At 40.7% G+C, this 116,199-nt stretch overlaps 7 protein-coding genes, 2 long non-coding RNA genes and 1 pseudogene across 14 annotated transcripts; 9 read left to right on the forward strand and 1 right to left on the reverse strand.

Moving 5' to 3' along the window:
* The first annotated feature begins 11,628 nt into the window (after positions 1–11,628).
* On the forward strand, positions 11,629–12,579 carry OR9S22 (olfactory receptor family 9 subfamily S member 22). Its single transcript, NM_001389169.1, has one exon. The coding sequence runs from the start codon at positions 11,629–11,631 to the stop codon at positions 12,577–12,579; it is 951 nt and encodes a 316-aa protein (NP_001376098.1).
* An 8,402-nt stretch (positions 12,580–20,981) lies between these two features.
* Positions 20,982–21,932, forward strand: OR9S6 (olfactory receptor family 9 subfamily S member 6). Its single transcript, NM_001388751.1, has one exon. It carries the CDS (start codon positions 20,982–20,984, stop codon positions 21,930–21,932), a length of 951 nt encoding a protein of 316 aa, NP_001375680.1.
* A 752-nt stretch (positions 21,933–22,684) lies between these two features.
* Positions 22,685–23,918, reverse strand: LOC111092359. Of its 2 annotated transcripts, XR_005378931.1 has the most exons (4): positions 23,795–23,899; positions 23,399–23,492; positions 23,093–23,185; positions 22,685–22,822 (listed from the first exon to the last, which is right to left on the reverse strand). It is a non-coding gene; the product is annotated as an uncharacterized LOC111092359 (long non-coding RNA). The 2 variants fall into 2 exon arrangements; XR_005378930.1 differs by lacking the exon at positions 23,399–23,492 and having other exon boundaries at positions 23,795–23,918.
* On the forward strand, positions 23,074–62,550 carry LOC119865984 (olfactory receptor 12-like). 5 transcript variants are annotated; one of them, XM_038574391.1, is made up of 2 exons: positions 23,074–23,214; positions 61,357–62,550. In XM_038574391.1, the coding sequence occupies exon 2, from the start codon at positions 61,426–61,428 to the stop codon at positions 62,374–62,376; it is 951 nt and encodes a 316-aa protein (XP_038430319.1). In that variant the 5' UTR covers positions 23,074–23,214; positions 61,357–61,425; the 3' UTR covers positions 62,377–62,550. The 5 variants fall into 5 exon arrangements, with proteins under 5 accessions (XP_038430319.1, XP_038430318.1, XP_038430317.1 ...); XM_038574390.1 differs by lacking the exon at positions 23,074–23,214 and adding an exon at positions 49,505–49,677 and having other exon boundaries at positions 61,354–62,550; XM_038574389.1 differs by lacking the exon at positions 23,074–23,214 and adding an exon at positions 49,505–49,677.
* Positions 38,715–39,665, forward strand: OR9S3 (olfactory receptor family 9 subfamily S member 3). Its single transcript, NM_001389171.1, has one exon. It carries the CDS (start codon positions 38,715–38,717, stop codon positions 39,663–39,665), a length of 951 nt encoding a protein of 316 aa, NP_001376100.1.
* A 5,995-nt stretch (positions 62,551–68,545) lies between the features above and the next one.
* Positions 68,546–69,315, forward strand: LOC111092468. The gene is made up of 2 exons (XR_005378929.1): positions 68,546–68,762; positions 69,085–69,315. It is a non-coding gene; the product is annotated as an uncharacterized LOC111092468 (long non-coding RNA).
* An 8,432-nt stretch (positions 69,316–77,747) lies between these two features.
* On the forward strand, positions 77,748–78,698 carry OR9S19 (olfactory receptor family 9 subfamily S member 19). The gene has a single exon (NM_001388865.1). It carries the CDS (start codon positions 77,748–77,750, stop codon positions 78,696–78,698), a length of 951 nt encoding a protein of 316 aa, NP_001375794.1.
* A 10,463-nt stretch (positions 78,699–89,161) lies between these two features.
* Positions 89,162–90,265, forward strand: LOC119865870 (olfactory receptor 12-like). Its single transcript, XM_038573098.1, has one exon. It carries the CDS (start codon positions 89,263–89,265, stop codon positions 90,211–90,213), a length of 951 nt encoding a protein of 316 aa, XP_038429026.1. The 5' UTR covers positions 89,162–89,262; the 3' UTR covers positions 90,214–90,265.
* An 8,460-nt stretch (positions 90,266–98,725) lies between these two features.
* Positions 98,726–99,671, forward strand: LOC119865875 (annotated as a pseudogene).
* Positions 99,672–110,857: 11,186 nt separating this feature from the next.
* LOC119865874 (olfactory receptor 12-like) lies at positions 110,858–112,093 on the forward strand. The gene has a single exon (XM_038573099.1). It carries the CDS (start codon positions 110,959–110,961, stop codon positions 111,907–111,909), a length of 951 nt encoding a protein of 316 aa, XP_038429027.1. The 5' UTR covers positions 110,858–110,958; the 3' UTR covers positions 111,910–112,093.
* The last annotated feature ends 4,106 nt before the right edge of the window (positions 112,094–116,199 follow it).

Here is a 116,199-nt window from a genome sequence, read left to right on the forward strand (position 1 = left end):
GCTTGTGTGCTCACTCTCTCTTGCTCTGGCTCTCTCCCCCTATCCCAAACAAATAAATAAAATATTTTTTTTTAAATACAACACACTCAGGCGAAGATGTGTAGAAATTGGAACATGTACATGGTTGGTTGGAATGCAGAATAGTGCAGCTGCCATGAAAAAAGTATAGAAGCTTCTCAACATATTAAAAATAGAACTACATAGGGACTAGGAATCCCATTTCTGGGAATGTATGGAAAGAACTGAAATCAGAATCTGGAAGAAGTGTCTGCTCTTCCAGACTCAGTGCAGCACGACTCAGGATGGCAAAGAGGTGGAAGCAACACAACTGGCTGTGGATGCATGAATGGTTTATAACCACAGTGGAATACTTACTACACGGCCTTTAAGAAAAAGGAAATTTAGCAACTTTTGAAAACATGGATGAGCCTTGAGGACATTATGCTAAGTGAAATAAGCAGCCACAGAAGGACAAAATTGTATGATTCCATGTGGATGAGTTATCTGAAAGAGTCAAATCGATATAATCAAATAGTGAATGTCAGTAGCCAAAAGTAAGGTGGTGGAATTATTAATTAACAAAGCATAAATTCCATTCAAACAAGAGGAATAAGCCATAGAGATGTGCTGTACGCTGTACCTACAATCAATAATATATTGTGCCCTTAAAATTTGTTAAGCGGTAGATAGTAGCTTAAGTGCTCTTTTCAGAATAAAATTTTCAAGAAACACTGTTCACTATAGAAAAAAAACTGAGGGTTGCTGGACAGGAGGGGTGTAGGGGATGGGATAACTGGCACTGGGCTTTAAGGAGGCACATGATGTGATGAGAACGGATGGTTATACGCAACTGATGAATTACTGAACGCTACATCTGAAAGAAGATATAATAAATGTTGGCTAATTTAAATTTTAAAAATGCACATCCTAAATATCCGTTCACATAGTTAAATGAGGAAGTCATTGTCCCCCACACATCAGAACACTGAAGACTCAGAAAGAGAATGTCACTGCCATAAGAGGTGACGATTGCACAGTATTTGGTAAAAAAGATTAAAAATGCAGACCTGGTGTGGGGTGTGATCCTATTTCTGTAGAAGAAAAAATAAACAAATTAAGTAAAAGACACAAGCGCCCCCAGGCCACCTTCTCTCCCAACAGGTGTGAAGGTGGATGCCCCAGACCTCCCACAGAGCTGGGGCGTGATCAAGATATACAGAGGGGCATCCTCACTACATGCAAACACTTTCTGGTCACTTGAATTTTTTAAACACATTTTGGTTTTATGATTTTGAAAAGAAACATCCACCTGATACTCCTCCAGGAAAGGTAATGTATTCAGTGTGGTCTTCTCCCACTTGTGGATCAGGCTCTGCTGCTCCGAACCAATGGCAAGTAGAAATGGACCCAAAGAGGAGTGCTTCCTGACAGACCATTTGGGCTCACAGAAGAATGGGTATAACTAAGGCAATGAGAGGAAGGACTGATGAAATGACTTGGGCTCAGGAGTTCACACCTGCTACCCCTGCGAGGACAATCCACTCTGGACCACAGGGTCTACCCTTCACTATTTTCCTCTTCTGCTCACACTCTGGGGCCCAGAGAGGTTTCTGGGCTTTGGTGTCTGGCTGTGTCGGGAGGGTGGGTAGGACAAAGCTTAGTGACAGTGGTACCCAGGAGAACCAGGAGACCCACTGCACTCCAGAGGCCAGGACACAAACAAGCTCACCTAATTGGCCATCAAGTCTCCAAGTCCCAGTCCTGCAGGAAGAGAGACCTTACCAGCACAGTGACCCCAAGGCACAGGTCCTTGCTCTGCTGCCTGGATGAAGCAACAATACCTGGAAGCTGAGGTGAGTCAAGACCCCTCTGTCCCCTGCTTCCACCAAGATCTAGGAGCTTCCTGAAGCCCGAACATAGAGCACCAAGCCAGACTCTCCCTGGGACCCTGAGGCCCTACCATACCCCCTCCCCACTCTCTCTTCATTATTTGGGAAGCCAGAGCTGAAGGAGGAGGGGCGAGAGTGCTCCATGCTCACCTAACATCATCATCTGCACAGATGTGGACCAGGAGCTTCGGGACCCTGGGAGAGCAGGTGTTGGTTGTGTGATATTGAGCAGTCATGACTCACCTGAAAAAGGTAAGGGTCAAGACAGCCATCCCTCAGGGGTCCAGGGTATGAAGGACACCGTGTGTGTAAGGGAGGCATCAGAGCTATGGTAGACAGTAGGCACTCAGGGCTTGCCTCAGCAGCTGAAGTGGTGACCCCACTCCTGCCCTGGACAGCACTGGCTTGGGCTTCAGGGTCATTTCAACTAAAAGGAAAGGTTTTCATTGTAATCAGAGGACAGCACCAGGCTCCCTTGTGACCTGAAGTGCATTTCTCAGGTTCAAATCTGTAGCTCACCAGAGTACTGAGCACACACTTCTAAGGGACATGGCCACAGGGTGGGGGATGCAGAAATAGTGTAGACCAAGTCCAGCCCTGGGAGCTCATGGCTCTGCAGGAAGGCAGACATGACAACAAACATGTGCAATATGATGGGACACAGGCAGTGAGAGGGGGTGTGACCAGGCTGTGGTCCATGGTCAGCATCATGCTGCTTCCTGTTTACTGTTGTCTAGTTCTCTGCCAGGCAACACACCACAACTCACTAGTCCAGCTATGGTACTAACGCTGCCAAGAACAGCCTCCCCGAGGTCTCCCTGTGCACCTGTGCACACTTCCAGTGGGAAAGTGAAGACACAGGTGAAACGGGGATCCTCCACATCAGTAGAAAATGACAAACATGTCCTGATTTACACTCCCTTCCAGTGGCTCCCATCCTTGACATCGTTGGTTACTGCCCCTCTGCTTAGTTTGAGACGTTTGGGCGGGTGTGCAGGAGGACATCTCTAACGTGGGAACTTGCTTTATCCTGATGATTAGCAGGATTGTGCACATTTTCAAATGTGTCAGCACATTTGGCTCCTCCCCTCTGCTTGTCACTTCTAGGAGTCTCTCGCCTGTATTTCTATGGGGTTGTCTTATTCTTGCGGGTCAAGGATTATTTATATATTGTGCAGACAAGTCGGTTTCCCATCATGTATTCCAGTGTGCCTTCCCAAGCTGTGCTCTGCCTTTACGCACTCTGCAGACTGTCTCAATTTTCATGTAGTTCCATCTACAAGGTGTTTCCTTTATGCTTTATTCCTTTTTGCTCCCTGCACAGGACATTTGGGAGGTGCTTTCCCGCTTTCCCATGCTGGGGTCATGAGGGTCTTCTCTATTGTCTTCACTATTTTGCTTTTAAATCTAGATCTGTATTCAGCCTGGACAGTTTTGTGTGTAGTATGAGGAAAGAGCCAAATCTCAGTGTTTAGACTATGACTATCAACTGTCCCAGGTATTCTGACTTTTCCATAGACTACCCACCTGTTGGGTAAACAGGGTGTCTAGACAACCACGGTGTTGACGTCCAGGCTCTCTGTTGTGTTCCATCCTCAGATGGTCGAACCTCTGCCAACATCGTTGTTTCATTATACCTTCCATGAGTCCATGTCTGATATGCAAATCCCTACACAGTTTCCCTTCTCAAAAGCATGAGAGACTCCTATAGCTGGGAAACAAACAAGTGGTAGTGGAAGAGGAGGCGGGAGGGATGGGGTGACTGGGTGATGAGCACTGAGAGGAGCACTTGATGGGATGAGCACTGGCTGTTACACTATATGTTGGCAAGTCAAACATATATATATATATGTGTGTGTCTTGGACATACTTGTTTTTTTGCACATTTCACTCCACATTTAGGATCAGATTTTCACATTCTGCAAATAAAAATCACTGTGATCACACTGACTCAGTTCAGTGTGGGGAGAACTGGCATCTGTGCAATATTGAGCGTGCGGGTTTGGGAACCTAGAATCCCACTACGTTACTTAATCTACTTTGGTTTCTCTCAACAGTTTTATGCATTCCTGGATTACAGACAACTTGGTGTTGGACATAGTATAATTTTTATATGTTACTTAATTAGATTTTTTTTTTGGTAAATTTGCCTATATGCCTGTGATTGAGTTAGAGTAATTTAAAAAAATTTCTTACAATATCCTTGTTCGATTTAGGCATTAAGATTACATGGGCCTCATAAGAAAACATGGAAAGTTGTCCCTCTTCTAATGTTTTGAAGATCTTTTATAAGATTAGTATTTCAGTAGATTTGGTCATCTTTTGTGGAAGTATTTACTTTCACAATAAAGCCATCTGGTCTTGGAATCTTTTGCATGGAAAGATTTTAAAGTACATATTACAGTTCTCAGTAACTCTGGAACTCGCATATATTCTACTTCATTGGGGGTAGTCAGTTGTGGTCAGTTGTGGGGGGTGATATCTTTCTAGTACTTTGCCAATGTCATCAACTTTTCAAGTTTGTGAAAACACTCTGTCACGATCCACTCCAATTCTAGGATCTCAGTGATATCCTCCTTTTGCTCCAGACATCGGTAATTGCTGCCTTTTCTCCTTCATCCCTTTGAAGTCTTATCATTTGATCAGTCTTTCCAAATAATCACCTTTTGGTATAACATCTCTATAATGTGTGCCTATTTACTATTTAATAAATTTTGTTCTTTACTTTTTCCACTCTATTTCCTTGGAATTTCATTCACTAAACTTTTAATAATATTTTCAGATGAATGCTCATTTCCGGTTTTTTCTTCTTTTCTACCATATGGATTTAAGCCTATAAATTTCCCTTTAAACGCAGACTGAAATGCACCCCAGGCACTATTTTTGTGACTCCTCTTATGCAACTTTTAAATTTGAAAATTATTGTTTACACCCGTGGCTTCCTTAGAACTACATTGTTAGTTAAAAAATACGTGAAGATTTTAAAATGTTCTGTGATTTAACTTTGGATTAATTTAAATTGCACACATATATACTTTATACACCTTCAATCCTTTGAAATGTGTTGAAAGCTGCTCAGTGGTTAGAATATAGTCTATGTGTGAATATGTTCATTGTAAACTTGAAAATAACATAATCCTCTGATGAATGGATTTGGAAGAGGGGGTATATACATATAATGGAATATTACTCAGCCAAAAAAGCATGAAATCCTATGATTTAAATAGAATGGATGGATATAGAGTGTATTATACTAAGTGAAGGAAGTCAGAGAAAGACAGTTATTACATGATCTCACTCATGTGTGGGATTTAAGAAACAAAACAAATGAACAAAGGGGAAGCAAACCAGAAAACAGACTCTGAACTACAGAGAACACACTGAGGGTAAGAGAAGGGAGGTGGGGGGGGGGGGCAGAGGAATGAGGTGATGAGGCTGAAGGAGCGCCCCTGTTGTGATGAGCACCACGTGTTGAATGAAGTGCTGAATCACTATATTGTATGCATAAAACTAATATTATACTCTGTTAACTACACTTGACTTTAAACAAAAACTTTTAAAAAAAAGGAGAGAAGAGAATGTACATCCAGCTGTTGGATGCTGTGTTCCATGAGGTTAGTTGGAAATGTTCTGTATATTCCATGAATACTGATCCATTTTGATATATAATTTGTTGAAGTTTTCTCCCATAATATAGGTTTTTTTCTTCATCTTCTTGATAGTGTCCTTTGATGCACAAGATTTTAATTCTGATGAAGTTAAACTTGTCTATTATATCTTATTTTAGTTTTAATATTCCTATTTTTATATTTCTACTTTGATGTTATATGTAAGAAACTGCTGACTAATCCCAAGTCACAATAATTGATACTGATGTCTGTTTCGCCTCTAGTAGTTTTATAGTTTTGGCACTTGCATTTGGATCTTTGTCCATTCTGAGTTAATTTTTGTATGTGGTGGTGGTAAAGTTTTTAATTCCTTCTTTTGCATGTGAATATTCAGTTTTCCCATCACCATCTGTGGAAAAGACTCTTTTTTCACTGTTGGATGGTGCCCTTGGGGCCCTTGTGAAAATCACAGATGTGTGAGTTTATTTCTGTATTCTTGATTCCATTCCTTTGACCCATGTCTGTCCTCATGCAAGAACAAGTTTTGTTTCAAAGTCAGATTTGAAAGCAGGAAGTGTTAGTCCTCCTACTTTCTTTAAATTTTTATTTATTTTATTGTATTGTATATTTTTTATTGGAGTTCGATTTGCCAACATATATTGAACTCCAATTAAAAAACAACGTATAACACACAGTGCTCATCCTGTCAAGTGCCCCCCTCAGTGCCTTTTTAAAGATTATTTATTTATTTATTTATTTATTTATTTATTTATTTATTCATGAGAGACACACAAAGGGATTCAGAGACATAGGTAGAGGGATAAATAGGTTCTCTGTCATGAGTCTGATGTAGGACTTGATCCTGGGATCCCGGCATGACAACCTGAGCTGAAGGCAGAGGCTCAATCACTGAGCCACCCAGGGGTCCCACTTTGTCCTTTCTTTTTTTTTTTTTAATACAGCTCGATTTGCCAACATATAGTATAACACCCAGTGCTCATCCCGTCAAGTGCCCCCCTCAGTGCCACTTTCTTCTTTTTAAATATTGTTTTGGATATTCAGGGTTGATTTCTGCAAAAAAAAAAAAGCAATAGAATTTTGATAGTATTAAATTAAATATGTACATAAATATGGGAAGTACTACATCTTGTCAGTAGCAAATCTTCCAGTCCATGAACATGGGATATCTTTACATTTCTTTAGTAGGTCTTCTTTCATTTCGTTGAGTGATGTTTTATAGTTTTTCTATATCTACTGAGATGATTATGTGGTTATTTTCCCTGAATTCTATGAGAATGGTGTATTATATTGTATTATATTGAGTGATTTTTGCATATTGATCCACTCTTGTATTACTGGGATAGCTCTCACTTGGTTATGCTACATAATCCCGTTAAAGTTCTTCTAGGGCAGCCTGGGTGGCTCAGTGGTTTAGCGCCTGCCTTTGGCCTGGAGCATGATCCTGGAGACCCGGGATCGAGTCCCACCTCAGGCTCCCAGGATGGAGCCTGCTTCTCCCTCTGCCTGTGTCTCTGACTCTCTCTCTCCTAGATTTAGTTTGCTAGTATTTTGTTAAGTAAATTGTATCCATATTCATGAGAGATATTGATCTGTAGCTTAGTTTACTTGCAATATCTCTCTCTTAGTTTAATGTTGAAACAATACAGACCTTATGGAATGAATTAGGAAATGTTTTCTCCTCTCTACATTTTTAGACTTTGTGTGTACTAGTGTTAATTCTTGTATTCACTGGTAAAAGTCACCGCTGAAACCATCTGATCCTGAATCTTTATTTGTTAGAAATGGTTTTTGACTACTAACTTAATCGTTTGTTATAGGTCTTCTCAGATTTTCTATTTCTCCTTGCGTCTTTATGTTAGTTTATGTGTTTCCAGGAATTGGTTCAGTTCATCTAGGTTAGATAATGTGTTAGCATATGAGTGTTCCAATATATTCTTCTGATACTTTTTATTTCTGTAAGGTCTGAAGTCATGTGTCTCTTTCATTTCTGATTTTATTTTATTTTATTTTTAAGATTTATTTATTTATTCATGAGAGACACAGACTAAGAAAGTGAGAGGCAGAGCCATAGGCAGAGGGAGAAGCAGGCTCCTCACAGGGAGCCTGATGCAGGACTTGGTCCCGGATCCCGGGATCACGACCTGAGCCAAAGGCAGGCACCCAACTGCTGAGCCACCCAGGCGTCCTGATTTCTGATTTTAGATATTTAAGTCTTCTGGCATTTTTTGTCAATCTAGTTGAAAGTTTCTCAAGTTGATTAAACTTTTCAGAGAACTTTTAGTGTCATTGATTTTCTGCCTTATTTTACTCTCCTCCAATTCATTTATCTCTTCTCTAAACTTTATTGTTTCATTAGTTCTCTTTCCTTTGAGCTTAGTTTTGTATTCTTTTTCTGCTTTCTTTCCTAAGCTGGAAAGTTAAATTATTGATTTGAAATCTTTTTTTAATGTTGGTGTTCAAGATGCAAATTTCTGAGTCCTTCTTTCATTGTATCTCCTAAGTCTTGGTGTGTTTGTGTTCTGATTTTCATTAATCTCATAATACTTAGTAATTTCCACTGTGATTTCTTGTTTGAACCCATGGTGATTTTAAAATGTGTTGTTTAGTGGCAGCCCCGGTGGTCCAGTAGTTTAGTGCTGCCTTTGGCCAGGGCCTGATCCTGGAGACTTGGGATCGAGTCCTGCGTCGGGCTGCCTGCATGGAGCCTGCTTCTCTCTCTCTCTCTCTCTCTCTGCCTCTCATGAATAAATAAAATAAAATCTTTAAAAAATGTGTTGTTTAGCTTCCATATGTCTGTAAATTTTCCAAATGGCCTTATGTTGTTGCTTTGTGATTTCATTTCATTTTGTTTGGGGAACATACTTCATGTACTTTAAATATTCTAACATTTATTGAGACTTGATTTGTGAACTAGCATATGTCTATCCTGGATAATGTTCCACTTGTACTGGAGATGAGAGTATTCTGCTATTGATGGATACAATGTGTTCTGCATATGCCCTCTATGATCATTGGGTTTATAATGCTGTTCAAATCTATTATTTTCTTGCTGATACTTAGATTTGCTGTAGTATCATTATTGAAAGAGAAGTATTGAAGTTTTAAATTATTATTGTTAATTACACTTTGAGTCCTGAAGGATATTTTTGGGTAGATGTAGAATTCTAGTTGGTAATTAAGTTCTTTGAACAAAGGAAAATACAATTCATTTTAATTTGACTTCCATTATTTTTATTTTTATTCTTATTTTTTATTTTTTGGCTTTTTTAAATAATAAATCTATTTTTTATTGGTGTTCAATTTCCCACATACAGAATAACACCCAGTGCTCATCCCGTCAAGTGCCCCCTTCAGTGCCCGTCACCCATTCACCCCCAACCCCCACCCTCCTCCCCTTCCATCAACCCTAGTTCATTTCCCAGAGTTAGGAGTCTTTATGTTCTGGCTCCCTTTCTGATATTTCCTACCCATTTCTTCTCCCTTCCCTTCTATTCCCTTTCACTATTATTTATATTCCCCAAATGAGTGAGAACATATAATGTTTGTCCTTCTCCGATTGACTTATTTCACTCAGCATAATACCCTCCAGTTCCATCCACGTCGAAGCAAATGGTGGGTATTTGTCATTTCTAATGACTGAGTAATATTCCATTGTATACATAAACCACATCTTCTTTATCCATTCATCTTACACATGTTGGTGGGAATGTGAACTGGTGCAGCCACTCTGGAAAACTGTGTGGAGGTTCCTCAAAGAGTTAAAAATAGACCTGCCCTACGACCCAGCAATTGCACTGTTGAGGATTTACCCCAAAGATACAGAAGCAATGAAATGCCGGGACACCTGCACCCCGATGTTTATAGCAGCAAAGTCCACAATAGCCAAACTGTGGAAGGAGCCTCGGTGACTTCCATTATTTTTAATCTGGTAAAATAATTGTCTGTCTTACTTCTAAAGTTGAACTTTGAAGCGACTATGTCACTTCAAAAATTTACTTATTTATGTAATTAGAGGAGAAGTAGTGGCAGAGAGAGAGAGTGTCTCAAGCAGACTCTGTGCTGAGTGTGCACCTCCCATGGGGCCCAATCTCACAACTCTGAGATTACAACCTGAACAAAAACCAGGAGTCAGAGTTGGAACCAGCTGTGCAACCCAGGCATCCCTGAAGTGACTGTGTCTTCTATCACAGGCTGCTTTTAATTTTTTTCTCTTTATTTGGTTCTAAATATTATTACTATGATATGTCCATGTGTGGTGTTCTTTTATAAATCCTGCTTTGATTTTGTAGGGTTAATGAATCTGCAGAATAACTTTCATTGGTTTGAGATAATACATGGCCATTATCTCTTCAAGCACTGATTCAGCCTGTTTATCTCTTTCCCCTTATTTAGGAACTCATGTATGTGTGTTTCTATATACTTGGTCTCTAATTCTCATTTCTGATTTTTCTATGGTTTTGACTCTACTTCGCTCTGAATATTTTCTACTGACCTGTATTCTAGTTCACAAGTTTTCTCTTTAGCTATTTCTAATCTCTAAAATTATTCATTGAGTCCCTAATTTTAGTCAATGTACTTCTACAAATTATATATTATTCTTTTGATTGCTTCTGCACTTCTGGTAAGGATCTTAGTCTCATCTTTTATCCTTTAAAAATAATAACTTTATATAAAGCTTATGTGTGTCACCCCAAAATCTGAAACCTCTTTGTGTTCTTCTATGGCTTCATAATTTTTATTCATATTGTAGGATTCCTCAAATTTTAAATTCTGTCTAGTAGTAGTTACACAAAACTTTTACAGATAACACTTGCAGTCTCGGATAACTCATCTTCCTCTTGAGATATGTTTATTTTGCAGGATTTCAGAGGCAGTAGTACTCAGAACACATTTTTTTTGCATAATACTTTATTTTGCTTCATTCTTAGAACAATTCTGTAGGGGTGTATTTTTTTAATTAACATCTTTTTAAAAAGAGATTTTATTTATTTATGTATTCATGATGCACACACACACACACACACAGAGGCAGAGACACAGGCAGAAGGAGAAGCAATCTCCATGTACAGAGCCCAACGTGGGACTCAATCCCAGGTCCCCAGGGTCAGACCCTGGGCCGAAGGCAGGCGCAAAACCGCTGAGCCATCTGGGCTGCCCTAAATAACATCTTCTAAATGAAGTTAGAAATGTTTACATTTTTAAAGAATTATTTATTATTTATTTATTTATTTTGCCTTTATTTTATTTTTTAATAATAAATTTATTTTTTATTGGTGTTCAATTTGCCAACATACAGAATAACATCCAGTGCTCATCCCATCAAGTGCCCTCCTCAGTTCCCGTCACTCATTCACCCCCACTCCCCACCCTCCTCCCCTTCCATCACCTCTAGTTTGTTTCCCAGAGTTAGGAGTCTTTATGGTCTGTCTCCCTTTCTGATATTTCCTACCCATTTCTTCTCCCTTCCCTTCTATTCCCTTTCACTATTATTTATATTCCCCAAATGAGTGAGAACATATAATGTTTGTCCTTCTCCGATTGACTTATTTCACTCAGCATAATACCCTCCAGCTCCATCCACGTCGAAGCAAATGGTGGGTATTTGTCATTTCTAATGGCTGAGGAATATTCCATTGTATACATAAACCACATCTTCTTTATCCATTCATCTTTCGATGGACACCGAGGCTCCTTCACATTTTAATACACTTACAGTGATTGAAAAGGTCAGAAGCTGAGCTGCATACCAACTCCTGATGTAACTCTTCCCATGGTTCATCCTGTTTGGTCCCTGGTAAACAACCACTGTCAGCATTAGCTCTGAAAGACAGGCAAAACCTCCATGAACAGCCACCTGGTCTCTCAGTTTCCTCTTCAAAATGGGCTTATGTCTAAGGAGAAAAAGAGGCTCTCACTAATGAAATCCCTGGGCCTCTGTTTTTCTTGAATTTTATTTGTAACTTTTACTAAACCTTAAGTCTCTTATACATTCAATCAGATTTTGTTTTTGCTGTTATTTATCTTGTAAGTAGTCTTCAGCAAGAAGTTTAGCTTGACCGACTTAACCTGCCCACGCTGAAGGTGTAATTCCCTGGTGAGGACTGAAGCTCATGCCACCCAAAAGAAATGGAAACCTCTCCATGGTCCACTTTCAAGATTTTGTTCTGGAGGGATTTGAGGGTGGCCTGGAGACCCAGGCCCTGCTCTTTGCTGTGTTCCTGGCTCTATACATGGTGACTGTACTGGGTAACCTCCTCATGATCATCGTTATCACCCTGGATGCCCGCCTGCACTCCCCAATGTACTTCTTCCTCAAGAACCTCTCCTTCGTTGACTTGTGCTACTCATCTGTCATTGCCCCCAAAGCACTGGCCAACTTCTTCTCCTCATCCAAGGTCATCACCTTTGCAGGATGTGCCATGCAGTTTTTCTTTTTCTCCTTGCTGGGCACAACTGGAGCTTTCCTCCTGGGTGTCATGGCCTATGACCGCTTCATGGCCATCTGTAACCCCTTGCGTTACCCCATCACCATGTGCCAGTCTGCCTGCACTTGCCTGGTGCTGGGCGCCTACTGTGGAGGGTGCTTCAACTCTGTTGTGCAGACCAGCTTCACATTCCACCTCCCATTCTGCAGCTCCAACCGCATCAACCACTTCTTCTGTGATGTGGTCCCCTTGCTCAAACTCTCCTGTGGCAACACAGCCATCAATGAACTTCTCTTGTTTGGCATCTGTGGGCTCATCATTGTGGGTTTGGCATTTATGGTCCTCATCTCCTATGGCTACATCATAGTGACCATCCTGAGGATGGGATCAGGAGCTAGGAGACGTAAGGTCTTCTCTACCTGTGGCTCCCACATGACTGCAGTGACTCTCTTTTTTGGGACCGTCTTTGTCATGTATGCCCAGCCAGGAGCAATTGAGTCTATGGAGCAGGGCAAGGTGGTCTCTGTCTTCTACACGCTGGTCATCCCAATGCTCAATCCCCTCATCTACAGTCTGCGAAACAAGGATGTGAAGGAGGCCCTGCGGAGGCTGGGCCAGAAACCCATGGCCTTGTGAAGGATGTGCTGAAGGGAGTCAGAGTGTCCTGCAGGTTAGATGGAGGCATCGTGGTTGCCAGACTTTGAGCAGTGGACTAATTAATTAACAGTCATAAATTTCACTCAAAGAAGAGGAATAGGCTTTAGAGATATACTATGTACTGTATGTAAAATAAATAATATATTGTGCTCTTAAAAATGTGTTAAATGACAAATTTAGGGTAACTGCTGTTTCCCGAATAAAATTTTAAAAAATCACTCTTCACTATAGGAACAAAATGATGGTTGTTGTATGGGAGGGGGGTTGGAAATGAGACAATTGGGAGATGGCCATTAAGTTGGGCACATGATATGTTGAGCAGTGATTGTTATTGCAACTGATGAATCATTGAAAACTACTTTGGAAAAAAGATATAATATATATTGGTTAATTAAATTTAAATTAAAGAAATGTTCAACACTAAATAGCCATTCACATAGTTAAATGAGGAAACCCTGGTCCCCCACACAATGGAACACTGGAGACTCAGAAGGTGACTGTTGCTATCATAGAAAACTAACCACTGCACTGTATTGGATAAAGAGATTAAAAATACAGATCTATTGTGGGATGTGATCATATTCTTGTAAGAGAAAAAAAACAAATTAATTAAAACACATGTACCCAAGGCCACCTTTACTCCAACAGTTGAAGTGGTGGAAACTCCAGACTCTCACAGAAGAGGGGCAGTGTTTGGAATAAGCAGAGAAGCATGAGCATCCTTGTTGCAGGCTAAACACTTTCGACTTGCTTGAGTTTTTCAAACACATTTCAGTTTGGTATTTTTTTTGAAAGCAACCTCCAACAGATCTTTATTCAGAGACAGAAATATATTCACAGTGATCATTTTCCACTTGTGGATCAGTCTCTGTTGCTCGGAGATGAACGACAAGCACGGATGGACCCAGAGAGGAGTGTTTCCCGACCATTTGGGCTCACAGGAGAATGGTACACCTAAGGGGACGGGGGAAAGGGCTGATGAAATGACTTTGGGCTCAGGAGTTCACACCTGCCACTCCTGGGAAGACAGTACACTCCAGTCACAGGGTCTGCTCTCTGGATCTATGCTTCCCTTCTGTTCACCCTCTGAGTCCCAGAGAGAATTCTGGGCTTTGTTGTCTGGGCTTGTAGGAGAGGGCGGGTCACACAAGGCTTGGTGACAGGGGTACCCAAGAGAACCAAGATTCCCAGTGCACTGCAAAGGCCAGAACACAAACAAGCTCACCTAATTGGCTATTCAAGACTCCAAGTCCCAGCCGTGCAGGAGGAGAGACCTTCCCAGCACAGTGACCCCAAGATGCAGGTCCTTGTTCTGCTGCCTGGATGAAGCAACACACATGAAGCTGAGGTGAGTCGAGAACATTTCACCCCATCTTCCACTATGATCAAGGAACTTCCTGTAGCTCAAACATGGAGCACTCAGGCAAACTCTCCCTGCGACCGTGAGGGTGCTCCCTTTCCCCCTCTCAACTCTCTTCATTATTTGGGAAGCCAGAGCTGGAGGAGGAGGGGCGAGAGTGCTCCATGCTCACCTGTTTTTCATCAGCACAGACGTGAGCCAGAAGCTGAGGAGACCCTGGGAGAGCAGGTACTGGCTGTGTGATATTGAGCAGTCATGATTCTCACCTGAAAGAGATGAGGGTCGAGGTAGCCATACTAGGGGTCCCAGGGTATGAAGGACACCGTGTGTGTAAGGGAGGCATCAGAGCTATCGTAGACAGTAAGCACTCTGGGCTTGCCTCAGCAGCTGAAGGGGTGACCCCACTCCTGCCCTGGCCAGCACTGGCTTTGGCTTCAGGGTCATGCCATTCAAAAGGACATGTTTTCATTGTAATCAGAGGATCACAACACCAGGCTCCCTCATGATCCAAAGTGCATTTCTCAGGTTCAAATCAGTAGCTCAAAAAGAAAATCAGTAGCTCACCAGAGTACTGAGCACACACTTCTAAGGGCCATGGTCCAGAGGAGGGTGATGCAGAAATAGGGGAGACCAAGGCCAGCCATGGGGAGCTCATGGCTCTGCAGGAAAGCAGACATGACAACAAACACCTGCAATATGATGGGACACAGGCAGTGAGGGGGTGTGACCAGGCTGCCGATGGCACAAAGGAGGAAACAGTCACATCAGAGAGGTGATGGAGAGCCATGGAGAGATAGGAGAGCTCGTCACACTGACACAGTGGATGGAAGTAGACAGACTTGGAGGCAGAACAGGAGAACCAGAGAATCACCGAGTATATGTGCCCAAATGGAGCCGAGGTGCCCACCAAGACTCTTCTGGGCTCCTCTCTAGGATCCCTCAGCTGGTGGTGAAGCTGTCACTCATTTGCATTAGGGAGCAACATGACCTGAGGGAGGATTTGGTGACTCTGTTCAGGGAGTTCTGTGTGGGACACAAAGCAAGGAATGGACAGGCTGGAGCTCATTATGAAAGCATGGTGGCCTTTCAGATGGAGATTGGAAAGGTCTGGAGTTGACAAGTGAGAAGGCAAGAGGCAAGGACAGTGAATGCACTTAGAATGTCAGGTGACAGCCCAGGATGGGCAAGAGAGAGGGTGGACAGTGTCCTGGCTGGCTCCTGGTGGTGACCTCCTCCACCTGGACCTGAGCAAGCAGTTTTGAACAGGATGACTTGGGACCTTGGGGACCAACTGCCCTAGAAATCCAGGCTCTGAGAGTGAGTGACCTGAGCCTGACCTGTGATGAGCAGCTGTTCTCAGGCTGTGGTCTATGATCAGCATCATGCTGCTTCCTGTTTACCGTTTTCTAGTTCTCTGCCAGACAACACACCACAACTCACTAGTGCAGCTATGGTGCTATTGCTGCTGAGAACAGTCTCCCCCCGGTCTCCCTGTGCACCTGTGCACACTTCCAGAGGGAAAGTGAAGTGTTTGTAAGGGAGGCACAAGTGAGGACAGGGATCTTCCACATCAGTAGAAAATGAGAAACTGGGTGTTATTCTATATGCTGGCAAATTGAACACCAATAAAAAATAAATTTATAAAATAAATAAATAAATAAATAAATAAATAAATAAATAAATAAATAAAAAATAGAAAATGAGAAACGCATCCTGATTTACACTCCCTTCCAGTGGCTCCTGTCCTCAACACATGGTTGCTGCCCCTCTGCTTAGTTTGAGACGTTTGGGCGGGTGTGCAGGAGGACATCTCTAACGTGGGAACTTGCTTTATCCTGATGATTAGCAGGATTGTGCACATTTTCAAATGTGTCAGCACATTTGGCTCCTCCCCTCTGCTGGTCACTTCTAAGAGTCTCTTGCCTGTATTTCTATGGGGTTGTCTTATTCTTGCGGATCAAGGATTATTTATATATTGTGCAGACAAGTCGGTTTCCCATCATGTATTCCAGTGTGCCTTCCCAAGCTGTGCTCAGCCTTGACACACTCTGCAGACTGTCTTAATTTTCATGTAGTTCCATCTACAAGGTGTTTCCTTTATGCTTTATTCCTTTTTGCTCCCTGCACAGGACATTTGGGAGGTGCTTTCCTGTGCTGGGGTATGAGTGTCTTCTCTATTGTCTTCACTATTTTGCTTTTAAATCTAGATGTGTGTTCTGCCTGGACGGTTTTGTGTATCTACAATGAGGAAAGAGCCAAATCTCACTGTTTATACTATGACCCATCAACTGTCCCAGGAGTTCTGACTTTTCCATAGGCTACCTACCTGTTGGGTAAACAGGGTGTCTAGACAAGCATGGGGTTGATGTCCAGGCTCTCTGTTGTGTTCCATCCTCAGATGGTCTAACCTCTGCCAACATCATTGTTTCATTACACCTTCCATGAGTCCATGTCTGATGTGCAAATCCCCACACAGTTTCCCTTCTCAAGAGCATGAGAGACTCCTATAGCTGGGAAACAAACAAGTGGTAGTGGAAGGGGAGGCGGGAGGGATAGGGTGACTGGGTGATGGGCACTGAGCAGGGCACTTGATGGGATGAGCACTGATTGTTACACAATATTTGGCAAGTGAAACATATATATATATATATATATATATATATATATATATATAATGTAATGTCTTGGACATACTTGTTTTTTTGCACATTTCACTCTGCATTTAGGATTAGATTTTCACATTCTGCAAATAAAAATCACTGTGATCACACTGACTCAGTTTAGTGTGGGGAGAACTGGCATCCATACAATATTGAGCATGCGGGTTTGGGAACCTAGAATCCCACTACATTACTTAATCTACTTTGGTTTCTCTCAACAGTTTTATGCATTCCTGGATTACAGACAACTTGGTGTTGGACATAGTATAATTTTTATATGTTACTTAATTAGATTTCGTTTGGTAAATTTGCCTATATGCTTGTGATTTGAGTTAGTGTAATTAAAAAAATTTCTTACAATATCCTTGTTCGATTTAGGCATTAAGATTACATGGGCCTCATAAGAAAACATGGAAAGTTGTCCCTCTTCTAATTTTTTGAAGATCTTGTATAAGATTAGTATTTCAGTAGATTTGGTCATCTTTTGTAGAAGTATTTACTTTCACAATAAAGCCATCTGGTCCTGGAATCTTTTGCATAGAAAGAAGGGGAAAGGAGAAAAAATGAGTGGGAAATATCAGAAAGGAAGACAGAATATGAAAGACTCCTAACTCTGGGAAACGAACTAGGTGTGGTGGAAGGGGAGGTGGGTGGGGGGTGGGGTGACTGGTTGACGGGCACTGAGGTGGGCACTTACAGGATGAGCACTGGGTATTATTCTATATGTTGGCAAATTGAACACCAATAAAAAATAAATTAATATAAAAAAATAAAAATTGTGATACTCAACAAGAAAAAAAAAAAGAAGGAGAAATAGGTTCTCTGTCATGAGTCTGATGTGGGACTTGATCCTGGGATCCTGGGATGACAACCTGAGCTGAAGGCAGAGGCTCAACCACTGAGCCACCCAGGGGTCCCATTTTTTTTTTTTTTTTACTGCAGCTCGATTTGCCAACACATAGTATAATACCCAGTGTTCATCCTGTCCAGTACCCCCCTCAGTGCCACTTTCTTCTTTTTAATTATTGTTTTGGATATTCAGAGTTGATTTCTGCAAAAAAAAAGGAATGGAATTTTGATAGTATTAAATTGAATATGTACATAAATATGGGAAGTACTACATCTTGTCAGTAGCAAATCTTCCAGTCCATGAACATGGGATATCTTTATATTTCTGTAGTACGTCTTCTTTCATTTTGTTGAGTGATGTTTTGCAGTTTTTCTATATCTACTGAGATGATCATGTGGTTATTTTCCCTGAATTCTATGAGAATGGTGTATTATATTGAGTGATTTTTGCATATTGATCCACTCTTGTATTACTGGGATAGCTCTCACTTGGTTATGCTACATAATTCTGTTAAAGTTCTTCTAGGGCAGCCTGGGCAGCTCAGTGGTTTAGCGCCTGCCTTCGGCCTGGAGCGTGATCCTGGAGACCCGGGATCGAGTTGCACCTCAGGCTCCCAGGATGGAGCCTGCTTCTCCCTCTGCCTGTGTCTCTGACTCTCTCTCAAGAATAAATAAATAAAATCTTAAAAAAAAGTTCTCCTAGATTTAGTTTGCTAGTCTTTTGTTAAGTAAATTGTATCCATATTCATGAGAGATATTGATCTGTAGCTTAGTTTTCTTGCAATATCTTTCTCACAGTTTAATGTTGAAACAATACAGGCTTTATGGAATGAATTAGGAAATGTTTTCTCCTCTCTACATTGTTAGACTTTGAGTGTACTAGTGTTAATTCCTGTTCACTGGTAAAAGTCACCACTGAAACCTTCTTGTCCTGAACCTTTATTTGTTAGAAATGGTTTTTGACTACTAACTTAATCTGTTTGTTATAGGTCTTCTCAGATTTTCTATTTCTCCTTGAGTCCTTTATGTTAGTTTATGTGTTTCCAGGAGTTGGTTCATTTCATATAGGTTTAGCTAATGTGTTAGCATATGATTGTTGCAATATATTCTTCTGATACTTTTGATTTCTGTAAGGTCTGAAGTCATGTGTTTGCTTTCATTTCTGATTTTATATATTAAGTCTTCTGACATTTTCTGTCAATCTAGCTGAAGGTTTCACAAGTTGATTAAGCTTTTCAGAAAACTTTTAGTGTCATTGATTTTCTGCCTTATTTTACTCTCCTCCAATTCATTTATCTCTTCTCTAACCTTTATTGTTTCATTAGTTCTCTTTGCTTTGAGCTTAGTTTTGTATTCTTTTTCTGCTTTCTTTCCTAAGCTGGAAAGTTAAATTATTGATTTGAAATCTTTTTTTTAATGTTGGTGTTCAAGATACAAATTTCTGAGTCCTTCTTTCATTGCGTCTCCTAAGTCTTGGGGTGTTTGTGTTCTGATTTTCATTAATCTCATAATACTTTGTAATTTCCACTGTGATTTCTTGTTTGAACCCACGGTTATTTAAAAATGTATTGTTTAGCTTCCACATGTCTGTAAGTTTTCCAAATGGCCTTATATTGTTGCTTTGTGATTTCATTTCATTTTGTTTGGGGAACATACTTCATGTACTTTATATCTTCTAACATTTATTGAGACCTGCTTTGTGAACTAACATATGTCTATCCTGGATAATGTTCCACGTGCACTGGAGATGAATGTATTCTGCTATTGATGGATACAGTGTGTTCTGCATATTCCTTCTATGACTTTTGATTTATAATGCTGCTCAAATCTATTATTTCCTTGCTGATACTTAGATTTGCTGTACTGTTATTTATCAAAAGAGGAGTATTGGAGTCTTAAATTATTATTGTTAATTTCACTTTGAGTCCTGAAGGATATTTTTGGGTAGATGTAGAATTCTAGTTGGTGTTTAAGTTCTTTGAACAAGGGAAAATACAATTCATTTTAATTTGACTTCCGTTATTTTTAATCTGGTATGATAATTGTCCGTCTTACTTCTAAAGTTGATCTTTGAAGCGACTATGTCACTTGAAAAAAATTACTTATTTATGTAATTAGGGGGGAGGTAGAGGCAGAGGGAGAGAATGTCTCAAGCTGACTCTGTGCTGAGTGTGCACCTTCCAGGGGGCCCATTCTCACAAATGTAAGATTACAATCTGAACAAAAGCAGGGGTCAGAGTTGGAACCGCTGTGCCACCCAGGCATCCCTGAAGTGACTGCTTTTATTTTTTTCTCTTTATTTGGTTCTAAATATTATTACTATGATATGTCCATGTGTGGTGTTCTTTTTTTATGAATTTATTTTTTATTGGTGTTCAATTTGCCAACATATAGAATAACATTGCTCATCTCATCAAGTGCCCTCTTCAGTGCCCATCACCAAGTCACACCCATGTGTGGTGTTCTTTTATAAATCCTGCTTTGATTTTGTAGGGTTAATGAATCTGCAGAATAACTTTCATTGGTTTGAGATAATACATGGCCATTATCTCTTCAAGCACTGATTCAGCCTGTTTATCTCTTTCCCCTTATTTAGGAACTCACAGTATGTATGTTTCTATATACTTGGTCTCTAATCCTCATTTATGATTTTTCTATGGTTTTGACTCTAACTGCTTCACTCTGAATATTTTCTACTGACCTGTATTCTAGTTCATAAGTTTTCTCTTTAGCTATTTCTAATTTCTAAAATTATTCATTGAGTTCCTAATTTTAGCCAATGTACTTCTACAAATTATATATTATTCTTTTGATTGCTTCTGCACTTCTGATAAGGATCTTAGTCTCATCTTTTATCCTTTAAAAATAATAACTTTATACAAAGCTTATGTGTGTCACCCCAAAATCTGAAAACTTTTTGTGTTCTTCTATGGTTTCATAATTTTTATTCATATTGTAGGACCTCTCAAATTTTAAATTCTGTCTAGTAGTAGTTACTCAAAACTTTTACAGATAACACGTGCAGTCTAGGATAACTCATCTTCCTCTTGAGATATGTTTATTCTTGCAGGATTTCAGAGGCAGTAGCACTCAGAACACATTTTAATACACTACAGTGATTGAAAAGGTCAGAAGCTGAGCTGCATACCAACTCCTGATGTAACTCTTCCCATGGTTCATCCTGTTTGGTCCCTGGTAAATTACCACTGTCAGCATTAGCTCTGGAAGACAGGCAAAACTTCCATGAACAGCCACCTGGCCTCTCCGTTTCCTCTTCTAAATGGGCTTATGTCTCAGGAGAAAAAGAGGCTCTCACTAATGAAATCCCTGGGCCTCTGTTTTTCTTGAATTTTATTTGTAACTTTTACTAAACCTTAAGTCTCTTATACATTCAATCAGATTTTGTTTTTGCTGTTATTTATCTTGTAAGTAGTCTTCAGCAAGAAGTTTAGCTTGAATGACTTAATCTGCCCACGCTGGAGGTGTAATTCCCCTGGTGAGGACTGAAGCTCATGCCACCCAAAAGAAATGGAAACCTCTCCATGGTCCACTTTCAAGATTTTGTGCTGGAGGGATTTGAAGGTGGCCTGGAAACCCAGGCCCTGCTCTTTGCTGTGTTCCTGGCTCTATACATGGTGACTGTACTGGGTAACCTCCTCATGATCATCGTTATCACCCTGGATGCCCGCCTGCACTCCCCAATGTACTTCTTCCTCAAGAACCTCTCCTTCGTTGACTTGTGCTACTCATCTGTCATTGCCCCCAAAGCACTGGCCAACTTCTTCTCCTCATCCAAGGTCATCACCTTTGCAGGATGTGCCATGCAGTTTTCCTTTTTGTCCTTGCTGGGCACAACTGAAGCTTTCCTCCTGGGTGTCATGGCCTATGACCGCTTCATGGCCATCTGTAACCCCTTGCGTTACCCCATCACCATGTGCCAGTCTGCCTGCACTCGCCTGGTGCTGGGCGCCTACTGTGGAGGCTGCTTCAACTCTGTTGTGCAGACCAGCTTCACATTCCACCTCCCATTCTGCAGCTCCAACCGCATCAACCACTTCTTCTGTGATGTGGTCCCCTTGCTCAAACTCTCCTGTGGCAACACGGCCATCAATGAACTTCTCTTGTTTGGCATCTGTGGGCTCATCATCGTGAGCGTGACATTTGTGATTCTCATCTCCTATGGCTACATCATAGCGACCATCCTGAGGATGGGATCAGGAGCTGGGAGAAGCAAGATCTTCTCCACCTGTGGCTCCCACATGACTGCAGTGACTCTCTTTTTTGGGACTGCCTTTTTCATGTATGCCCAGCCACGAGCAATTGAGTCTATGGAGCAGGGCAAGGTGGTCTCTGTCTTCTACACGCTGGTCATCCCAATGCTCAATCCCCTCATCTACAGTGTGCGAAACAAGGATGTGAAGGAGGCCCTGCGGAGGCTGGGCCAGAAACACACGGCCACGTGAAGATGTGCTGAAGGGAGTCAGTGTCCTGCAGGTTAAATGGAGTGGATCATGGTTGCCAGGCTTTGCATGGTGGACTAGTTAATTAACATTCATAATTTTGACTCACACAAGAGGAATAATCTTTAGAGATATAGTCAACATTGTGCCTACAATCAATAGTATATTGTGCCTTAAAAATGTATTAAGTGGTAGATCTTACTGTAAGCGCTCTTTCTAGAATAATATTTTTAAAAATGACTCTTCACTATAGGAACAAACTGATGTTTGTTTGATTGTAGGGTTGTATAGGTTGAAAACTATATCAGAAATGAGATATTATATTGGCTAATTAAATTTAAATTAAAGAAATGTTTAACACTAAATATCCATTCACATAGGTAAATGAGGATACTCTGGTCCCCCACACAATGGAACTCTGGAGACTTAGAAGGAGAATATTGTTGTCATTGAAAGCTAACCATTGCACTGTATTCAATAAAAAGATTAAAAATACAGAACTGTTGCAGAATGTGATCATATTCTTGTAAGAGAAAAAAACAAATTAATGAAAAGACACATGTACTCCCAGGCCACATTTCCTCAACAGTTGAAGTAGTGGAAACCCCAGACTTCCCACAGAGTAGGGGCAGTGTTTGGGATAAGCAGAGAAGCATGAGCATCCTCGTTGCAGGCCAAACACTTTCGACTTGTTTGAGTATTTCAAACACATTTTAGTTTTTTTATTTGAAAAGCAACCTCCAACAGATCCTCATCCAGGAAGAGAAATGTATTCACAGTGATCTTCTCTGACTTGTGTATCAGTCTCTGATGCTCAGAGATGAACGACAAGCAGGGATGGACCCAGAGAGGAGTGTTTCCCGACCATTTGGGCTCACAGGAGAATGGTACACCTAAGGTGATGGGGGAAGGGCTGATGAAATGACTTGGGGCTCAGGAGTTCACACCTGCCACTCCTGGGAGGACAGTACACTCCGGTCACAGGGCCTGCTCTCTGAGTCTATGCTCCTCTTCTGCTCACCCTCTGGGTCCCAGAGAGAATTCTGGGCTTTGTTGTCTGGGCTTGTAGGAGAGGGCGGGTCACACAAGGCTTGGTGACAGGGATACCCAGGAGATCCAGGATTCCCAGTGCACTGCAAAGGCCAGAACACAAACAAGCTCACCTAATTGGCTATTCAAGGCCCAAGTCCCAGCAGTTCAGGAGGAGAGACCTTCCCAGCACAGTGACCCCAAGATGCAGGTCCTTGTTCTGCTGCCTGGATGAAGCAACACACATGAAGCTGAGGTGAGTCGAGAACATTTCACCCCATCTTCCACTACAATCAAGGAGCTTCCTGTAGCTCAAACATGGAGCACTTAGGCAAATTCTCCCTGAGACCCTGAGGGTGCTCCCTTTCCCCCTCTCAACTCTCTTCATTATTTGGGAAGCCAGAGCTGGAGGAGGAGGGGCGAGAGTGCTCCATGCTCACCTGTTTTTCATCAGCACAAACGTGAGCCAGAAGCTGAGGAGACCCTGGGAGAGCAGGTACTGGCTGTGTGATATTGAGCAGTCATGACTCTCACCTGAAAGAGGTGAGGGTCAAGACAGCCATCCCTCAGGGGTACCAGGGTATGAAGGACACAGAGTCTGCAAGGGAGGCATCAGAGCTATAGTAGAGAGTAAGCACTCAGGGCTTGCTTCAGCAGCTGAAGGGGTGACCTCACTCCTTCCCTGGCCAGTACTGACTTGGGCTTCAGCGTGATACCATCTAAAGGACAGGTTTCCACTGTAATCAGAGAATCACAACACCAGGCTCCCTCATGACCTGAAGTGCATTTCTCAGGCTCAAATCAGTAGCTCCAAAAAAAAAAAATCAGTATCTCACCAGACTACTGAGCACACACTTCTAAGGGACATGGCTCGGTATAGGGGATGCAGAAATAGAGTAGACCGGTAGACCAAGGCCAGCCCTGGGGAGCTCATGGCTCTGCAGGAAGGCAGACATGACAACAAACACCTGCAATATGATGGGACACAGGCAGTGAGGGGGTGTGACCAGGCTGCTGATGGCACAAAGGAGAAAACAGTCACATCAGAGAGGTGATGGAGAGCCATGGGGAGACAGGAGAGCTGCTCACACTGACAGTGGATGGAAGTAGACAGCCTTGGAAGAAGAACAAGAGAACCAGAGAATCACCGAGTATATGTGCCCAAATGGAGCCAAGGTGCCCACCAAGACCCCTCAGGGGCTCGTCTCCAGGATCCCTCAGCTGGTGGGGAAGCTGTCACTCATTTGCATTAGGGAGCAACATGACCTGAGGGAGGATTTGGTGACTCTGCCAGGGAGCTCTGTGTGGAACACAAAGCAGGGAATGGACAGGCTGGAGCTCATTATGAAAGCATGGTGGCCATTCAGATAGAGATTAGAAAGGTCTGGAGTTGACAAGTGAGAAGGCAGGAGGCAAGGACAGTGAATGCACTTAGAATGTCAGGTGACAGCCCAGGATGGGCAAGTGAGAGGGTGGACAGTGCCCCGGCTGGCTCCTGGTGGTGACCTCCTTCACCTGGACCTGAGCAAGCAGTTTTGAACAGAATGACTTTGTTCCTTAGGGACCAACTTCCCTTGAATCTCTGGGCTCTGAGAGTGAATGACCTGAGCCTGACCTGTGATGAGCAGCTGTTCTCAGGCTGCGGTCCATGGTCAGCATCATGCTGCTTCCTGTTTACGGTTTTCTAGTTTCCAGCAAACAATACACCACAATTCACTAGTGCAGCTATGGTACTAACACTACTGAGCACAGCCTCCCCACGGTCTCCCTGCACACCTGTGCGCACTTCCAGAGGGAAAGTGAAGTGTGTGTAAGGGAGGCATTGGTGAGGACGGGGATCTTCTACATCAGTAGAAAATGACAAACGTGTCCTGATTTACACTCCCTTCTAGTGGCTCCCGTCCTCGACACTGCTGGTTACTGCCCCTCTGCTTAGTTTGAGACATTTGGGTGGGTGTGCAGGAGGACGTCTCTAACATGGGAACTTGCTTTCTCCTGATGATTAGCAGGATCGTGCACATTTTCAAACATGTTTGGCACATCTGGCTCCTCTCCTATGCAGGTCACTTCTACGAGCCTCTCACCTGTATTTCTTTGCGGTTGTCTTATTGCGTGTCAATGATTATTTATATATGGTGCAGACAAGTCGGTTTCCCGTCATGTATTGCAGTGTGCCTTCCCAAGCTGTGCTCTGCCCTTACACACCGCAGACTGTCTTGATTTTCATGTAGTTCCATCCACAAGGTATTTCCTTTATGCTTTAGTCCTTTTTGCTCCCTGCACAGGATGTCTGGGAGGTGCTTTCCTGTGCTGGGGTCATGAGGGTCTTTTGTATGATCTTCACAATTATCCTTTTAAATTAGATCTGTGTTCAGCCTAAGACTCTTTTGTGTCTGTAGTATGAGGTAAGAGCGAAATCTCACGTTTAGCATATGACTTTTTAAAATAAATTTATTTTTTAATAATAAGTTTATTTTTATTGGTGTTCAATTTGCCAACATACAGAATAACACCCAGTGCTCATCCCGTCAAGTGCCCCCCTCAGTGCCCGTCACCCATTCACCCCCACCCCGCGCCCTCCTCCCCTTCCACCACCTCTAGATTGTTTCCCAGAGTTAGGAGTATTTATGGTCTGTCTCCCTTTCTGATATTTCCTACCCATTTCTTCTCCCTTCCCTTCTATTCCCTTTCACTATTATTTATATTCCCCAAATGAATGAGAACGAATGGATAAAGAAGATGTGGTTTATGTATACAATGGAATATTCCTCAGCCATTAGAAATGACAAATACCCACCATTTGCTTCAACGTGGATGGAACTGGAGGGTATTATGCTGAGTGAAATGAGTCAATCGGAGGACAAATAAATTTATTTTATACTGGTGTTCATTTTGCCAACATATAGAATAACACCCAGTGCTCATCCCATCAAGTGCCCCCCTCAATGGGCATCACCCAGTCACCCCCACACCCTGCCAACCTCTCCTTCCACCTGTTTAGCATATGACTATCAACTGTCCCAGGTGTTAATACCTTTGCATAGACTCCACCTATTTAATAAATGGGGTGTATAGACAAGCATGGGGTTGACTTCCAGGCTCTCTATTCTGTTTCATCCTCAATTGGTCAAACCTCTATTTCCCTCATTGTTTCATTACACCTACTATGAGTCTCTGATAGTGTAAACCCCACCTCACTGTTTCTCTTTTCAACAATGTCTTGGATACACTTGGTATTGCAGATTTCAATATGTGCTTTAGAATCAGCTTTTCCAATTCCACAAATGAAAAACACTGGGATCACACTGACTCAATTCAGTGTTGGGGGAACTGCATGTATGCAATACTGAGTGTGCCAGTTTGAGAACATGGAATCCTGCCATGTTACTTAATCTGCATTGGTATCTCTCAACAGTTTTATGCCTTCCTGGATTACAGACACCTTGGAGTTGGGGATAATATAATTTTTATATATTGCTTAATTAGACTTGTTTGAGAAATTACCTTGTTTGCTTATGATTGAGATAGAATATTTTAAAAATTTTCTTCAAACGTCCTTGTCAGATTTTGGTATTAAGATTACACAGGCCTCATAAAACAAAATGGAAAGTTGTCCTTCTATTGTTTTGAATATTTTGTGTAAGATCGAGTATTTTTGTAGGTTTGGTCATAGTTCCTAGAGGTATTTACTTTCACAAGTAAAGCCATCTGATCCTGAAATCTTTTGCATGGAAAGATTTTAAAATGCATATTACAGTTCTCAATAACTATGGAATTCAGAGATGTTCTACTTCATTGGGGGGTCAGTTGTTGCGGGTGTTATCTTTCTAGTAGTTTGCCAATTTCATCAACATTTCAAGTTTATGAACACATTCTGTCATGATCCACTCCAATTCTAGGGTCTAAGTGGTATCCTCCTTTCACTCCTGACATCAGTAATTTCTGCCTTTTCACCTTCATCCCTCAAAACTCTTGTCATTTGATACGTCTTCTCAAAAAATCACCTTTTGGAATAACATCTTTCTGTTTTCTACTTAATACATTTTATTCTTTATTTGTTCCCTTGTATTTTCTTGGGATTTCATTCACTAATCTTTTTATAATATTTTCAGATGAATACTGATTTCCTGTGTTTCTTATTTTCTAAGTTACAGATGAAGCCTATAAATTTCCCTTTATTTTATTTTTTTACTTTATTTTTTAATTTATTTATTTATTTTTTATTAGTGTTCAATTTAACAAAATATAGAATAACACCCAGTGCTCATCCCATCATCCCATCAGAGATATTCCCTTTGTTTTTTGTTTTTTCATTAAATTTCCCTTTAAACACAGACTTAAATTAATCCCATGTACTATTTTGGTTACTCCTCTTATGCAGTTTTTAAATTTCAAAAAATTTTTTAGACCCATTGCTTACTTAGAATTACTTAGTAGATTAAAAGTTACACGGGAATTTTTTTAATAAATTTATTTTTTATTAGTGTTTAATTTGTCAACATACAGATAACACCCACTGCTCATCCCGTCAAGTGCCCACCTCAGTGCCCGCCACCCAGTCATTCCCACCCCCAGCCTACCTCCCCCTCCACCACCCCTAGTTCGTTTCCCAGAGTTAGGAGTCTCTCATGTTTTGTCTCCCTTTCTGATATTTCCCACACATTTTTTCTCCTTTCCACTTTATTCCCTTTCACTATTTTTTATATTCCCCGAATGAATGAGACCATATAATGTTTATCCTTCTCCGATTGACTTAATTCACTCAGCATAATACCCTCCAGGTCCAACCACGTCGAAGCAAATGGTGGGTATTTGTCGTTTCTAATGGCTGAGGAATATTCCATTGTACCTAGACCACAGCTTCTTTATACATTTATCTTTCGATGGACACCGAGGCTCCTTCCACAGTTTGGCTATTGTGGACATTGCTGCTATAAACATTGGGGTGCAGGTGTCCCGGCGTTTCACTGCATCTGTATCTTTGGGGTAAATCCCCAGCAGTGCAATTACTGGGTCGTAGGGCAGGTCTATTTTTAACTCTTTGAGGAACCTCCACACAGTTTTCCAGAGTGGCTGCACCAGTTCGCATTCCCACCAACAGTGTAAGATAGTTCCCTTATCTCCGCATCCTCTCCAACATTTGTTGTTCCCTGCCTTGTTAATTTTCCCCATTCTCACTGGTGTGAGGTGGTATCTCATTGTGGTTTTGATTTGTATTTCCCTGATGGCAAGTGATGCAAAGCATTTTCTCATGTGCATGTTGACCATGTCTATGTCTTCCTCTGTGAGATTTCTCTTCATGTCTTTTGCCCATTTCATGATTGGATTGTTTGTTTCTTTGGTGTTGAGTTGAATAAGTTCTTTATAGATCTTGGAAACTAGCCCCTTATCTGAAATATCATTTGCCAATATCTTCTCCCATTCTGTAGGTTGTCTTTGAGTTTTGTTGACTGTATCCTTTGCTGTGCAAAAGCTTCTTATCTTGATGAAGTCACAACAGTTCATTTTTGCTTTTGTTTCTTTTGCCTTCGTGGATGAATCTTGCAAGAAGTTACTGTGGCCGAGTTCAAAAAGGGTGTTGCCTGTGTTCTTCTCTAGGAGTTTGATGGAATCTTGTCTCATATTTAGATCTTTCATCCATTTTGAGTTTGTCTTTGTGTATGGTGAAAGAGAGTGGTCTAGTTTCATTCTTCTGCATGTGGATGTCCAATTTTCCCAGCACCATTTATTGAAGAGACTGTCTTTCTTCCAATGGATAGTCGTTCCTCCTTTATCGAATATTAGTTGACCACTAAGATCAGGAACAAGACAGGGATGTCCACTCTCAGCACTTCTATTCAACATAGTAGTAAAAGTCCTAGCCTCAGCAATCGGACAACAAAAAGACATTAAAGGCATTCAAATTGGCAAAGAAGAAGTCAAACTCTCCCTCTTCGCCGATGACATGATTGATACTCTACATAGAAAACCCAAAAGCCTCCATCCCAAGATTGCTAGAACTCATACAGCAATTTGGTAGCATGGCAGGATACAAAATCAATGACCAGAATTCAGTGGCATTTCTATACACTAACAATGAGACTGAAGAAAGAGAAATTAAGGAGTCAATCCCATTTACAATTGCACCCAAAAACATAAGATACCTAGGAATAAACCTAACCAAAGAAGTAAAGGATCTATACCCTAAAAACTATAGAACACTATTGAAAGAAATTGAGGAAGACACAAAGAGATGGAAAAATATTCCATGCTCATGGATTGGCAGAATTAATATTGTGAAAATGTCAATGTTACCCAGGGCTATTTACACGTGCAATCCCTATCAAAATACCATAGACTTTCTTCAGAGAGTTAGAACAAATTATTTTAAGATTTGTGTGGAATCAGAAGACCCCGAATAGCCAGGGGAATTTTAAAAAAGAAAACCATATCTGGGGGCATCACAATGCCAGATTTCAGGTTGTACTACAAAGCTGTGGCCATCAAGACAGTGTGGTACTGGCAGAAAAACAGACACATAGATCAATGGAACAGAATAGAGAACCCAGAAGTGGACCCTGAACTTTATGGTCAACTATTTTATACACTTTAAATCCTTTGAAGTTTGTTGCTCGGTGTCCAGAATATAGCCAATGTGTGAATACGTTCTTTGTAAACTTGAAAATAATGTACATCCTCTGATGAATGGATAAGAAGAGTTGGTATATACATGCAATGGAATATTACTCAGCCATAAAAACCCATGAAATCTTGCCATTTACAACAACATGGATGGATATAGAGGGTATTATGCTAAGTGAAAGAAGTCAGAGAAAGACAATTATCATATGATCTCACTCACGTGTGGAATTTCAGAAACAAAACAATGAACATAGGGGAAGAAAGGAAAGAAGCAAACCAGAAAACACTCTGAACTACAGAGAACACACTGAGGGTAAGAGAGGGGAGGTAGGCGGGGGACGGGGGGCTCCAGGCGATGGGAATGAAGGAGCGCACCTGTCGTGATGAGCACCAGGTGCTGTATGGAAGGGCTGAATCACTATACTGCACACCTGAAACCAATAATATACTCTGCTACCTATACTGGACTTTAAATAAAACGTTTTTTAAAATATTTATTTCTTTATGAGAGACAAACACAGAGAGAGAGAGAGAGAGAGAGAGAGAGAGAGAGAGTCATAGACATAGGCATTGGGAGAAGCAGGCTCCCTGCAAGGATCCCAATTCGAGACTCAATCCTGGACCCCAGGTTCTCGCCCTGAGACAAAGGCAGATGCTCAACCACTGATCCACCCAGGTGACCCTAAATAAAAATGTCTTTAAAAAAGTAAAAGAAAATATACATCCTGCTGTTTGATGCCGTGCTCCATTGGGTTATGGTCACTGATGTTACTGCCTAAACGTTCCGTATCCAAGTTGGCACCTTGTGAGATTGTTCTATCAGTTCCAAGGGAGGGGGTTAAAATCTCTCACATAGTTGTGGATTTGTACTTTTCTCCCGTAAGTGCCCAGTTTTGCTTTGTACATCCTGAGGCTCTTCTGGCAGGTGCTCACACGTTTAACACAGTTGCCCGTCTCGGGGGAACCAAATGTTTGTGGTCACTGTGAAGTGTCCTCTTCTCAGCTGTGCTTCCATCCTGAAGTGGGCTTTGGGGTTAGTATAGCAACTGTGGTGTCGTGTGGTTGTTTGGTGGAATGTTAGTTTGCTGTGTTTGTTTCCATCACTTTGTTTTCAACACTTTATGTTTGCTTTTTTATCTCTTATATAGCGTATGGTTAAGTTTTGTTTCTTCAACCTGCCTACTGGCACATCTTTTCATTGGAAACTTATATTGTACAAGACATTTAGTCCTTACATAATTCTGACATAAATAGGCTTTATGTCAGTTTCCTGCTACCTGTAAGTCATGCTCTACTTTTCCTCCTGTACAGACAAATTCTCTCCAGTTAGTTTTATTTTATTTATTTAATATTTTTAAAGGATTCTATTTCTTTATTTGTGAGAGACACACACAGAGAGAAAGGCAGAGACATAGGCACAAGGAGAAGCAGGCTCCACGCCGGGACCCCGATGTGGGACTCAACCCCAGGACCCTAGGATCATGCCCTGGGCTGATGGCAGGCGCTAAACCATTGAGCCACCTAGGCGTCCCTTATTTTATTTATTTTTAGATGCAGTCCTCTCTTTATTATGGATGTTCTCAAACACATGGGCATGAAACTGGAGCAGTAATTGATTACCTATTCACACTGACCAACTTCAATAATTACCAACCTGGAGCCAATCATATCTAATCTCTCTACAGTGAGGACTTTAAGGAAAGACAACTCCTACGTTACTATTTATTATAAAACAATTAACATTTACTTCTGAATGTCATAAAATTTCCATTTTTGTTTTCATTTTTTGATTAGCTCATTTTTCCTTTATAGTTTATAGTTTGTTTTGGAACAGGATTTAACAACATCCTTACACCATGTTCTCTTGATGCCTCTTGAATCTCTAATTCATTGGCTGCCTGTCCCTCTATTTTCATTTCAAAATTATTACCTCACGTTATTTATTGAATAGGTTTTTATATCCTGCAAAGCTTCTCATATCACAGATTTTGCTGATCATGTCCCTGTAGGGTTGATTAGCATATTCTTTTGCTCCTTATATTTCCAGTAACTGGTAGGTCCTAGAGGCTGTCTCACAATTGATATTTGGCAGGAATATTTCATAAGTGTTGTGTGTACTTTCACTGAGAGGTCTGCCTGGCTGCACCTCTTGCTTTTGTTAATATTAGTGGCCATCAGTAATCTTACCTAGACTCATTATTTCATTAGGGGTTTATAAGATGATAATATTCAAATTCTGTAATTCAATCTTCATTTACTAGTTGCAATATTCTATAAATGGAAAATTCCTCTAAACAATTATTTCCTCACTGTGAAGGTCACTGTGTGGATTCCCTCTTCATCAACCTCCAAAGAAGCCAAGAAGTGGGATTTTTCACTTATATACTCAAAGTTATATTTTTAGTGTAATTGATGTGCTTCAATTAAATTATCTCAGTTTAAAATGCTAGTGAATGTTTTATTTCACCTTCATTATATTTTATTTTTAAAATTTTAAATTGAGGAACAATTCTCACATGATAAAAAAATCACAATTCAACCAGTTCAAAGTGTTAATCAAGTCTGGTGTTTTCTTTCTTTCTTTCTTTCTTTCTTTCTTTCTTTCTTTCTTTCTTTCTTTCTTTCTTTCTTTCTTTCTCTTTCTTTCTTCTTTCTCTTTCTTTCTTATTTCTTTCTTTCTTCTTTCTCTTTCTTTCTTTCTTTCTTTCTTTCTTTCTTTCTTTCTTTCAAAAAATATTTTACTTATTTATTCATGAGACACCCAGAGAGAGAGAGGCAGACACACAGGCAGAGGGAGAAGCAGGCTCTATGCAGGGAGCCCAACGTGGGACTTGATCCCGGGTGTTTGGACCTCGCCTTGGGCCGAAGGCAAATGCTCAACCGCTGAGCCATCCAGGGATACCCCTGGTGTTTCATTTCTAATTATATCCACAGTGTTCAACTCTCTGGTTCCAGAATAGTTTCATTATACAAAGCAAGCACACCCCTTCCCTCTCTCCCAACCATATTTTGGCAAATACAAATGTACTTCTGTCCCTATTCTGCACATTTTATATAAATTGACCTATAGAATATTTAGCCTTTGGTGTCAAGCTTCATTAACTCAGCATAATGTTTTCAAGGCTCATCTATGTTCTGTCTTGTAGTAGATCATTATTCCTTTTGGGGCTCCAGGTGGATCACCTAGCTCAGCATCGGACTCTTGATTTGGGCTCAGGTCATTATCTCAGGGTTGGGAGTCAAGACCCATATTGGACTCCATGCTGGGAATGCATCCTACTTAAGATTCCCCCTCTCCCCTTCTCTCCCTATGACCCTCCCCCTGCTCACCCATATACTTCTTTCCCCCGCCCCCCACTACCAATGAAGAGGCTGAATATTTTTTTAATGGCTAAATATTGTTTCACGGTATGAATATTTAACATTTTATCTCTTCACCATTTGATGGACATTTGGCTTGCATTTACTTTTAGCTATTATGATTATTGCTATTATGCACGTTTGTGAACAGGCTTTTTAAATAAATTTATTTTTTATTGGTGTTCAATTTGCCAACATACAGAATAACACCCAGTGCTCATCCCATCAAGTAACCTCCTCAGTGCCCATCATCCAGTGACCCCCACCCCCCACCCACCTCCCTTTCTACCATGCCTAATGAACAGGCTTTTATGTGAACATATATTGTCATTTCTCTTGGGCGCATCCTTACATGTGGATTAGGGTGAGTCATAGGAAAACTCTGTATCTAACTTTCTGAGGTATGGCAAGACTCTTTTCTACAGAGGCTGTACCACTCTTAGATTTGTACCTGCTGTATCTGAGAGTTATGGTTTTTCCAAATTCCCACCAACATTTGTTCTTCTCTATTGTTAAAAAAATAGGCATTTTATTTTATTTTATTTTATTTTATTTTCGCGTTTCAATTCATTTTTTAAACAAATTTATTTTTTATTGGTGTTCAATTTGCCAACATATAGAATAACACCCAGTGCTCATCCCCTCAAGTGCTCCCCTCAGTGCCTGTCACCCAGTCACCCCACCCCCGCCCACCTCCCCTTCCACCACCCCTAGTTCATTTCCCAGAGTTAGGAGTCTGTCATGTTCTGTCTCCCTTTCTGATATTATAAAAAATAGTGAAAGGGAATAAAGGGGAAAGGAGAAAAAATAAGTGGGAAATATCAGAAAAATAGGCATTTTAATCAGAAAAGTGGAATGTCACAGTAGTTTTGTTCCACATTTCTCACTTGACTAATGATATTGAACATATTCTCTTATACTTATTGGCCAGTTGTACCTTTTATTTGGAGAAATGTCGATGCAAGTCCTTTGCCCAATTTAAAATTTGATTGCATTTTTGTTGCTGAGTTGGAAAAGTTCAGTCTATTTCATGGATACTAGATCCTTATTAAATATGTGTAATTTGTCGAAAGTGTCTACCTTCATATAGGTTTTGTCTTCATCTTCTTGAGACTGTCCTTTGATGCACATGATTTTAATTTTGATGAAGTTCAGTTTGTCTATTTTATTTTATTTTAGCTTTAAATTAGTATTTTGTTGTTTGTACTTTGATGTCATATTTTAGAAACTGCTAATTCCAAGTCACAATAATTGACACTGATGTCTCTTTCACCTCTGATGGTTTTATCGCTTTAGCACTTGCATTTAGGGCTCTGTCCATTTTGAGTTTTTCTTTATATGGTGTGAAGTAAAGCTCTTAATTCATTCTTTTCCATGTGGATATCAGGTTTCCCATCACCATTTTTGGAAAGGACTATTTTCACTGTTGGATGGTGACCTTGGGCCCCCTTGTGAAAATCGCAGGTGTGTGAGTTTATTTCTGTATTCTTGATTCCATTCCTTTGGTCTATGTCTATTCTTGTGCAAGCACAACATTGTTCTGCTTCAAAGTCAGTTTTGCCTCTTGCACTCACCCCAATGTTCACAGCAGCAATGTCCACAGTAACCAAACTGTGGAAGGAGCCATGATGTCCATCCATACATAAATGGATAAAGAAGATGTGGTCTATATATAAAATGGAATATTACTCAGCTTTCAGAAAGCATGAATACCCACCATTTGCTTCGATGTGGTTGGAACTGGAAGGCATTATGCTGAGTGAAATAAGTCAATTGGAGAAGGACAATCATCATATGGTCTCACTTATATGGGGAATATAGGAAATAGTGAAAGGGATTATAAGGGAAAGAAGGGGAACTGAGTGGGAAAAATTAGAGACAGAGACAAACCACGAGAGATTCCTAACCCTGGGAAATGCACAAAGGGTTGTGGAAGGGGAGGTGAGCAGGGGAATAGAGTGATTGGGTGACAGGCACTGAGGGGGCACTTGATGGGGTGAGCACTGGGTGTTATACTATATGTTGGCCAATTGAATTTTAAAAAACCCACATAGTCAGTTTTGAAATGAAGAAATGTTAGTTTTCTACTTTGTTCTTTTAAAGGCGGGCACTGAGGTGGGCACTTGACGGAATGAGCACTGGGTGTTATTCTGTATGTTGACAAATTGAACACCAATAAAAATAAATGTATTTAAAAAAACATTGCTAAGTAACAAAATAAAAATAAATAAATATTGTTTTTGGCTATCTAGGGTCGATATCTACCAAAAAATAAAAACACCCAGTCATTGGAATTTTGATAGGATTACATTGATTCTTTATGTAAACCTGGGGATTACTACATCTTGACATTAGTAAGTCTTCCAGTCCATGATCATGGGATATCTTTACATTTATGTAGACCTTCTTTCATTTTGTTCAGCAATGTTTTGTAGTTTTTCTGTATCTACTGAGATGAAAATGTGGGGTTTTTCCCCTAAATTCCATATGTATGGTGTATTATATTGAGTGATCTTCATATATTAACCACTCTTGCTTTCCTGGGATAACTCTCACTTGGTTATGCTCTATAATCTCTGTGAAGTTCTCCTTCTTTAGCTTGCTCATATTTGGATAAGGATTTTTGTATCTGTATTCCTAAGACATATTGACTTTAGCTTCATTTCTTGCAATATCTTTGTCTCAATTTAGTGTGAAAACAATACAGACCTTATGGAATGAATTAGGAAATGTTTTGTCCTATTTAAAAAAATAATTTTTAGATTTTGAGACCTACTAATTTTAATTTAATTAATTTTAATTTAATTAATTAAATTAATTTTGTTAATTTTGTACTCACTGGTAAAAGTCACCACTAAAACCATCTGGTTCTGAACCTTTCTTCATTAGAAAAGCTTTTTGACTATTGACTCAATTTGTTTGTTATACGTATGCTCAGATTTTCTATTTCTTCTTGACTCAGTTATGCTGGTTTGTTTCCAGGAATTTGTTCATTTCACCTAGTTTAGCTCATGTGTTAGCATACGATTGTTCCAATATATTCTTATACTTTTTATTTCTCTAAGGTCAGAAGTCATGTGTCTGCTTTCATTTCTGATTTTAGAAATTTAAGTCTTCTTTCATTGGTCAATCTAGCTGAAGGTTTGTCAAGTTGGTTAAATTTACAAAGAACTAACTTTTAGTATCATCGATTATCTGTGTTATTTTACTCTCTTCTAATTTGTATTTGTCTTCTCTGGCCTTTATTATTTCATTCTTTCTATTTGCTTTGAGCTTAGCTTTGTATTGTTATTCTACTTTCTTTCCTACCATAGAATGTTAAATTATTGATTAGAAATCATTTTTAAAATGTTGTTGTTTATAGCTATAAATTTCCTCTTTTAAAGATTTTATTTATTTATTCATGAGAGACACACACAGAGAGAGACACAGAGATACAGGCAGAGGTAGAAGCCCACTCCATGCAGGATGCCTGATGTGGGACTCAATCCTGGGACTCCAGGATCACACCCTGGACCAAAGGCATGTGCTAAACTGCTGAGATACCCATGGATCCCTAATATAGCTATTAATTTCTGACTCCTTTCATTGAATCTCCTAAGTTTTTGGGTGTTGTGTCCCAATTTTCATTAATCTCAAAATACTTTATATTTTCTATTGTGATTTCTTTCTTGACCCATTGGAGATATAGAAATGTGTTGTTTAGCTTCCATATGTTTGTAAGTTTTCCAAATTGTCTTATGTTGTTGCTCTGTGATTTCATTCCATTTTGTTTGGAAAACATACTTCCTGTACTATAAATCTTCTAACATTTGTTGAGACTTGCTTTGTGAACTAACATATGGTCTATCCTGGATAATGTTCCACATGCACTGGAGATGAATGTATTCTGCTATTGTTGGATACAGTGTTATCCATATATGCTTGTTAGGTCTATTTGGTTTATATGCTGTTCAAATCTATTATTTCCTTGCTTATACTAGGATTTGTTGTCTATTTATTATTGAAATTGGGGTACTGAAATCTTTTTTTTTTGAGTACTGAAATCTTAAACTATTATTGCTAAATTAACTTTGAGTTTCAAAGGATATATTTGGGTAGATGTAGAATTCTAGTGTAATTATTTTCTTTGAACAAAGAAAAATATACTTCCTTTTAATTTGACTTCTTTTTTTTTTTTAATCTGGTAAGACAATTGTCAGTCTTCCTTCTAAAACTGATACTTTGAAGTGACTATGTCTTCCTTTTTAAGATTTATTTTTTTATTTTGGGGGGCTGGAGTTGTGGCAGAGGGAGAGAGTGTCTCAAGCAGACTCTGTGCTGAATGTGCACGGATGGGGCCTAATCTCACATCTCTGAGATCACAACCTGAGCAAAAGTCAGGAGTCGGAGGCCAAACTGACTGTGCCACCCAGTCCCTCCTAAAGTGATTATGTCTTCTTTCTCAGGCTGCTTTTAATATTTTTCTTTTTATTTTGGTTCTAAATATTTTTAGTATGATATGTCCAAGTGTGGTGTTCTTTATAAAAATGCTGCTTTGATTTTGTAGGGTTAATGTATATTTAGAATAATATCTTTCATTAGTTTAAGATAATACGTGGCCATTATCTTTTCAAGCTGTGATTCAGCCTATTTATCTCTTTCCCCTTCTTTAGGAACTGAAGTATATATGTCTCTATATACTTGGTCTCTAATCCTCATTTCTAATTTTTCTATGGTTTTGAGTCTCACTTGCACTCTGCTTCACTCTGAATATTTTGTACTGATCTGTATTCTAGTTCACAAATTTTCTCTTTAGCTATTTCTAATCTGTAAAATTCATTCATTGAGTCCTAATTTTAGCCATTGTACTTCTAAAAAGTTACATATTTTTCTCTTGGTTGCTTCCATATTTTGACTAAGTTTCTTAGTCTCATCTTTCAGCCTTGGAGAATAATAGCTTTATATAAAGTTTATGCGTGTTACTCCAAATTCTGAAACCACTTTGGGTTTTTTTATGGTTTCATAATTTTAATTTTTATTGCAGGAACTCCTCTATTTTTAAATTCTATCTGGTAGTAGTTACACAAACTTTTTAAAAAATATTTATTTATTCATGAGAGACACAGACACAGAGAAAGAGAGAGAGAGGCAGAGACACAGGCAGAGGGAGAAGTAGGCTCCACGTAGGGACCCCATTGTGGGACTTGATCCTGGGTCTCCAGGATCACGCTCTAGGCTGAAGGCAGTGCTAAACCCCTGAACCCCCCAGGCTGCCCCACAAACTTTTATAGATAACACCTGCAGTCTAGGATAACATGTCTTCCTCTTGAAATATGTTTGTTTTTGCAAGGTGTCAGAGGCACTAGCACTCAGATCACGTCTTAATACACTTTCAGTGATTGAAATGGTCAGAAGCTGAGCTGAATACCTACTCCTGATGTAACTCACTCCCATGGTGCATCCCGGCTGGTCCCTAGTAACTAACCACTGTCAGCATTAGCTCTGCAAGACAAGCAAACCCTCACTGCCCATCCACCTGGCCTCTGAGATGCCCCTTCAAAATTGGCTTATGTCTCAAGGGAAAAAAGAAGCTCTGAGTAATGAAATCCCTGGGCCTCTGTGTTTATCTTGAATTTAGGTTTGTAACTCTTAACCATTACTTTCTTGTATGTTCAATGAGATTTTCTCTTTGTTGTTATTTATCTTCTAAATAGTCTTCAGCCGAAAGTTTAGCTTGACCCACTTAATCTGCCAATATTGGGGGTGAAATTCCCCTTGGAAGGACTGAGGCTCATGCTATCCCACAGAAATGGAAACCTCTCCATGGTCTACTTTCAAGATTTTGTTCTGGAGGGATTTGAAAGTGGCCTGGAAACCCAGGCCCTGCTCTTTGCTGTGTTCCTGGCCCTGTATATGGTGACTGTACTGGGCAACTTCCTCATGATCATCGTTATCACCCTGGATTCCCACCTGCACTCCCCAATGTACTTCTTCCTCAAGAACCTCTCCTTCGTGGATTTGTGCTACTCATCTGTCATTGCCCCCAATGCACTGGCCAACTACTTCTCCTCATCAAAGGTCATCACCTTTGCAGGATGTGCCACCCAGTTATTCTTTTTCTCTTTGCTGGGAACAACTGAATGCTTCCTCCTGGGTGTCATGGCCTACGACCGCTTCATGGCCATCTGTAGCCCCTTGCGTTACCCCATCACCATGTGCCAGTCTGTCTGCACTTGCCTGGTGCTGGGCGCCTACTGTGGAGGGTGCTTCAACTCTGTTGTGCAGACCAGCTTCACATTCCACCTCCCATTCTGCAGCTCCAACCGCATCAACCACTTCTTCTGTGATGTGCCCCCTCTGCTCCAGATCGCCTGTGGCAACACGGCCATCAATGAACTTCTTTTGTTTGGCATCTGTGGGCTCATCATTGTGGGGGTGACGTTTGTGATCCTCATCTCCTATGGCTACATCACAGTGACCATCCTGAGGATGCGAACAGGAGCTGGGAGACGCAAGGTCTTCTCCACCTGTGGCTCCCACATGACTGCAGTGACCCTCTTTTTTGGGACTGCCTTTGTCATGTATGCCCAGCCAGGAGCAATTGAGTCCATGGAGCAGGGCAAGGTGGTCTCTGTCTTCTACACGCTGGTCATCCCAATGCTCAATCCCCTCATCTACAGTCTGCGAAACAAGGATGTGAAGGAGGCCCTGGGGAGGCTGGGCCAGAAACACATGGCCATATGAAGGATGTGCAGCCGGGAGGCTGTGGTCCTACAAGTAGATGGAGGTGATTGGGGTTGCCAGGCTTTGTGTGATGGATTAATTAATTAACAGTCATAAATTTTATTCACAGACATAGAATAAGGTTTAGGGATATGTTATATATTGTACCTGCAAACAGTAATATATTGTGTCCTTAAAAATGTAGCTTAATGTAGAGTATCATGTCATCGGCGAAGAGAGAGAGTTTGACTTCTTCTTTGCCAATTTGAATGCCTTTAATGTCTTTTTGTTGTCTGATTGCTGAGGCTAGGACTTCCAGTACTATGTTGAATAGCAGTGGTGAGAGTGGACATCCCTGTCTTGTTCCTGATCTTAGGGGAAAGGCTCCCAGTGCTTCCCCATTGAGAATGATATTTGCTGTGGGCTTTTCATAGATTGCTTTTAAGATGTCGAGGAATGTTCCCTCTATCCCTACACTCTGAAGAGTTTTAATCAGGAATGGATGCTGTATTTTGTCAAATGCTTTCTCTGCATCCAATGAGAGGATCATATGGTTCTTGGTTTTTCTCTTGCTGATATGATGAATCACATTGATTGTTTTACGGGTGTTGAACCAGCCTTGTGTCCCAGGGATAAATCCTACTTGGTCATGGTGAATAATTTTCTTAATGTACTGTTGGATCCTATTGGCCAGTATCTTGTTGAGAATTTTTGCATCCATGTTCATCAGGGATATTGGTCTGTAATTCTCCTTTTTGGCGGGGTCTTTGTCTGGCTTTGGAATTAAGGTGATGCTGGCTTCATAGAACGAATTTGGAAGTACTCCATCTCTTTCTATCTTTCCAAACAGCTTTAGGAGAATAGGTATGATTTCTTCTTTAAACGTTTGATAAAATTCTCCTGGGAAGCCATCTGGCCCTGGACTCTTGTGTCTTGGGAGGTTTTTGATGACTGCTTCAATTTCCTCCCTGGTTATTGGCCTGTTCAGGTTTTCTATTTCTTCCTGTTCCAGTTTTGGTAGTTTGTGGCTTTCCAGGAATGCGTCCATTTCTTCTAGATTGCCTAATTTATTGGCGTATAGCTGTTCATAATATGTTTTTAAAATCGTTTGTATTTCCTTGGTGTTGGTAGTGATCTCTCCTTTCTCATTCATGATTTTATTAATTTGAGTCTTCTCTCTCTTCTTTTTAATAAGGCTGGCTAATGGTTTATCTATCTTATTAATTCTTTCAAAGAACCAACTCCTGGTTCTGTTGATCTGTTCCACAGTTCTTCTGGTCTCGATTTCGTTGAGTTCTGCTCGAATCTTTATTAACTCCCTTCTTCTCTTGGGTGTAGGATCTATTTGCTGTTTTTTCTCTAGCTCCTTTATGTGTAAGGTTAGCTTTTGTATTTGAGTTCTTTCCAGTTTTTGAATGGATGCTTGTATTGCGATGTATTTCCCCCTTAGGACTGCTTTTGCTGCATCCCAAAGATTTTGAACGGTTGTATCTTCATTCTCATTAGTTTCCATGAATCTTTTTAATTCTTCCTTAATTTCCTGGTTGACCCTTTTATCTTTTAGCAGGATGGTCCTTAACCTCCATGTGTTTGAGGTCCTTCCAAACTTCTTGTTGTGATTTAGTTCTAATTTCAAGGCTTTATGGTCCGAGAATATGCAGGGGACAATCCCAATCTTTTGGTATCGGTTCAGACCCGATTTGTGACCCAATATGTGGTCTATTCTGGAGAAAGTTCCATGTGCGCTTGAGAAGAATGTGTATTCAGTTGAGTTTGGATGTAAAGTTCTGTAGATATCTGTGAAATCCATCTGGTCCAGTGTATCATTTAAAGCTCTCGTTTCTTTGGAGATGTTTTGCTTAGAAGACCTATCGAGTATAGAAAGAGCTAGATTGAAGTCACCAAGTATAAGTGTATTATTATCTAAGTATTTCTTCACTTTGGTTAATAATTGATTTATATATTTGGCAGCTCCCACATTCGGAGCATATATATTGAGGATTGTTAAGTCCTCTTGTTGAATAGATCCTTTAAGTATGATATAGTGTCCCTCTTCATCTCTCACTACAGTCTTTGGGGTAAATTTTAGTTTATCTGATATAAGGATGGCTACCCCTGCTTTCTTTTGAGGACCATTCGAATGATAAATGGTTCTCCAACCTTTTATTTTCAGGCTGTAGGTGTCCTTCTGTCTAAAATGAGTCTCTTGTAGACAGCAAATAGATGGGTCCTGCTTTTTTATCCAGTCTGAAACCCTGCGCCTTTTGATGGGGTCATTAAGCCCGTTCACATTCAGAGTTACTATTGAGAGATAGAACAAATTATTTTAAGATTTGTGTGGAATCAGAAAAGACCCCGAATAGCCAGGGGAATTTTAAAAAAGAAAACCATATCTGGGGGCATCACAATGCCAGATTTCAGGTTGTACTACAAAGCTGTGGTCATCAAGACAGTGTGGTACTGGCACAAAAACAGACACATAGATCAGTGGAACAGAATAGAGAATCCAGAAGTGGACCCTGAACTTTATGGGCAACTAATATTCGATAAAGGAGGAAAGACTATCCATTGGAAGAAAGACAGTCTCTTCAATAAATGGTGCTGGGAAAATTGGACATCCACATGCAGAAGAATGAAACTAGACCACTCTCTTTCACCATACACAAAGATAAACTCAAAATGGATGAAAGATCTAAATGTGAGACAAGATTCCATCAAAATCCTAGAGAAGAACACAGGCAACACCCTTTTTGAACTCGGCCATAGTAACTTCTTGCAAGATACATCCACAAAGGCAAAAGAAACAAAAGCAAAAATGAACTATTGGGACTTCATCAAGATAAGAAGCTTTTGCACAGCAAAGGATACAGTCAACAAAACTCAAAGACAACCTACAGAATGGGAGAAGATATTTGCAAATGACATATCAGATAAAGGGCTAGTTTCCAAGATCTATAAAGAACTTATTAAACTCAACACCAAAGAAACAAACAATCCAATCATGAAATGGGCAAAAGACATGAACAGAAATCTCACAGAGGAAGACATAGACATGGCCAACATGCATATGAGAAAATGCTCTGCATCACTTGCCATCAGGGAAATACAAATCAAAACTACAATGAGATACCACCTCACACCAGTGAGAATGGGGAAAATTAACAAGGCAGGAAACAACAAATGTTGGAGAGGATGCGGAGAAAAGGGAACCCTCCTACACTGTTGGTGGGAATGTGAACTGGTGCAGCCACTCTGGAAAACTGTGTGGAGGTTCCTCAAACAGTTAAAAATATACCTGCCCTACGACCCAGCAATTGCACTGTTGGGGATTTACCCCAAAGATACAAATGCAATGAAACGCCGGGACACCTGCACCCCGATGTTTCTAGCAGCAATGGCCACTATAGCCAAACTGTGGAAGGAGCCTCGGTGTCCAACGAAAGATGAATGGATAAAGAAGATGTGGTTTATGTATACAATGGAATATTACTCAGCTATTAGAAATGACAAATACCCACCATTTGCTTCAACGTGGATGGAACTGGAGGGTATTATGCTGAGTGAAGTAAGTCAGTCGGAGAAGGACAAACATTATATGCTCTCATTCATTTGGGGAATATAAATAATAGTGAAAGGGAAAATAAGGGAAGGGAGAAGAAATGTGTGGGAAATATCAGAAAGGGAGACAGAACGTAAAGACTGCTAACTCTGGGAAACGAACTAGGGGTGGTAGAAGGGGAGGAGGGCGGGGGGTGGGAGTGAATGGGTGACGGGCACTAGGTGTTATTCTGTATGTTAGTAAATTGAACACCAATAAAAAAAAAATAATAAAAAAAAATGTAGCTTAAGTGCTCTCATCAGAATACAATTTTTAAAAATGACCCTTCACTATAGGAACAAACTGTTGTTTGTTGGATGGGAGGGGGTGGGGAGTGAGATAACTGAGGGATGGGCATTATGTTGGGTACATGATATGATGAGCAGTGGCTGTTATACGCAACTGGTGAATCATTGAAAACTACATCTGAAAGAAGATATATATTGACTAATTGAATTTAAATTTTTAAAATGTTCAACACTAAATAGCCATTCACACAGTTAAATGAGGAAACCCTGGTCCCACACGCAATGGGACACTGGAGACTCAGAAGGAGAATGTTGCTGTCATAGAAAGCTAACCATTGTACTGCATTCGATAAAAAGATTAAAAATGCAGATCAGTTGTGGGATATAATCATATTCTTGTAGGAGAAAAAAAATAATTAAAACACATGTGCCCCTGAGTCCACATTTACCCCAACAGTTAAAGTGGTGGAAACTCCAGACCTCCCACAGAGTAGGGGCAGTGTTTGGGGTAAGCAGAGAAGCATGAGCATCCTCATTACAGGCCAAACACTTTTGATTTCTTTGAATTTTTCAAACACATTTCAGTTTTTTTATTTGAAAAGCAACCTCCAAATATCCTTGTCCAGGAATAGGAATGTATTCAAGGTAGTTGTCTTCCACTTGTGGATCAGGCTTTGCTGCAAGGAGACCAACAGCAAGCAGAGATGGACCCAGAGAGGAATGTTTCCCGACAGACAACTTAGGTTCACAGAAGAATGGTACACCTAAGGTGACGGGGAGAAGGGCAGATGAAATGACTTTGGGCTCAAAGTTGCTAACCTGCCACTCCTGGGAGGACAGTACACTCTGGTCACAGGGTCTGTTCTCTGAGTCTATGCTCCTCTTCTGCACACCCTCTGGGGCCAAGAGAGAATTCTGGGCCTTGTTGTCTGGCCTTGTAGGAGAGGGCAGGTCACACAAGGCTTGCTGACAGTAATACCCAGGAGAACCAGGATTCCCGGTGCACTGCAAAGGCCAGAACACAAACAAGCTCACCTAATTGGCTATTCAAGGCCCAAGTCCCAGCCGTGCAGGAGGAGATACCTTCTCAGCACAGTGACCCCAAGGTGCAAGACCTTGTTCTGCTGCCTGGATGAAGAAACAGCACGTGGAAGCTGAGGTGAGTTGAGAACATTTCACCCCATCTTCCACCAGGATCAGGGACTTTCCTGTAGCTCAAACATGGAACACTCAGGCAAACTCTCCCTGAGACCCTGAGGTGCTCCCTTTCACCCTCACAACTCTTCATTATTTGGGAAGCCAGAGCTGAAGAAGGGGGGCTGAGAGTGCTCCATGCTCACCTGTTTTTCATCAGCATAGATGTGGGCCAGGAGTGGGGGAGTCCCTGGGAGAGAGAGTACTGGCTGTGTGATATTGAGCAGTCATGACTCTCACCTGGAAATGGTGAGGGTCAAGGCAGCCATCCCTCAGGGGTCCCAGGGTATGAAGGACACCATGTGTGTAAGGGAGGCATCAGAGCTTTGGTAGACAGTAAGCATTCAGGGCTTGCCTCAGCAGCTGAAGGGGTGACCCCACTCCTGTCCTGGCCAACACTGTCTTGGGATTCAGGGTCATTCCATCTAGAGGGACATGTTTTCATTATAATCAGAGAATCAGGGATCCCTGGGTGGCGCAGAGGTTTAGCGCCTGCCTTTGGCCCAGGGCGCGATCCTGGAGACCCGGGATCGAATCCCATGTCGGGCTCCCGGTGCATGGAGCCTGCTTCTCCCTCTGCCTGTGTCTCTGCCTCTCTCTCTCTCTCTCTCTCACTGTGTGCCTATCATAAATAAATAAAAATAAAAAAAATAATCAGAGAATCACAGCACCAGGCTCCCTCATGACCTGAAGTGCATTTCTCAGGTTCAAATCAGTAGCTCAAAAAGAAAATCAGTAGCTCACCAGAGTATTGAGCACACACTTCTAAGGGACATGGCCCAGGGTGAGGGATGCCAAAATAGGGGAGACCAAGGCTAGCCCTGGGGAGCTCATGGCTCTGCAGGAAGGCAGACATGACAACAAACACCTGCAATATGATGGGACACAGGCAGTGAGGGGGTGTGACCAGGCTGCTGATGGCACAAAGGAGGAAACAGTCACATCAGAGAGGTGATGGAGAGCCATGGGGAGACAGGAGAGCTCGTCACACTGACACAGTGGATGGAAGTAGACAGACTTGGAGGCAGAACAGGAGAATTAGAGAATCACCGAGTATATGTGCCCAAATGGAGCCAAGGTGCCTACCAAGACTCTTCTGGGCTCCTCTCCAGGATCCCTCAGCTGGTGGGGAAGCTGTCACTCATTTGCATTAGGGAGCAACATGACCTGAGGGAGGATTTGGTGACTCTGTTCAGGGAGCTCTGTGTGGGACACAAAGCACAGAATGGACAGGCTGGAGCCCATTATGAAAGCATGGTGGCCTTTCAGATGGAGATTAGAAAGGTCTGGAGTTGACAAGTGAGAAGGCAAGAGGCAAGGACAGTGAATGCACTTAGAATGTCATGTGACAGCCCTGGATGGGCATGGGAGAGGGTGGACAGTGTCCCAGCAGGCCCCTGATGGTGACCTCCTCCACCTGGACCTGAGCAAGCAGTTTTGAACAGGATGACTTGGGACCTTGGGGACCAACTGCCCTAGAAATCCAGGCTCTGAGAGTGAGTGACCTGAGCCTGACCTGTGATGAGCAGCTGTTCTCAGGCTGTGGTCCCTGGTCAGCATCATGCTGCTTCCTGTTTACGGTTGTCTAGTTCTCCGCCAGACAACACACCACTAGTGCATCTATGGTACTAACGCTGCCGAGAACAGCCTCCCCGTGGTCTCCCTGTGCACCTGTGTGCACTTCCAGAGGGAAAGTGAAGACACAGGTGAGGACGGGGATCCTCCACACCATTAGAAAATGAGAAAAAAAAAAAAAAAGAAAATGAGAAACGTGTCCTGATTAAATCACTCCCTTCCAGTGGCTCCCATCCTCGACACTGCTGGTTACTGTCCCTCTGCTCTGTTTGAGACATTTGGGCAGGTGTGCAGGACGATGTCTCTAATGCAGAAACTTGCTTTCTCCTAATGATTATCAGGATTGTGCACAGTTTCAAACATGTGCGGCACATTTGGCTCTTCTCCTCTGCGCGTCACTTCTATGAGTCTCTCGCCTGTATTTCTACAGGGTTGTCTTATTCTTGTGTGTCAAGGATTATTTATATATTGTGCAGACAAGTTAGTTTCCCGTCATGTATTGCAGTGTGACTTCCCAAGGTGTGTTCTGCCTTTACACACTGCAGACTGTCTTGATTTTCATGTAGTTACATCCACAAGGTATTTCCTTTATGTTTTAGTCCTTTTTTCTCCCTGCACAGGACATTTGGGAGGTGCTTTCCTGTGCTGGGGTCATGAGGGTCTTTTGTATGATCTTCACAATTATCCTTTTAAATTAGATCTGTGTTCAGCCTAAGACTGACTGTGTGTGTAGTATGAGGTAAGAGCCAAATCTCACTGTTTAGCATATGACTATCAACTGTCCCAGGTGTAAAGACCTTTGCATAGACTCCACCTATTTAATAAATGGGGTGTGTAGACAAGAATGGGGTTGACTTCCTGACTCTCTATTCTGTTATATCCTCAGATGGTCAAACCTCTGCTTCCATCATTGTTTCATTACACCTACTATGAGTCACTGTCTGATAGTGCAAAACCCCCTTCGCTGTTTCTCTTCTCAACAATGTCTTGGAAATACTTGGTTTTGCACATTTCAATACACGGTTTAGGATCAACTTTTCAGATTCTACCAATGAAATCACTGGGATCCAACTGACTCTGTTCAGTGTGGGGATAATTGACATCTATGCAATATTGAGTGTGCTGGTTTGGCCACTTGGTATCCCGTCATGGTACTTAAATCTATTTTGGTTTCTCTCAACATTTTTATGTATTATTGGATTCCAGACAACTTGATGTTGGACATACTACAATTTTTATTTATTACTTCATATGGTTTGTTTGGTAAATTAGCTTATTTGCTTATGATTGAATAGCATAATTTTAAATTTTCTTAAACATCCTTGTCAGATTTTGACATTAAAATTCATGAGCCTCATAAAATAACATGGAAAGTTGTCCCTCTTCTATTGTTTTGGTGATTTTGTGTAAGATCAAGTATTTTATAAATTTGTTCACATTTGTTCATCATAAAGTATTTACTTTCACAAGTAAAGCCATCTAACCATGGAATCTTTTGCATGGAATGATTTTAAGTACATATTACGTTTCTCACTAACTATGGAACTACCATATATTCTCTTTGGTTGGGGGTCAGTTGAGTTGGGTGATAACTTTTTAGTACTTCACCATTTTTATCAACACTTCAAGTTTATGAAAACATTCTGTCATGATCCACTCTAACTCTAGGATCCCAATGATATCTTCCTTTCACTCCCGACATCAGAAATTTTTGCCTTTTCTCCTTCAGCCCCCCAAATTTCTGTTATTTGATCAGTCTTCTCATATAATCACTTTTTGGTGTAATGTCTTCTGGTGCCTGTGTTTTCTATTTAATAAATTTTCTTCTTTTTCACGTTCTATATCCTTGGGATATCATTCACTAATGTTTTATAGTATTTCCAGACAAATACTGATTTTCTGTTTTTCTTCTTTTCTAATGTATGGGTATAAGCCTGCTAATTTCCCTATAAAAACAGACTTGAATGCATCCCAGGCACTATATTTTTACTCATTATGAAATTTTTAAATATCAAAATTTTAATTTAGACCTGTGGCTTATTTATCTCTTTTTTAAAAAAGATTTCATTTACTTATTCATGAGAAACACAGAAAGAGAGGCAGAGACATAGACAGAGAGAGAATCAGGCTCTATGCAGGGACCTTGATGTGGGACTCGATCTGGGACTCCAGGATCAGGCCCTGGGCCAAAGGCAGTCGCTCAATGGCTGAGCCACACAGGCATCTCTTACTTAAGTACTTTGGATGTAAAAAAATACACAAGACTTTTAAAATGCTCTATTTGTGATTTACTCTTGGCTTAATTTAAATTGTGCACAAATATATTTTTTACTCCTTCAATCATTTGAAATTTGTTGAAAGATGCTTTGTGTCCAGAATACAGTCACTGTGTAAATATCTTATTTATAAGATTGAAAATAATGTACATCCTCTGATGAATGGATAAGAAGAATTGGTATATTCATGCAATGGAATATTACTCAGCCATAAAAGACCATGAAGTCTTGCCATTTACAACAACATGGATGGATATAGAGGTCCTATGCCAAGTGAAAGAAGTCAGAGAAAGACAATTATCGTATGATCTCACTCACGTGTGGAATTTCAGAAACAAAACAAAAGAACATAGGGGAAGAATGGGGAGAGGCAAACAGGAAAACAGACATGAGAGACTCCTAACTCTGGGAAACGAACTAGGGGTGGTGGAAGGGGAGGTGGGCGGGGGGTGGGGGTGACTGGGTGATGGGCACTGAGGGGGGCACTTGGGATGAGCACTGGGTATTATTCTATATGTTGGCAAATTGAACACCAATAAAAAATAAATTCATAAAAAAATGTAAAAACAAAACCAGTGTTCCTTAAAAAAAAAGAGAAAAAGAAAACAGACTCTGAACTACAGAGAACACACTGAGGGTAAGAGAGGGGAGGTGGGGGAGGGACGGGGAACGAGGTGATGGGGATGAAGGAGCACACCTGTCGTGATGAGCACCAGGTGTTGAATGGAAGTGCTGAGTCACTATATTTACACCTGAAACTGATATTATACTCTGTTAACTATACTGGACTTTAAACAAAAACTTAAAAAAATAAAGAAAACAAAGAATATACATCCTGCCATTGGGTGCCGTGCTCCATTAGGTTATGATCACTATGTTACTGCCTAAACGTTCCGTATCCAGGTTGGTATTTTGTTGATTGTTCTATCAGTTCCAAGGGAGGGGTTTAAAATCTCTCACATAGTTGTGGATTTGTACTTTTCTCCTGAAAGTGCCCAGTTTTGCTTTGTGTATCCTGATGCTCTTCTGGCAGGTGCTCACACCTTTAACACGGTTGCCCGTCTCGGGGGAACCAGATGTTTCTGGTCACTGTGAAACATCCTCTTCTCAGATGGTGTTTCCATCCTGAAGTGGGCTTTGGGGTTAGTATAGCAACTGTGGTGTTGTGTGGTTATTTGGTGGAATGTTAGTTTGCTGTGTATGTTTCCATCACTTTGTTTTCAACACTTTGTTTGCTTTTTTATCTCTTATATAGGATATGGTAAAGTTTTGTTTCTTCAACCTGCCTACTGGCACATCTTTTCATTGGAAACTTATGTTGTACAAGATACTTTAGTCCTTCACATAATACTCATACAAATAGGTTTTATGTCCGTTTCCTGCTACCTAAAGGTCATGTCTGCTTTTCCTCCTGTGTGAGGACAAATTCTCTCCACTTGGTTTTATTTTACTTATTTTTAGATGCTTGCCTCTCTTTATTATGGATGTTCTCAAACACACTGACATAAAACTAGAGCAGTAATGGATTACCTATTCACACAAACCAACTTCAATATTATCATCCTAGAGCTGATCATATCTAATCCTTCTAAAATGTGAGGACTTTAAAGAAAGACAACTCTGATGTTACTATTATTCAGAAAACAATATTTACTTATTAATATCATAAAATTTCCATTTAGTGTTTTCATTTTTCTGATTGAGGCATTTTTCCTTTATTGTTTGTTTATTTTATTTTTTAATTTGTTATTGGAGTTCAATTTGCCAACATATAGAATAACACTCAGTGCTCATCCCGCAAAGGGCCACCCTCAGTGCCCATCATCCAGTCACCCCAACCCCCCACCCACTTCCCCTTCCACTACCCCTTGTTCATTTCCCAGAGTTAGGTGTCTCTCATGTTTTGTCTTCTCTGATTTTTTCGCTCATTTTCTCTCCTTTTCCTTTATTGCCTTTCATTAATTTTTATATTCCCCAAATGAATGAGACCATATAATGTTTGTTTTAGAAGAGGATTCAATAACTCCCAGAATACACCGTGTTCTCTTGGTGCCTCTTGAATCTCTAATTCATTGGCTGCCTGTCCCTCTATTTTCATTTCAAAATTATTATTTCACCTTATTTATTGACAAACAGACTTTTTACCCTGCAAAGCTTCTCATATCACAGATTTTGCTGGTCATGTCCCTGTAGGGTTGATTAACATATTCTGTTGCTCCTTATAGTTTCAGGAACTGGTAGGTCCTAGAGGCTCAGTCTGATTCATGATTGATTTTCTGGCAGGAATATTTCATAAGTGTTATATGTACTTCCACTGAGAGGTCCCCCTGGCAGCATCTCTTGTTTTGTGATATTAGTGGCCATCAGTAATCTTACCTAGACTCATATTTCGTTAGGGGTTTATAAGATGATAATATTCAAATTCCATAATTCAATATTCATTTATTAGTTGTAATATTCTATAAAGGGAAAATTCCTCTAAACAATTCTTTCCTCACTGTGAGGGTCACTGTGTGGATTCCCTCTGCATCAACCTCCAAAGGTAACCAATGAAGCGGTGTTTATTTTTGATATTATATACTCAAGAGGATATTTTTAGCATAATTAATGTGCTTCAATTAAATTCTCTTGGTTTAAAATGCTGGTGAGTGTTCTTGTTTCACCATTATTTTTTAGTTTTAACATTTTAAATTGAGGAATAATTCTCATTGACATAAAAGTCATAATTTTACCAGCTCAAAGTGTTATTCAAGTGTGATACTTCAATTCTTATTATATCCAGTGTCCTACTCTCTGGTTCCAGAGTAGTTTCATCACAAAAAAACACCCCTATACCCACCAGCATGCTCCTTTCCCTCTACCCGACCATATTTTAGCAAATATAAGTGTACTTCTGTCCCTATTCTGCACATTTTATATAACTAGACTTACAGAATGATATTTTTAAAAAGATTTTATTTATTTATTTATGAGAAACAGAGAGAGAGGCAGAGACACAGGCAGAGGGAGAAGCAGGCTCCATGCAGGGAGCCTGACGTGGGACTCAATCCCAGATCTCCAGGATCATGCCCTGGGCTGAAGGCAGTGCTAAACCACTGAGCAACCTGGGCTGCCCAACTTATAGAATTTTAGCCTTTGGTGTCAAGCTTCATTTACCCAGCATAATGTTTTTGAGGCTCATCCATGTTCTGTCTTGTAGTAGATCATTATTCCTTATGGGGCTCCAGGTGGATCACCTAGCTCAGCGTCCCACTCTTGATTTGGGCTCAGGTCATGATCTCAGGGTTGTGAGTCAAGCCCCATATTGGACTCCATGCTGGGCATGGATCCTACTTAAGATTCTCCTTCTCCCTTTCTCTCCCTCTGCCGCTCCCCTTGCTCTCCTGTATGCTCCCTTCCAGACCTGGTACCACAAGAAATTTATTTCTTTATTGTCTGAGGACTGTTTCAGTATATGAATATTTAACATTTTGTTTATCACGTCACCATTTGATGGATATTTGACTTCCATTAGCCTTAGCTATTATGAATATTGCTATTATGCGCATTTGTGAACAGGCTTTGATGTGAACATATATTGTCATTTCTCTTGGGCACATCCCTACATGTGGATTAGGGTGGTCATAGGGAAACTCTGCATCTAACTTTCTGAGGGATGGCAAGACTCTTTTCTACAGAGGCTGTACCACTCTTATATTTGTATCTGCAGTATATGAGAGTTATTTTTTTTCCAAATTATCGCCAACATTTGTTCTTCTCTATTGTTAAAAACAATTGTTTCTATTCTAATGAGGAAAGTGGAATCTCATAGTAGTTTTGTTTCATATTGCCCTCTTGACTAAAGATATTGAACATCTTCTACTTATTGGCCAGTTGTGCATTTTTTTTGAAGAAATGTCCATGCAAGTGCTTTGCCCATTTTAAAATTTGAGCATTTTGTTTGTTTGTTTTGCTGAGTTGGAAGAGTTCTGTATATTCCACGGATACTAGATCTTTATTAGATATGTGTAATTTGTCAAAAATATCTACCTTCATATAGGTTTTGTCTTCATCTTCTTGAGAGTGTCCTTTGATGCACAAGAATTTAATTTTGATAAAGTTCAATGTATCTATTTTCTTATTTTAGTTTAATTCTTCTATTTTGTAGTCTGTACTTTGATGTCATACTTAAGAAATTGCTGACTAATCCCAAGTCACAATAATTGACACGGATCTCTCTTTCACCTTTAATAGTTTCATAGTTTTAGCACTTGCATTTAGGTCTCTGTCCATTTTGAGTTAATTTTGTATGTAGTTTGAGGTAAAGCTCTTAATTCATTCTTTTGCATATGGATATTAATTTTTCTCATCAATATTTGTGGCAAAGACTCTTTTTTCACTGTTGGATGGTGCCCTTATCCCCCTTGTGAAAACTGCAGGTGTGTGAGTTTATTTCTGTATTAATGATTCTATTTCTTTGACCTATATCTATCCTTGTGCAAGCACAATACTGTTTTCCTTCACAGTCAGTTTTGAAATCAGGAAGTGTTACTCCTCCTGCTTTGTTGTTTTGATTATTGTTTTGGCTTTTTAGGGTCAATATCTGCTAAAAAAAAAAAACAGTAGTTGGAATTTTGATGGGATTACATTGAATCTGTATGTAAATGTGGGAAATACTACATCTTGACATTAGTAAGTTTTCCAGTCCACGAATATGGGATATCTTTACATCTATGTCAGTTGTCTTTCATTCTTTCAGCAATGTTTGAGGTTTTTCTATATCTACTGAGATGAAAATGTGGGTTTTTTTCTCTTAATTCCATTTTTATGGTGTGTTATTGAGTGATTTTCATACATTATCCACTCTTGCATTCCTTGGATAACTCTCATTTGGTTACACTGTATATTCCCTGTGAAGTTCTGCTGGATTTAGCTTGCTAGTATTTTGATAAGAATTTTTGTATCTATAATCATAAGACATGTTGATCTTTAGCTTCATTTTCTTGCAATATCTTTGCACCAATTTAAAACAATACAGTCCTTTGGAATAAATTAGGAAGTGTTTTGTCCTTTGCACCAATTTAAAACAATACAGTCCTTTGGAATAAATTAGGAAGTGTTTTGTCCTATTTAATTTTTAGAATTTGAGACCTACTAGTGTTAAATTTTGTACTCACTGGTAAAAGTCACCACTGACAACATCAGGTCCTGAACCTTTCTCTTTTAGAAAATCTTTTTGACTATTGACTCAATTTATTTGTTCTGTGTCTGCTCAGATTCTCCATTTCTTCTTGAGTCAGTTATGTTCGTTTGAGTGTTCCCAGGAATTTATTCATCTATTTTATCTAATGTGTTAGCATGCAATTGTTCCAATATGTCCTTATAATATTATTATTTATTTCTATAAAGAAGAAGTCATGTGTCTGCTCTCATTTCTGATTTTAGAAATTTAAGTCTTCTGACTTTTTTGGGTCAATTTAGCTGAAGGTTTGTCAAGTTGGTTACAAATTTACAGATAACTACATTTTAGTGTCATTGATTTTCTGCCTTATTTTACTCTCTTCTACTTCACTTTTGTTGTCTCTAACATTTATTATTTCATTTTTTTCCAAATGCTTTGAGCTTAGTTTTGTATTGTTATTCTACTTTCTTTCCTACCATGGAATGTTAAATTATTGGGTAGAAATCTTCTTTTTATTTATTCATGAGAGACACACAGAGAGAGAGGGAGAGAGGCAGAGACACAGGCAGAGGGAGAAGCAGGCTCCATGCAGGGAGCCTGACGTGGGACTCAATCCCGGGTCTTCAGGATCACGCCCTGGTGCAGTCACTCTGGAAAACTGTGTGGAGGTTCCTCAAAGAGTTAAAAATAGATCTGCCCTGACCCAGCAATTGCACTGCTGGGGATTTACCGCAAAGATACAGATGCAGTGAAGTGGCAGGACACCTGCACCCCAATGTTTACAGCAGCAATGTCCACAATAGGCAAACTGTGGAAGGAGCCTCGGTGTCCATCGAAAGATGAATGGATTAAGAAGATGTGGTATATGTATACAATGGGATATTCCTCAGCCATTAGAAACGACAAATACCCACCATTTGCTTCGACATGGATGGAACCGGAGGGTATTATGCTGAGTGAAGTAAGTCAATCGGAGAAGGACAAACATTATATGGTCTCATTCATTTGGGGAATATAAAAATTAGTGAAAGGGAATAAAGGGGAAAGGAGAAAAAATGAGTGGGAAATATCAGAAAGGGAGACAAAACATGAGAGACTCCTAACTCTGGGAAACGAACTAGGAGTGGTGGGCAGGGGGGGTGGGCAGGGGGTGGGGGTGACTGGGTGGTGGGCTCTGAGGTGGGCACTTGGTGGGATGAGCACTGGGTATTATTCTGTAAGTTGGCAAATTGAACACCAATAAAAAATAAACTTATAAAAAAATAGAAGATCATGAAGAAAGGTTAAGGGAAATAAATGACAGCCTCTGAAGGAAAAATCTATGTTTAATTGGGATTCCAGAGGGCGCTGACAGAGACAGAGGACCAGAAAGTGTATTTGAACAAATCATAATTGAGAACCTCCCTAACTTGGGAGGGGAAACAGGCATTATGATCCAGGAGATACAGAAATCCCCCCCTTAAAATCAATAAAAACCACTCAACACCTCGACATTTAATAGTGAAACTTGCAAATTCCAAAGATAAGGAGAAGATCCTTAAAGCAGCAAGAGACAAGAGATCCTTAACCTTTATGGGGAGAAGTATTAGGTTAGCAGCAGTTCTCTCCACAGAGACCTGGCAGGCCATAAACGGCTGGCAGGATATATAAAGGGTCCTAAATGAGAAGAACATGCAGCCAAGAATACTTTATCCAGCAAGGCTGTCATTCAGAATAGAAGGAGAGATAAAGAGCTTCCAAGATAGGCAGAAACTGAAAGAATATGTGACTACCAAACCAGCTCTGCAAGAAATATTAAGGGGGATGCTGTAAAAGAAAGAGGAAGTCCAAGGAAATGATCCACAAAAACAGGGACTGAATAGGTATCATGATGACACTAAATTCATATCTTTCAATAGTAACTCTGAACGTGAATGGGCTTAATGACCCCATCAAAAGGCACAGGGTTTCAGACTGGATAAAAAAGCAAGACCCATCTATTTGCTCTCTACAAGAGATTCATTTTAGACGTAAGGACACCTACAGCCTGAAAATAAAAGGTTGGGGAACCATTTACCATTCAAATGGTTCTCAAAAGAAAGCAGGGGTAGCCATCCTTATATGAGACAAATTAAAGTTTAGCCCAAAGACTGTAGTAAGAGAAGAAGAGGGACACTATATCATACTTAAAGGATCTATCCAACAAGAGGACCTAACAATCATGAATATTTATGCCCCGAAGGTGGGAGCTGCCAAATATATCAATTAATAACCAGATTTAAGACATACTTAGATAATAATATACTTATACTTGGCAACTGGACACAGTGCTTTCTATAATCGACAGATCTTCTAAGCACAACATCTCCAAAGAAACAAGAGCTTTAAATGATACACTGGACCAGATGCATTTCACAGATATTTACAGAACTTTACATCCAAACGCAACTGAATACACATTCTTCTCAAGTGCACATGTAACTTTCACCAGAATAGACCACATACAGGGTCATAAATCAGGTCTTAACCGATAACAAAAGATTGGGATTGTACCCTGCATATTTTCAGACCATAATTATTTGAAACTAGAACTCGATCACAAGAAGTTTGGAATAATTTCAAACACGTGGAGGTTAAGGACCATCCTGCTAAAAGATGAAAGGATCAACCAGTAAATTAGGAAAGAATTAAAAAGATTCATGGAAACTAATGAGAATGAAGATACAACTCTTCAGAGTGTAGAGATAGAGGGAACATTCCTCAGCATCTTAAAAGCCATCTACGAAAAGCCCACAGCAAATGTCATTCTCAATGGGGAAGCACTGGGAGCCTTTCCCCTAAGATTGGGAACAAGACAGGGATGTCCACTCTCACCACTGCTATTCAACTTAGTACTAGAAGTCCTCGCCTCAGCAATCAGAAAACAAAAAGAAATAAAAGGCATTCAAATTTGCAAAGAAGAAGTCAAACTCTCCCTCTTCCCAGATGACATGATACTGTACATAGAAAACCCAAAGACTCCACCTCAAGATTGCTAGAACTCATACAGCAATTTGGCAGTGTGGCAGGATACAAAATCAATACCCAAAAGTCAGTGACATTTCTATACACTAACAATGAGACTGAAAAAAGAGAAATTAAGGAGTCAATCCCATTTACAACTGCACCCAAAAGCATAAGATACCTAGGAATAAACCTAACAAAAGAGGTAAAGGATCTCTACCCTAAAAACTACAGAACACTTCTGAAAGAAATTGAGGAAGACACAAAGAGATGGAAAAATGTTCCATGCTTATGGATTGGCAGAATTAATATTGTGAAAATGTCAATGCTACCCAGGGCAATTTACACATTTAATGCAATCCCTATCAAAATACCATGGACTTTCTTCAGAGAGTTGGAACAAATTATTTTAAGATTTGTGTGGAATCAGAAAAGACTCCAAATAGCCAGGGGAATTTTAAAAAAGAAAACCATAGCTGGGGGCATCACAATGCCAGATTTCAGGTTATACTACAAAGCTGTGGTCATCAACACAGTGTGGTAGTGGCATAAAAACAGACACATAGATCAATGGAACAGATTAGAGAATCCAGAAGTGGACCCTCAACTTTATGGTCAACTAATATTCGACAAAAGCAGGAAAGACTATTCACTGGAAAAAGACAGTCTCTTCAATAAATGGTGCAGGGGAAATTGGACATCCACATGCAGAAGAATGAAACTAGACCACTCTCTTGCACCAGACACAAAGATAAACTCAAAATGGATGAAAGATCTAAATGTGAGACAAGATTCCATCAAAATCCTAGAGGAGAACACAGGCAACACCCTTTTTGAACTTGGCCACAGTAACTTCTTGCAAGATACATCCATGAAGGCAAGAGAAACAAAAGCAAAAATGAATTATTGGGACTTCATCAAGGTAAGAAGCTTCTGCACAGCAAAATAAACAGTCAACAAAACTGAAAGACAACCTGCAGATGGAGAAGATATTTGCAAATAACCTATCAAATCAAGGGCTAATATCCAAGATCTATAAGAACTTATTAACCTTAACAGCAAAGAAACAAACAATCCAATCATGAAATGGGCAAAAGACATGAACAGAAATCTCACAGAGGAAGACATAGACATGGCCAACATGCACATGATAAAATGCTCCGCATCATGGGCCATCAGGGAAATACAGATCAAAACCACAAGGAGATCCCACCTCACACCACTGAAAATAGGGAAAATTAACAAGGCAGGAAACAACAGATGTTGGAGAGGATGCGGAGAAAAGGGAACCCTCTTGCACTGTTGGTGGGAATGTGACCTAGTGCAGCCACTCTGGAAAACTGTGTGGAGGTTCCTCAAAGAGTTAAAAATAGACCTGCCCTACGACCCAGCAATTGCACTGCTGGGGATTTACCCCAAAGATACAGATGCAGTGAAACGCCGGGACACCTGCACCCCGATGTTTCTAGCAGCAATGTCCACAATAGCCATACTGTGGAAGGAGCCTCGGTGTCCATCGAAAGATGAATGGATAAAGAATATGTGGTTTATGTACACAATGGAATATTCCTCAGTGATTAAAAACGACGAATACCCACCATTTGCTTCAACGTGGATGGAACTGGAGGGTATTGTGCTGAGTGAAGTAAGTCAATCGGAGAAGGACAAACCTTATATGGTCTCATTCATTTGGGGAATATAAAAAACAGTGAAAGGGAATAAAGGGGAAAGGAGAGAAAATGAGTGGAAAATATCAGTGAGGGAGACAGAACGTGAGAGACTCCTACCTCTGGGAAATGAACAAGGGGTGATGGAAGGGGAGGTGGGCGGCGGATTGGGGTGACGGGGTGACAGGCACTGAGAGGGGCACTTGACGAGATAACCACTGGGTCATATGCTATATGTTGGCAAATTGAACTCCAATGAAAAAATACTTAAAAATGAATGAATGAATAAATAAATAAATTTTCAAATCAAAAAGAAAAAAATAAAAATAAATAAAAATAAAAAAATAAAATACCATATGAAGACACTAAACATTTTTTAAGTGTTTAGGTGTACTCGACCCAAACTGTAGAACTTCCATGCTGGAAAGTGTGCGGTGCTGGCGGCAGGACTCGGAGAGGGTGCAGATAAATGGGGGGGGGAAGGAGGGTGGGGGGGGCAAATCTGCTGGGCATGGGGGGTAGGAGTCAGCACAGCAAAGAGGCTAATCCTCCCCAAACTGCTATGCATGTTTATCGCAATTACTATCAGAATCGCAGCAAGAGTTTCCATACGTACAGGGAAGACGACCCTAAAATTTATATGAAAAGGCAAAAGTAGAACGGCTAACAGTTTCGAAGGAGAATAAAGCTGGAGGAATTAGTCTACTGACCTTGAGACTCCCTCTACAACTACAGTCATCGAGGGTATTGTTGCGACACAGATGTTGGTGGGACAGACCAGAGAAGCCCCATAGAACTACTGGCGGCTTCTGTAATTAAAAACTTTACTCAAGTAACGGTAGATTCACACGCAGGTATAGGAAGTAACACGGAGATCCTTTGCAAACTTCGCCCAATTTCTCCCAAAGATAACATTCGCGTGACTCTAGTAGCGTCACCACCGGGACGTGGGTGCTGATCGTCCGCTCACCTCCTTCAGACTTCCCGCGTTTCCTGTGCTTATTTGCATCTGCAAACATGATATGATCTCTTTCATTTGAAATATAAAATATATAAATATAAAAATTAGTGAAAGGGACTAAAGGGGAAAGGAGAGAAAATTAGTGAAAATATCAGTGAGGTTAGGTGTCTCAAACATGAGAGACACCTAAATTTAGGAAACAAATAAGGCGTGGTAGAAGGGGAGGTGGGCGAGGGGGTGGGGTGACTGGGTGATGGGCACCGAGGGGGGACTTGGTGGGGTGAGCACTGGGTGTTATGCTATATGTTGGCAAATTGAACTCCAATACAAAAAATGGGAAAAATGCTATATGTTGGCAAATTGAACTCCAATACAAAAAATGGGAAAAAATAATAAAATAAAAATAAAATTGTGTTATCTTCCACATGTTTGTAAGTTTTCCAAATTGCCTTATGTTTTGAATTGTAATTTAGTTCCATTTTGCTTGGAGAACATACTTTGTGTACTTTAAATCTAACATTTATTTGTTATATGTCTAACATACTTTGTGTACTTTAAATCTAACATTTATTGAGACTTGCTTTGTGAACTAAAATATGGTCTATCGTGGATAGTGATCCACATGAACTGGAGATGAATGTATTCTGCTGTTGATGGATACAGTGTTCTCCATATATATGCCTGTTAGGCCTATTTGGTGTATAATGATGTTCAAATATATTATTTGCTTGTGATACCTAGTTTTGTTATTCTTTTTTTTTTGTTATTCTATTCATTATTGAAAGTGGAGTATGAAGTCTTAAACTATTATTGTCATATTCACTTTGAGTCTTGAAGGATATATTTGGGTAGATGTAGAACTCTAGTTGTTAATTATTTTCTTTGAGCAAAGGAAAATACAATTCCTTTTATTTTGGCTTCCATTATTTTTAATCTGGTAAGACAACTGTCAGTCTTATAAGTTAAGTTGATACTTTGATGCGAATATGTCTTCTTTTAAAAAATGTATTTATTTTAGGGGAAGAGCAGTGGGAGAGAGGGGGGGGCCTCAAGCAGACTCTGTGCTGAATGTACGCCTAAAATGGGGCCCAATCTCACAACTCTGAGATCACAACCTGAGCAGAAGCCAGGAGTCAGAGGCCTAACTGACTGCCCCACTCAGGCACCCCTGAAGTGATGATGTCTTTTCTCTCAGACTGCTTTTAATATTTTTCTTTTTCCTTTGGTTCTAAATACATTTACTATGATATGTCCAAGTGTGGGTCTTTATATAAATCCTGCTTTGATTTGGTAGAGTTAATGTATCTTTAGAATAATATCTTTCATTTGAGATAATACATGGCCATTATCTCTTCAAGCTGTGATTCAGTCTATTTATCTCTTTCCCCTTATTTAGTAACTCACAGTATGCATATCTTTATATACTTGGTCTCCAATCCTCATTTCTAATTTTCCTATGGCTTTGAGTCTCACTGCTTTACTCTGAATATTTTCTACTGATCTGTATTCTAGTTCACAAACTTTCTCTTTAGCTATTTCTAATATCTAAATTTCATTCACTGAGTTCCTGATTTTAGCTACCAAGTCTCTAAAAAGCTATATGTTCTCCCTTTATTGCTTCCACACTTTGACTAAGATTCTTAGTCTCACATTTATCCTTTAAAAATAATAATTTTAAATAAAATTTATAAGTGTGTTGCTCCAATATCTGAACCTTCTTGGGGTTTTCTTATGGTTCCAAATTTCAATTTTAATTGCAGTAACTCCTCAATTTTTATTTTTTTCATTAATTTGTATATTTTTTATTGGAGTTCTATTTGCCAATATAGAGTATAACACCCTTTGCTCATCCTGTCAAGTGCCCCCCTCGGTGACCATACCCAGTCAGGTCATATCTTAATACACTTTTGGTGATTGAAATGGTCAGAAACTAACCATTTGTGTTTATCCTGAATTTTGCTTTGTAACTCTTTACTAAACCATTAACACTCTTATACATTCAATGAGATTTTGTTTTTGTTGTTATCTATCTTCTAAATATTCTCAGCAGGAAGTTTAGCTTGACCGACTTAATCTGCCCAAGCTGGAGGTATAATTCCCCTGGGGAGGACTGAGACTCATGCCATCCCACAGTAGTGAAAACCTCTCTATGGTCTACTTTCAAGATTTTGTGCTGGAGGGATTTGAGGGTGGCCTGGAAACCCAGGCCCTGCTCTTTGCTGTGTTCCTGGCCCTGTACATGGTGACTCTGCTGGGCAACTTCCTCATGATCATCGTTATCACCCTGGATGCCCGCCTGCACTCCCCAATGTACTTCTTCCTCAAGAACCTCTCCTTTGTGGACTTGTGCTACTCATCTTTCATTGCTCCCAAAGCACTGGCCAACTTCTTCTCCTCATCCAAGGTCATCACCTTTGCAGGATGTGCCACCCAGTTATTATTTTTCTCCTTGCTGGGAACAACTGAATGCTTCCTCCTGGGTGTCATGGCCTACGACCGCTTCATGGCCATTTGTAACCCCTTGCGTTACCCCATCACCATGTGCCAGTCTGCCTGCACTCGCCTGGTGCTGGGCGCCTACTGTGGAGGCTGCTTCAACTCTGTTGTGCAGACCAGCTTCACATTCCACCTCCCATTCTGCAGCTCCAACCACATCAACCACTTCTTCTGTGATGTGCCTCCCTTGCTCAAACTCTCCTGTGGCGACACGGCCATCAATGAACTATTCTTGTTTGGCATCTGTGGGCTCATCATTGTGGGTGTAACAATTGTGATCCTCATCTCCTATGGCTACATCACAGTGACCATCCTGAGGATGCGCTCAGGAGCTGGGAGACGCAAGATCTTCTCCACCTGTGGCTCCCACATGACTGCAGTGACTCTCTTTTTTGGGACTCTCTTTGTCATGTATGCCCAGCCAGGAGCAATTGAGTCCATGGAGCAGGGCAAGGTGGTCTCTGTCTTCTACACGCTGGTCATCCCAATGCTCAATCCCCTCATCTACAGTCTGCGAAACAAGGATGTGAAGGAGGCCTTGTGGAGGCTGGGCCAGAAACACATGGCCTTGTGAAGGATGTGCTGAAGGGATTCAGAGTGTCCTGCAGGTTAGATGGAGGCATCGTGATTGCCAGGCTTTGAGTGGTGGACTAATTAATTAACAGTCATAAATTTCACTCACACAAGAGAAACAGACTTTAGAGATATACTGTATACTGCATGTACAATAAATAATATATTGTGCCCTTAAAAATGTGTTGAGAGGTAAACTTAGGGTAACTGTTCTTTTCCCAATAAAATTTTAAAAAATCACTCTTCACTTTAGGAACAAAATGACTGCAGTTCGATGGGAAAGGGTGGGGAATGAGATAACTGGTGGTTGAGCATTAAATAGGTACATGATGTGATGAGCAGTGGGTGTTATATGCCACTGATGAATCACTGAAAACTACATCTGAAACAAGATATATGTTGACTAATTGAATTTAAACTTAAAAATGTTCAACACTAAATAGCCATCACATAATTAAATGAGGAAATCCAGGTTCCCCCACAAAATGGAACACTGGAGACTCGGAAAGAGAATGTCACTGTCATAAAAAGGTGATAATTGCACAGTATTGGGTAAAAAAATGCAGACATCGTGTGGGGTGTGATCACATTCTTGTAATAGAAAAAAATTAATTAAAATACACCACATGTGCCTGAGGCCACCTTTCCCCCAACAGTTGAAGTGGTGGAAACCCAGACCACCCACAGAGTAGGGGCAGTGTTTGGGGTAAATGGAGGAGCATGAGCATCCTCACTGCATGGCAAACACTTTTGATTTGCTTGAATTTTTCTAACACATTTTGGTTTTTTGATTTGAAAAGCAACTTCCAACTGATCCTCGTCCAGGAAAAGAAATGTATTCAGGGTGGTCTTCTCCTACTTGTGAATCAGGCTCAGCTGCTCGCAGACCAACAGCAAGCAGACATGGACTAAGTGAAGATTGTTTCATGTCAGATCATTTGGGCTCACAGGAGAAATGTACACCTAAGGTGATGGAGGGAAGGGTTGATGAAATGACTTGGGTTCAGAAGTTCACATCTACCACTCCTGGGAGGACAGTACACTCTAGACCACAGCGTCTGCTCTTAAATTCTATGCTTCTCTCTGATCACCCTCTGGGGCCCAAAGAAACTTCTGGGCTTTGTTGTCTGGCCTTGTAGGGAGGGCAGGTCACACAGCTGGGTGACAGGGAAACCCAGGAGAACTGGGAGTCCCAGTGCACTGCAGAGGCCAGAACACAAACAAGCTCACCTAATGGGTTATTCAGAGTTCCAAGCCCCAGATGTGCAGGTGGATACACCTTCCCAGCACAGTGACCCCAAAGTGCAAGTCTTTGCTCTGCTGCCTGGATGAAGCAACATGTGGAATCTGAGGTGAGCCAAGACCCTTCCATCCACTGCTTCTACCCAGATCTAGGAGCTTCCTTAAACCTGAACTTGGGGTACCCAGCCAGAGTCTCCCCATGACGTGAGAGTATTTTCCTGCCCCCCTCACTCTCTCTTCATTGAGTGGGAAGCCAAGGCTGAAGGAGAAGGGGTGATAGTATTGGTGCCCACCTGTTTATCATCAGAACAGACCTAAGCCAGTAGTCAGGAGATACTGGGAGAGCAGGTGCTGGCTGTGTGTGTTGAATGAGTCATGACTCTCACCTAGGAATGGTTAGAGTCAAGACAGCCATCCCTCAGGTTTGCCAGTTCTTGAAAGACACCATGGGTTTAGGTGAGGCACGGGCAGTAGGTAGACAGTAAGTACTCAGGGTTTGCCTCAGCAGCTAAAGGGGTGACCACACTCCTGACCTGGCCAGTGCTGTCTTCAGCTACAGAGTCATTACAAATTAGGGTCGTATTTTCATTATAATCAGAGGATCACAGCACCAGGCTCCCTCATGACCTGAGGTACACTTCTCAGGCTCAATTCCATAGCTCACCAGAGTACTGAGCACACACTTCTAAGGGAAATGGCCATGGAGTGGGGATGCAGAAATAGTGTAGACCAAGTCTGCCCCTGGGGAGCTCATGGCTCTGTAGGAAGGCAGACATGACAAACACCTGCAATATGATGGGACAATAGCTACGAGGGGTGTGTGACCAGGTTGTTGATGGCAAACTGATGACCAGTTCAGTCACGTCAGAAAGGAGATGGAGAGCCCAAGGGGAGATGGGAGAGCTGGTCACACCCACACGTGGATAGGGAGAGATAGACATTCACGGCAGAACAAGAGAATCAGAGAATCACTGAGCATGATGTCCCCAGATGGAGCTGAGGTCACTGAATAAGACCCTTCTGGGTTCCTCTCCAGATCCCTCATCTGGTGGGGAAGCTGTCACTCATTTGAATTAGGTAGCAATATGCCCTGAGGGAGGATTTGGTGACTCTGCCCAGGGATCTCTGTGTGGGACACAAAGCAGGGAATGGACAGGCTGGAGCTCATTATGAAACCATGGTGGCCATTCATATGAGATGTGAGAAGGGTCTTGAGTTGACAGGTGTGGTGGAGGCTGGGAGGGTCAATGCAGATTGTCAGGACACAGCCCAGGATGATCAGGGGAGGGGGTGGTTGGATCTGGGGTGGCTCCTGGTGGTGACCTCATCCACCTGGACCTGAGCAAGCAGTTTTGAACAGGATGACTTGGGTCCTTGAGACCAACTGTCCTTGGAATTCCAGGCTCTGAGAGTGAGTGACCTGATCCTGACCTGTGATGAGCAGCTGTTCTCAGGCTGCAGTCCACGGTCAGCATCATGCTGCTTCCTGTTTACTGTTGTCTAGTTCTCCGCCAGACAACACACCACAACTCACTAGTCCAGCTAAGGTACTAACGCTGCCGAGAACAGCCTCCCCGCGGTCTCCCTGTGCACCTGTGCGCACTTCCAGAGGGAAAGTGAAGACACAGGTGAGGACGGGGATCCTCCACATCAGTAGAAAATGACAAACATGTCCTGATTTACACTCCCTTCCAGTGGCTCCCGTCCTCAACACTGCTGGTTACTGCCCCTCTGCTTAGTTTGAGACATTTGGGCGGGTGTGCAGGAGGACATCTTTAATGCAGGAACTTTCTCCTGATGATTAGCAGGATTGTGCACATTTTCAAACATTTATGGCACATCTGGCTCCTCTCCTCTGTGTGTCACTTCTACAAGTCTCTCACCTGTATTTCTACGCTGTTGTCTTATTCTTGCATGTCAAGGATTATTTATATATCGTGCAGACAAGTGGTTTCCCTTCATGTATTGCAGTGTGCCTTCCCAAGCTGTGCTCTGCCTTTACACACTCTGCAGACTGTCTCTATTTTCATGTAGTTACATCCACAAGGTATTTCCTTTATGCTTTAGTCCTTTTTGCTCCCTGCACAGGACATTTGGGAGGTGCTTTCCTTCACTGGGTTCATGAGTGTCTTCTCTATTGTCTTCACTGTTTTGCTTTCAAATCTATATCTGTGTTCAGCCTGGACTGTTTTGTGTGTCTAGTATGAGGAAAGAGCCAAATCTCAGTGTTTAGACTATGACTATCAGTTGTCCTAGGTGTTCTGACTTTTCCATAGACTACCCACCTGCTTGGTAAATGGGCTTTCTAGAAAATCATGGGGTTGACTTCCAGACTCTCTGTTGTGTTCCGTCCTCAGATGGTCTATCCTCTGCCACAACCTTGTTTCATTACTGTGAGCTATGAGTCGTTGTCCAATAGGGCAAATTCCCCTATGCTGTTTCTCTTCTCAAGAATGTCTTGGAAACACTTGGTTTTGCATATTTTGATACACATTTTAGGATCAGATTCCCACATTCTGCAAATAAAAATCACTGGGGTATCACTGACTCAGTTCGCTGTGGGGAGAACTGGCATTTATGCAATACTGAGTGTGCCAGTTTGGGAACCTGGTATCCTGCCATATTACTTAAATCTACTTCAGTTTCTTTCAACAGTTCATGCATTCCCGGATTCCAGACAACTTGGTGTTGGACATACTATAATTTTTATATATTACTTCATTAGATTTGGTTTGGTAAATTAGCTTCTTTGCTAATGATTTAGATAGTGTGTTTTTAAAAAACTTTCTTAAAATATCCTTATCAGATTTTGGCATTAAGATTTCACAGGACTCATAAAATAGCATGGAAAGTTGTTGTTCTTCTATTGCTTTGATGATCTTGTGTAAGATTAAGTATTTTGGTACACTTGTTCACATTTATTCATTATGAAGTATTTACTTTCACAATAAAGCCATCTAGCCCTAGAATCTTTTGCATGGAAAGATATTAAAGTGCATATGCATTTCTCAATAATTATGGAACTCACATATCTTCTGTTTTGTTGGGGACTCAGTTCAGGTGGGTGATATCTCTATAGTAGTTTGCCAATTTTATCAACATTTCAAGTTTTTGAAAACTGTCACGATCCACTCCAATTCTAGAATCTCTGTGTATCCTCCTTTCATGTCTGACATCAGTAATTTCTGTCTTTTCAACTTCATCCCTCAAAACATTTGTCATTTGATAGATCTTCTCAAATAATCACCTTTTATTATAACACCTTCTGTTTTCTATTTAATAAATTTTAGTCTTTATTTTGTTCCCTTCCATTTTCTTGGGATTTTGTTTACTAATCTTTTATGATTTTTTTCAGATGAATACTCATTTCCTGTTTTCCTTTTCTAACATATGGATTAAAGCCTGTAAATTTCCCTTTAAAAACAGACTAAAAAAAAAACAGACTTAAGTGTATCCGAGACACTACTTTTGTTACTCCTCTTATGCAATTTTTAAATTTCAAAATTATTGTTTAGACCTGTGGCTTACTTAGAAATACTTTTTAAATTAACAATTACATTTGGATTATTAAAATGTTTTTTTAAAGATTTTATTTATTTAATCAAGAGTGACACAGAATGAGAGAGAGAGAAGCAGAGACACAGGCAGAGGGAGGAGCAGGCTCCATGCAGGGACCCCGACGTGGGACTCGATCCCAGGCCTCTAGGATCAGGCCCTGGGCCAAAGGCAGTGCTAAACTGCTGGGCCACCTGGGCTGCCCTGGATTATTAAAATGCTTCAACGTGGATGGAACTGGTGGGTATTATGCTGAGTGAAGTAAGTCAGTCGGAGAAGGACAAACATTATATGTTCTCATTCATTTGGGGAATATAAATAATAGTGAAAGGGAATATAAGGGAAGGGAGAAGAAATGTGTGGGAAATAGCAGAAAGGGAGACAACGTAAAGACTGCTAACTCTGGGAAACGAACTAGGGGTGGTAGAAGGGGAGGAGGGCGGGGGGTGGGAGTGAATGGGTGACGGGCACTGGGGGTTATTCTGTATGTTGGTAAATTGAACACCAATAAAAAATTTAAAAAAATAAAATAAAATAAAATAAAATGTTTTTATTTGTGATTTACTTTTAGTTTAATTTAAATTGTGTACAAATATATTTTATACACTATTTTTTTAGAGTTTTTACTGAAAAGTATTTTTATTTTTTTTTACTGGAGTTCAATTTGCCAACATATAGCATAACGCCCAGTGCTCATCCCTCCAAGTGCCCTTTGAAATGTGTTGAAAGTTGCTCTGTGTCCAGAATATAGTCTATGTGTGAATATATTCTTTATAAACTAAAATTAATGTACATCCTCTGATGAATGGATAAAGAGTTGGTATATACAAGCAATGAAATATTACTCAGCCATAAAAACCCATGAAGTCTTGCCATTTACAACAACATGGATGGATATAGAGGGTATTATACTAAGTGAAAGAAGTCAGAGAAAGACAATTATCATATGATCTCACTCGTGTGGAATTTCAGAAACAAAACAAAGGAACATAGGGGAGGAAAAGAGAGAGGCAAACCAGAAAACAGACTCTGAACTACAGAGAACACACTGAGGGTAAGAGAAGGGAGGTGGGCGGGGGTTGGGGGCAGGGGAAGGGGAAACGAGGTGATGGGGATGAAGGAGCGCACCTGTTGTGATGAGCACCAGGTGCTGTATGGAAGGGCTGAATCACCGTACTGTACACTTGAAACCAGTAGTATACTGTGTTAACTATACTGGACTTTAAACAAAACCTTAAAAAAAGAAAAAGAAAACAAAGAATATACATCCTGCTGTTGGATGCCGTGCTCCATTAGGTTATGGTCACTAATGTTACTGCCTAAACGTTTTGTATCCAGGTTGGAATCTCGTGTGATTGTTCTATCAGTTCCAAGGGAGGGGGTTAAAATCTCTTACATAGTTGTGGATTTGTACTTTTGTCCCGTAAGTGCCCAGTTTTGCTTTGTATATCCTGAGACTCTTCTTCAGACTCTTCTGGCAGGTGCTCACACGTTTAACACGGTTGCCCGTCTCGGGGAAACCAAATGTTTCTCGTCACTGTGAAGTGTCCTCTTCTCAGCTGGTTTTTCCACTTTGAAGTCGGCTTTGGGGTTAGTATAGCAACTGTGGTGTCGTGTTGTTTGGTGGAATGTTAGTTTGCTGTGCACATTTCCATCACTTTGTTTTCAACACTTTGTTTGCTTTTTTATCTCTATATAGCGTATGGTTAAGTTTTGTTTCTTCAACCTGCCTACTGGCACAACTTTTCATTGGAAATTTATTCCATTTATATTGTTCAAAACAATTTAGTCCTTCACATAATACAGACGTATTTAGGCTTTATGTCAGTTTCCTGCTACTGAAGGTCATGCTCTGCTTTTCCTCCCGTGTGTGGACAAATTCTCCACATAATTTCATTTCATTTATTTTTAGATGCATGCCTCTCTCTATTATGGATGTTCTCAAACACACCAACATGAAATTAAAGCAGTAATGGATTACCTATCGCTCCCACCAACTTCAGTTTTATCAAACTAGAGCCGATCATATCTAATCCCTCTAAATGGTGAGGACTTTAAAGAAAGACAACTCTGATGTTACTATTTTCATAAAACAATGAATAATTACTTCTTAATATTATTAAATTTCCATCTGCTTTTTTCATTTTTCTGATTGAGTCATTTTTCCTGTATCATTTGTTTTGGTACATGATTCAATAACATCCTTACACTGTGTTCTCTTGATGACTCTTGAATCTCTAATTCACTGACTGCCATTCCCACCGTTTTCATTTCTAAATTATTACTTCAACTTATTTTTTGTACAAATAGGTGTTTACCCTGCAAAGCTTCTAATATGACAGATTTTGCTGATCATGTCCCTATAGGGTGATTAGCTTATTCTTTTGCTCCTTATATTTCCAGTAATTGGTACATCCTAGAGGCTCAGTCTGACTCACGATTGATATTTGGCAGGAATATTTCATAAGCATTGTTTCTATTTCCACTGAGAGGACCACTTGGCTGCACCTCTTCTTTTTTAATATTAGCAGTTTTTGGTAATACTATCTAAACTCATTATTTCATTAGGGGTTTTTAAGATGGTAATATTAAAATTCTGTATTTCAGTCTTCATTTATTAGTAGCCTTATTCTCTATAGGGAAATTCACTCAAGACAAATATTTCCTCACTGTAGAGTCACTGTGTGGATTCCCTCAGCATCATCCCCCAAAGGAAGAAAATAAAGAGGTTTTTATTTTTGATATTATGAACTCAAGGGGATTTTTAAGCATAATTGATGTGCTTCAATTAAATTCTATCAGTTGAAAATGCTAGTGAATGTTCTTTTTTATTTATATATATATATTTTTAATTATAAATTTATTTCTTATTGGTGTTCAACTTGCCAACATATAGAATAACACCCAGTGCTCATCCCGTCAAGTGCTCACCTATATTTTTTATTGAACTTCATTGGCCAACATATAGCATAACATCCAGTGCTCATCCCATCAAGTGCCCCCTACCAGTCACCCAGTCACCCCATGTCCCCACCTACCTCCCCTTCCACTGCCCCTTGTTCATTTCCCAGAGTTAGGAGTCTCTCATGTTTTGTCACCCTTTCTAATATTTCCCACTCAGTTCCCCTCTTTTCCCCTATAATCCCTTTCACTATTTCTTATATTCCCCATGAGTGAAACCATATAATGATTGTCCTTCTCCGATTGACTTACTTCACTCAGCATAATACCCTCCAGTTCCATCCACATAGAAGCAAATGGTGGGTATTCAACCTTTCCAGGGGTTAATATTCCATTGTATCCATAGACCACGTCTTCTCTATCCATCACCTCTCGGTGGACACCGAGGCTCCTTCCACAGTTTGACTATTGTGGACATTGCTGCTATGAACATCGGGGTGCAGGTGTCCTGGTGTTTTACTGCATCTGTATATTTCACCTTCGTTATTTTTTAGTTTTAACATTTTAAACTGAGGAACAATTCTCATTGACATAAAGTGATAATTTTACCACTTCAAAGTGTTAATAAAGTGTGATGTTTCATTTCTAATTATATCCACAATGTTCAACTCTCTGGTTCCAGAATAGTTTCATCACACACAAAAAAAACCCTATTCCGATCAGCATGCTCCCTTCCCTCTCACCCAGCCATGTTTTGGATTTTGTAAATACAAAGGCACTTCTGTCCCTATTCTGCACATTTTATATAACTGGACTTACAGGATATTTAGCCTTTGGTGTCAAGCTTCATTTACTTAGCATGTTTTCAAGGCTCATCCATGTTCTATCTTGTGGAAGATCATTATTCCTTTTGGGGCTCTAGGTGGATGACCGAGCTCAGCATCTGACTTTTGATTTAGGCTCAGGTCATGATCTCAGGGTTGGGAGTCAAGCCCCATATTGGGTTCCATGCTGGGCATGGATCTTAGTTAAGATTCCCCCTCGCCCCTTCTCTCCCTCTGCCCCTCTTCTTGCTCACTGGTGTACTCCCTCCCTAACCTCCCACAAAAGAATTTGACTTCTTTAATGGCTGCATACTGATTGTTCCACTGTATGAATATTTCACATTTTGTTTATCTTTTCACCATTTGATGGACATTTGGCTTGCATTTATTCCATCCATTATGAATATTGCTTTTATGAACATTTGTGAACAAGCTTTTATGTATATAAAATATATATATATATATATATTGTCATTTCTCTTGGGCACATCTCTACATGTGGATTAGGGTGGGTCATAGGGAAACTCTACATCTAACTTTCTGAGGGATGGCAAGAGTATTTTCTACAGAGGCTGTATCACTCTTATATTAGTACCTGCAGTATATGAGGGTTATAGTTTTTTCAAATTCTCACTAAAATTTGTTCTACTCTATCATGAAAAGAAATGTAGCCATTCTAACAAATGAAGTGAAATCTCATAGGAGTTTTGTTCCACATTTCCCTAATGACTAATGATGATGAGCATCTTCTCTTTTTGGCCAGTTATACATTTTTTTTTTGAAAATGCCCATGCACTACCAACACCAAGGAAATACAAACTATTTTAAAAACATATTATGAACAGCTATACACCAATAAATTAGGCAATCTAGAAGAAATGGACGCATTTCTGGAAAACTACAAACTACCAAAACTGGAACAGGAAGAAATAGAAAACCATAACAGGCCAATAACCAGGGAGGAAATTGAAGCAGTCATCAAAAACCTCCCAAGACACAAAAGTCCAGGGCCAGATGGCTTCCCTGCGGAATTCTATCCAACGTTTAAAGAAGAAACCATTCCTATTCTACTAAAGCTGTTCGGAAAGATAGAAAGAGATGGAGTACTTCCAAACTCGTTCTATGAGGCCAACATCACCTTAATTCCAAAACCAGACAAAGACCCCACCAAAAAGAATTATAGACCAATATCCCTGATGAACATGGATGCAAAAATACTCAACAAGATCTAGCCAATAGGATACAACAGTACATTAAGAAAATTATTCACCATGACCAAGAAGGATTTATCCCCGGGACGCAAGGCTAGTTCAACACTCGTAAAACAATCAATATGATTCATCATATCAGCAAGAGAAAAAACAAGAACTATATGATCCTTTCAATAGATGCAGAGAAAGCATTTGACAAAATACAGCATCCATTCCTGACCAAAACTCTTCAGAGCATAGAGATAGAGGGAACATTCTTCAGTATCTTAAAAGCCATCTACAAAAAGCCCACAGCAAATATCATTCTCAATGGGGAAGCACTGGGAGCCTTTCCCCTAAGATCAGGAATAAGACAGGGATGTCCACTCTCACCACTGCTATTCAACATAGTACTAGGAGTCCTAGCCTCAGCAATCAGGCAACAAAAAGAAATAAAAGGCATTCACATTGGCAAAGAAGTAGTCAAACTCTCCCTCTTCGCCGATGACATAATACTCTACATAGAAAACCCAAAACCTTCCACCCCAAGATTGCTAGAACTCATACAGCAATTTGGTAGCGTGGCAGGATACAAAATCAATGCCCAGAAGTCAGTGGCATTTCTACACTAACAGTGAGACTGAAGAAAGAGAAATTAAGGAGTCAATCCCATTTACAATTGCACCCAAAACATAAGATACCTAGGAATAAAACTAACCAAAAAGGTAAAGGATCTATACCCTAAAAAATATAGAACACTTCTGAAAGAAATTGAGGAAGACAAAGAGATGGAAAATATTCCATGCTCATGAATTGGAAGAATAACTATAATGAAAATGTCAATGTTACCCAGGGCAATTTACACGTTTAATGGAATCCCTATCAAAATACCATGGACTTTCTTCCGACAGTTGGAACAAATTATTTTAAGATTTGTGTGGAATCAGAAAAGACTCTGAATACCCAGGGGAATTTTAAAAAAGAAAACCATATCTGGGGGCATCACAATGCCAGATTTCAGGTTGTACTACAAAGCTGTGGTCATCAAGACAGTGTGGTACTGGCACAAAAACAGACACATAGATAAATAGAACAGATTAGAGAACCCAGAAGTGGACCCTGAACTTTATGGTCAACTAATGTTCGATAAAGGAGGAAAGACTATCCACTGGAAGAAAGACAGTCTCTTCAATAAATGGGGCTGGGAAAATTGGACATCCACATGCAGAAGAATGAAACTAGACCACTCTCTTGCACCATACACAAAGATAAACTCAAAATGGGTGAGAGATCTAAATGTGAGACAAGATTCCATCAAAATCCTAGAGAAGAACACAGGCAACACCCTTTTTGAACTTGGCCACAGTAACTTCTTGCAAGATTCATCCATGAAGGCAAAAGAAACAAAAGCAAAAATGAACTATTGGGACTTCATCAAGATAAGAAGCTTTTGCACAGCAAAGGATACAGTCAACAAAACTAAAAGACACCCTACAGAATGGGAGAAGAGATTTGCAAATGACCTTTCAGAGAAAGGGCTAGTTTCCAAGATCTATAAAGAACTTATTAAACTCAACACCAAAGAAACAAACAATCCAATCATGAAATGGGCAAACGACATGAACAGAAATCTCACAGAGGAGACACAGACATGGCCAACACGCACATGAGAAAATGCTCTGCATCACTTGCCATCAGGGAAATACAAATCCAAACCACAATGAGATACCACCTCACCCCAGTGAGAATGGGGAAAATTAACAAGGCAGGAAACCACAAATGTTGGAGAGGATGCAGAGAAAGGGGAACCCTCTGCACTGTTGGTGGGAATGTGAAATGGTGCAGCCACATGGAAAATTGTGTGGAGGATCCTCAGAGAGTTAAAAATAGACCTGCCCTACGACCCAGCAATTGCACTGTTGGGGATTTACCCCAAAGATACAGTTGCAATGAAACGCCGGGACACCTGCACCCTTATATTTATAGCAGCAATGTCCTCAATAGCCAACCCGTGGAAGGAGCCTCAGTGACCATCGAAAGATGAATGGATAAAGAAGATGTGGTCTATGTATACAATGGAATATTCCTCAGCCATTAGGAATGACAAATACCCACCATTTGCTTTGACGTGGTTGGAACTGGAGGGTATTATGCTGAGTGAAATAAATCAATTGGAGAAGGACAAACATTATATGGTCTCATTCATTTGGGGAATATAAAAAATAGTGAAAAGGAATAAAGGGGAAAGGAGAAAAAATGTGTGGGAAATATCAGAAAGGGAGACAGAACATAAAGACTCCTAACTCTGGGAAACGAACTGGGGTGGTAGAAGGGGAGGTGGAGGGGGCTGGGGGTGACTGGGTGGCAGGAAGTGAGGTAGGCACTTCATAGGATGAGCACTATATGTTGACAAATTGAATACCAATAAAACATAAATTTATTAAGAAAAAAAAAAGAAAATGCCCTTGCAATCTTTGCCCATTTTATATTTGACTGTGTTTCTGTGGCTGAGTTGGAAGTGTTCTGTATATTCCATGGATACTAGATCTTTATGAGATATATGTAATTTGTTGAAAGTACTACCTTAAATTAGGTTTTGTCTTTATCTTCTTGAAAGTGTTCTTTGATACACAAGATTTTAATTTTAATGAAGTTCAGTTTATTTTTATTTTTTTATTTTTTTCATTTTTTAAATAAATTTATTTTTAATTGGTGTTCAATTTACCAACATACAGAATAATACCCAGTGCTCAATCCGTCAAGTGCCCCCCTCAGTGCCCATCACCCATTCACCCCCACCCCCTGCCCCCCTCCCCTTCCACCACCCCTAGTTCGTTTCCCAGAGTTAGGAGTCTTGATGTTCTGTCTCCCTTTCTGATATTTCCCACACATTTCTTCTCCCTTCCCTTATATTCCCTTTCACTATTATTTATATTCCCCAAATGAATGAGAACATACACTGTTTGTCCTTCTCTGATTTACTTACTTCACTCAGCATAATACCCTCCAGTTCCATCCACGTTGAAGCAAATGGTATTTGTCGTTTCTAATGGCTGAGGAATATTCCATTGTATACATAAACCACATCTTCTTTATCCATTCATCTTTCGATGGACACCGAGGCTCCTTCCACAGTTTGGCTATTGTGGACATTGCTGCTAGAAACATTGGGGTGCAGGTGTTCTGGCGTTTCATTGCATCTGTATCTTTGGGGTAAATCCCCAACAATGCAATTGCTGAGTCGTAGGGCAGGTCTATTTTTAACTCTTTGAGGATCCTCCACACAGTTCTCCAGAGTGGCTGCACCATTTCACATTCCCACCAACATTGTAATTTGTTGTTTGTACTTTGATGTTATATCTAACAAATTGCTGACTAATCCCATGTCACAATAATTGACACTGATGTCTCTTTCACCTCTAATAGTTTTATAATTTTACCAAGTGCATTTATGTCTCTGTCCATTTTGGTTACTTTGTATGTGGTGTGATGTAAAGCTCTTGATGCATTCTTTTCATGTGGATATTCAGTTTTCCCATCAATATTTGAAAAAAGAGTCTTCACTGTTGGATAGTACCCTTGAGCCCCCTCGTGAAAATCGCAGGTATGTGAGTGTATTTCTGTTTTCTTGATTCCATTCCTTTGGTCTATGTCTATCCTTGTGCAAGCACAACAGTGGTCTGGTTAAAAGACAGTTTTGAAATCAGTAAGTGTTAGCCCTCCTACTTTGTTCTTTTTAATATTGTTTTGGCTATTTAAGGTCGATATCTTAAAAAAAAGAATGTAATTGGAATTTCCATAGGATTACATTGAATCTGTATGTAAATGTGGAGATTACTACATCTTGACATTAGTAAATCTTCTAGTCCATGATCATGGGATATCTTTACATTTATGTAGGTCTTCTTTCATTTCTTTCAGCATTTTTTTCTGTATCTACTGAAATAATTGTGTGGGTTTTTTCCCCTAAATTCCATTTGTATGGTGTACTAAATTCAATGATTTTTCTATATTAATCCAGTATTGCTACCCTGAGATAACTCTCACTTGTTAATGCTGTATAATCTCTGTGAAGTTCTGCTGGGTTTGGCTTCCTTCAATTTTGATAAGGATTTTTGTATCTATATTCATAATACATATTGATCTTTAGCTTCATTTTCCTGCAATATCTTTGACCCCATTTAGTGTGAAAACAATACAGGCCTTATGAAATGTATTAGGAAGTGGTTTCTCCTATCTACATTTGAGACTTTGAGTTGTGTGTGTGTTAATTCTTGTATTCACTGTTAAAAGTCACCACTGAAACCCTCCGGTCCTGAACTTCTCTTTGTTAGAAAAGCGTTTTGGCTATTGATTCCATGTTTGTTGTATGTCTGCTCAGATTTTCTATTTCTCCTTGAGTCAGTTATGTTACACTGTTTCCAGGAATTGGTTCATTTCCTCTAGGTTAGCTCACTTGTTGGAATACGATTGCTCCAATATATTTATGATAATTTTTATTTCTGAAGATCAAAAGTCATGTGTCTGCTTTCATTTCTGATTTTAGAAATTTAAGTTTTCTGACTTTCTTGGTCAATCTACCCAAAGTTTGTCTAGCTGGTCAAAATTTTCAGAGAACTAGCTTCTTTTTTTTTTTTTTAAAAAAAAAGATTTTATTTATTTATTCATGAGAGACTCTGAGAGAGGGAGAGGCAGAGGTATAGGCAGAGGGAGAAGCAGGCTCCATTCACACAGGGAGCCTGATTTGGGACTTGATCCTGGGACACCAGGATCACACCCTGGGCCGAAGGCAGGCACCAAACCACAGAGCCACCCAGGCATCCTGAGAACTAGCTTTTAGTGTCTTTGATTGTAGTGTTTTATTTTACTCTCCTCTAATTCACTTATCTCTTCTCTAATCTTTATTATTCCATTCCATTCTATTTTCTTTTTTTTATGTGTTTGTTTCCCATTCTTCTTTTATTTTATTTATTTATTTTTTAAAAGACTTTTTTATAATAAATTTATTTTTTGTTGGTGTTCAATTTGCCAACATACAGAATAACACCCAGTGCTCATCCTGTCAAGTGCCCCCTCAGTGCCCGTCACCCAGTCACCCCCACCCCCCGCTCACTTCCTCTTCCACCACGCATTTGGGGAATATAAAAAATAGTGAAAGGGAATAAAGGGGAAAGGAGAAAAAAATGAGTGGGAAATGTCAGAGAGGGAGACAGAACATGAGAGACTCCTATTTTCTTTTTTTTTTATAAATTTATTTTTTATTGGTGTTCAATTTGCCGACATATAGAATAACACCCAGTGCTCATCCCATCAAGTGCCCCCCTCAGTGCCCGTCACCCTCGTTCTATTTTCTTTGAGCTTAGTTTTTTATTCCTTTCTACTCTCTTACCTAATATAGAAAGTTAATTATGCAACATAAATCTTTTTTTTAATATTGGTGTTTATAGCTATAAATTTCTGAGTCCTTCTTTCATTGCATCGCCTGAGTCTTGGGGTGTATTGTTTCCATTTTCATTATCTCATAATACTTTGTAATTTCCATTGTATTTTTTCTTGGACCCCCTGGTGATTTAAAGTGTTGTTGAGCTTCCACTTCAGCAGAAGTTCTGCTTAATCTGCTAATACTGGAGGAGTAATTCCCCTGTTGAGGACTGAGGCTCATGCTATCCCACAGTAATGAAAACCTCTCCAAGGTCTACTTTCAAGATTTTGTGCTGGAGGGATTTGGAGGTGGTCTGGAGACCCAGGCCATGCTCTTCACTGTGTTCCTAGCCCTGTACATGGTGACTGTGCTGGGGAACATCCTCATGATCATCGTTATCACCCTGGATGCCCGCCTGCACTCCCCAATGTACTTCTTCCTCAAGAACCTCTCCTTCCTAGACTTGTGCTACTCATCTGTGATCACCCCCAATGCACTGGCCAACTTCTTCTCATCATCAAAGATCATCACCTTTGCAGGATGTGCCACCCAGTTATTCTTTTTCTCCCTGCTAGCCACAACTGAAGCCTTCCTCCTAGGTGTCATGGCCTACGACCGCTTCATGGCCATCTGTAGCCCCTTGCGCTACCCCATCACCATGTGCCAGTCTGCCTGCACTCGCCTGGTGCTGGGCGCCTACTGCGGAGGCTGCCTCAACTCTGTTGTGCAGACCAGCTTCACATTCCACCTCCCATTCTGCAGCTCCAACCGCATCAACCACTTCTTCTGTGATGTGCCCCCTCTGCTCCAGATCGCCTGTGGCAACACGACCATCAATGAACTTCTCTTGTTTGGCATCTGTGGGCTCATCATTGTGGGGGTGACGTTTGTGATCCTCATCTCCTATGGCTACATCATAGTGACCATCCTGAGGATGAGCTCAGGAGCTGGGAGACGCAAGGTCTTCTCCACCTGTGGCTCCCACATGACTGCAGTGACCCTCTTTTTTGGGACCGTCTTTGTCATGTATGCCCAGCCAGGAGCAATTGAGTCCATGGAGCAGGGCAAGGTGGTCTCTGTCTTCTACACACTGGTCATCCCAATGCTCAATCCCCTCATCTACAGTCTGCGAAACAAGGATGTGAAGGAGGCCTTGTGGAGGCTGGGCCAGAAACACATGGCCATGTGAAGGATGTGGTGAAGGGAGTCTGAGAGTTTTGCAGGTTAGACAGAGGGGATAGTGTTTACCAGGACTCAGGTGTTTGAATTCTTAATTAACAGGAAGCAATTTCATTCATGTAAGAGGAATAAACTTTAGAGAGAGCTATATGCTGTACCTACAATCAACAATAATATATTGTGCCTTAGAAATTTATTAAATTGTGTATCTTAGGATAAGTGACCCTTTCAGAGCACAATTTAAAAAGTGAGTTTTCAGTTAGGAAACGACCCTAGGGTTACAGGACAGAAGGTCATTGGGGCATGGGATAACTGGGAGATGGTCATTAAAATATGGGTGTGATGTGATGAGCAGGGTTGGTTATACGGAACTGATGAATTACTGAACACCACATCTGAAACAAGATATAGTAATTGTTGGCTAATGAAACATGTTTTAAAAATGTGCATTCCTAAATAGGCATTCATATAGTTAAATGAGGAAGTCCTACTCCCCTTCAACAGAACACTGAAGACAAGGGAATGAGAATCACTACTTACTCCTAAGGCTGGGACACAAACTAGGGGTGGTGGAAGGGGAGGTAGGCGGGTGGTGGGTGTGACTGGGTGACGGGCACTGAGGGGGGCGCTTGATGGGATGAGCACTGGGTGTTATTCTATATGTTGGCAAATTGAACACCAATAACAAATAAATTTATTAAAAAAAAAGAATCACTACTTACAAATGTGACAATTACAGTATACAGTAAAAAGATAAAAAATGCAGACCTGATGTTGGGTGTGATCATATTTATGTAAAAGACAAGAACAATTTGGGAACCTGGGTGGCTCAGTGGTTGAGCATCATGCTCTATCTCTGGTGTCCAGGGATAGTAGCCCACGTGGGAGCTCCTGGAGGAGCCTGCTTCTCCCTCTGCCTCTATCTCTGCCTCTATCTCTGTGTCTCTCGTGAATAATAAATACAACTTTAAAAAAAAGAAAAAACAATTAAGTAAAAGACACAAGGGCACCCATGCCAACATCTCCCCAACAAGTGACATGATGGAAACCCCAGAACTCCCACAGGGCTGGGACAGTGATTGAGGTAAACAGAGGGGCATCCTCACTGCATGCCAACACATTCTAAGTGCTTGAATTTCTCAAAGATATTTTGGTTCTATGATTTAGAAAAGCAACCTCTTCCTGACCCCTCTGTAGGAACAGAAATGTATTCAGGGTGGTCTTCTTCCACTTCTGAGTCAGACTCTGCTGAGGAGCTGAAGGGAGGACGAGCTGCAGGGAGACCAACGGAGATGATCCCAGAGAGGATAGTTTTTCCTGACAGATCATTTCAGCTTGCAGATAATGGTATGAGTAAGGTGATGGGGAAAGGGGTGATGAAATGGCTTTGGGCTCAGGAGTTCACACCTGCCACCCCTGGGAGGACAGTCAACTCAGGGCCACAGCGAGGCTATTAGAGTTTATGATCTTCTTCTGCTCACCCCCTGGGGACCACAGAAACTTCCGGATTTGAATACATGGACGTGTAGGGGAGGGCAGGTCAGACAAACCTTGGTGACAGGAGAACCCAGGAGAACCAGGAGTCCCAGAGCACTCCAGAGGCCAGAACACAAAGAAGCTCACCTAATTGGCCATTCAAGGCTCCAAATCCCAGCTTTGCAGGAGGAGAGACCTTCCCAGCACAGTGACCCCAATGTGCAGGTCCTTGCCCTGCTGCCTGGATGATGCAATACGACGTGGAAACTGAGGTGAGCTGAGACCCTTCCCTCCCATGAGCCTACCAAGATCAAGGAGCCTCCTGAAGCCTGAACCTCTGGTACCCGCCAGACTACCTGGGTCCCTGAGGGTCCTCCCCTGTCACTTCCCCACTCTCTCTTCATTGCATGGGAGACCTTAATGAAGGATGAAGGGTGAGAGTCCTCCTGCTAACCTCGTCATCATCAGCACGGATGTGGGCCAGGAGCTTGGGAGACCCTGGGAGAGCAGGTGCTGGCTGTGTGATGTTGAACAGTCATGACCCTCACCTGGAAGAAGTAAGAGTCAAGGCAGCCATCCCTCAGAGCTGCCAGGTATGAAGGACACCATGTGTGTAAGGGAGGCTTTAGAGCTAAGGTAGACAGTAAGCACTCAGGGCTTGCCTCAGCATCTGAAGGGGTGACCCCACTCCTGCCCTGGCCAGCACTGTCTTGGACTTCAGGGTCATACCAGCTAAAGAGCCCGGTTTTCATTGTAAACAGAGATCACAGCACCAGGCTCCCTCATGACCTGAAGTGCATTTCTCAGGCTCAAATCAGTAGGTCACCAGAGTACTGAGCACACCCTTCGAAGGGACATGGCCACAGGGTGAGGGATGCAGAAATACTATAGACCAGGGCCAGCCCTGGGAGCTCATGGCTCTGTAAAAAGGCCGACTTTACAACAAACAGTTGAAATTGATGGGACACAGGCAGTGAGGGGGGCATGACCAGGCTGCTGATGGCACAAACAGGAAACTGTCACATCAGAGAGGGGACAGAGAGCCCATTGGGAGATGACAGCTGGTCACACACTAAAGTTGGATGGAGGTAGACAGACATCATGACAGATGGAGAGAATCAGAGAATCTCCAAGTATGATGTCCCTGTCTGGAACTGAGGGTTCCAGTCCCTTCTGGGTTCCTTTCCAGGTCCCTCAGCTGGTGGGGAAGCTGTCACTCATTTGCATTAGGGAGCAATAAACATGAGGGAGGATTTGGTGACTCTGCACAAGGACCTCTGTGTGGGACACAAAGTAGGGAATGGGCAGGATAGAGCTCATTATGAAACCATTGCGTACATTCACATGAGACATGAGAAGGGTCTTGAGTTGACAGGTGTGGTGGAGGCAGGGGGTCAATGCAGATTGTCAGGACACAGCCCAGGATGATCAGGGGAGAGGGAGACGGGTGTGGTGTGGCTCCTGGTGGTGACCTCCTCCACCTGGACCTGAGCAAGCAGTTTTGAACAGGATGACTTGGGTCCTTGAGGACCAACTGCCTTTGGATATCTAGGCTTTGAGAGTGAGTGACCTGAGCCTGACCTGTGATGAGCAGCTGTTCTCAGGCTGCGGTCCATGGTCAGCATCATGCTGCTTCCTGTTTACTGTTGTCTAGTTCTCCGCCAGGCAACATACCACAACTCACTAGTGCAGCTATGGTCCTAACGCTGCCGAGAACAGCCTCCCTGTGGTCTCCCTGTGCACCTGTGCGCACTTCCAGAGGGAAAGTGAAGACACAGGTAAGGAACAGGGATCCTCCACATCAGTAGAAAATGACAAATGTGCCCTTATTTACACTCCCTTCCAGTGGCTCCCGTCCGCAACACGGCTGGTTACTGCCCCTCTGCTTAGTTTGAGACATTTGGGCGGGTGTGCAGGAGGACGTTTTTAACATGGGAACTTGCTTTCTCCTGATGATTAGCAGGATTGTGCACATTTTCAAATGTGTACAGCACATCTGGCTCCTCTCCTCTGTGTGTCACTTCCTTGACTCTATTATGGATGTTCTCAAACACTCAGACATGGACCTAGAGCAATAATGGATTACATATTTGCACCAACCATCTTCAATAATTATCAATCTACAATCAATCATATCTAATCCCTCTCAACAGTGACTTTAAAGACAACACCAATTTAACTATTCTCCACAAAGAAATTAATATTACCCTTAATATTATAAAAGTTCCATTTAGTGCTTTAATTGTCCAGATTGGCTCATGTTTCCTTTATACTTTGTTTTGGAACAGGATTCAATAACATCCATCCACTGTTCTCTGATGCCTCTAAAGTCTCTCATTCACTGGCTGCCTGTCCCTCTATTTTCATTTCAATATTATTACTTCAACTTTTTTATTGAAGAAAACCAGTTTTTTATCCTGCAAAGCTTCTCACACACATCACAGGTTTGGCTGATCATGTCCCTGTAGGGTTCATTAGCATATTGTGTTATATTGTATTGCTTCTTATATTCTGGGAAACTGGTAGGTCCTAGAGGCTCAATCGGACTTACAATTGATTTTTGGTAAGAATATTTCATAACTGTTGTGTGTACTTCCACTCTGAGGTCCACCTGGCTGCATCTCTTGATTTGTATTAACAGTGGTCATTAATCTTACCTACACTGGATGTTTCATTAGGGGTTTATAAGATGAGAATACTCATATTCTGTATTTCAATCTTCATTTATTAGTTGCAATATTCTAAGGGAAAAATCCTTAAACAACTCTCCCAGGCAGCCTGGGTGGCTCAGCAGTTTAGCACCACCTTCAGCCCAGGGTGTGATCCTAGAGACCCGTGATCAAGAACCACGTCGGGGTCCTTGCATGGAGCCTGCTTCTCCTTCTCCCTGTGTCTCTGCCTCTCTCTGTCTCTCATGAATAAATAAATAAAATCTTTAAAAATAAGAATTAAGAAATTGGTGGGAAATATCAGAAAGGGAGATAGAACATGACAGACTCCAAACTCTGGGAAACGAACTAGGGGTGGTGGAAGGGGAGGAGGGCAGGAGGTGGGGGTGACTGGGTGGCGGGCACTGAGGGGGGCACTTGACGGGATGAGCACTGGGTGTTATTCTGTATGTTGGTAAATTGAACGCCAATAAAAAATAAATTTATTATTAAAAAAATAAGAATTAAAAAAATAAACAATTATTTCCCCACTGTGAGGGTCATTGTGTGATTCCCTCAGCATCATCATCCAAAGGAAGACAGTGAAGGGGTTTTCTTCTTCAATATTATGAATTAATGTATTTTTAGAATGGTTGATGTGCTTCAATTAAATTCTCTCAGCTTAAAATGCTGGTGAATGTTCTAGAGTCTTGATCATTATTTATTATTTTTGATATTTTTAATAATAAATTTATTTTTTATTGGTGTTCAATTTGCCAAATACAGAATAACACCCATGCTCATCCCGTCAAGTGCCCCCTCAGTGTCCGTCACCCATTCACCCCCATCCCCCGCCCTCCTCCCCTTCCACCACCCCTAGTTCATTTCCCAGAGTCAGGAGTCTTTATGTTCTGTCTCCCTTTCTGATATTTCCTACCCATTTCTTCTCCCTTCCCTTCTATTCCCTTTCACTATTATTTATATTCCCCAAATGAATGAGAACATATAATGTTTGTCCTTCTCCGATTGACTTACTTCACTCAGCATAATACCCTCCAGTTCCATCCACGTCGAAGCAAATGGTGGGTATTTGTCATTTCTAATGGCTGAGTAATATTCCATTGTATACATAAACCACATCTTCTTTATCCATTCATCTTTTGATGGACACCGAGGCTCCTTCCACAGTTTGGCTATTGTGGACATTGCTGCTAGAAACATTGGGGTGCAGGTGTCCTGGCGTTTCATTGCATCTGTATCTTTGGGGTAAATCCCCAGCAGTGCAATTGCTGGGTCGTAGGGCAGGTCTATTTTTCACTCTTTGAGGAACCTCCATGCAGTTTTCCAGAGTGGCTGCACCAGTTCACATTCCCACCAACAGTGTAAGAGGGTTCCCTTTTCTCCACATCCTCTCCAACATTTGTGGTTTCCTGCCTTGTTAATTTTCCCCATTCTCACTGCTGTGAGGTGGTATCTCATTGTGGTTTTGATTTGTATTTCCCTGATGGCCAGTGATGCAGAGCATTTCCTCATGTGGGTGTTGGCCATGTCTACATCTACCTCTGTGAGATTTCTGTTCATGTCTTTTGCCCATTTCATGATTGGATTGTTTCTTTGCTGTTGAGTTTAATAAGTTCTTTATAGATCTTGGAAACTAGCCCTTTATCTGATACGTCATTTACCAATATCTTCTCCCATTCTGTAGGTTGTCTTTTAGTTTTGTTGACTGTATCCTTTGCTGTGCAAAAGCTTCTTATCTTGATGAAGTCCCAAGAGTTCATTTTTGCTTTTGTTTCTTTTGCATTCGTGGATGAATCTTGCAAGAATTTGCTGTGGCCAACTCAAAAAGGGTGTTGCCTGTGTTCTTCTCTAGGATTTTGATGGAATCTTGTCTCACATTTAGATCTTTCATCCATTTTGAGTTTATCTTTGTGTCTGGTGCAAGAGAGTGGTCTAGTTTCATTCTTCTGCATGTGGATGTCCAGTGTTCCCAGCACCATTTATTGAAGAGACTGTCTTTCTTCCAGTGGATAGTATTTCCTGCTTTGTCGAATATTAGTTGACCATAAAGTTGATTTTTAATATTTTTAATTGAGGAACAATGCTCACATGACACAAAAGTCACAATTTTACCAGTTCAACGTGTACAAACAAGTGTGCTGTTTCATTTTTTATTGTATCCACAGTGTTCAACTTTCTGGTTCCAGAATTGTTTCATCACCCAAAGAAACCCTATTCCCATCAGCACTCTCCCTTCCCTCTCCCTCAACCATATTTTGGCCAATACAAATGCACTTCTGTCCCTCTTCTGCATATTTTATAAAATGAATTTACAGAAGATTCAGGCTTTTGTGCCAAGCTTCATTTATTTAGCATAATGTTTTCAAGGGTCATCCATGGTGTATCTTGTACTAGAACTTTTTTTTTTTTTTCAGTGAACCTGGGTAGTTCAGGCAGTTCAGCAACATACTCTTGATTTCGGCGCAGGTCATGATCTCAGGGTAGTGAGTCAAGCCCCATATTGGGCTCCATGCTGGGCATGGATCCTGCTTAAGATTCCCCCTCTCCCCTTCTCTCTCTCTGCCCCTCCTCCTGCTCACCTGTGTGCTCCCTCCCTAACCCCCCACAAAAGAGTTTGACTTCTTTAATGGCTGCATACTGATTGTTCCACTGTATGAATACTTCACATTTTGTTTATCTCTTCACTATTTGATGGGCATTTGGCTTGCATTAGCTTTTTAGCTATTGTGAATATTGCTACAATGAACATTTGTGTACAGGCTTTTATGTGAATGTATATTGTCAATTCTCTTGGGCACATCCCCACATGTGGATAGCGTGGGTCATAGGGAAACTCTATGTCTAACTTTCTGAGGGGTGGGAAGACTTTTTTCTACAGAGGCTGTACCACCATTATGAGGGTGATGATTTTTCCTTATTCTCATCAGCATTTGTTCTTCTCTATCATTAAAAAATTGTAGCCCATCTAATGAACAAAGTGGGATCTCATTATAGTTTTGACTCACATTTCCCTAATGACTAATGTTGTTGAACATCTTCTCTTATACTTACTGGCCAGTTGTATATTTTCTTTGGAGAAATGTCCATGCAGGGTCTTTGCCCATTTTAAAATTTGTGTTTTTGCTGATGAGTTGGAAGAGTTCTTATCTTGTAAGGATACTAGATCCTTACTAGATATATAAATTTCAAAATTATCCCCCATAATATACATTTTGTCTTCATCTTCTTGATAGTGTCTTTTGATGCACAAGATTTTAATTTAGATGAAGTTCAATTTGTATAATTTATTGAATTTTAGTTTTAATTCTCCTATTTTGTAGTCTGTACTTTGATGTCATATTTAAGAAATTTCTGATTAATCCCAAGTCACAATAATTGACACTGAACGCTTGTTCACATCTACTAGTTTTATAGTTTTAGCACTTGCATTTAGGTCTTTGTCCATTTTGAGTATTTTTTTATGTAGTGTGAGGTAAAGCTCTTAAATCATTCTTTTACATGTGGATATTCAGTGTTTCCATCACAATTTGTGGAAAAGACTACTTTTTTTTTTCACAGTTGGTTGGTGCCCTTCGGCCCCTTGTTGAGTATCACTGATGTGTGAGTTTATTTCTGTATTGTGATTCCATTCCTTTGGTCTATGTCTATCCTTGCGTAAGCACAACACCGTTCTGCTTCAAAGTCACTTTTTAAATCAGGAAGTATTAGCCCTCCGACTTTGTCCTTTTCAAATATTGTTTCAGCTATTTAGGGTCAATTCTGAAAACAAAACAAAACAACCCCCCCCCCCCGCATAAAAAAACAGGGAATTGGAATTTCCATAGGATTACATTGAATCCATACATAAATATGGGGAGTACTACATCTTGACATTAGTAAGCCTTCCAGTCCATGATCATGGGATATCTTTACATTTATGTAGGTCTTCTTTCATTTCTTCTAGCAATGTCTTGTACTTTTCGTATCTACTAAGATGATCATGTAGTTTTTTCCCCTTAATTCCATTTGTATGGTGTATTACATTGAGTGACTTTTGTGTATTGACCTGTCTTTGCACTCCTGGGATAACTTTCACTTGGTTATGCTGTATAATCCCTGTGAAGTTCTGCTGGATTTAGTTTACTTGGACTTGGATAAGTATTCTTATATCCATAGTCATTACATTTTGATACGTTGCTTCATTTCCTTGCAACAACTTTGACTCCGTTTAGTGTGAAAACAATACAGGCATTATGGAATGAATTAAGAAGTGTTTTCTCCATTGAAAGATGAATGGATAAAGAAGCTGTGGTATAGGGATCCCTGGGTGGCGCAGCAGTTTGGCGCCTGCCTTTGGCCCAGGGCGCGATCCTGGAGACCCGGGATTGAATCCCACATCAGGCTCCCGGTGCATGGAGCCTGCTTCTCCCTCCTCCTGTGTCTCTGCCTCTGTGTGTGTGTGTGTGTGTGTGTGTGTGACTATCATAAATAAATAAAAATTAAAAAAAGAAGCTGTGGTCTATGTATACAACGGAATATTACTCAACCATTAGAAACGACAGATACCCACCATTTGCTTCGACCTGGATGGAACTGGAGGGTATTATCCTGAATGAAATAAGTCAATCAGAGAAGGAAAACATTATATGGTCTCATTCATTCAGGGAATATAAAAAATAGTGAAAGGGAATAAAGGCAAAAAGAGAGAAAATGAGTGAAAATATCAGTGAGGGTGACAAAATGAGAGACCCCTAACTCTGGGAAACAAACAAGGGGTAGTGGAAAGGATGGTGGGAAGGGGGTTGGGGTGACTGGGTGATGAGCACTGAAGGGGGCATTTGGTGGGATGAGGACTGAGTGTTATGCTATATGTTGGCAAACTGAACAATAAAAAAAATAAAAAGGAAAAGAAAAAAGAAAAAAATGAAGTGTTTTCTCCTATTAGACTTTGAGCGTACTTGTGTTAATTCTGTATTCACTGATAAAAGTCACGACTGAAACCATCTAGTCCTGATCTTTTCTTTGTTAGAAATGTTTTTTGACTTCTGATTCATTCTGTTATATGTCTGCTCGGATTATATATTTCTCGAGTCAGTTATGTTTTATTTTACAAAAGAAACATCTTTTTATAAATTTATTTTTTATGGATATGGATGTCCCCATATCTTTTAACTCAAACCCTCATTCCTGACTTTTCTATCTTTGGTCTCTCAATATCTCACTCTAAATATTTTCTACTGATCTGTATTCTAGTTCACAAATTTCTCCTTAGCTATTTCTACTCTTTAAAGTACATTCATTGAGTTCCTAATTTTAGCCACTGTACTTCCAAAAAGTTACATATTAGTCTCTTCATTGTTTGTTCAGTTGGCTATAATTCTTAGTCTCAAATTTTCCTTTACACATAATAACTTTAGAGTTGGTGTGTCAATTCGAAAATCTAGAACCTCTTTGAGTTTTTCTATTGTTTCTGAATTTTTAATCCATATTGCAGGAACTCCTCAATTTTAAAATTCTGTCTGGCAGTATTGACACAAAGAATTTATAGATATACAATGGAATATTCCTCAGCCATTAGAAATGACAAATACCCACCATTTGCTTCAACGTGGATGGAACTGGAGGGTATTATGCTGAGTGAAGTAAGTCAATCAGAGAAGGACAAACATTATATGTTCTCATTCTTTGGGGAATATAAATAACAGTGAAAGGGAATATAAGGGAAGGGAGAAGAAGTGTGTGGGAAATATCAGAAAGGGAGACAGAATATAAAGACTCCTGACTCTGGGAAACGAACTAGGGGTGGTGGAAGGGGAAGAGGGTGGGGGGTGGGGGGGAGTGGGTGACGGGCACTGAGGGGAACACTTGAGGGGATGAGCACAGGGTGTTATTCTGTATGTTGGCAAATTGAACACCAATAAAAAATAAATTTATTATAAAAAAACTTTTATAGATAACACCTGTGGTCTAGGATGATGTATCTTCCTCTTGAGATATGCTTATTTTTGCAAAGTGTCAGAGGCGCTAGCACTCAGTTCACATATTAATACAGTTTCAGGGATTGAAATGGTCAGGAGCTGAGCTGCATACCTACTCCTGATTTATCTCACTCCTATGGTGCATCTAGCATCGTCCCTGGTAACCAACCACTGTAGCAGGAGTTCCACACAACAGTCAAACCCTCACTGATAACCACCTGCCCTCACAGATTCTTCTGCAAAATGGGCTTATGTAACAAGGAGAAATAAGCTCTCAGTAATGAAATCTGAGGGCCTATGTGTTTATCTTGAAATTTTTAAAATAATTCTTCACTAACCCATTAACTCTCTTTTACCTCGATCAGATTTTGGTTTTGTTATCTTTTCTAAATTATCTTCAGCAGAAGTTTAGCTTGACCTACTTAATCTGCTAATACTGGAGGTGTAATTCCCGTGGTGAGGACTGAGGTTCATGCCATCCCACAGTAATGGAAACCTCTCCATGGCCTACTTTCAAGATTTTGTGCTGGAAGGATTTGGAGGTGGCCTTGAGACCCAGGCCCTGCTCTTTGCTGTGTTCCTGGCCCTGTATATGGTGACTGTACTGGGCAACATTCTCATGATCATTGTTATCACCCTGGATGCCCGCCTGCACTCCCCAATGTACTTCTTCCTCAAGAACCTCTCCTTTGTGGACTTGTGCTACTCATCTGTGATCGCCCCAAATGCACTGGCCAACTTCTTCTCCTCGTCCAAGGTCATCACCTTTGCAGGATGTGCCACCCAGTTTTTCTTTTTATCCCTGCTGGCCACAACAGAAGGCTTCCTCCTGGGTGTCATGGCCTACGACCGCTTCATGGCCATCTGTAGACCCTTGCGCTACCCCAGCACCATGTGCCAGTCTGCCTGCACTCGCCTGGTGCTGGGCGCCTACTGTGGAGGCTGCTTCAACTCTGTTGTGCAGACCAGCTTCACATTCCACCTCCCATTCTGCAGCTCCAACCGCATCAACCACTTCTTCTGTGATGTACCCCCTCTGCTCCAGATCGCCTGTGGTAACACGACCATCAATGAACTTCTCTTGTTTGGCATCTGTGGGTTCATGATTGTGGGTTTGGCATTTGTGATCCTCATCTCCTATGGCTACATCATAGCGACCATCCTGAGGATGCGGTCAGGAGCTGGGAGACGCAAGATCTTCTCCACCTGTGGCTCCCACATGACTGTAGTAACTCTCTTTTTTGGGACTCTCTTTGTCATGTATGCCCAGCCAGGAGCAATTGAGTCCATGGAGCAGGGCAAGGTGGTCTCTGTCTTCTACACGCTGGTCATCCCAATGCTCAATCCCCTCATCTACAGTCTGCGAAACAAGGATGTGAAGGAGGCTGTGCAGAGGCTGGGCCAGAAACACATGACCATGTGATGAAGTGTGTCCCGAATACTTGATGGTGTATATGGAGGTTTCCCCAGTGGGGAGGAGGAGTTATTATTTAGCAGACATAAACTTCTGTCAATAAGAGGAAACACTTTAGCAATGTGCTGTACATGTACCTACAATCAATAATGATATACTGTGCCCTTAAAAATATTAAGCAGTAGATCTCAGGTTCAGTGCCCTTTTCAGAATAAAGTTTTAAAATGACTCTTCTATATAGGAAACAAACTGATTCTGAAGGGGAGGGTGTGGGTAACTGGATAATGGGCAACAAGGTGTGCTTATGACATGATGAGCACCTAGTGTCACACACAACTGATGATTTATTGAAAACTACATCTGAAATTACTGCTATAGTGTATGTTAGCTTTCAAATTAATTTTACAAATGTACAATCCTAAACAGCCATTCACAGATTGAAATGAGAAAGTCTTGGTCCCGCACACAATGGAACACTGAGACACTGAAAGAGAACGTCACTGTTGTAGAACGTGAGGATTGCACAGTATTTGATAAAAGATTAAAAATTCAGACCTGATGTGGGTGTGGTCATATATCTATAAAGGAAACACAAGTTAAATGAAAGATACATGCACCCTCAGGCCTCCTTCTCCCCAAAGATGCAGAAGTAGAAACCCCAAATCTCCAGAGTTGGGACAGTGATTGGTGTAAACAGAGGGGCATCCTCACTGCAGGCCACACACTTTCTATGTGCTTGAATTTTTCAGGCACATTTCAGTTTCATACTTTTTAAAAACAACCTCCAACTAATCCTCCCTCAGGAACAGAAATGTATTCAGAGTTGTCTTCTCCCCACATGGATTAGCGTCTGCTTCACAGAGACCAGCAGCAAGCAGAGAAGAACCCAAAGAGGACTGTCTTTCCAGACATATCTTTTGAGCTCACAGAAGAATGGTATGCCTAACGTGATGGAGGGAAGATTTGATGAAATGGCTTTGGGCTCAGGAGTTCACACCTGCTGCCCCAGGGACAATAGTCCACTCAGGGTCACAGCGTCTGCTCTTAGTCTATGCTCTTCTCCTGATACCTGGGGCCCCAAGAGACTTCTGGGCTTTGGAGCCTGGCCATGTAGGGGAGGGGTTGTCAGACAAAGCTTGCTGACAGGGGAACCCAGGAGAACTGTCCCAGTTGGAACAGGATTCAATAACATCCTTACACTGTGTTCTCTTGATGACCTTTGAATCTCTAATTCATTGGCTGCCTGTCCCTCTATTTTCATGTCAAAATTATTACTGCACTTTATTTATTGTACAAACAGGTTCTTTATCCTACAAACCACCTTATGTCCTTTTGCTCCTTATATTTCCAGTACTTGGTAGGTCCTAAAGTCTCACTCTAATTCATGATTGATATTTGGCAAGAATATTTCATAAGAGTTGTTTCTATACTACTGAGAAGTCCACCTGGCTGCATCTCTTCCTTTTTTAATATTAGTGGATATCAGTAATCTTACCTAAACTCATTATTTCATTAGGGGTTTATAAGATGATAATATTCAAATTCTGTTTTTTAATCTTCATTTATTAGTAGCAATATTCTGTAAAGCAAATTTGCTCGTGACAAAAATTTCCTCACTGTGAGGGTCACTGCTTGAATTCCCTCAGCATCAGCTTCCAAAGGTAACCAATGAGGGGGCTTTTATTTTTGGTATTATGAACTCAGGGGATTTTTTTAGCATAATCGATGTGCTTCAAGTAAATTCTATCAGTGAAAATGCTAGTGAATGTTCTTATTTCACCATTATTATTTTTTAGTTTTAACATTTTAAACTGAGGAACAATTCTTATTGACACAAAAGTGACAATTTTACCACTTCAAAGTGTTAATCAAGTGTGATGTTTCATTTCTAATTATATCCACAGTGAGCAACTCTCTGGTTCCAGAATAGTTTCATCGCACACAAAAAAACGCTATTCCGGTCAGCACGCTCCTTTCCCTCTCCCCCAACCATTTTTGGTAAATACAAACACACTTCTGTCCCTATTCTGCACATTTTATATAAATGGACTTACAGGATATTTAGCCTTTGGTGTCAAGCTTCATTTACTCAGCATAATGTTTTCAAGTCTCATCCATGTTCTGTCTTGTAGTAGATCATTATTCCCTTTGGGGCTCCAGGTGGATCACCTAGCTCAGCATCCGACTCTTGCTTTGGGCTCAGGTCATGATCTCAGGGTTGTGAGCAAGCCCCATATGGGCCTCCATTCTGGGCATGGATCCTACTTAAGATTCCCCCTCTCCCCTTCTCTCCCTCTGCCCCTCCCCCTGCTCACTTGTGTGCTCTCTCCCTACCCCCCACCCAAAAGAACCTTACTTCTTAAATGGCTGACCATTGATTTTTCCACTGTATGAATGAATATTTCACATTTTTTAATCTCTTCACCATTTGATGCACATTTGGCTTGCATTAGCTTTTTACCTTATGAATATTGCTATTATGCACATTTGTGAAGGGGCTTTTATGTGAACATATATTGTCATTTCTCCTGGGCACATCCCTACATGTGGATTAGGGTGGGTCGTAGGGAAGCTCTACATCTAAGTTTCTGAGGGATGGCAGGACTACTTTCTACAGAGGCTGTACCACCATTATGAGGTTATGATTTTTTCCATATTCTCACCAACATTTGTTCTTCTCTATCATAAAAAAATTGTAGGCATTCTAATAAATGAACGAAATCTCATAGTAGTTTGTTCCACATTTCCCTAATGACTAATGACATTCAGCATCTTCTCTTATTGGCCAGGTATACATTTTTTTTTTGGAGAAATGCCGATGCAAGCCCTTTGCCCATTTAAATTTGTGTTTTTGTGACTGAGTTGGAAGGGTTCTCTATATTCCATGGATACTAGATCCTTATTAGATATATGTAATTTGTCAAAAGTAACTACCTTAATATAGGTTTTGTCTTCATCTTCTTGAAAGTGTTCTTTGATGCACAATATTTTAATTTTGAGGAAGTTCAATTTGTCTGTTTTATCTTATTTATTTATTTATTTATCTATTTATTTATTTTTGTTTGTACTCTGATGTCATGTTTAAGAATTTGCTGACTAATCCCATGTCAGAATAATTGCCACTGATGTCTCTTTCACCTCTAATAATTTTATAATTTCAGCACGTCCACTTCTGGATTCTCTAATCTGTTCCATTGATCTATGTGTCTGTTTTTGTGCCAGTACCACACTGCCTTGATGACCACACCTTTGTAGTACAACCTGAAATCCGGCATTGTCATGCCCCCAGATATGGTTTTTTTTTAATATTCCCCTGGCTCTTCAGGGTTTTTCTGATTCCACACAAATCTTAAGATAATTTGTTCCAACTCTCTGAAGAAAGTCCATGGTATTTTGATAGGGATTGCATTAAACGTGTAAATTGCCCTGGGAAACATTGACATTTTCACAATACTAATTCTTCCAATCCATGAGCATGGAATATTTTTCCATCTCTTTGTGTCTTCCTCAATTTCTTTCAGAAGTGTTCTATAGTTTTTAGGGTATAGATCCTTTACCTCTTTGGTTAGGTTTATTCCTAGGTATCTTATGCTTTTGGGTGCACTGGTAAATGAAATTGACTCCTTAATTTCTCTTTCTTGGTGGGTATTTGTCATTTCTAATGGCTGAGTAATATTCCATTGTATATATAAACATTATATGGTCTCATTTATTTGGGGAATATGGAAAATGGTGAAAGAGAATAAGGGGGAAAGGAGAAACATGAGTGGGAAATATCAGAAAGGGAGACTGAACATGAGAGACTCCTAACTCTGGGAAACAAACTAGGAGTGGTGGAAGGGGAGGTGGGTGCAGAGTGGGGGTGAATGGATAATGGGCACTGAGGGGGGCACTTGATGGGATGAGCTCTGGGTGTTATTCTGTATGTTGGCAAATTGAAAACCAATAAAAAATAAGTTTATAAAAATATTTATCTTTCTTCAGTCTCATTGTTAGTGTATAGAAATGCCACTAATTTCTGGGCATTGATTTTGTATCCTGCCACGCTGCCAAATGCTGTATGAATTCTAGCAATCTTGGGGTGGAGGCTTTTGGGTTTTCTATGTACAGTATCATGTCATTGGCGAAGAGGGAGAGTTTGACTTCTTCTTTGCCAATTCGAATGCCTTTAATGTCTTTTTGTTGTCTGATTGCTGAGGCTAGGACTTCTAGTACTATGTTGAATAGCAGTGGTGAGAGTGGACATCCCTGTCTTGTTCCTGATCTTAGGGGAAGGGCTCCCAGTGCTTCCCCATTGAGAAGGATAATTGCTGTGGGCTTCTCATACGTGGCTTTTAAGATTTGAGGCATGTTCCCTCTATCCCTACACTCTGAAGAGTTTTGTTCAGGAATGGATGCTGTATTTTGTCAAATGCTTTCTCTGCATCTAATGAGAGGATCATATGGTTCTTGTTTTTTCTTTTGCTGATATGATGAATCACATTGATTGTTGAGGTAATGCTCTTGATGCATTCTTTTTCATGTGGATATTCAGTTTTCCCATCAACATTTGAAAAAGGACTCTTTCTTTACCATTGGATGGGGCCTTTGGGCCCCCTTGTGAAAATCGCAAGTGTGTGAGTTTATTTCTGTTTTCTTGACTCCATTCCTTTGGTCTATGTCTATCCTTGTGCATGCACAACAGTGCTCTGATTCAAAGACTGTTTTGAAACCAGGAAGTGTTAGCCCTCTTACTTTGTTCTTTCAAATGTTGTTTTGGCCATTATATGGTCTCATTCATTTGAGAATTTAAAAAATAGTGAAAGGAAATAAAGGGGAAAGGAGAGAAAATGAGTGGGAAATATCAGTGAGGGAGATGAACATGAGACTCCTAACCCCGGGAAATGAACAAAGGGTAGTGGAAGGGGAGGTGGGTGGGGGCAGTTGGGGTGACTGGGTGACGGGCATTGAGGGAGCACTTGAGAGGATTAGCACTGGGTGTTATGGTATATGTTGGCAAATCGGACTCCAATAAAAAATATACAAAAAATTAAATATTGTTTTGGCTATTTAGGGTTGATTTCTGCAAAAAAAAAAAGTAACTAGAATTTCCATAGGATTACATTGAATCTGTATGTAAATGTAGAGATTACTACATCTTGACATTAGTAGGTCTTCCAGTCCTTGATCATGGGATATCTTTACATTTAGCAGGTCTTCTTTAATTTCTTTCAACATTTTTTTTATATCTAAGGAGAATATTTTTGGTTTATTTTCCCCTAACTTCCATTTGTATGGTATACTAAATTGAATGATTTTACTATATTTTTAAAATTTTATTTATTTATTTATTTATTTATTTATTTATTTATTTATTTATTTATTTATGAGAGACAGACAGAGAGAGAGAGAGAGAGGGCAGACCACAGGCAGAGGGAGAAGCAGGATCCATGCAGGGAGCCCGACATGGGACTCGATCCTGGGACTCCAGGACCACGCCCTAGGCAGAATGCAGGTGGTAAACTGCTGAGCCACACAGGGATTCCTGATTTTTCTATATTGATTCAGTATTGCTACCCTGGGATACTCTCACTTGTTTATACTGTATAATCCCTGTGAAGTTCTGCTGGATTTGGCTTGCTTCAATTTTGATAAGGATTTTTGTATCTATATTCATAAGACATATTGATCTTTAGCTTAATTTTCTTGCAATATCTTTGACCCCATTTAGTGTGAAATGTACGCCATATGAAGGCCTTATGAAATGTATTAGGAAGTGGTTTCTCCTATCTACATTTTAGACTCTGAGTTCTGCGTGTGTTAATTCTTGTATTCACTGGTAAAAGTCACCACTGAAACCCTCTGGTCCTGGACTTCTCTTTGTTAGAAAAGCGTTTTGACTATTGACTCCATCTGTTTGTTGTATGTCTGCTCAGATTTCCTATTTCTCCTTGAGTCAGTTCTGTTACACCGTTTCCAGGAATTGGTTCATTTCGTCTAGGTTAGCTCACTTGTTGGAATACGATTGTTCCAATATATTCTTATGATAATTTTTATTTCTGAAGATCAAAAGTCATGTGTCTGCTTTCATTTCTGATTTTAGAAATTTAAGTTTTATGACTTTCTTGGTCAATGTAGCCAAAGTTTGTCTAGTTGGTCAAACTTTTCAGAGAACTAGCTTTTAGTGTCTTTGATTGTAGTGTCTTATTCTACTCTCCTCTAATTCATTGATCTCTTCTCTAATCTTCATTATTCCATTCATTCTATTTCTTTGAGCATAGTTTTTTATTCCTTTCTACTCTCTTTCCTAAGATAGAAAGTTAATTATGGAATACAAATCTTTTTAAAATATTGGTGTTTATAGCTATAAATTTCTGAGTCCTTCTTTCATTGCATCTCCTAAGTCTTGGGGTATAGTGTTCCCATTTTCATTAATCTCATAATACTTTGTAATTTCCATTGTGATTTCTTCTTTGACCCACTGGTGATTTAAAAATGTGTTGTTGAGCTTCCACGTGTCTGTAAGTTTTCCAAATGGCCTTATGCTGTTGCTTTGTGATTTCATTCCATTTTGTTTGGAGAGCATACTTCTTATACTTTCAATCTTCTAACATTTATTGAGACTTGCTTTGTGAAATAGCATACGGTCGATCCTGAATAATGTTCCATGTGCACTGGAGGCTAATGTATTCTGCTATTGATGAACACAGTGTGTTCCACATATGCCTGTTAAGTATTTGGTTTATAATGCTGTTCACATCTGTTATTTCCTTACTGATACTTAGTTTTGTTGTACAATTCATTATTGAAAGTGGAGCATTGAAGTCTTAAACTATGATTTCTACATTTCTTTTGCATTCTGACGGATACCTATTGGTACAATTCTAGTTGGTAATTATTTTTTTACTTGGCTTCCATTATTTTTAGTCTGATAAGCCAATTGTCAATCTTACTTCTAAAGTTGATACTTTGAAGTGAATATGTCTTCTTTTTAAGATTGATTTATTTATTTTAGGGGAGGAAGGGCAGTGGCAGAGGGACAGTGTTTCAAGCAGACTGTGCGCTGAATGTGGGCCTAAAATGGAGCCCAATCTCACAACTCTGAGATCACAACCTGAGTCAAAACCAGGAGTCAGAGGCCTACCCGACTGTGCCACTTATCCATCCTTGAAGTGACTATATGTTCTATGTCAGGCTGTTTTTATATTTGTCTTTTTCTCTTGGTTCTAAATATTTTTACTATCATATGTTCAAGTGTGGTGTTCTTTCTATAAATCCTGCTTTGATTTGGTAGGGTTAATGAATCTTTAGAATAATTTCATTCATTGGATTGAGATAATAAGTATCCATTCTCTCTTCAAGCACTGATTCAGCCTTTTTCTCTCTTTAAACCTTCTTTAGGAACTCATAGAAGGGATGTCCCTACATCTTTCGTCCCTAACCCTCATTTCTTGTTTTTCTATCCTTTTGCTTCTCAAAACTTGATTCTGAATATTTTCTACTGCTCTGTATTCCAGTTCACAAACTTTCTTTCTAGCTATATCTAATCTGTAAACTACTTTCATTGAGTTCCAAATCTAGCCACTATACTTGGAAAAAGTTAGATATTATTCTCTTGATTGCTTTACATATCTGCAAAGTTTCTTACTCTCATCTTTATCCTCCTACATAATAATTTCCATTTAAAGCTTATTTGTGGGGGCAGCCCTGGTGGTCAGTGGTTTGGTGCCACCTTCAGCCCAGTGCATGATCCTGAAGACCTTGGATGGAGTCCCACGGCAGGCTCCCTGCATGGAGCCTGCATCTCCCTCTGCCGATGTCTCTGCCTCTCTCTTTGTGTCTCTCATGAAGAAATAAATAAATAAAATCTTTTTTAAAAAAATTAAAAAGTTAATTAAATAAAAAAGTAAAGTTGATGTGTGTTAACTCCAAAAACTGAAAGCTCTTTTGTGTTTTCTATTGTTTATGATATTTTATTTTGTTTTGTAGGAACTCCTCAATCTCAAAATTCTGTCTGACATTATTTACACAGAACTTTTATACATAGCAACTTCAGTCCAGCATAATGTGTCTGCCTCTTGAGATATATGTATTTTTGCAAGGTGTGAGAGGCACTGGCACTCAGATCACATCGTAATACACTTTCTTGATTGAAATGGCTAGAAGCTTGGCTGCATAGCTACTCCTGATTTATCTCACTCCTATGATGTATCATGATTGGATGCTATGACCAAACAGAGTCAGCATTAGCTCTGCAAGACAGGCAAAACCTCACTGGTTAGCCACCTAGCCTCTAAGATTCCTCTTCAAAATTGGCTTACATCTCAAGGGAAAAGGAAGTTCCCATAATGAAATCCTTATGCCTATTTTTATATCTAATTTTCTTTAATAAATCTTCTGCAATCCAGTAACTCTCTTATACCTTCAATCAGATTTTTTTTCAGTATTTATCTTTTCAAAATAGTCTTCAGCAGGAAGTTTAGCTTGACCCACTTAAACTGCCTATACTGGAGTAGTAATTCCATGGTGAGGGCTGAGGCTCATGCCATCCCACAGTAATGAAACCTCTCCATGGCCACTTTCAAGATTTTGTACTAGAGGGATTTAGGGGTGGTCTGGAGACCCAAGCCATGCTCTTCACTGTCTTCTTGGCCTTGTACATGGTGACTATACTGGGCAACTTCCTCATGATCATCTTTAGCACCCTGGATGCCTGCCTACACTTCCCAATGTATGTCTTCCTCAAGAACCCCTCCTTCATGGACTTGTGCTACTCATCTGTTATTACCCCCAATGCACCGGCCAACTACTTCTCCTCATCCAAGGTCATCACCTTTACAGAATGTGCCACCCAGTTTTTCTTTTTATCCCTGGTGGCTACCACTGAATGCTTCCTCCTGGGTGTTATGTCCTACGACCACTTCATGGCCATTTGTAGACACTTGAGCTACCCTAGCACCATGTGCCAGTCTGGCTGCACTCGCCTGGTGCTGTGCACCTACTGTGGAGGCTGCTTCAACTCTGGTGCAGAGAAGCTTCACATTCAACCTCTCATTCTGCAGCTCCAACTGCATCAACCACGTCCTCTGTGATGTGCCCCTCTGTTCCAGATTGCCTGTGGCAACACGGCCATCAATGAACTTCTCTTGTTTGGCATCTGTGGGCTCATGATTGTGTGTGTGACATATATGGTCCTCATCTCCTATGGTTACATAATAGTGTCCATCCTGAGGATGGGCTCAGGAGCTGGGAGATGCAAGGTCTTCTCCACCTGTGGCTCCCACATGACTGCAATGACCCTCTTTTTTGGGACCGTCTTTGTAATATATACCCAGCCAGGAGCAACTGAGTCCATGGAGCAGGGCAAGGTGGTCTCTGTCTTCTACACGCTGGTCATCCCAAAGCTCAATCCCCTCATCTACAGTCTGCAAAACAAGGATGTGAAGGAGGCTGTGTGGAGGCTGGGCCAGAAACACATGGCCACGTGAAGGATGTGGTGAAGGGAGTCTGAGAGTTCTGGAGGCTAGATGTAGGGGATGGTGTTTGCCAGGACTCAGGTGTTTAAATTTTTAAATAACAGGAAGCAATTTCATTCATGCCAGAGAAATAAGCTTTAGAGGGATGCTGTACCTAAAATCAACAATAATATATTGTTTCTTATAAATTTATTAAAATTGTACATCCTAGGATAAGTGACCTTTACAGAGTACAATTTTAAAAGTGAGTCTATCGAAAGATGAATGGATAAAGAAGATGTGGTTTATGTATACAATGGAATATTACTCAGCCATTAGAAATGACAAATACCCACCATTTGCTTCAACATGGATGGAACTGGAGGGTATTATGCTGAGTGAAGTAAGTCAATCAGAGAAGGACAAACATGATATCTTCTCATTCATTTGGGGAATATAAATAACAGTGAAAGGGAGTAGAAGGGAAGGGAGAAGAATTGGGTAGGAGATTACAGAAAGGGAGACAGAACATGAAGACTCCTAAATCTGGGAAGAGAACTAGGGGTGGTGGAAGGGGAGGAGGGTGGAGGGTGGGGGTGAATGGGTGACGGGCACTGAGAGGGGCACTTGATGGGATGAGCTCTGGGTGTTATTCTGTATGTTGGCAAATTGATCACATATAGAAAATAAATTTATTATTAAAAAACTAATAAAAATAAAAGTGAGTCTTCAGTTAGGAAACGACCTGAGGGTTACTGGACAGAAGGTCGTTGGGGCATGGGATAACTGGGAGATGGTCATTAAAATATGCGTGTGATGTGATGAGCAGGGGTGGTTATATGCAACTGATGAATTTCTGAACACCACATTTTAAACAAGATATAGTAATAGTAGGCTAATGAATCATGTTTTAAAAAATGTGCATTCCTAAATAGGCATTCACATAGTGAAATGAGGATGTCCTAATCCCCTTCACAACAGAACACTGAAGACACGGAATGAGAATGTCACTACTTACAAATGTGACAATTGCAGAGTATACGGTAAAAAGATTAAAAATGCCAACACGATGTTGGGTGTGATCATATTTATCTAAAAGACAAAAACAAATTGGGACACCTTGGTGGCTCAGTGGTTGAGCATAATGTTCTATCCCTGGTGTCCAGGGATGAAGCCCATGTGGGGGCCCCTGGAGGAGCCTGCTTCTCCATCTGCCTCTATCTCTGCCTCTATCTCTGTATCTCTCTTGAATAATAAATACAATTTTAATTTTTTTTAAATTTATTTATGATAGTCACACACACAGAGAGAGAGGCAGAGACACAGGAAGAGGGAGAAGCAGGCTCCATGCACCGGGAGCCCGACGTGGGATTCAATCCCGGGTCTCCAGGATCGCGCCCTAAGGCCAAAGCTAAACCACTGCGCCACCCAGGGATCCTCTAAATACAATTTTAAAAAAAGAAAAAACAATTAAGTAAAAGACACAAGTGCCCCCAGGCCAACATCTCCCCAACAAGTGACGTGTGGAAACCCCAGAACTCCCACAGGGCTGGGACAGTGATTGACGTAAACAGAGGGGCATCCTCACTGCATGCCAACACATTCTAAGTGCTTGAATTTCTCAAACTTATTTTGGTTCCATGATTTAGAAAAGCAACCTCTTCCTGATCCCTCTGCAGGAACAGAAATGTATTCAGGGTGGTCTTCTTCCACTTCTGAGTCAGACTCTGCTGAGGAGCTGCAGGGAGACCAACGGAGATGATCCCAGAGAGGACTGTTTTTTCCTGACAGATCATTTCAGCTCGTAGATAATGATAGAAGGTGATGGGGAAAGGGGTGATGAAATGGCTTTGGGCTCAGGAGTTCACACCTGCCTCCACTGGGAGGACAGTCAACTCAGGGCCACAGCGAAGCTATTAGAGTTTATGATCTTCTTCTGCTCACCCCCTGGGGAGCACAGAAACGTCTGGATTTTGGTGCCTGGACAGGTAGAGGAGGGCAGGTCAGACAAAGCTTGGTGACAGGAGAACCCAGGAGAACCAGGAGTCCCAGAGCACTCCAGAGACCAGAACACAAACAAGCTCACCTAATTGGGCATTTAAGGCTCCAAATCCCAGCCTTGCAGGAGGAGAGACCTTCCCAGCACAGTGACCCCAATGTGCAGGTCCTTGCTCTGCTGCCTGGATGATGCAACAAGACGTGGAAACTGAGGTGAGCTGAGACCCTTCCCTTCCATGAGTCTACCAAGATCAAGGAGTCTACTGAAGACTGAACCTCAGGTATCCACCAGACTACCTGAGTCCCTGAGGGTCCTCCCCTGCCACCTCCCCACTCTCTCTTCATTGCATGGGAGACATTAATGAAGGAAGAAGGGTGAGAGTTCTCCTGCTGACGTCGTCATCATCAACACGGATGTTGGCCAGGAGCTTGGGAGACTGTGGGAGAGCAGGTGCTGGCTGTGTGATGTTGAACAGTCATGACCCTCACCTGGAAGAAGTAAGGGTCAAGGCAGCCATCCCTCAGGGCTGCCAGGTATGAAGGACACCATGTGTGTAAGGGAGGCTTTAGAGCTAAGGTAGACAGTGAGCACTCAGGGCTTGCCTCAGCAGCTGAAGGGGTGACCCCACTCCTGCCCTGGCCAGCACTGTCTTGGACTTCAGGGTCATACCAGCTAAAGAGCCCGGTTTTCATTGTAAACAGAGATCACAGCACCAGGCTCCCTCGTGACCTGAAGTGCATTTCTCAGGCTCAAATCAGTAGGTCACCAGAGTACTGAGCACACCCTTCGAAGGGACATGGCCACAGGGTGAGGGATGCAGAAATACTATAGACCAGGGCCAGCCCTGGGAGCTCATGGCTCTGTAAAAAGGCCGACTTTACAACAAACAGTTCAAATTTGATGGGACACAGGCAGTGAGGGGGGCGTGACCAGGCTGCTGATGGCACAAACAGGAAACTGTCACATCAGAGAGTGACAGAGAGCCCATTGGGAGATGAGAGCTGGTCACACACTAAAGTTGGATGGAGATAGACAGACATCATGACAGATGGCGAGAATCAGAGAATCTCCGAGTATGATGTCCCTGTCTGGAGCTGAGGGTTCCAGTCCCTTTTGGGTTCCTCTCCAGGATCCCTCAGCTGGTGGGGAGGCTGTCACTCATTTGCATTAGGGAGCAATATGACATGAGGGAGGATTTGGTGACTCTGCACAAGGAGCTCTGTTTGGGATACAAAGTAGGGAATGGGCAGGCTAGAGCTCATTATGAAACCATTGCAACCTTTCACATGAGCATGAGAAGGGTCTTGAGTTGACAGGTGTGGTGGAGGCAGGGGGTCAATGCAGATTGTCAGGACACAACCCAGGATGATCAGGGGAGAGGGAGACGGGTGTGGTGTGGCTCCTGGTGGTGACCTCCTCCACCTGGACCTGAGCAAGCAGTTTTGAACAGGATGACTTGGGTCCTTGAGGACCAACTGCCTTTGGATATCCAGGCTTTGAGAGTGAGTGACCTGAGCCTGACCTGTGATGAGCAGCTGTTCTCAGGCTGCGGTCCATGGTCAGCATCATGCTGCTTCCTGTTTACGGTTGTCTAGTTCTCCACCAGGCAACATACCACAACTCACTAGTGCAGCTATGGTCCTAACGCTGCCGAGAACAGCCTCCCTGCGGTCTCCCTGTGCACCTGTGCGCACTTCCAGAGGGAAAGTGAAGACACAGGTGAGGAACAGGGATCCTCCACATCAGTAGAAAATGACAAATGTGTCCTGATTTACACTCCCTTCCAGTGGCTCCCGTCCGCAACACCGCTGGTTACTGCCCCTCTGCTTAGTTTGAGACATTTGGGCGGGTGGGCAGGAGGACGTTTTTAACATGGGAACTTGCTTTCTCCTGATGATTAGCAGGATTATGCACATTTTCAAACGTGTACAGCACATCTGGCTCCTCTCCTCTGTGTGTCACTTCCTTGACTCTCTTTATTATGGATGTTCTCAAACACTCAGACATGGAACTAGAGCAATAATGGATTACCTATTTGCACCAACCAACTTCAATAATTAGTCTACAGTTAATCATATCTAATCCCTCTCAACAGTGACTTTAAACACAACTTCAATTTAACTATTCTCCACAAAGAAATTAATATTATCCTTAATATTATAAAAGTTCCATTTAGTGCTTTAATTGTCCAGATTGGCTCATGTTTCCTTTATACTTTGTTTTGGAACAGGATTCAATAACATCCATCCACTGTTCTCTGATGCCTCTAAAGTCTCTCATTCACTGGCTGCCTGTCCCTCTATTTTCTTTTTTTTTAAATAATAAATTTATTTTTTATTGGTGTTCAATTTACCAACATACAGAATAACATCCAGTGCTTATCCCGTCAAGTGCCCCCCCTCAGTGTCCATCACCCATTCACACCCCCCCCCCCGCCCTCCTCCCCTGCCACCACCCCTAGTTCATTTCCCAGTGTTAGGAGTCTTTATGTTCTGTCTCCCTTTCCGATATTTACTACCCATTTCTTCTCCCTTCCTTTCTATTCCCTTTCACTATTATTTATATTCCCCAAATGAAATAGAAGATATAATGTTTGTCCTTCTCCGATTGACTTATTTCACTTTTAATATTATTACATCAACTTTTTTATTGAGAAAACTGGTTTTTTATCCTGCAATGCTTTTCACATACATCACAGGTGTTGCTGATGCTGTCCCTGTAGTGTTGATTAGCATATTGTGTTGCTTCTTACATTCTGGGAAACTGGTAGGTCCTAGAGGCTCAATCTGACTTACAATTGATTTTTGGTAAGAATATTTCATAACTATTGTGTGTACTTCCCCTCTGAGGTCCACCTGGCTGCATCTCTTGATTAATATTAACAGTGGTCATTAATCTTACCTAAACTGGATGTTTCATTAGGGGTTTATAAGATGAGAATACTCATATTCCGTATTTCAATCTTCATTTATTAGTTGCAATATTCTAAGGGAAAAATCCTTAAACAACTCTTTCCAGGCAGCCTGGGTGGCTCAGGAATTTAGCACCACCTTCAGCTCGGGGTGTGATCCTAGAGACCCGTGATCGAGTCCCACGTCGGGGTCTCTGCACGGAGCCTGCTTCTCCTTCTGTCTGTGTCTCTGCCTCTCTCTGTCTATCATGAATAAATAAATAAAATCTTTACAAATAAGAATTGAGAAATGGGTGGGAAATATCAGAAATGGAGACAGAACATGAGAGACACCTAACTCTGAGAAACAAACTAGGGGTGGTGGAAGGGGAGGAGGGCAGGGGGAGGGTGTGACTGGGTGGCGGGCACTGAGGGGGGCACTTGATGGGATGAGCACTGGATGTTATTCTGTATGCTGGCAAATTGAACACCAATAAAAAATATTTTTATTATTAAAAAAATAAGAATTAAAAAAATAAACAATTATTTCCCCACTGTGAGGGTCATTGTGTGGATTTCCTCAGCATCATCCTCCAAAGGAAGACAATGAAGGGGTTTTCTTCTTCAATATTATGAACTCATGTATTTTTAGAATGGTTGATGTGCTTCAATTAAATTCTCTCAGTTTAAAATGCTGGTGAATATTCTAGAGTCTTGTCCATTATGCATTATTTTTAATATTTTTTAATAATAAAATATTATTCGGCCCCTGGTTGAGTATCGCTGATGTGTGAGTTCATTTCTGTATTGTGATTCCATTCCTTTGGTCTATGTCTATCCTTGCACAAGCACAACACTGTTCTGCTTCAAAGTCAGTTTTTAAGTCAGGAAGTGCTAGCCCTCCTACTTTGTCCTTTTCAAATATTGTTTCAGCTATTTAGGGTCAATTCTGAAAACAAAACAAAACAAAACAAAACAGCCCCCCCTGCATAAAAAAACAGGGAATTGGAATTTCCATAGGATTACATTGAATCCGTACATAAATATGGGGAGTACTACATCTTGACATTAGTAAGCCTTCCAGTCCATGATCATGGGATATCTTTACATTTATGTAGGTCTTCTTTCATTTCTTCTAGCAATGTCTTGTACTCTTCCTGTATCTACTAAGATGATCATGTAGTTTTTTCCCCTTAATTCCATTTGTATGGTGTATTACATTGAGTGACTTTTGTGTATTGACCTGTCTTTGCACTCCTGGGATAACTCTCACTTGGTTATGCTGTAGAATCCCTGTGAAGTTCTGCTGCATTTAGTTTACTTGGACTTGGATAAGGATTCTTATATCCATAGTCATTACATTTTGATACGTAGCTTCATTTCCTTGCAACAACTTTGACTCCATTTAGTGTGAAAACAAAACAGGCATTATGGAATGAATTAAGAAGTGTTTTCTCCATTGAAAGATGAATGAAAAAAGTCGATGGTATTTTGATAGGGATTGCATTAAACGTGTAAATTGCTCTGGGTAACATTGACATTTTCACAGTATTAATTCTGCCAATCCATGAGCATGGAATATTTTTCCATCTCTTTGTGTCTTCCTCAATTTCTTTCAGAAGTGTTCTATAGTTTTTAGGGTATAAATCCTTTACCTCTTTGGTGAGGTTTATTCCTAGGTATCTTATGCTTTTGGGTGCAATTGTAAACGGGATTGACTCCTTAATTTCTCTTTCTTCAGTCACATTGTTAGTGTATAGAAATGCCACTGACTTCTGGGCATTGATTTTGTATCCTTCCAAGCTGCCAAATTGCTGTATGAGTTCTAGCAATCTTGGCATGGAGTCTTTTGGGTTTTCTATGTACAGTATCATGTCATCTGCGAAGAGGGAGAGTTTGACTCCTTCTTTGCCAATTTGAATGCCTTTAATGTCTTTTTGTTGTCTGACTGCTGAGGCTAGGACTTCCAGTACTATGTTGAATAGCAGTGGTGAGAGTGGACATCCCTGTCTTGTTCCTGATCTTAGGGGAAAGGCTCCCAGTGCTTCCCCATTGAGAATGATATTTGCTGTGGGCTTTTCGTAGATGGCTTTTAAGATGTTGAGGAATGTTCCCTCTATCCCTACACTCTGAAGATTTTTGATCAGGAATGGATGCTGTATTTTGTCAAATGCTTTCTTTGCATCTATTGAGAGGATCACATGGTTCTTGGTTTTTCTTTTGCTGATATGATGAATCACATTGATTGTTCTACGAGTGTTGAAGCAGCCTTGTGTCCCAGGGATAAATCCTACTTGGTCATGGTGAATAATTTTCTTAATGTATTGTTGGAGCCTATTGGCTAGTATCTTGTTGAGAATTTTTGCATCCATGTTCATCAAGGATATTGGTCTCCAATTCTCCTTTTTGGTGGGGTCTTTGTCTAGTTTTGGAATTAAGGTGTTGCTGGCCTCATAGAACGAATTTGGAAGTACTGAATCTCTTTCTATATTTCCAAACAGCTTTACTAGAATAGGTATGGTTTCTTCTTTATTTATTTATTTATTTATTTATTTATTTTTGGTTTCTTCTTTATTTTTTTTTAGAAGTATGCTATCTTCAGTTCTAGAGCATGAGCTTTTTATTTTATTTTATTTTTTTAAGATCTTTATTTATTTATGATAGTCAGAGAGAGAGAGAGAGAGAGAGAGAGAGAGATTGAGAGACAGACATAGGCAGAGGGAGAAGTAGGCTCCATGCACCGGGAGCCCAACGTGGGATTCGATCCCGGGTCTCTAGGATCGCGCCCTGGGCCAAAGGCAGGCGCCAAACCGCTGCGCCACCCAGGGATCCCTTGATTTCTTCTTTAAACGTTTGATAGAATTTCCCAGGGAAGCCATCTGGCCCTGGACTTTTGTGTCTTGGGAGGTTTTTGATAACTGCTTCAATTTCCTCCCTGGTTATTGGTCTGTTCAGGTTTTCTATTTCTTCCTGTTCCAGTTTTGGTAGTTTGTGGCTTTCCAGGAATGCGTCCATTTCTTCTAGATTGCCTAATTTATTGGCGTATAGCTGTTCATAATATGTGGGAAATATCAGAAAGGGAGACAGAACGTAAAGACTGCTAACTCTGGGAACGAACTAGGGGTGGTAGAAGGGGAGGAGGGCGGGGGGTGGGAGTGAATGGGTGACGGGCACTAGGTGTTATTCTGTATGTTAGTAAATTGAACACCAATAAAAAAAAAAAGAAAAAAAAATAAAATAAAATCATTTGTATTTCCTTGGTGTTGGTAGTGATCTCTCCTTTCTCATTCATGATTTTATTAATTTGAGTCTTCTCTCTCTTCTTTTTAATAAGGCTGGCTAATGGTTTATCTATCTGATTAATTCTTTCAAAGAACCAACTCCTGGTTCGGTTGATCTGTTCCACAGTTCTTCTGGTCTCGATTTAGTTGAGTTCTGCTTGAATCTTTATTAACTCTCTTCTTCTGCTGGGTGTAGGATCTATTTGCTGTTTTTTCTCTAGCTCCTTTATGTGTAAGGTTAGCTTTTGTATTTGAGTTCTTTCCAGTTTTTGAATGGATGCTTGTAGGACTGCTTTTGCTGCATCCCAAAGATTTTGAATGGTTGTATCTTCATTCTCATTAGTTTCCACGAATCTTTTTAATTCTTCCTTAATTTCCTGATTGACCCTTTCACCTTTTAGCAGGATGGTCCTTAACCTCCACGTGTTTGAGGTCTTTCCAAACTTCTTGTTGTGATTTAGTTCTAATTTCAAGGCATTATGGTCTGAGAATATGCAGGGGACGATCCCAATCTTTTGGTATCGGTTCAGGCCTGATTTGTTACCCAGTATGTGGTCTATTCTGGAGAAAGTTCCATGTGCACTTGAGAAGAATGTGTATTCAGTTGAGTTTGGATGTAAAGTTCTGTAGATATCTGTGAAATCCATCTGGTCCAGTGTATCATTTAAAGCTCTCGTTTCTTTGAAGATGTTGTGCTTAGAAGACCTATCGAGTATAGAAAGAGCTAGATTGAAGTCACCAAGTATAAGTGTATTATTATCTAAGTATTTCTTCACTTTGGTTATTAATTGATTGATATATTTGGCAGCTCCCACATTCGGGGCATATATATTGAGGATTGTTACGTCCTCTTGTTGGATAGATCCTTTAAGTATGATATAGTGTCCCTCTTCATCTCTCACTACAGTCTTCGGGGTAAATTTTAGTTTATCTGATATAACGATGGCTACCCCTGCTTTCTTTAGAGGACCATTTAAATGGTAAATGGTTCTCCAACCTTTTATTTTCAGGCTGTAGGTGTCCTTCTGTCTAAAATGAGTCTCTTGTAGACAGCAAATAGATGGTTTCTGCTTTTCTATCCAGTCTGAAACCCTGCGCCTTTTGATGGGGTCATTAAGCCCGTTCACATTCAGAGTTACTATTGAAAGGTATGAGTTTAGTGAAAAAAAAAAGAAAGATGAATGGATAAAGAAGCTGTGGTCTATGTATACAATGGAATATTCCTCAGCCATTAGAAATGACAAAACCCACTATTTGCTTCGACATGGATGGAACTGGAGGGTATTATGTTGAGTGAAATAAGTCAATCAGAGAAGGACAAACATTATATGGTTTCTTTCATTCAGGGAATATAAAAATAGTAAAAGGGTGAAAGGGAATAAAGGCGAAAGGAAAGAAAATGAGTGAAAATATCAGTGAGGGTGACAAAACTTGAGAGACTCCTCACTGGGAAACAAACAAGGGGTATTGGAAAGGAGGTGGGCAGGGGGTTGGGGTGACTGGGTGATGAGCACTGAGGGGGGCATTTGGTGGGATGAGGACTGGGTGTTATGCTATATGTTGGCAAATTGAACTTCAATAAAAAAATAAAAAGGAAAAGAAAAAAGAAAAAAAAGAAGTGTTTCCTCCTATCTACTTTTTAGACTTTGAGCATCCTTGTGTTAATTCTGTATTCGCTGATAAAAGTCACCGCTGAAACCATCTAGTCCTGATCTTTTTTTTGTTAGAAATGTTTTTTGACTTGTGATTCATTCTGTTATATGTCTGCTCAGATTATATAGTTCTCCAGTCAGTTATGTTTTATTTTACAAAAGAAAATTTTCTTATAAATTTATTTTTTATGGATATGGATGTCCCTATATATTTTAACTCAAACCCTCATTCCTGAATTTTCTATACTTTTGTCTCTCAATATCTCACTCTAAATACTTTCTACTGATCTGTATTCTAGTTCACAAATTTTCTCCTTAGCTATTTCTACTCTGCGAAGTACATTCATTGAGTTCCTAATTTTAGCCACTGTACTTCCAAAAAGTTACATATTAGTCTCATCATTGTTTGTTCATTTGGCTATAATTCTTAGTCTGAACGTTTCCTTTACACATAATAACTTTAGAGTTGGTGTGTCAACTCCATAATCAAGAACCTCTTTGAGTTTTTCTATTGTTTCAGAATTTTTAATCCATATTGCAGGAACTCTTCAATTTTAAAATTATGTCTGGCAGTATTGACACAAAACATTTATAGATATACAATGGAATATTACTCAGTCATTAGAAATGACAAATACCCACCATTTGCTTCAACGTGGATGGAACTAGAGGGTATTATGCTGAGTGAAGTAAGTCAATCAGAGAAGGACAAACATGATATATTCTCATTCATTTGGGGAATATAAATAATAGTGAAAGGGAATATAAGGGAAGGGAGAAGAAGTGTGTGGGAAATATCAGAAAGGGAGATAGAACATAAAGACTCCTAACTCGGGAAAACAAACTAGGGGTGGTGGAAGGGGAAGAGGGAGGGGCGTGGGAGTGAATGGGTGATAGGTACGGAGGGGGGCACTTGAGGAGATGAGCACTGGGTGTTATTCTGTATGTTGGCAAATTGAACACCAATAAAAAATAAATTTATCATAAAAAACTTTTATAGATAACACCTGTGGTCTAGGATGATGTGTCTTCCTCTTGAGATATGCTTATTTTTGCAAAGTGTCAGAGGTGCTAGCACTCAGTTCACATATTAATACAGTTTCAGGGATTGAAATGGTCAGGAGCTGAGCTGCATACCTACTCCTGATTTATCTCACTCCTATGGTGCATCTAGCATCGTCCCTGCTAACCAACCACTGTAGCAGGAGTTCCACACAACAGTCAAACCCTCACTGATAACCACCTGCCCTCACAGATTCTTCTGCAAAATGGGCTTATGTAACAAGGAGAAATAAGCTCTCAGTAATGAAATCTGAGGGCCTATGTGTTTATCTTGAAATTTTTAAAATAATTCTTCACTAACCCATTAACTCTCTTTTACCTTCGATCAGATTTTGGTTTTGTTATCTTTTCTAAATTATCTTCAGCAGAAGTTTAGCTTGACCTACTTAATCTGCTAATACTGGAGGTGTAATTCCCGTGGTGAGGACTGAGGTTCATGCCATCCCACAGTAATGGAAACCTCTCCATGGCCTACTTTCAAGATTTTGTGCTGGAAGGATTTGGAGGTGGCCTTGAGACCCAGGCCCTGCTCTTTGCTGTGTTCCTGGCCCTGTATATGGTGACTGTACTGGGCAACATTCTCATGATCATTGTTATCACCCTGGATGCCCGCCTGCACTCCCCAATGTACTTCTTCCTCAAGAACCTCTCCTTTGTGGACTTGTGCTACTCATCTGTGATCGCCCCAAATGCACTGGCCAACTTCTTCTCCTCGTCCAAGGTCATCACCTTTGCAGGATGTGCCACCCAGTTTTTCTTTTTATGTCTGCTGGCCACAACAGAAGGCTTCCTCCTGGGTGTTATGGCCTACGACCGCTTCATGGCCATCTGTAGACCCTTGCGCTACCCCAGCACCATGTGCCAGTCTGCCTGCACTCGCCTGGTGCTGGGCGCCTACTGTGGAGGCTGCTTCAACTCTGTTGTGCAGACCAGCTTCACATTCCACCTCTCATTCTGCAGCTCCAACCGCATCAACCACTTCTTCTGTGATGTGCCCCCTCTGCTCCAGATCGCCTGTGGCAATACGGCCATCAATGAACTTCTCTTGTTTGGCATTTGTGGGTTCATGATTGTGGGTTTGGCAATTGTGATCCTCATCTCCTATGGCTACATCATAGCGACCATCCTGAGGATGCGGTCAGGAGCTGGGAGACGCAAGATCTTCTCCACCTGTGGCTCCCACATGACTGTAGTAACTCTCTTTTTTGGGACTCTCTTTGTCATGTATGCCCAGCCAGGAGCAATTGAGTCCATGGAGCAGGGCAAGGTGGTCTCTGTCTTCTACACGCTGGTCATCCCAATGCTCAATCCCCTCATCTACAGTCTGCGAAACAAGGATGTGAAGGAGGCTGTGCAGAGGCTGGGCCAGAAACACATGACCATGTGATGAAGTGTGTCCCGAATACTTGATGGAGTATATGGAGGTTTCCCCAGTGGGGTGGAGGAGTTATTATTTAGCAGACATAAACTTCTGTCAATAAGAGGAAACACTTTAGCAATGTGCTGTACATGTACCTACAATCAATAATGATATACTGTGCCCTTAAAAATATTAAGCAGTAGATCTCAGGTTTAGTGCCCTTTTCAAAATAAAGTTTTAAAATGACTCTTCTATATAGGAAACAAACTGATTCTGGAGGGGAAGGTGTGGGTAACTGGATAATGGGCAACAAGGTGTGCTTATGACATGATGAGCACCTAGTGTCACACGCAACTGATGATTTATTGAAAACTACATCTGAAATTAATGCTATAGTGTATGTTAGCTTTCAAATTAATTTTACAAATGTACAATCCTAAACAGCCATTCACAGATTGAAATGAGAAAGTCTTGGTCCCGCACACAATGGAACACTGAGACACTGAAAGAGAACGTCACTGTTGTAGAACGTGAGGATTGCACAGTATTTGATAAAAGATTAAAAATTCAGAATTGATGTGGGTGTGGTCATATATCTATAAAGGAAACACAAGTTAAATGAAAGATACATGCACCCTCAGGCCTCCTTATCCCCAAAGATGCAGAAGTAGAAACCCCAAATATCCAGAGTTGGGACAGTGATTGGTGTAAACAGAGGGGCATCCTCACTGCAGGCCACACACTTTCTATGTGCTTGAATTTTTCAGGCACATTTCAGTTTCATACTTTTTAAAAACAACCTCCAACTAATCCTCCCTCAGGAACAGAAATGTATTCAGAGTTGTCTTCTCCCCACATGGATTAGCGTCGGCTGCACAGAGACCAGCAGCAAGCAGAGAAGAACCCAGAGAGGATTGTCTTTCCAGACAGATCTTTTGAGCTCACAGAAGAATGGTATACCTAATGACGGAGGGAAGCGTTGATGAAATGGCTTTGGGCTCAGGAGTTCGAAACCTGCTGCCCCAGGGACAATAGTCCACTCAAGGTCACAGCATCTGCTCTTAGTCTATGCTCTTCTCCTGATACCTGGGGCCCCAAGAGACTTCTGGGCTTTGGAGCCTGGCCATGTAGGGGAGGGGGTGTCAGACAAAGCTTGCTGACAGGGGAACCCAGGAGAACTGTTCCAGTTGGAACAGGATTCAATAACATCCTTACACTGTGTTCTCTTGATGACTCTTGAATCTCTAACTCATTGGCTGCCTGTCCCTCTATTTTCATGTCAAAATTATTACTGCACTTTATTTATTGTACAAACAGGTTCTTTATCCTGCAAACCACCTTATGTCCTTTTGCTCCTTATATTTCCAGTACTTGGTAGGTCCTAAAGTCTCACTCTAATTCATGATTGATATTTGGCAAGAATATTTCATAAGAGTTGTTTCTATTACCACTGAGAAGTCCACCTGGCTGCATCTCTTCCTTTTTTAATATTAGTGGATATCAGTAATCTTACCTAAACTCATTATTTCATTAGGGGTTTATAAGATGATAATATTCAAATTCTGTTTTTTAATCTTCATTTATTAGTAGCAATATTCTGTAAAGCAAATTTGCTCGAGACAAATATTTCCTCCCTGTGAGGGTCACTGCTTGAATTCCCTCAGCATCAGCTTCCAAAGGTAACCAATGAGGGGGTTTTTATTTTTGGTATTATGAACTCAGGGGATTTTTTTAGCATAATCGATGTGCTTCAAGTAAATTCTATCAGTGAAAATGCTAGTGAATGTTCTTATTTCACCATTATTATTTTTTAGTTTTAACATTTTAAACTGAGGAACAATTCTCATTGACACAAAAGTGACAATTTTACCACTTCAAAGTGTTAATCAAGTGTGATGTTTCATTTCTAATTATATCCACAGTGAGCAACTCTCTGGTTCCAGAATAGTTTCATCGCACACAAAAAAACCCTATTCCGGTCAGCACGCTCCCTTCCCTCTCCCCCAACCATATTTTGGTAAATACAAACACACTGCTGTCCCTATTCTGCACATTTTATATAAATGGACTTACAGGATATTTAGCCTTTGGTGTCAAGCTTCATTTACTCAGCATAATGTTTTCAAGTCTCATCCATGTTCTGTCTTGTAGTAGATCATTATTGCCTTTGGGGCTCCAGGTGGATCACCTAGCTCAGCATCCGACTCTTGCTTTGGGCTCAGGTCATGATCTCAGGGTTGTGAGCAAGCCCCATATGGGCCTCCATTCTGGGCATGGATCCTACTTAAGATTCCCCCTCTCCCCTTCTCTCCTTCTGCCCCTCCCCCTGCTCACTTGTGTGCTCTCTCCCTACCCCCCACCCAAAAGAACCTTACTTCTTAAATGGCTGAATATTGATTTTTCCACTGTATGAATATTTCACATTTTTTAATCTCTTCACCATTTGATGCACATTTGGGTTGCATTAGCTTTTTACCTTATGAATATTGCTATTATGCACATTTGTGAACAGGCTTTTATGTGAACATATATTGTCATTTCTCCTGGGCACATCCCTACATGTGGATTAGGGTGGGTCGTAGGGAAGCTCTACATCTAACTTTCTGAGGGATGGCAGGACTACTTTCTACAGAGGCTGTACCACCATTATGAGGTTATGATTTTTTCCATATTCTCACCAACATTTGTTCTTCTCTATCATAAAAAAATTGTAGGCATTCTAATAAATGAACGAAATCTCATAGTAGTTTGTTCCACATTTCCGTAATGACTAATGACATTCAGCATCTTCTCTTATTGGCCAGGTATACATTTTTTTTTTGGAGAAATGCCCATGCAAGCCCTTTGCCCATTTAAATTTGTGTTTTTGTGACTGAGTTGGAAGGGTTCTCTATATTCCATGGATACTAGATCCTTATTAGATATATGTAATTTGTCAAAAGTAACTCCCTTAATATAGGTTTTGTCTTCATCTTCTTGAAAGTGTTCTTTGATGCACAATATTTTAATTTTGAGGAAGTTCAATTTGTCTGTTTTATCTTATTTATTTATTTATTTATCTATTTATTTATTTTTGTTTGTACTCTGATGTCATGTTTAAGAATTTGCTGACTAATCCCATGTCAGAATAATTGCCACTGATGTCTCTTTCACCTCTAATAATTTTATAATTTCAGCACGTCCACTTCTGGATTCTCTAATCTGTTCCATTGATCTATGTGTCTGTTTTTGTGCCAGTACCACACTGCCTTGATGACCACACCTTTGTAGTACAACCTGAAATCCGGCATTGTCATGCCCCCAGATATGGTTTTTTTTTAATATTCCCCTGGCTCTTCAGGGTTTTTCTGATTCCACACAAATCTTAAGATAACTTGTTCCAACTCTCTGAAGAAAGTCCATGGTATTTTGATAGGGATTGCATTAAACGTGTAAATTGCCCTGGGAAACATTGACATTTTCACAATACTAATTCTTCCAATCCATGAGCATGGAATATTTTTCCATCTCTTTCTGTCTTCCTCAATTTCTTTCAGAAGTGTTCTATAGTTTTTAGGGTATAGATCCTTTACCTCTTTGGTTAGGTTTATTCCTAGGTATCTTATGCTTTTGGGTGCACTGGTAAATGAAATTGACTCCTTAATTTCTCTTTCTTGGTGGGTATTTGTCATTTCTAATGGCTGAGTAATATTCCATTGTATATATAAACATTATATGGTCTCATTTATTTGGGGAATATGGGAAATGGTGAAAGAGAATAAGGGGGAGAGGAGAAAAATGAGTGGGAAATATCAGAAAGGGAGACTGAACATGAGAGACTCCTAACTCTGGGAAACAAACTAGGAGTGGTGGAAGGGGAGGTGGGTGCAGAGTGGGGGTGAATGGATAATGGGCACTGAGGGGTGCACTTGATGGGATGAGCTCTGGGTGTTATTCTGTATGTTGGCAAATTGAAAACCAATAAAAAATAAGTTTATAAAAATATTTATCTTTCTTCAGTCTCATTGTTAGTGTATAGAAATGCCACTAATTTCTGGGCATTGATTTTGTATCCTGCCACGCTGCCAAATGCTGTATGAATTCTAGCAATCTTGGGGTGGAGGCTTTTGGGTTTTTTATGTAGAGTATCAAGTCATCTGCGAAGAGGGAGAGTTTGACTTCTTCTTTGCCAATTCGAATGCCTTTAATGTCTTTTTGTTGTCTGATTGCTGAGGCTAGGACTTCTAGTACTATGTTGAATAGCAGTGGTGAGAGTGGACATCCCTGTCTTGTTCCTGATCTTAGGGGAAGGGCTCCCAGTGCTTCCCCATTGAGAAG

This window comes from Canis lupus, chromosome 25 (assembly GCF_011100685.1).
Source record: "Canis lupus familiaris isolate Mischka breed German Shepherd chromosome 25, alternate assembly UU_Cfam_GSD_1.0, whole genome shotgun sequence".
In the NCBI taxonomy this organism is placed as follows: Eukaryota; Metazoa; Chordata; class Mammalia; order Carnivora; family Canidae; genus Canis; species Canis lupus.

Bases quoted from the DNA above. Each gene is read 5' to 3' on its own strand.
- OR9S22 (NM_001389169.1), top strand. From the start codon at position 11,629: ATGCCACCCAAAAGAAATGGAAACCTCTCCATGGTCCACTTTCAAGAT.
- OR9S6 (NM_001388751.1), top strand. From the start codon at position 20,982: ATGCCACCCAAAAGAAATGGAAACCTCTCCATGGTCCACTTTCAAGAT.
- OR9S3 (NM_001389171.1), top strand. From the start codon at position 38,715: ATGCTATCCCACAGAAATGGAAACCTCTCCATGGTCTACTTTCAAGAT.
- LOC119865984 (XM_038574391.1), top strand. From the start codon at position 61,426: ATGCCATCCCACAGTAGTGAAAACCTCTCTATGGTCTACTTTCAAGAT.
- OR9S19 (NM_001388865.1), top strand. From the start codon at position 77,748: ATGCTATCCCACAGTAATGAAAACCTCTCCAAGGTCTACTTTCAAGAT.
- LOC119865870 (XM_038573098.1), top strand. From the start codon at position 89,263: ATGCCATCCCACAGTAATGGAAACCTCTCCATGGCCTACTTTCAAGAT.
- LOC119865874 (XM_038573099.1), top strand. From the start codon at position 110,959: ATGCCATCCCACAGTAATGGAAACCTCTCCATGGCCTACTTTCAAGAT.